A 144,179-nucleotide genomic window follows, 5' to 3' on the forward strand; every position below is an offset into this window, starting at 1 on the left:
GTTTGGAAGAACTGCAAGTTGCGCATCTTCACCGTTGCCCAACTCGAGGACAATTCTATCCAGATGAAAAAGGTTAGCTAATTGCAGAGAGATCCTGTTGCTTCTGATAAGAGGCCGCAAATCTCATGATCAGTCAATTAATTTTATAGAAAAGCTCTTCGTGTGTAATTCTCAAAGGGGTCAATGTGGAGCACACAGCTGTTGTGTGCTCTGCGGATGATATCACAGGGACTAACGGCAAAAATCATTTACTCAATAGCAAAAGATGTGCTTGTTTTCTGTACTGGCTGTTTACACAGGATCTGGCGACGTTCCTGTATCACCTCCGCATCGATGCTGAAGTGGAGGTTGTCGAGATGACCGGAAGCGATATTTCGGCATACACATACGAACGTACGCTAATGATGGAGCAGCGTAGTGAGATGCTCAAACACCTCCGCCTCAATCGACGGGAGACACTCAGTATGGTACGTATGTAGATAGCTTAAGATGGATGGAATTTTTAAATGTATGATCTGCAGCTTTCCTCCTAACTACGTTGAAGTTCATCGTGATAGTTTCGAATCAAAGTATGCATAAAATGCAACGCGTATCATGCGACGCATACGTGAGAGGTCGATGACGGAGATGCAGTTTCACAATTATTGCTGACGCCCGAGGTTGAGCTAACTGCTATACACCTTACTCTGTGTTTTTGAAAGGTACAAACGATCATGGATCATCATCACCACGGTAGCGGTGGACAAAACCACACTTCGAGGGTTCGCTTCAACGAGAACGCCGACGGATATGAACTGGTAGATGTCCAGGTAAACAAAAATAACAGCAATAGGTAACGATAATATAACCAGATAATGCTTTTACTGGTGCTGGAAGGTTCAGCTAGTGCTATACTAAATTATAATAGGGAAATAATCGTCCGCATACGCCTAGTAACGTTGCTTCCGCTTTTCGGTTACTTCCGATAACTTTGTGACCTCAGTCGCTTCAAATCAGCGGTGGTGGATCAGCAGCCGGCTCGCGCCGTAGTTCAGCGCATTCACAGACAGCTGTTGATGGAACGCCAATTTCACAGGCCGGCAAAGACAAGTCGCCAGCAGCGGCCTCACCGGCGCAATCGGCAACTCCTGCGCAAGCAGCGTCACCCAGCTCAGACGCAGGCCCTAATACATCACCGGAAGGCTTCGACAACCTACTCAAAATCAAGCCGTATGCAACATTTATTGTTCTGATAGCAGCAATACGCCATAAGCTAAAACATAATCACAATGGCCACCTATTTCACGTGTTAACAAGAGATTGGACAGATGCATATCTATGCATATCTGTGTTTTCGCCAGAAGATGACGTATTTGTCATAGGTTTGCTCAAAGCCAATTACTGGCGAAAAGCTAATTACTAGACAATGCTCAATTCACTAATGGGTAGAAAAAAGAGCAAGGGAACCCTAACATCAACTTTTCTTCAGTGCTTTCGGTATGAGGAGCCCAGTCGGACCTGTCGCGTCAGCTTCACGTACAAAACCTAACATGTTTTTCTTCACTTACTTCATTTCAAGGGACGAAGCAAACGTGAGACGTATGCATACGGCGGTTAAGCTCAACGAGGTGATAGTGGCCAAGAGTCACGATTCTCAGTTAGTCATTATCAATCTCCCGGGTCCGCCACGCATCGCAAAAGGAGAGGAGAACTGTAAGTTTGCGTATTAACTAAACGTATTACCCCATCTCAAGCGAATGGAATGAAGAAAACAAATCGATTTAACGATGTCTATGCCGCATCAGAATTGTGCCGTATTGAAGAAAGTCTGTTTGTATCGGTTTGTTTGTGTATCGGTAACTGCTGCCGCAGACAGTATGTCGAAAATGTTATTGGAAGACATGATGAAAATCCGATTTTTCCACATGCGTTTGCTGGCAAAAATAAAAAATCAGCGGCTATTTAGTTCACCACAGATCTTCGGTGTTTCCTAGCCCCTACTCAAGTATACATATACAGTACCCTAGAATGTTGCTTATACATCGTCACCATTAACGTAAGGATGCAACGATTGCAGAAGCCTGGTCTATTTTTCAAAAACAGCTTTTCGTTAAAGTCTATAAAGGGCTTATTTCTGATTTCCTATATTTCATGTAGAGAATGTATACACATATAATGTCGCAAACCTTATAACACTATTGTATGTCTCATGCCACTAATTAATTAGGTCGTATCTTTGCGTATGATTAAACCCTCACCTATTTCAGGTACAGGCACAAAGTACGTATGCTAAAATGTATGTGTTAGTAAGTCAAGATGAATGAACAGTCATATTGAACCCACTTCTTTTCTAACAAATTCTTTCTACGTTTACAAATGATAATGTTCGTTCTACTGTTATTCCAGATATGGAATTCTTGGAAGTATTGACAGAAGGTCTAGAACGTGTGTTGATGGTTCGTGGAGGAGGTCGGGAGGTTATCACCATCTACTCATAAGCGGGGTCGACATTCTAAACCCCACTCTTATAAGCCGTCTGCAGGGGAAGGCGATCTGCCAGGATTAGTACTGATAAGCCCGCTCGAGCACGGGTCCAGCATTGAATACGCATAGGGAAACAATCCTAAAGTTAGCAGAAGCCTAAATGTCCGGAAGAAGCCTCACAAGACGACCGTTGCACGCACCTAACCAATTTTAGATCCTCTTCCGCCGTTTCGGCCAGAAGGCTGCCATCTACGACTAGGACAAACAATATGAATTATACGATATGAAAAAGAAATAATTAAGCTAACGGTACTAACGACAAATAAACCGACCGAGCTGCTAGCCGCCGTCCACTTCGCTTCCAACAGTAAAATGAATGCTTATACATCAACCAACGAATAACATGGCCACGGCAAAGACCAAGTTACAGAAAGGGCTAAAGGTCTTAACTATAGGTCGATCAAATTGCAAATCTACATCAAAGAACCGTACGCAATCAGCCGCAGCAAAAGCAGTCATCGAAAAGCGTTACTATAATTTACTATTGGTAACTACACCTCGCCGCGCGAGACGTGCCATCGCTTAAGGCCCGCTGTAGCACATTTCCAAAGCTAAGTAAGCTTTCACGGAACTCCATGTAGCAGGCCAATGCTAGGCCCTTTCAAACACAATACATGTAATAACGTGTAACTTGCTCATTAAATCTGCTGTAGCTGCTGTTACACACAGATTCACTTGTTCAGTGTGCACTAGGCAGCAGCGGTGAAGAAGGGTTCAGCCGTGCATGAACCCGTTAAACAGCAAAGGTAGTATTTATTGGACGGCTCGAACGCGAAAATGGAGGAAATTCCGTTCCTTGCGTTCGTCTGTCATCGCTTGTCTGAGGCTAAATGACAATAGATTTTGTTATGTGCTAGCATATATTACTACACCTGTGAATATTTAATAGTTGGCCGGCCTTCACAGATGTCGTGTGGGTGTTACGCATGATTTCAACGATAGCCAGACCGTCGCCAAACTCAGTAGACAATTCCCCGATTGGCGAGCAATGTGTCTAGTGCAAAACGTTTCATCGTGGCAGACGATCCCCTAGTTCATCGAAGCTGTTACGTAAGTCGTATAGGACAGATTTTTCACGTTCACACAAGTTTATCATCTTTAACTGTAAAAATGGTGTGTGCTTGAGGCACGACGGCCAATATTACGACCAGGGAAAAAAAAACGTCCACGGGAAATCATTTGCCGATCGAATTCTCGATAAGAATTTTGAAAAATAAAGTTAATATGAGCTAGTTAAAGAGCACTAGGCCATAGTGCTAAATAATGTTATTGTGAACTTCGTAATCATTTATATATGCAGTCAGTTACGACTTCACAAAGCCAGTTTATATTGCTCTGTGACGAGATCACGATTACAGAATTAGAGAACTTCCCACAGGAAGAGGAAATTAGCTTCCAACAACTCGGTTCCGGTCGCTAAAAACAGCACGGCGCTGTTATTAAATGATACTTAAATTGATGCTCTCATATTGTTAACCAAATTAGTCAGCGTTACCAACGAGGGTGAAAAATGATCTATGATTCAATGGATGATATGATACCTAACTACACATTATATACATATGTATGTGTAAACATATTGTTACACGTTTTTGTCATCATAACTACTTATTTACTATTCCTTATTCAATTATATATAAAGGACAATGGAGATAATGGACACAACGTAATCGTTGTTGCAACAACTGATAGCCGACTGCCGGTATTGGGGGCTTGCGATTATAACAACGACAACAACAACAACAACAATAACAATAACAAATGTTGTACTTATTGTTCGTTACAGAAAGGACAGACGTAGAAAAAGAAAAATAGGCATTTCGTTTCCATCCTCCTATTAGTTTGCCATCACCGTTCGACGCTACTTGAGAAGCCTAACACTTCAGCTCTATTACTTTACAACACAAAAATAGTATTGCGTAGATAATAACAACGTCAATAACAAATGAGGTAGCCAGTGAATGCTGCTGCTGCTGATGATAGTGATCGTTCGAAATAATGCTGTCTCGCTAAATGTAGTCCGCTAAAACAACAATAGGCTAACATTCGTCTCGTCTATTTGCTAAGATGAAAAACAATCCGTTGATAAAACCGGCTAGCGTAACGCGTTTGCTCATAAATATCGTTCGGGATCGTTCAGTTGCTCTAAATTTAGCTAAGTTAAGCGGCGCAGATAACAAGAGTCCGTTTTCGACTACATGGCACAGAGTTACCAGCATCTGCGATTGTATGACGCTAACTTTCCACGGTGTACAGATGCGACAAAAGCTCCGCGTCCTCTGAAACTATTTATTTACATAAAGTGCTCGGCTATGTTGAAAAAAAACCAAGTCACAACAACCACATGTTACCAGTAGAAAGGCGTAAGAAATAGCAATAACGCTACCTTTATTCATGCTCAATAATAAATAAGGACTAGTGTAAATCCTCGTTCTTATCATTATAAATATTATAACACTACTTCATCACACATATACACTGATGCGGTTACGAGATTACCAAGAGATTAACCAGGATGATCATTTACAAACGCCACTGATAAACTAAACACTGTTAAAATTCTAGCATCATAATGATATCCTTCCTATAAATAGGAGTAAATACTATGACTGATGTGTTATTATCCTTCGTGTTATATATATATATATATATATATATATATATATATATATAGGAAAAGTGACGACTTAAAGTATGCTAACGAGAAAAATTCATGTGTTCTGAAATGAGAGGAAAACATAGTAACATTGTGATCGATGGACACTAGAAGTACGAGCTATCAAATGGAACTTGTCATTGTTATTATTATTATTAGTCAATTAGTAGTATACTGGGCCACAAAATACGATAATTCATATAATTGGAAGTTATGGCAGGCGAGGTGAATGAATGTAAGTAGTCCGTTGACTTAATGCATGTCAGTAAATATAAGGTTAACGATAAATTTAGTTAACGAAGGTAATCTTTTGGAGTCTACACCATAAACGGACTAGGGTCCTTGCCTATTAATTATAACTATGCGGTGAAAATATAACGGCTATGTAGATACTTAAATATACATCTAATACAAACATTAATAAAATTCATGTAGAAAGCGAGAGCACGATAAAACACACTATAAATACAGTTAAATAGATAACTCAATCACAACGTTGATACAACTATATCGTTATTGTAACAATGCGACAGTGAAAGCTACCTTTCGTTTTGTCCGGGCACGTACACGCTGCGCATTCGGCACCTTTCAGACACAAATGCTTGTTAAGGCTCTACTGCGAATCTGCGAAGAGGCACCAGAGAGCGAGGCACAACTTGGTCGATGTTATCTCACATTTTAACCTGGCATGAACCTTTAACACTACAAAGGAGCACGCTCTTTGGAAGAAAAACGACGCTGGAGAACGCGCATGTGTTTGCACGAAATGTTCCGTTAACGTCGCTTTCACGTCAAATCATCCATGGCAGATTTACGCGATAAATCGTGATGACTGCAAACAGAGACAGTACAAAAACTGTGAAATTCACTACAAACCGATGCAAACGGTAGATGTCGATAACGAGCGGCAACAAACAGAATCAACAACCTAAGCCCCCCCCCCCCCTCCCCTTCCCTTCAATAATCATTGTATCAAAGCAACAACAGAATTCAGGTCTGATACTCGCAATCCCCGCCAAAAGTAATCATAATAATAGATAACGTAAATAGGTTAAGCAAAAATACTGACCTTTTTTTATACAGCGTGTTTGTCTGCGTCGTCACCGCCCTTTACAACAGTTTCATTTTAGTTAATTTCGTTGAAATAAGAAAATTATATTTAGTACGAATGTCGCAAATAGTTACTAGAATTTCTATACTGAGTGTGTAGGTACCCATTCGGCATCACACGCGAGCGTATGCCTATGAATACCCGAACTGTGTGGCAGTTATGAGCCGTGCGTGTGACAAATAGATTTGTCAAGTGTCAAGAGAGAATTCTAACAGACAAACATAAATGCGAAAAGTATCAACAACCTTTTCAGATTCGTCTAACTTGCGCCGTACTGCTATATCAGTCCGACTTGTATGCTTGGAGCATGTTACTACTTCGGTGGTCTAGTGGGTGGACCCGCCGGCCGAGGTGTTTTCCCAGAGCAGCTTCCCGGACGGCAGTCAACCACTTCTAGATACTACAACAAATACATAAAATATTCTCATGGATGACAATTGAACAAGTATATCAAAACAAGACACACTTTTTACAACTTGTGTTGGTAAAGCACCTATACAGAAAACTAGAAACGGCCATAAACAAAATTATCGAGTAAATTAAACCGTGTGCCGAGTATTTTTCGTCTGCTAAAGCAGACGATTCTCCCGCCGAGACAGAATGCTGTTCAGACAGTGCTGCGTTTAGCCAGATTTTCTGTGAAATAATTGACGATTGATTGGTAGATTATCGAAATCCGAAGACGACGCTTACAGCGAGCAGCGGCAGAGGCAGAAAGAAGTTGAAGAAGCTACGGAACAACATTAGGTTGAATAGTATATACGGAGCAGGTCGCGAACGACGTCAGGAACACTGAGAGAGAATAGCTATTTATCCTGGGTACGCTGATAGATTAACGCATAAGTACAAACTTCTGTAAAATATCGCGTCATGACAAAGATAGAACACCGGGTATGACACGTTAAGGGCGTTAGCGAATCACGTTCAACATTGAACAATAACGACAATAACAACAGCAACAACAGCAGCAACAATAAACATCAGAAGAACATTAAATAGCATAATCATTGCATGGGGCACAACATAGTTATACGGCTAACAATTAATAGTAAATATACGACGAGAACGCATCGCACACACGCACCCCGAATCGTGAATTTGCGTTCTAGTACCTGCGTGTGCGTGCAGAAACTGTGCAATAGAATGAGGAATATGATCTGAACGAATCTGTAATTGAAACCAAAGAGAAAACAGAAAATCAATAGTCGCGTGGAACTTCACAGGCAGCGCGAACGATGAGAAACATGGGAGTTGTTGCAGTTACTATAGTCTATAATATAGATACATACATAGTGCTATTAATATGATATCTGTTACTCTAGAAATGGGATGCACGACGGATGAACTTACTTGGCAGTTGAACTAGACATGAGTAAGTCAACGCACTAATGATTCCAACAACCATGGTAATAATAATAGTATACTACTATAATAATAATCACGATTATGATAATGTTAGCAAATAAGGAAAACAAAAATACACAAAAGTGTATTCAAGATGAAATCATATAGTGCTGTTTTATCAACAATGGACTGATCGTGTACATGAAAGCATTGTTAGTTAAACTTAGCCCTGCTGATCTGATACACGCGCGCACCAACTTGCATTCGTCGTAAGGTGACTAACTGAACATGTGTGTAAGCAGCAGGACAGTAACTTGAATCGGTGAGTTAGTAGCAATTAAAACTGTAAAGCGTGTTTTCATCAAATGTGAGAAGAAAGGTACGATAGAATGAATGGCTAGCAACAATTGTCAAGTTCATCAGATGTTTTCGAGTAAAAGAGCCTGAGTTGGCACCTAGAGAACGACAGGAGAAAAAACGACATGACGAAAACGTTGACCATGCCAGGTACTGAAATTTCTCTGTTTGGGATAGAGGTTCCCGATATAAAGTGTGGCCTACGATGAACAAATCGGCAGGAGCTTACTTAATCATATAGACTTACCATATAATGACCACTTATGCAGCTCAAATTTTCTAATGAGTGAATGCAAATGTAATAAGGGAAACAATGCAGATCGATAAGATTGAAGTATATCGCCCTGTAGACTGCATCTGCTAGATGTTAGCGCGCCTCGACTCTTTCCCGCCTCAGCAGCCATAACGTTTGTTATCCGTGTGAGTCATTGAGTCCACGAAAGGGAAATCGAACCCGTACGTAGGCCTCACGTTATTGAATAACGAAAAAAAGCTGACTTATCTGGCCGGTTATGTCATGACATTTACATTTTTGTGCCGACTCATGCCGTCTGTCCCACTGCCTAGCAGACGATATAAAACAATAACAACATTAAAAAGCTCATCTAATAACACAGTCGACCATCGGTATTGAACTAATCAGTGAATGTGCTCCGTGTCGCACGAACGGCTGATTGGTGCTTGAATGATATAAGAATTGATGACTGTTGGTTCGGTGGTAGACTGGCGGGTGCACTCACTTTATGGTCGATGAATACGATAGATCGTTCAACATGCGGCCGTCGAGTGGGACGCTGCAACGTTTAACAAGCAAATACACCATAATATAAGAATACACATATATATAAACAAAAAAAAGCCCTATAAAAGAGCACGTACTCCATAATAAACGGGCTATCATAGTAGATATAGCGTGTTATAAATTACTACAAGTTAAAGCCTAATAATGGTTCATGAATACTACAGGACAAGAAATACTACCACCAACAACAAGAGAGCAAAAGGGGTGTAATGGTAACATCAGTTTTTAGACGTAGTGTTTACTACCCTTAAAGCCATATTAGAAAACGTTGAAATTTTAAAACAATCCCTAAGTAAATAAATGCGTGATCATCGATTAAGGAACAACAGCAACGTCGTTGAGACAGTATAATAATAATATTACTACCATTTATTAATTATCAACTAATGTCAACCGATTTACTATAACTACATAAAATGCTATCATTATAGTAGCAGATACATACATGGGGTGAAGAGCAGAGCGACGTGAAGATGTGATCTCGGCTGCGATACGTTCGAAACGAAAGACGCGATAAAGAATATTGGAGGAGGAAGCAGCGACGAAAGATATAAATACGATAATAAAAAAAAAATTTAAAAAAAAAAAAGGAAAGATACCGGAAATCAAATGGATTTAACAAGCAGAGACACGTTAGTGAACTGACTAAAAAAATCTGATTCAATTATATAAAATGGGTTAAACAATTATATAGGCTGGGAATAATCGAGTGAAATGGTCTAGCGTCAGAGATAATTAAGGTAGGAGTACTGCAAAAGTAAAATGGTAATGGGATTCAAGGAGACAAATATATGTAGCGAGAAGATTAAAAGGCCAACGAATCGATAAGCAATATGCAGTTGTGTAATGAAAGGATTGGTTGAATGATAAGTAAACGATATTAGTAGAAATTTCAGTTAGACGTTCGGTTTTTACTGTAGGAATAAGGGTGCTTAGACAGAAACCGGGTGGCCGAGACAGCCACGATAAGCTAGTGATTGATGATCACATATGCTTGCTGACTCCAATTAACATTCAAAGTTCGGAATTTTTCGTAAGTTTAGAACGGGATTGAAGTTCAAAATTCAGAGAAGAAGATCCAAAGCGCTCCAAAGTGGATCTATGTTTTTATTTAGACCTGCTTTCCTTTGTGTGTATCACAGTTGGGCATTACAGAAGTAGAAATTTAGTTCCTTAAGCTATCCGTCGTGTTTTAGTTGGACACTATTAGTTGCCAAGAATAATAGATCGTATATTATAATGTAATATCGATATACGCGAAGAAAATGATCAAATGAAATGATCCACACTCATATTTCTAACTAGAAAGATCAATTATTCCCATTAATAGACGGCTAGCCATGTCGATGATTGCCAATTCTAGCAAGCATGAGCGTTTTCCCTAGTGTCAAATAAGGAACCGCTTCGAGGTGAGGACGCCGAAGGACGAATGAAATGTAGGCTTATCTATCGATAGCACAACAGGTTAAGGCACTAACATAAGTATGGGCTGTTCGTTGGAAACTATTCAGAGCGAACGTTCCCTAGAGAGGAAAAACGACGCGAGATAATCGCGAAACGCGATGAGATCCACTGATGATGCCATGATGAGTCTGAGTAAAATGATGTTGTTAATCCTACTTCAATTATCATAGTGGTAACGATAACAGATTATACAATTGGAATTGTATTAAATGAACAACAATATGCTATATAATAGTGATGACTGCAACGCATTGATTTACATTATCCAGGCTCGTTCCATTCACGAATCTATATACCACATTCAACATAACTAATAAAGTTAACATCTTAAAGATCTAATCCTGGAAACGTGTTGTCAGTCGTACTCTTTTATCGTACAAGATGCGTCAATTTTAGTTGCCCAGTCTAGTTCAGGTGCAACTTAAGAAGGCCCTACACCTTAAAAAAGGACATTTTATTACACTTTTCGTCTTTTAACGATGTGGAAACCTGAGGATTATGTTGATATTTTTCACCAATCTGTCTTTACCTGACACTGGTCCTTAAGGATAAGGTTCTTGGCACGTGCAAAACGATAGTTGAAGGATCTGTGCTTTTGTTTTGCAAAAGCATTTCGTAAGCTAGTGTCCTAATTGAAACCCATCCCCCTACGCATACACAATGCAGTGCGTATAAGAGTCCCTTGGCAGTTCTCTATCTCAAAGCAATGACAAGTAAAATGTAATAAAACCAAAAGTAAAAAAAAGTTGAGTGTAGGCTTTCCAATTTTCAGGTGACTTTTTGTCAAACCGTCAACAAACATTTGTTTTATATAAAATATGGTAGCTAAATAGGGAAACACTTTGTCGTAGCGGATGTGGGCTGATTTGCATTTTTTTTTTTCATTATTTCGTCTTTCTAGGAGCATTTTTGCGACTCTTGACCTGCTATTAGTCCAAAACTTCATTCCGCTGAAGTCTCTGTATATTTGAGTGATACTTTTATATATATTTATGCCTATTACTAGGCTTTGAAGTATGATTATTATTATTAGCAAGGATTAAAGAACGTTTATTTTGAAGATTGCTAGTGAACGGTGTAGCTGTCAAGTTGAAATTGCAATCACGGTGAGCAATAGTTATACAAAATAATGTACTCTTGAAAGTAGCTCCTCTAGGACACGCAGAAGCATACCTGTTTTTTTATTGGACCCATTTTTACAAGCATGAGAACGACTCCCAATTTAGGTGCCGCATCCCGTATACATTCGAGGTGCTGTAGTAGTTTTTTCACAGCTTGGACGTCTTACATCTGCAATACCGGTAGAAAAAAACGCTTAATGGATATTAAGGCAAAAAAATTTATCAAAGATATTAGAGTACCAAGTGACTTCTCTCCACGATGTTAAAAGGCTTACTCCATCCCGTATCTCCCTAGAGGTTGGTTTGACATGGAACGTTCTGCTATCAACTATATCTACGATTGTAGGTAACTAAAAACATTTTCTACGAAAAACTAAAGCCAGTTTTTGGACCGTCCTGTTTACTCGGTGTAGTCCCCGTGTACCCCGGATAACTTGAATCCAGAGTCTAACCAGAGCATTGAAAAGCAAACGACATTGACTTCATTCCCAATATGTTTTCAGTTTATTTTCTCATGTTGTGTGACACTTACCTGGGTTTTTCGTGAACGATGTGTGACATCATGGCTATATTCATATGAAGTCTTTTGTCAGAGATTTTACTCAGACAGAAGGATAGTTCGAAAATCCCCTTTAGGTGGCTCGTCGTTCTGTAGCTGCATCGACATTTCCTTGCGGTACACTATAGATTTAAAAGAAACCACAGCTAACAAGCCTATTATCTTATTGGTGTTTTGTGAAAAGACTACATAAAAGCTGATCTTTGCTCAAATTGGAAAAAAACGTACCGCTTTTCTCGGTAACCGCAGCATTTTTGAAATACTTGTTCATATGAACTTTCCTTCGGTAGTATGAATCGAATGATCGCATCCGTAATCTAGTGAATCCGAATCTGGACTCTTTGGCTGCTAAGTGTGGTTAGTGTTGAGCATGCCCGTATTCTAAAGCAGCCAACTCTGTGATAACTTGCTTGTATGAGCTGGTGTACTTTCTTGTTGGAATACGTATGGTATCCTTCCATCCACGGTTGCACGATGGTCCGCATGATGATAAACTTTTTTTTTTGTTACGCTTGCTCTCTGGAAGAAGTATGCCATGACGTTTCTTTTTCTAGACACCATACTCATAACACAAACGGAGGCCGAAAGTTCGTTTTTACCCACAATAGAGTCAATACGGGTAGTGCGAGTTTACAGGACTGTAGGTACTAATGCTCAGTGTTCGTGTCGATAGAAACAATAAGAGCGCGACGTCTTGCTGCTGGGGCTAAGTGATATTTTAACAAAGGCGCTGACTTTGAGAGATTCTCAGGAAACACATTGCGGAAATAACGGAAAGATTGATCACTGCTGGATAATAAACCTGATCTATTTTGATGAGCTTACTTACCATATAATTGAAGTCGTCTGGTCAGCTTCAGATCTACGTTATTGGGATAGGTAAGATAGCTGCATCGAAATCAGCCGGAACCTGTGATCTTTCGCTGTAAGACAACGTAGGAGGAGGTTTTTCGCATTTTAATACGACCTTGCTGGAAAATGTCATGAGAGAAAGGATTCAAAGCAATAATTGAAAAGACTATAATAGCTCCTGAGGTGCAGTCAAGACCAACTGTAATACCGTTCCTTTTTTTTTCCGGACCTTGATGGCAGCCAGCCTGAAAGGACAGAGGTTTAATGGGTCAAACACAAAAAGCGAGTCCGATGCTTTGGCTTTACGCGTGGATTGTTTAGGGAAGTAGCTTTGAGAGTCCCAAAGAGTGTGCAGATGCATTCGCCTACACCTTTCAAAAATAAGGGGTATGCTGAAGGGCCTCTTGTGAGCCTGATTGTGTGCTACACGGATAATGCTGTTTTGTTCCAGTGAGATTGGGTCACGAGTCATACCGGACTCGCGAGATTATGAGTTGCCATTGCGTTGCGGGCCTTTATTGTAGTTGTGTTCCTATTATTTTATACCCATTGATTACATTTTTTGGGTTTATGCAAAAGATTAGGTTTACGCCGACAGACTTGCAAGTATAGAGGAAAGAGAGGTTAATACTCAAACAGTGATCGAGTCAATCAATCATGACATGCTTCTTCAAATGTTTACAAGCTTCTCTTGCTCGTTCAAAGCTTGGAAGGCTACTCGTGCGTTCAGACATAAACTGGAAGTGCACAGTATAAGTAAGACAAAACGAAACTCGGCTCCGTTTGAAGGCTTCTTTATATTTGTGTGTAAACAAGTTGGCACAAAGGTACGTTGGGACGTTTCACTATCTAAAATCGTTTTTATTTTGACGTTTGAATTTTATCTAGTTTATGCAGCATTACAACGGCTAGAAATAGAAGCTGCTTTTACCTGGAGAATATATTACAGGTACTGCAGTGAGAAATTATCTGTGTATTAATATTACAACCGGAAAACGAGAAAGAAGAACAAGAAAGAACCTGTGCCTAAAGTGGCGAACTATGTATCCTCAGTCGAAAGTTTCCCACTTCAGTACTTAGCAAACCTAGAAGGGTGATGTTTATTTACAGAAATTGTGCTATTGAGAAAATGGAGAAATACTTATTTGTTTACGTCCATACAGAAATCGACCCTGTATAGCCTTCTTCCTGCTCAAGCAGAATAACTCAGTATTTTGCCTTTTGTAAAGACAATCTACTTTCAGTTTATATTACAAAAATGGATTTAAAAAATGCCGCAATTTTCACTTACCACAAAGTAGAGAAAATTGCAGACGGCGACCGATACTGTCTTAGTAAGAATAATACGTTATTGTTTTTACAGAATCTTGCTATCATACCCCATGCATGTGTCCCGATGTATTTGACGTAACGGTCGCTTCTTAAATATCTATAGAAGGCATGCTTCTTTTATATGATACATCGACTCTACTTATTTACTGACATTATTCGTAAACTTTTTAAGTGGATTTGGGTGTTTATAAGATTAATTCGAAAATTCCAGATGTCTAGTTATAATAATATCTGTTGGAACGCTATACCTTAAGAATGCTGCAAACTTATTCCAAATCATAAAACATGCGTCAAAAAACAACACACGTGACTAGCGTGGTCGAAGAAGCTGAGAAATATAGCGGACCTTTTCCGCGTCCATGGCGATCTTCCTATAGGCTAAAGATCATGAGTAGATGGAAGTTCAAAAACGAGCTCTACATCTTGGCAGTGTACAGGCGACTCAACTTGGCTCCGAACGTCACGTATTATCTGTGCCTCTTTCTTTAGTAGACTCCAAACTAGGCAACGATGTTATGCCGTCAAAAGCGTCTCGAAACTATGGATTGTTCCACATGCTCCCTTTGACATAACGCTAAATGGGAAGTGACCAGGGGGATCGCAATTGATTTAACGAGAAAAACGAAACCGATTTTTAGGAACCAGAAGCTTGAAGTTCAAGGAAATCTCAGCCCATGAATCGGCATATGCTTTAGGGATAAGCTTTTAGGAAGCTGAGTCGAAGACCGAGTACGCGTCTGCGCCGAATCCAGGAAGCACAGTCCACTCATATGAACTTCGCGAAGTTCTCGTCCAATCCCCGCCAACACTCGATCCGCGATTTGGATTTCTGTTTTAGATAGACCTTACTTCAACAAGTAGCCGGCAAGGCAAAAATATGCTGGACTCCAACGCTTCCTCATCCAGGCTTCCCTCATCCAGGTATGTGCGCGCCTTTCAGACGGCCCATGATGAGGAGCCGGACGAAATAATTATTGTGGAGTGAAATATTAAGGTTTACTACTGCTGCTGCGAATTTCTGCTTTTACGTCATTAGATTCACTAAGATGACTGATTTGTCTCTTTCAATTGAACGTATCGTTTTATTTGACCGTCTAGTGTCGCGAAGGTGGTGCCGAATCTCTCTTCCAAGTACTTAACCTTACGTTGATCTTATACCTTAATATTTGCATTAATTTAACAGACCCACACGACACATTTAGGTCGATTTTACATTGAAACAGATACTAGAGTCGCATCAAACGACGTCCTAAAGAACTTGCTTCTTCTTTCGGTGGTTTCGCTTTCTTCTAAAAAAAAGGGCAGCATGATGGCTGGCAATCAGGTCTCCATATCTGGCATACCAGCTGTCGAACATAAGGCTCTTTGCAGGAATTCTGTCACGAAGCGTTTGTACACGTTTCTGTTGGATCGCTGTTTAACGATTCGTCTAACCTGCGTAGTCCTGTTCTGGAGGAATCATTTAAAAACATCCCGACATCACTAATCAACATTTTCTAATATATATTGGCAACCAACCGTAGTAGTCACAGATGTAGCAACAGCAACAATTAAGCTTCATTGTAAATTGTATGGCTTCTATGGCTAGTATGTAGAGTACAACATTTTGTTGTTTTGGTGGACTTGAAATAGGTCGAACTTTATTTCTAGCGGCTACCTCCTGAATATGCATAAGGGTTCTTGTCAAGACGAGTCAGTAATACGAGCAGGAAGGGAACGGCTGCGTAGGATGGGGCTGCTATCATACCCAGTTAGCTCTATAGTGCTAATAGAGTACTTTAGAATTATGTTATCAGCTAGGTACGCCATCTCATGGACAGTGCCATTCGCTAGTGTATGGGGTAAACTATAACGCGCGGAACGTTAAGAGCGGAGTTCTTCGTCTTTAGGCGTCGTGCTTTCTGAAGCGACCACGGGACTGGATCTGATCCGCAAAAAACGCCTAAACAATTGAAACAATAAAAGCGGCTGATTCGTTCCTCGTTAGGACAGACTTATCCAACGACTCTCCCCAACAAATTAGAGGAGGGGCCTTCTAAGTGTCGTCCTCAAAATAAAGGACAACTTACGCGACCCATCTTCATAGAGAGCGATCGCGAGTAGTTACAAACTTTTCCATCTCATTGCGCAGCGTTTGACGAGATTTTGACCATGTATCCTATTTGAACAGCGCTGGATTCCGCGCTGACCGGATGCGATACGCCACTGCAAGAGGTACATCGTGTTCGCAATCGACCGAAATAGGCATCGTGTTTGTGGATTTCGAAACAGGATTTTAGTAATGCCTACACAATGCAGGGTTCCTTAAAGCATGCACTGTCTGAACAAAGGGGTTCATTCAAGCAATTGACATAATACAGGGTGATAACCTCACTTCTGCTTTTCGTTCTATTGCTCAATGATCCGTGAAGCATTTTCCAGATTTAGCAGGGTACGTACAAACGTTGTCCTGTGCAAACAGTCTTATCTTCGTTAGAAGGTGTCGGCTTTATGTAAAGCAAGCATACACAAGGCTCCCGTTATACAGTGGATGAAGCGTACATGAGTTTAATACATATATATATATTTCTAGCTTTCTATACAGGCTTACGATAAAGAGCATTCCTTCTTCTATTTAATAGACCGTCTTTGCGTGGTCCGCGTTGAAGCGTCTCATTGGAAATCTGCTGACGGAATAGGCGATGTCGCCATTTTGATCTGCCAACAAATCTGCAACGATAATTTGTGGAGTGAGACTGACATAGCGGTAGAGATGCCACTGTGAGTATTGTCACCCTATAGAGTCGATTCGAGAACTAGCATTGAGAAATGTCGGATGCATAAAACTACCCACTATTTGGATATCAAACATCTAGAGCCCAATTTGCACATTGGTCAAAATGGGAAAGCTTGAAACTTTTAAGTTTCGAAGTAACTTTAGATAATATGTGATCGCTTTCTCTATTATAACGCCTATTTGCTGGTATCGTTGTATCCTCGCGGCCACTAAGTATTTAGCCAGACGGACAATTTACCCTTGCAAGTTGATTTTGTACGAAATTACATTTTGGACGCCTCTGTTGAAAGCAAACTACTACCGATACAAAGGATCGTACAAGATCCAGGCTATTCAGCGGACGTGTTAAGATTTTTCATCTGAGCCTTTTTCCGGGCAGCTAAAAATGAATATCATTTAGCATTTTCGTTCATTTGTTTCTATCCATTTTTTTCAATTGTTTGTTATTAACTGTAAGTAGAGACCCGAACCAACAATTTTAGTAGGTCGATATCTTTCCAGTTCCATGAAGCACATAGTAACACCTGTTTAGGATTAGTTCAGACTTCGTACCTTGTCGAAGATATATCTTTATTTTTTTTTCCTTTGCAGATTATTATCGTATGTGATTTACTGTACACAGCATTGGACATGGCTCAATTTCTCATAGGGTTTCTCTCGAAAATGGAAATCTATTGCATCCGTTCGTGCGGGACTCAAGCGTCAAATCGGCTTTTTTTTTCTAGCCAGCTCTCCTCGAACAGCTCAGGATTATTTCGTAATAAACGCTGAATTTTACGTTTGCAATAATATCACCATCTTTTCTGTTATTGTTCAACCACTACGAAAAGCAACTTTGAAAGTAAGCGGCACGATGTTTTTCTATGAGTCCATGAAGCGGTTGTGCCTTTACATTGAAAAAATGGTATAGAAAATATAGCGAACTTTACCATACAATCGTTTTACTATACGTATCATTGTCGAATCTCGGTTTTCGAATGATCCTATCGCCGATGCGACTCACATTACCTGAGACATGTGTCTTCAAAGGTATCTACGTAGAAGGGCGAACAACTTAAGATTATCGAAGAACTATCGATAGGGTGCCCCTGCAGGTCAGGAGTGTAGGTTCAATGTATTACAGATGTAACACGTATACAAGTTCATCCAGCACTCGGAAATCCGAGCTTGCATTTTCATCGTAAAGCGTAGACGCCCACAAGAAGACAATCAGATCGAGGCAAATAGTGGTGATATTAGTAGAAAAGGGCCAAAAATTGTTGACGTGAGCGAAATGTTTAATCTTTCCACACTGCAACAACGTCTCACATTTTTTTCTTATAACATTTATCTTTTTTAAGGCCGGATATCGTTTTCTTCCCATAGGCCTATGGTAGTCCAATGGTACAATGATTGTATGGGCGCGAGGTTATCAACAGGATACGAGTTCGTAGACGAGACAAACAGAGTACAAATATAATATTTGAATCAATAGAAGCTACAGAATTGTCGGACAGCTCTGTGCACCCAGTTGGATTTGTTTGGGTTAGCAGTCCACGCGCATAATCGATCCTTCTGTCAGTTCTTCATGAAAAATACTCAAGTGTATAAGATACAGCGTTACCTAACCTATATTAAACGGTCCTCTGTTTTTTCGTGGTGACAGAACTATCACGACGGAGCAGGCCTAAACAACGATACCGGACATCAAATTTGAAATACTTAGCTATAACATGTAGAGCAATTTTTTTTTCTGCTACCCTGGTTAGTTGACCTGTCACTTTATTTTATACTGAGCAACATGCAGACCCAATAGATCCAAAAGGAACTGTTTCCAAGCAATTACTGTTATCCATCCACAAGCTTCATCTGGATAATCCTAGACAGAGATCATATAGACTAAATATCGCCATAGAACTAGACGAGCGATTGAAATAAGTACTTTTATCTTTGATCACATTTAACGGAACACAAATGAGAGGCTATCGCATTGAACGAGGTTAGCCATTTGTCATACAGGCAAACTTACTATAAATGTAACGCTACAGATCTTGGATTCAGTACCTGGTCAGCGTCGATTTGAATAGGTGAACGAAAGTACATAACATATTAGGTGGCTCCTATATTTTCAAATAGGCTTCTTAAATAGACCTAACCTTTGGAGAACGCTGACTGGTTGCTTCTATGCAAAGCTGTTTCTATATTCTTTGCCGTATCCATATCTGCAGGCTATTGTCTCTACCGTGTTCAGACGCTTATATTCGTTGAGCATGCGGTAAGAAACTTCGTCCTCAACGCTCGGCAACATGTTTAAGCGCCGAACGAAACGATGATTTGTTTTGGTTTAATAGATTCGGAGCTCTGATTACTTGCACCATATATTTTGTGATTTGTCCAGATGTACTACTGATCAACCCTTCTTTTTGTCAATTAAAGTCATTGCAAAAGCTATACCGGCTTACATATCCTTAAGAGAATGAAGAACTAGACCAGCTGTTTAGACATACCGAGCTTCGTTCAATAAAAATTAAATTAAGGAATGTATCATTATTAATACTGTGATATAGTAAACTACAAATATTTAAGTAGTTCAGGTAATTGATTGTGTGTTACGCTTACTACACAATTTACATTAATTACAACATTCGCGCACGGTTCTCCCTGCGAACATGTTACCATCTCGACGTTTTATCTTTTCTGAGACCCTATCTGAATTTTAACACGTTACCTAATTGACGTGGACGTTTTTGTTTGTCTTCTGGGACATTTGTTGCAGGTAGCGCGATGTGTGCTGAAGCTATATAGTCTACTCAATCTTCATGACATACTAACATTAGTAGACCTCGTATTTTTGGGCTTCTCCTCGTGCGGTCGTTAATCAGAACAATATGGAGCCCTGGAAATCGCAAAGCTTCTATGATATCAGAATCGGTATTTTAAATCTCAAAGTACTTTGCCAATGATAGGTGGCGGTGATCCGTTAGATTATTTGGAAAACAATGGCGACCGTTATTTGCTGTTTCTTCCTTGGATTGTCTATGTACTGATAGCTAGGTGGTATGTGTCGCTAGGAAGCTCCTCTGGACAATTGCTTTCGAGTCTTACCAGTGGCCTCATTATGTTTTGTGCAAATCATAAAGTTTAGACCTAGCTTCAGAGCCTAACATTGGCTACGTAAGAGCATTTTTGGTGGTCAACATTTTGTTTTTTACCGTAGGTGAAAAGTTATACTACCATATAGGCATTGATAAAAAAATTAAATGCTAAGCTTCGTTACCCTATATTCCGATCTTTGAAGCTCGAAGCAAAGTTTTACTATATCAACGGTACATAACACGCGGTTATCAGGGAAAAAAAAAAAAGCAGAAAAAGAAAAGCGGTAAGCAGAAATTTTTACTAATTAATGTAATAATTGTAAACATTAATAAGAGGTTAAACTCGGCCGCAGTTGTCACTCCTGGACTGGAGTGCTTACCTAATTTAGAATCTGTTCATTGAACAGCATAAAATCGTAAACTTTTACATAGGTAACCATACATATGTGACACTACAGCGTCCACTACTGAAGTATTAGGTAATTGTTTTTCCTGACTGAGGGCTATACAGCTTTTATCGCTATAGACCATATAGTAAGTTAACTTGATAAAGAAAAACTTGTGTGCTCCATTACAGGATATGATGCTTGCAACGGACTATATGATCGCTGATGTAACACGAGGAAGACGCACTGAAATGTCTCCTTCAATTATAGGAAGTGGGGGGGGTTAGGAAGTTTGCAATTTCTAAGCCATCTGCTGTAGAGTAACGGCATTCTGGTTCACATTAGGTATAGTCACTTTGATGGTTTATAAAGCCAGCGCTCTGGAAACTTGTCCAGAGCTGTGTACGTTGTGATACCACTAGTGGGTTGTTCGGGCGAATCGGCAATAGGATATGCTAGGCCATGTATAATACTGTTGAAGCACAAGTAGAAATCACACGGACTTCAATTTGGAGACTGCTTTTATCGACTTAGGCTATAATGCGTTTTGATAAGATCATGTGTCATCGTCGTCGGGTGGCCGCACGGTACATTATCGATTGTCGTGCTACTCATACGTAACGCTTTCGAAGAATTCGAAGCATTGGTGGTCCTCTCTTTGGGCAATATCTCGTAATAATAACAAATGTTCCTGATATCCGCTGTTAGTTAGCTGTCAAATAGATTTGGGTACAAACATTAGCTTGTGCCCACATCTATTTGACGCTGTTACCGATGCTACTCCCTTTGAACGACGCTACGGGGTCGCCTAAATCCCCTCTGGTAAGCAGCACCTACGGATCCATATCTCGTCTATGGCTACGTTATGCCTTGGGCGGGTTTTTTTTTTTTGCTGCGTGGAGGTCTTCAGAGTTTCGACTCGTTTTGTGCTTCGTTGGTGAAGAAGCCATTTTTTTACTCGTCGCTGCGTTTTATCTCGTCGTATAATTTCATAAAACGTCATTAGAAAAACCCTGCGTTGAGCCGACAACAAGCACATCGTCCGTACTCTGTTTTGTTTTGAAGTGTCCATGATCACAGTATCTCGTCCTTCGATTTGAGATCCTGACGCGCAGTCATCTCCTCAATGTATTTCAACTTACCAATTTGCATTTTTTAGACAATTATATCGGTAATGAACTGCTTTTTTTTTTTTTTTTTTTTAATCAAAAGCCTCTTTTCCCGATGTCTTCATCAATTCTAATGAATTCGTTCGACTAGTGCTCCCATTTTAGAAAGAAATTGAATTACTCGACACTGATCTTCGGCAACCTCCTTTAAATATTTTATTTTTTCATGGCACTAAATTAGCTTATAATTGTAAACAGCCAAAGACCTGGTGTGAATATCTGCCAAACACTGATATTCGATTGAAATATAGACTACCGCGACATAAAGGGCTTAGTTTATTGTGGCGGAATTTTGTCAGTTTAGAAGATATAATGGGACAATAAATGGGTTTTTCATTAAAGTTTTGATGTTCGGGGCTACAAAATCTACATAATCTGTTGTGTTCAAGTGGCCATAATGTTTCGTTCACTGCCGAATAGATTTCTTGTAACTCTTTACAATTGTCTTAGAACTATCACAGAACACGTCTCAATCAATGATTTGTCAACAATTAGAACGTTTAAACGTAAGTGACATATATATTTCATGTAGCGCCTTCTTTTTCCCATATATATATATATGTGTGTATATATATACATATATATATATATATATACACATATATATATGAAAAACACACTATTATAACATGACAAAACCCACTGGCGTTCTATCTACAAGGCCAGGTATAACTAGGTAGGAGAAGGACAAGTACGGTGTTCTTTTTGAAGTTCATAGGGTAGGTCTAAATTGAAGTATTTAAGAAAAACGTTTTTTTACTTATCCCCTCAATGTTAAACATTTTCGAGTTAGATTTAAGCTTTAGAACGAAAACTTAAAACAAAAATTGCTTTTTGGTTGAAGGGAGTCAAAAGTAAAATATGAATCGAAAACTATACATGTGAACAGATTGATGCTACCTCTCATAGAACTTGTGCATTTAGAAAATAGACTTTTATGTCACCTTCAGTGCTCAAACCCTGTGTGGATGTAGAGCGGGCTTTGTCCGACATAGGACCTTTGAGACAGCTCTAAATAACTTCTCTTTCAACAAACGATGGGGCAACCTATTCATAAGATGCAACATAGGTTGGATCGTGGAGAAACCGACACGCGGCCACCAAAAGAGCGGTAATGGATGGGGCGAGAGTGGGTCGGTAAGGGCAAATCTGAAGAGTACAATAGCGAGAGAGTTTTAAGAGGCAAAGTGGGAAAGGGACATTACACACCCTCATGACGAACGACGCGATTGAGTGAGAACTAGCTGCCAATGTCTGCGCAAGCGGTAGCGGGGGGTCGGGGGGCTTTAGCTTGAAGTGCTGACGGAGAGGATCATTTTGATTTCGTAGAGTGTAAAGTGGGTTGGAGCATCTAATGGACAGAATTCTGCTTTTCTGAAGAGGATGATATACATTTATGTATTTTCGACGATGAATAATTAATTTTCTGGGTACAGTGAAAGACTTGTGCGAGAATTTTTGTGCTGTATTTTTTAAGGTTTCGCTTCACTAAAGTTGTACCGATTTAAGCTTGATTAATAAGCCTGCCTCCAATCAAGTTAGAGCTTTATTTCGTATCTTAATTGATACAATACAGTTTACACTTGGCCTAGTCGTAGTCCTAAATTATGGCTGCTCAGATTTCTTTTCAAACAGCGCTATATGCCTTCAAATCCAGAATCACCTATAAAGAACCTCATGATTGAATTCCGTTTGCAAAGGAAGTTGCTTGAAGATTAAGTGCCTCACTTGTGCCAATACAAACGACATCGTACTACATAGAAAACATGTGTATTTTACAAATTGTAGGATTTTTAGTAGTCTCTAATAAGATAAACAGCGCATCAAAAAAACTATTTAATCAAACGGAGTATAACACATTTTTCATATTGGGTGCAAGTGACCAGGCAATTTTTCTGATTTGACGAACAGAAGGATAAATTGCAATGAAACATTTAGGTAACGTGAGCTCAAACGTTTAACTTAGTCCTAAGAAAAATTATGTGCTTTTAGAATGTACTTTAAGCACAATGACTCGGCTACTAAGTAAGGAAAAATCTGAATCCAATGATAGAGAACTGAATAGTGGACAAAAAGGTTTTTTTTTTTTAAATACACTTTCGAATAATATCTGCGTAAAAGAAGCTTTGTTAGCTTAATTTTGATAAAATATTTTATGGTTAACGAAGTTCGATAACTTGAAATATATCAGTTGATAAGTTCAATTTTAGCCTCTATATAATCTTTCGGATTTTACATTAGGGTAGACACGGCCGAATCTCAGCCGTTATGACAGAATAATATCTGTTTCTATTGTGGTAGCATTTAAGTTTTAACGACGACAAAAGATAGATTAATGCAGCTAAGTAACTTTTGTAGAAGATGTTTTGGTATCGAAAAGAAGATATCGAAAAGCTAATGCTGCTTGAATTGTCGTTTCTTTGACCGAGCAACAAAACTGTGAAGTACCGGGTAATATGGGGCTGACGTATCATACAAGGAGGAATGGGGATGTATATATAACCGACCGTCAATATGCCGTAAGCCCAATAGCGACTTCGCTGTTTTGTTACAGTTCCGTACGCTTGCTAGGTATAAGTTGTTGCAGCCGACCCAAGACTAGACAGGGACTTGAAAGGTAGTATACAATCTAGTTGGGGCTATGCGGCACGGGCTTTGAGCGGCTACGTGGGGTAGTGTATAAGAAGGATGTATATGAAACAGAAATTTATCAACCAGCACAATGGCATATTTCGTTGACCCACACCTCAGAAATATATTCAAGCTGTCGGAGCGCGATACCTTAATAGCACATGTCATGTTTAATTCTCGTCAGCCTTAAATTAAGCGTTATACTAGTACGTTTCTGTTAATGTAATTTTATTGACGATTATGTATAAATTGATTCACAAAAGAGATCTTTCCCTATTTAGTAATCTATAGATAGCTATATAGGGGTACTATATAGATCAATCGAACTAATTTGAACTTTCAACGCATAGATCTTTTGCTCCTTTCTATACGATTTACTTAAAGTAGAGCCAACGACAGATAATTGCGCAGTTTGTGTGAATAATAAAAAAAAGTGATTATTTAGACCATTTTCTGCTCTAATAAGAACGAAAACGGATACGTATCCGCATTTCAGAGCAGGCTTTACCGTATGATAGATGCTCACAAAATGAAGCCTGCTATTTCGTACACATCGGCCTAATTCTAGAAATGAGGTGACATCGAAACTGGTTATTAACGATAGTGTCCCTATTAGAGAAGCCCCACAGTCCTATCGTGACTGTTGCAATACACAGTATATAGAGTATCTGTTCGATTGTCCTGCATGCAGCCGAAATAACGAGGAACCTTATCAAGAATTCTGTCAAAAGCGAAATCGAATGCCTTTTGAAGCTGTGCCGGAAGGCATACTTAAAGTAACCCCTTGCGCACCACGTTACCGCGAAATACCGGGAAATACCGCAAAGTTCCATCTCAGCGTCTGTAGTGAAAAGATAAGGCACACGCAGGTAAACTAGCCGCCCTAAGAAACACAATGTTCATCTTAGACTTGCAGGCCGACGATGCGATATGGCAATTTCAGAACCGTATACGCTATGCTATGCTATGCAGAATAGCTGATACCTGAGGTTCAGGCATAACTTAGGAGTGTGCCAGAAAGATCTAAAGGTGTACATTACTAGGTAAATAAAAATGGTTGCTAGAGGTAGACAGAAGGTGTCTTAATATTGCCTCGCTCTAGTTATCATATATAATAGACGGTTGAAACGGTACTATATTTACTTCACTTCCACTGCTTATCAAAGTACTTGGGAAATGATGCTTTCTAGACACGACTAGCTGTTTTCTTATAGCAAAAACGCTAATTCCGAGACAATAATATCAACGTGATTGGAGCCGGCCTGTAGTTCGAGACAATCGCCTATTTTCAATTGCCTAATGTAGATTAATGTACAAGGCATTTCTTCTATAGATTTGTTTTGGTAGGTTAACACTTATGATTAGATAATAAGGTTTTCTACACTGAGTTCCGGTTTGTACGTTTTGTGAAGGATCAGTTATGAGTTCATGAAGATTTAACATGAGATGCGATCTTCTTTGTTCACATAGACGTAAGAGACGATTTATTTACTATCATGCGTTTTAGCTGGCACTAATTATTTACTGGCGACATACGGACAGACCGGAGGAAGTTGAGTGAAGAATAAGTAGCGAATACCTCTATCGAAAATGAAAGTCGTCTGAAGTCGTTTTGAACATTCACAACACACCCAATTGCCGAAGTTTAGCTATTTATCATTCTGACGAGCCTTGACGTGATACGAACCTAATGTTTGTTTCGTATAATGGTCCCGTCGTTCATGATTTGTTAAGCGATTGCGCTTCTGAGTACTGAATGGCATAGGAAAGCCTATAGAGCGAGCGCTCACGGGAGGTGAGCCCACAGGGGAAAGTTAGTCGTCGACTCCATTTAATTCATCCTGTCAATATGAATGAACACAAGAGAGTGTAGAGTGGCGACACTGAGAGGTTATGGAATATCAATTTATATGCCGGCATCTATATTAATAACTAGTTCTATATTAGCTCTATGAAAAAATGCTATTTTTTTTTTTTTTTTTTTTCAAGAGAAAAACCTCTTGAATCTATTGCGTAAAGAATACTACCTTCCCTACCCAAGTTGTAGTTGTCCAGTATGATCGTTGTACTAGTAATTTGGTGCATGTTCGCTAACGCATAGATCTTGTTTACTTATATTTCATATTTGGATTCGCATTTCGGAGGAAAAATAGAAATTCATTTCACGTAAACGTCAGTAATTTACATAGTGAGTAGGTAACCCGGGTTTTTTTGCCCAGAAGGCTCCTATACCGTAAATGAGTTTAAGAACTAGAATAATTACTAGGTTTTAGCCAGTGCTCATTATAGATAACCTGCTGTCGTATTCCATCGCAAAAAAAATACAGAATCCAAACAACTCTGTTTAATTTTTAAGTGTCAGTCGATGACACAATGACAGAGTGAAATGGACTTCTATGCTGAATGGTTCCACTATACACGAGCCATTTTGCCAGCTTATTTCAAGATTCGACTCGTGAGTACGCATGCACGAGAGGCGTTTTCTTATGTCTGCAATCCTCCTGGAGCAAATTTTCTCGTACAAATTGGTCGGTTCACGAAATTCTGATTATTCCTGAAACGTGCGCCAAGTGAGGGCCGTAAAGCCGACAAAAAATGATATATCTGCCTACTTCCACCTGTCCCATCCGTCCCGTAAACAGACAAAGGTAAGACGGAGAAGAACGCGGCCAGAAGACGTAATACACAAGCGCCGATTGCATGTAAGTGAATCACTGAATCGTTTGCCCATTTGCGCACAAATAAGAAGCTTAAGTTGTTCTTATGTGTAACATAACAATGATAATAGGGTCTGTTGTCACAGATACACCACTGCTTATCTTCACACGATGCACTGAATATACCTAAACGTTTGTGGAATTGCGCTGCCAAGAAAAGATGAGACCTGGAGCGACTAAGATAGTAATAATGAAAAGTTTGGCAAAGATCTGAATTGTCTCTGAGCAAGATCCGAGTGAGCCGTTCTAAATTATAAACATAAGAGGAACCACAAATGCGGTCTTTTAAGGTCCTTTCATTGAGCAGCAAGGTATTATAATATGGTAGCGTATGTCAGATATTCCTTTAATTAGATCCTGTAGTGTTTAAATCACGATTAAAATATGGAGGCAGGCTTTTCAACTGAGCTTTTAATGTAGTGAAGACGCCTTTCGATAGAATTACCATTAGTAAAGCACAAGCATATCAAAATAATAGTAACATATAAGTAATTTTTTATATATATAGAAAAAATTAGTTACTCTATCGAACACGTTCCCTCTATAAAGATCTAAATCTGAAATTTTATTTCGGTAAATTTATTGGATAAGTTTTATTCTTCATCAGTACCATCATTACCAAGACGACTAGTGTGGTAGTAATTATAGCGATAGCTTTATCGCGTTTGCAAATACGCAGATCGATGTTTACCAATGCCACTATCCGATGCGGTATGGTTAGTTTGGCTGGCCTATCTTAACGCGGAGGACCGCCCACCTCCGCCAGACAGTCTCCACTTCGTTTGAGTTAAACTCACACAGTCGGGTCGCTCGCGAAACGATATTAGGCTAATCTCAACAGACCTAGACAGCCTGAATAGGTGGAAGGTGCCTACCAAATGACATAGACGGTGGCGCCGTCTACCGAGCTTTCTCGGAACCAATTTTGGGTAAGCTGGCAGTGTGCTTGCCGGTTCTGTTCAGAGCGGTGTTTAATCAGGGACAGGAAGGAACCGCTGTCATATCATATGGAAACAGCTTGTCGTCAGATGCGCGCAGCACGTGATATTGCTGGTGTGAAAAATTTCAGCAAGATAAAAGCTTGTACGCACGTATCTGGCTCTCGTTATCACAAAGGCAGTCGGGTAACAACTACCGCAACTGCCTGGACTGTAATAATAAGAGACTGCCAGAAGCATTGGAGGGCTGACCGTGGCCGGCTATTTCAGAAGCTTGGCAATTTAAGGCCAAGGTCAGTCCTATTGAAGGCCGAAACGGATAACTTCCTGAATGCCCACGACGTATGTGGATCATTTTTAGACTTTTTCGGGTAATGCAGAAAAATAAGGCAAAAGAAACAAAAGCGAAATTTAGCCCTTCAACAAAAAAAAAGATATAGGTTCATACAGACATACGATCATCGAAAGGAACATAATTATAACCATCCACTTATTTTTTCTGTAGATAATGGGTGTCTCTTCAACGTTTTCTGTCAGAGCGTTAACTAACCTTTGATATTTGGAACACATTTTGGAACAAAAACATTACATTTTGGCAGATGACACATTAACACGCATTCTGCATGACATACTATACTATGCATAACTATCATCTTCTACTACTATTTTCTTATCAAATGAGACAAATACATTTTATCATCAACATAAACCGAACAAATTAAAAGCGGGCAACAAAATACGTGTGGCACATGCGTAAGCCATCATTCTTGTAATGTCGTCCTATCTTTGCAACAAAAAGGCAACTGAATAATGTTTTCATTAACAATTGATCTTATTAGGCGCGCTCGCACTTACCTAAATATCTTACGACCTCCAGTGATTGATCTCTGCGAACCCGAGCTCCCGAATCTGCATTAAGCTATTTTGTGCTAATTTAAGGTATAGCACACGAAATGATATAGGTTGGAGTGCTTCAGACATGTGAAATGGTCCAGGAGCAAAACTATGCACAGGCACATTTCGTTGCGGACTAAAAGTCAGGTAATTGAAGTAATGCGCAACTGAGACGTAAGTAAGACGTTAAACCTGAAACGTTTATTTTATTAAGGCATGCAATCACTGCTGAAAAAAAGCTATACTATATAGATGGCTTCACTTGTGCGCATACATATACATACAATGTGTACAATATGTGCATATGTTATGATTTTGTGCATTTTCTCAGACTTTTTTTAGTTAAATTTGCACAGAATCGTGCTGTTCGCCAGATACTTTTTTTGTGGTTCCGAGCTTCGGATACTGTTAAAACTAATTAACTATTCTATTTCTATACATAAGAAATCATTAGTTGTGTTCAAATTAGCCATCTTTAGAAATTATAAAAATTTACAAATCTAATCGTTGGGTAGTGTAAGTAAAATACGATTAGTTTGAATAAAAAAAAGTTTTGGTACTTCTATTATCAGCTGATCATAATGGCTAAATTTTGATATGCTAAGTTATATGTAATTTAAGGTTACCCAAAATACGTCGAAATTATGTTAGATAGGCAGATCATCAACTTTATTCGAATGACCAAGGTTTTCTAACTTTCAAATTTCAAAACTAAAAATCGTCAGTACGAAAATGTGCGTCGGTTCGCTTCGTTGCCCTAAGTTACCTTAAACTAACTCAAGTGAGGAGACATTATACATTTAAGTAATTTTTTTTCTATCATGGCAAAAAAGAGCTTAAATACCTGAAAAGTAATCTTTACAGTTAGTAATAATCAGTTCTTTACAAGCGAATGTAAAACAAAGTATAACATTGTCTGGAATATAGCAACGACATCTGCTCTATAGAAAACAAAGTAGCAGATGGATGATCGATGTTTGATTGAATGTACTGATTCAGAGAAATGAACGAGAATAGGCCACGCTAACTGCTGATCAGACCGCGAAAAAAGTTAGCCATAAGTCATTATAATTTAATTGTTACTAGCGGTCAGTAGAGCAAATGGTAATATTTCTTAGTTAGTTGTTTTGAGACATGTAGTAACTTAGGAGAGAAGTTTAAGCTATTACACAAAGTAGAAAATTTGTGGCAATGGTCAAAACTACTAGGTGAAGTTAAATGTTATACAAAATAAACATTTGTATAACATTTGCGGTATACAATTACAGTCTATTTTTTCTTGTGGTTGAGCCGATGTTCGCCTTTGTGCATACAAATGTGCATGTAGAGTTTATTTGAAAGCAGATGTATACGTATCATGCAACTCACTGCACGCTAATTACTAATTAGGCATTAGCTTAATTTACGTCAGCCTCCTTTTTCAACGAATCGAACAAACAGCGTGATCTTTCTATCTCTGAGTATGTTGCTATGGTGACAGTGAAGACGAAGTATGCAAGCTGGTTCAAATCTGAGTGTTGGCAAAGCTATCACTGCAGAAATGCAAGTACTCCTGAATGCAAAAGGAACCTTGGGTGATAGGTATGACGGTATAATGACGGCTATAATGCTTGAAGGTTTTACAAGTATCCGATCCGTTCTCTGAATGTCGGGATATTATCTTGCTCGCTCATAAAACGACCGAGAGTTGATAAAAGACTGAATATATTATTTTTTTGAGTACACTAAAAATAAAAATCTATCTCACCGTTTACTATTCACTAAACAAGACGGCTTCTCGGTCTCATCATTAAAAAATAAATAATTACTATATACAATTTAACTATCTAGGACGCACATTTTGAAGGACTCTTGACTTGAAGTATGGCGATCGTGAGGTTTCGATTCTAGGTGCTAACAGCTTAACCAGCCTACCATACCGTAAAGTGCTTAATTCGAAAATTGTTTCGAAATAAGCGTTCGAGTGCGATATCACCACTTTCACAAAATATTGGGGGATATCACACAAAATATTTTTCACAAAAAAAGAGGGGTTAATATTAACCCCTCTTTTACACCATATGATATCGCATAGAAGACTTTAGGAAGTAATGAATTATCAGTTATAGATAACATGGGCGAATTAGCGCTGGAGAGATGTACAGCTGACTGATACAATTAGCCTCAAGGCAAGGTATTGCTGTTAGCTTACTTATACGCCTTTCAAACCGTTTATCAAATGCCCCTCATCGGAATTATCGAATCACTATCGGTCCTTTCACTCTAACATACACTTTGTTAGCAGCGAATATTTCAACATTTTATTTGCCAAGTACAATTTTCTTTATTTTTATTCCGATTAGTGCGTCGCTTTCTCTCCACTAGCTTTAAGGTAAAAGACCATCTTCACGAACTCCGAGACACAAACAGCGAACTAACTATACTTAATAAATCAACTTTGGCATCATCTGTGTAGCCACCCCTATGTTAACCAACTTTAAAATTACCTGATCTTTCACCTATTCCTCTAATCCGTTTTCTTGATTTTTCCGCAGGGAAGGACCGATGGCTTGCTTTGGCACAAACGCCGCCGCTCCTGCTGCTGCTGTTGTGGATTGCAGTCGTGACGCGTTGCTTGCGCGTTCGATTCCATCTGCTGACAAAATGATATATGCACTTATATTTATTATAGGATAGACAAGTTGTGAAAAGGGAAACGACGTTCGACGGTGCTAGCAGTAGTAGGCAAAACAGCATGTTGGGGTGGCGTCTGAAAGGGTTCTTCTCACGGGTGAGGGAAGGGGGGTGTTGGTCGTTCGTTCCCCTTCCATCGGGAGCAAAAGGGGCGGGAGTATAATTCAGGGGTGTTGGGATCGGATGGGTGATTCGGAGGAGTTCCAGGGGCTAGGAAATAAAAGAGGGTTTCCTCGGGAGTAAACTGGCGGACGGATGGTTATATATTTTTTGGTTAATTCCACACTCTCACAGGCGGTAGCGGTCATGTGTAAGGTTAGGCGACCTGCGTATAAGGAAACGGGGTCCTCTTAGGGGTGGTAGTGGGTGTCGGGTACGCTACTATATGGGAAGCCTTATTTCCCCGAAACTCATCCTACTCTATGCCATACACTCGCTTTGTGCTATGCAGGCAAGCAGGAAGACTGGCAGGCACAGGATGTGTAGTGTGCACTGCACTGTGTACTGTAGGGCTGGCCCAACGACGTCGTCGTTACAGCAGCAGCGGCGGGCGCAGCAAGCACTATATCCTGCCGGTCTACGTAACATACATATCACAAGCGCGTGCGCTATATATATATATATATATATATATATATATATATATATATATATAAATGTGTGTGTGTATATATAAATGTGTATATATATACAGCACGCCACACATACATATATATATACAAGCATGGCTGCTCAGCGACGACCGACGTCTCTGCCAGTCGGTGGCTTAGACCGACATCCGACGGCTGGGCTGCACACTCACACACATACACACACACATGCATATATATATGTGTGTGTGTATGTATATATATATATATATATATATATATATATATATATATATATATATAGCGCGGCGTGTAGATTTTCTGGCTGGGTGTCGCGATCCCGACTTTGCTGCTGCCGCCTCGGGCGGCGGCTTTTCTGTACTACAGCCCGTCAGACACTGCCTGCTGCTGGCTGACTGGTAGTACAACAGCCAGCAGCGATGGTACAGACAGCAGCAGCGTGCGCCGCTGCACCGCGCCCTACCGCTGAAGCACCACTACCGTGTGTTGCTGCCGCTGCTGCTGCTAGCGTGCCATATATATATACATATACATATATATATATATATATATATATATATATATATACGTACATCACTGACATACGTACATGTATGTATGTATATATAGAAAAGCCCAATGGCCGACGAGGTAAACATGCCCGCCCCTCGTAGTCTCGCTCCCAGGCTCCGCCCAGAACAGGCGGCGCTGCACTCGCTGAGCGGCGCATGCGCCCGCCGCTGTGGCTCGCACTATCGGTGCTTGATAGCCTGCCTGCCTATGGTGGCTGGCTAGCTCTTGATCGTCGCCGTCTCCTTCTCAGGCAACCGAAAGAGCCTCTATCTATCTAGCGGCGGCGAGCGAGCGAGCGAGCGAGCAAGCAAGCAAGCAGGCAGGCAGGCAAGTAGCGTTACACTGCTTACCACTGGCACGGCACGGCGACGACGACGGCGCCTGCTACCACTACGGCTGCGAAGAAAAAGAACGAACTACTTTATTAGCACTAGATCCGTGTGTCTGATCTCCGCGACCTGGCCTCAACGCTGTGCTCAGGATCTACTGTAAAGAACGCACATGAGAAGGCACCGCAGCACAAGCAAATCAGGCGAGAGCGCAGGCATCTACTGTTGCTAACAGCACGAAACAGAACGAAGCATTGAGATACCGTACGACTGCTATCGTAGCTGTGACCATCCCAAGAAGCTGACGATAACAAAGACTGGCTGGCAGACCCAGTGCAGGCCAGCAAAGGCCAACGAGCAGTCAGCCAAAAACCCTGCGACCGCACAGATCACTGAGTACGAGAGCGAGTGGCAAATGCGTGTTAGAAAGCAACGAACTATCATTGTTTGATGCCAGCATACATTGCTAGCACGTAGAGAGGCCAGTTCGCACAAAATTTTCATGAATTCGTTTTAAGTGCACGATCACAAGATCCAATGAGTAAACGGTAATTTTGCTACCTTCCATGAATTCAGCTGGCCAAACACTGTCGTATCGTTCAATGCAGACGATGTTATGTCAATACGGTTGTTCTCAGCGGACGCTCGAAAGCAAAAATATCAAATTCTTAAAAGTGGTACAATAAAGGAAGACGTGGTCAACGCAAAAAAAACACGGATGTGATTGTCGTCGTTTCATTATTACCAGTATTATTATTATTATTATCATCATCATAATCATATCACACATCAGAACGAAAGGCATCAAGTAAAAACACGTGAATGTTTATGATGGGTGGACATCGTCGCGCTGAAAAGGTGACACGTTTTGAAAGTGAAGACGGTGAATTCGCGTGAAAATGAAATACTGACAATTTTTGTTTGCTGGTAGTATACTGCTGATCGGCACCTCATCGGATGGTAGTTCCGAACAGTCGCTGAAGGCAGGCGAACGCGGTTCATCTAAGCGATGACTAAAGGATCATCTATCAAACGTTATTATGTTAAAGTAGTTTATCTCGACGACGTGTTAAATCGTCTCTGAGTAGAATAGTTGTATCGGAGTCTGAGCTACGCTTAGCGAGCACATCGTTCGGCCCCCACGCGCCTCCGAGTAGCCGCTCCAAGTGTCATGGCTAGTGGCGGAAACATAGAAAGGGTGAAGAAGTTGCCAAACTCTCCAAGGAGATATGTATCGAGTTGAGTGTGTTCAACTTGGATATGATTATGGTTGTTATCATTAACAACAACGACGATATCGTTTAAAGTCGTTACCTTTGACTTGTTACCATAGCTCTATCTGGTAGGACACCGTGAAGAATAGAACTAAAGCATTATTCACCTCAGCAACCTTCTGCGACAACGCTTGATGACGACAGAATCCTCGTTATCTTTAGAGAAACGTTGAAGCTCAACTTTCGACGCCCGATTTTACCACGTACAATAATCGAAAAGTGAAAGCAGTGGTGGCGATCTTGCTCCATTGACGTCCAAGTTACCAAAACAAGGGACGAAGCAAAAGAAGTTGACAAAAGCGTTGTTGGTCTACCATACATAGTTAACAGCAGCGTTGGCCAACCAGTGGAGCCTTAACTTCAATCTTTTATTAATGATCGCGCTGAAAAAGGCCTTACGCAACAGTAGAGTTATGTTGGTAGCAGATTGACATAGCCAGCTGCTATAGGCTGTGCTATCAAATAAACAAATAGCGCTTGGTCACTCAATACCCAATGCAAGTATCGAAGGTGTTTAGGCGAATCCACGACGGCAGCGGCAGCGTTAACAACAACAACGGATTACACATGCGACCACCGTTACCCCACTCGCAACAGCAGTCGCAGTCGATGACCGTTTAAGTTTCGCTCTACTGAGTCCTAGCTAAAGAAACGTTTGACAGCTGAATCACGTCCGTATAGAGCCGAGGAATAATCAGATGAATAATGAAGTGTGTTTCTGTTAATCCCCTATTTGGATTTCGAACCGAGTAGCAAGGACGACTAGATCACTCAGCTTCAAAAATATCAACACGTTCTTGACAATATTACGTCAATCGACTGATAGGAAACGACAGGACCAGTTCAGTCTTGGCGCGTCGATCACGATCCATTGTCACTGCTTACACAGAAAAAGCTGCGTGTGTCTGTCCAGGTGAAGTCGACAAGTCGAACTTAGCATTGACTTAGGCTTGGTGAAAATTTACGGAAGCCGCCGCCTCTGGCGAGCAGGCAGAGCTAGACGACAGCTGTTCGCAATAAAGACGGCAACGACCGCGTGACAAACACGCGCCACAACGGCTGCGAAGCCGGCGACTCCGACTCCGAATCAGATTCAACCAACTCAGACCTTCCAGTGGCCGCAGCAGCAGCAGCAGTTCGGTCTGCCAGGGCCACGACAAACCCGACCGTTACGACGGGACTCCGCGAGCTTTTCTGTTCCGTTAGAGGGAGTCAGCTGTTTCTGTGCAAGCCAAACCTCTGACCCCACCAATCGGTCAGATGAAAGGAAGAATCATCACTGGTCGCTACGTGCCGCCGCGCCATGTCTCGTTGTTCTAGCAGAAACTGGGCTAGGGGTCTCCTGTAATAATAGCTCCTACACAGTCTTCTACATATAGTTCTTCACCGGTTGGTGACAGGTGACGAAAATCATCAGCAGAGTTACTTAAACAATAACAGACAAACAAAGAGCCAAACGAACACACGTTGTGGCCAAACAGAGCGCAGATACAAAGAAGCATTAGAAACGAAGAGAGCAGGCTGCAGAATATAGGGAAGCGTTAATGGTCTCGTAATCATCCGACTGGACGAAGAAGTGTTACCGGCACTTTGAGTTTTGCCATCGTGAACCTCTTGCGCACCGCACGTTGCGCCTAGGCTCAGCCCCAACCTATAGGGTTCAGGAGGAAAAACGGTTGTGTTCGTTGTTTCAGTGGTTCCGGCTCTTCCTTCAGCAACTCAGACGAATCTCGGCGTAAGGAAACACACGCTCCAAAGCTATCCTGCTACAAATTAAAGGAAATATGTCATCGAGTAAGCCAATAACAGTAACAAAACTCTCTTAAACGCTAGAGTAACAGTACCAAATAACAAGACAATAAACCGAAGCCAGCGTAAAACACAAGCGGATTCGCGGCAAAGTGTTCCTTAGCTTCCATTCGATGTTCGCTGATATCGCTCATCAATACAAGTAAACAAGTTATCTCGTCTTTGTTGCTTAGTAAGTTAGCCATTTACTCTGTTGTTCGTGGTGCGTACGGTGAAGCGTTGCTATATTTAGTGGCAAATTCAGGTAGTGGCGCTAGTTGTCATCCTAATAGCGATTTTCGTGCAGTGTGTGACTCGATTAGTTGATAATAGAAGTGGAGCTGGTGTTCATGGCCGTCGAAAAGTAGCAAAGAAAAAAGGCTGGGTTTTTCGAACGGAAAACGCCGTATCCGAAACGGCATCTACAGCCGTAGAGCGCAAATGCAGCCATCAGGCGCATTCTAAGCAATATATCCATTGTTCATCGATATAATTATGTCGTAATTGTTATTTGGTGTCGCTATTGTCGTCAACACGTTATCGTTGTTGTGCTGGGGTGGGGAGTTCGGTGTTTGATCCAGTCGTCTCAAGATATCAAAAAATAGTGATCGGGCATCGTCTCGAGAGCGATTACTCAATTCAGTAATTGATTGAAAGTGATTGTGTGCAAGTGATTGGGAAGAAAGACGAAGTGGCCAACAGAAAAAAACAAAGAAGAACGGAAGAGAAATTAAATTTTCCGGTCTTAGCAGCAGATGTATAAGGGTCAGTCTTCTAGTCGTACATGGTAATTGTAGTGTGTGCCTATATTGTGTCGATCGCGTTGGGCCTGGTTGAGGTTGTAAAAGAGATAATCGGTTGTCGTTTTGCGGTCTCGATTTGTATCGTTGTGTGTTGAGCCCGCAACGCAGAGTGATGCGCCATGAGTAGCTATCAATTTGTCAACATGTACCCAAGCCCCAACCCGCAGGTAGCGGGAGGTGCCCGAGGGGGCGCTGGAGGGGGCGGTGATGATGGTGGCGGCCCGGGAGCGGCTCAGGGCAGCGGCGGCAATGGAGGAACTCCGCAGCCGCCAGTAACGCCAGTTTCGCCGGCTGTCTCCGCTGAGGGGTACTACCAGTTCTACCAGGCGGCCGCCGGAATGGGCGCTGTCGGGGGAGTCGGGGGGGTCGGTGTGGGTGGCGCTACTGGAGGCAATGGACAACCAGCCACCAACCAGTTCCACTACCGCGGCAGTCATGGCGAGCGGACAGACGCCGACGAGGTGACCACGGATACCGAGGATAAAAAGTACATTAGTGACAAATTTTGCGACAAGTTCGGAGATAACAAGTTCCAGGTAGGTTGAACATAATGTGTGAGCGTGCGCTTATCTCTCTCTATATAGGCATGTATGTACGACGGTATGGTGGCACGGTATGATGTTATTACATTGGGTTACTACCCAATGTAATGGGCTGTGCTGCGAAACGACGCATATACAGCTCGTTAACGTTTTAATCGTTCAACTCGGTAATAATTCTTGTGGTTCTCAGGATAACGATTTTATTGAATTTGATTTACTAAATTTAAGCACTACCTAAAAATGGCATAGTCGACACCTACGGTAGGAAAGAATTGAGGGCCGCTTCATTTATTTACAGGGAGTGTTATTACAAATCGGTGTTTCGTTCGTTGCCCACAGGAGCATTTAAGCATAGATACTGAGTAGAGTTTTGTTCATTCATAAAGATTTAAGATTTGCAATGTAGGAGCAGGGATACTTTGGCAAGCGTAGTTATATCCTATCATTGTCGTATTTAACGTCAAGCGAAGTTTCAACTAGTACGAATATTACGTTACTACTTTTACCGAACAATGAACGCTTTAAACGGATTATCCGTCCTTGAAAACATGTTGTACGCACATGTTTTGAACTTGATCGCGAACGATAAATGTCCATAAATCACAGGTATGAACGTTTTACTGCAGCAGAAACGTTTTGCTGCTAACCAATAGGTTTGCGACAATGAACACCTTCACGATGTCTGTGGCGGGTAGTTTGATCGTTCACACATTTGCGTCTCAGTACATCATTGCCGATAATAACTAGTACCTAATGTCGCCTGGGCGGCCTTTTATGGTGTCCTGAATACCCTGTCTGTACAAGGTTAGCTGATCATGGTTTGGTATTCATTTTCGATACGTGTCGTTCGTGAGTGACCGGCATACAAGTCGATTACCGCTAGAAATCGATATTCGGACTAAAATTCTCGTTCATCTTGGTTATCAGTAATAGAAAAAAATGACCACTTTCATTGACTATCACTGTTTAACTTATGCACAGCCTGTTTAGGGTTGCGTTGTGAAAAAAACTACGGGATCATGAGTATTCCGTTGTTGCAACCTGAACGTTGTGTCGTTCGCTGGATGACGAACCGTAATTAGTTAGAACACGATGAGCAATTTGATTGATTTCTCCATATCCAAATTGACTGAAAATACCCCTATGTGTATATAGCTCTGTTATCGTTTTACTATACTATCTACACATAGTTTTGAAATGGCAAGAGCTATTAGAACAATGTAGCCGTTCGTCCATAAAGAATTCAATAGAATATGGAAAAACACTTGAATAGTTTCGCTAACATTTCTGTCAGATGGCCAAGATATCATTTAGTAGAAAATATGCTATATCACCAATATTGCTAGTGCAATTTTTGTTACAATGATAGATCTATCTAATACCAGCGTGTAAAGGCTCTTCGCTTGATTTTTTACTACGATCCGTTGACTATCCAGATACAGCATCTTCTATATTTATATGATACTCGTATATACGTTGTTGGCATATATATCATATATTAAAGATTAATAATGTATATGAATAAATTATTATAATTACTGGTGACACGTTCAGGTTTTTATGAGATTTATTAGCATGTCGTTGTTGTCGTTGGCGCTGCTGTCGGCCGGCCGGTGGCGCAGCGCTCGATGGGTTCCACAATGTTCAACGTGCCGTCATGATGCCACAGCTGAGGAACCGTGAAAATATTGTCGAGCAAAGGAAGCGGAGATAACGCGCTTGGACGCGCAGCATCGCATAGAGCAGCGCAACGGCACGACAGGGCGTCTGCGAAGATATTTTCTTTTGGTTCTACTTCGGCTGCAGGCAGATAATGAAAATGGCAAGGAATAGGATGAAGAGACGCTGGCTTCACCCGATTCGTTATGACTCCATACTATAACGACAATATTATGCTTTTAATAATATTCGTCGGCCGATGTTGTTCGAATATCTGTGGCGGAGATGATGAGTACAGTGGACCGCGTCCTTCTAGCGATGAATTGTCGAGCTCGAGCTTTTGCAAGTGGTCGTGATGCCGTTGTGATAGCACACTTCCTTATTAAACTTACAAACAGACGAGTTGGTCGAGAACCGTAGCGAAGATTCTGACAAATAATAGATAACCTATAGAATAAAATATTTGATACGATGCATACGGAACCTTAGAACATGGTATATTTCGTACTGATTTCCTTCGATATGATTTTCTGTCTGATTGATTGTTTGCTATGGCAGTATGCTATAGAATTGCCGTTAAAGATGAATTAAACATAAAGAAAAAAGGCTGCGTTCGAAATTATGCACAAAAATTGGGCTAGTACGCACATCCGAATCCATGAGAGCTAAACAGCGTCAGAAGATACTGTTTTACAGTTGGTAACGTCCCCCCCTCGGCTGTACATAAGTAAGTATATTTGGCACCGAATAATTTAGCTCGTTAGTTTCACGTCCGAAGAACGCGTAGCCAATCAACATTTACGCAGTACGCATACTTGCTATGTCGATTTCTGACGGCATAACGGAACCAGCGCAGCCAATGAATTTCGCCCATTTCACTCATGAGCATTTGCAGCTTCTACGTCACTCATATTCGAGGGTACAGTATTACCATATATAAGCCATATAGACAATATATCTCAGCCGTCACAATATGGACACAACAAACAAGTAACGTGTGATTGTGCCGCTGTTAAAACTTGTAGCTTAATTTAGCATCTCCTAGACCCATATCGTCCGCTTTCCCCATCTACTCTCCAAACTTATTCTCGTATAAATCGTATTGTGTAGATTAATCCGAACAAGTTTTCACATAGGTACGTTGAGCGGGATATTACGTACAATTTGTCAACACACAGACCAACATTCATTAACATAAATAACGGCAACAGAGCGGAGTAGGCCGTCGGTTCGTTTGTCTGCCGATGCTTGTTAGCTAGCTGTTAGTACAATGTCATACATTGTCTAGGTTCTTTGTTTGTATGCGGCATCTGTCTGCTTGGGGGTGATACAGCCGTTCGAACCCAGCTTGGCCCATCGCGATGGGGATTCAACACCTCCGTGCTCCGTCCCAACCTAACGCGGCGCGGGTCGTCAGTTGTGTGGGTGGCCCTCCTGCACGTCAGACTATGCGTGCGACTGTGTGTAAGAAGAGGCGCTATCGAAAAGGCCGATCTCAGCGCCACCTTTGTTTACCCTTTCCCTTTCCTTCGGTCACCGGGCCGGCACTTCCCGCCAAAAATCGACCAACGGAACCCCTCTGGCAACGACCGCGTAACATGGCATAGCGCGCTGCATTACTTCGACCACCTATTTGTTATCAGAAATAGACGAAGGCTTGAAGTGAGGCAATCGGCCTTGCCCCCGCCCGTCACGTTATTCTTTTCCGGCTCTTACTGATTCGTGCATCTGTTTTAAACAATACATAACGGCAGGACTGGGCGTACAATTCGACTCATTTCATGCAGTCATTACAAAGGTGTTAAAAGTATTAAAGGTTATTACCCTTTTTACTGACGGTTTTGGGTCTAACCGACGATTTCGTCTTTGTTAGTGCGTTATCGGTTTAAAGATAGTAGAATGTATTTGATCCTATATAGGTTTTTCCTAAAGCGTTCACTACAGGTCGACTTACATGGGATTAGACTACGTATCTTCATAAATAATCTTCATAAAAATAAAAAATCATTATTGCAAGCAATTCGTTGTAGGTTCCTTGTGAATATTAACAATATCGGCAAGAGTGACGAGCTAAGTTCAGTTGAGCGCTTCGAGTTCAGCACTTGAGGAAAATTGATCAGTCTATGGCGATAAAGGATCTTTTCGGGACAATACTCATCCTAATGGATCCTAATGAACTACGCCTGTCAAACGAATTTGGAGGCGGCCTACCGACTACTGTGCATCCTAGCAGGAAATATGAAGCGTAGCAGATTGCCCGGCGTAGTATTACGCCCTATCCGCGAAGGCGATGATGTCTTTTTTTTTTCGCAAGACCCCATCGACGACTTCAGTTATTTAGCTATAACAATCTGTCGTTTACCTGCACCAAAACGAATATGGCCAAGAGGGAAAGCCCGGTCGGACCCATCAGAGGTGAAAGGTTGACAGGAAATGGCATTCCATCTTCACTATATAAACCTCTAAGCTAAACTGAAGTTGCCTGCGAGTGAAACTAATAAGGAAAAATTGCAAGTAAATTAAAATGTATCGTATTTTTTAATAATATTAGCTATCATTATTGATTCGTATGATACTCCTCTCGCTCCCTATTGGCGTTGTATAGCATTCCATACAAAAAATTTGGCTCTATAAAAATATAAATAGTGATAACTACTTAGCACTTCTATTGTATGCAAGTATATGTAAAACACAAGATTAACGGTCATTCTAAATAACGATGTTTCAGCTGCTGCTGCTGCTGCTGCTTGTTTGTATCTAGCTTATCTGGCGGGAATCGTTCTGAAGCTTGGGCTATTCAAGGACTAGCATTGTTGACGCTAATATATATATTTTATGAATAATTAAATAGCTTTATGTTCTTTTTAAACGATATCGTGTCTGACTCACACTTGTGGCATCTTTCGCCTTGAAGGAAGACCTTTTTGGCGTGTTTTTACTTTCTCAAGTGAACATCCTTGTTTCCCAGGGTTCTGACTAACAGATTGGGATCCGTCAAAATGAAGGCCTACTGCAGGTATTAGATAAATGTAGTATTGCGTAAGTCTCGCCAAAAGCTGAACAATCGTATTGGTATCAATATTTTAGAGGCGTTGAAGCACTGGTTAATGCAAATGGTCCACGCTTGTCAGAAGCTGTCGCGAAACACCGATCAACGATTAGGCTGATGCTGGTACTACCGGCGAGCGCAGTCCCGATGCTTATGTGGCACATGAAAGCAATGAGACTATACAGTGACAGAAAGCTTCATCACAGGACGAGAGTTTTATGTCCTCACTCCTTTTCTAGGCTTCCTAAGGCGCGCAGCCAACGAGCTAATGATTCGTCTATTTGTTTGATGGTGTGTGTTTCGCTCGTGTGGCCACCGATCTCGGACCTTAGACTAGATCTTCGGCTAGTTGTAGAAACAAGATGTCGGACCACCTCGCAATTCACCGCGCAATTGATGACAACCTGAAAGAAAGATTCCGCCATTAACTACACAGACTTGCAGGCGTTCTCTTACGTCGCGCTTACTACGAGCGCAGTACTTTACAATATCGGACGGTTATATGGTATCGGATAGGTTCATTCACATCTGATCTCGGCATACCTCGACGTACATGTGGCCGTTTGCTAATGAATACTTACGCTTACAGTATAAAAAGCCTATATGGCTCGTTGCTAGCTATCTCCTGTAACCACTGAACAGCGATGTTACGTAATAGAGAAGACACATTAGTGTAAGAGATAGTACTGATGAGCAAATAAAAATAGGAAACAAATCCAAAACGACACAAAGTAAACCAGCGGTTCTATTAAGACTTGTTGTTCGAACCGTATCAAAGGATCAACGCAAACAATGTATTTGCCCTATGTCTTTTGCGCAAAAAGACCGTGTAGTAAGGTAATTTTCGTATGCATACCTTATAATGGGAAAGCAATGCCTACCACAAGTGGTCGACGCTTACGCCACCACCGGATATAAAACTCGAAACATTTAAAGCAACGCTCTGCGGTAAAATATTATCCACATACCATCAACACCGCCCTTACAGGTATAGAATTTCTGCTGGGTTGCACATAGTACCCAGAGTATAATTGTGCGCCTCCCTCTTTAACCGGGCAACTTGAGTTCGGGACATTTTGAATCGTCGACGCACTGAGCCGTAGAGATTCTCTATGAGAATCGTACAGGCATATACGTAGTGGATGCTTATGTTATATTCGTAAATCTAAGTGCTTCATTCCTGGGTGATCTTGGCATGAATCCAACGGTGGATTTGTGTGGACAGACCTGTGTACTCATCGGCGTGCTTGCTGTTCGTGTATTATAAATAATGACGACAAACGGGGGTTGGGAGTATGAGAAATCTTATTTTACAACTGGACTTCCGCTACTGCTACACTAGCATCAGGCTCTTGGTTAATTCAATTTGAAGGAGCTAGTTGAGTCCGGATGTGCGCTGGGAACTGTGAACGCGGAAAAAAGGGTGTGAGGGTTTTCAAGGAACCAAGAAAGGACTCACTGGCTGACTCCTGCGCCCTCGATGACTGAGGCATCTGAACTGCGATAGCTCAAATATCCTGTATTACCCGGCCTAACGCGAATCCTTGCATGCCCCTCTCTCCGTGTGTCGTAGGGCCCACAGATGAGACGGGGTTCGTTTTCGTATCCTCTCCCCGACAAATTCATATCTTCCCTACGCCCTTCTGCCAGACAGGCAGCTACCCCCCGTCGCTGCTACCCCGTACTTCGCTCGATGGCGGTGGCGGTGGCGGTGGTGGCGGCGGCGGCGGCGGCGGCGGCGGCTCAGCAAATCATCGAGCAACATTTCGAATTTGACACGAACCAGACTTCACACGCAGTTCATAATAATAATAATAATCATCGTAACGATAATAATGTGATAGTGAGAGTAAGAGAGGGAGGCTAGAATAATGGGGTAGTAGCTTTCACTCGACCGAAAATAGAACCCTGGGCAAAATGCTATTCGAATCCTCGTGTCGTCATCTAATACGGTGACGGGTGAAATTAAGTGTAGCTAGCGTTGGCGATGCTAATGCAATTAAAACAAATACAGTTTGGGCTAGCCGTTCTTATTTCATCTATCTGGCAATGTACAATCAACCAGCTAGCGAGTTCGGCGATAGGAACAATTGAGGACGACTACTGCTGATTATGAATCAGAGGACAGACTGATTTCGAGTTGAGGCAGAGAAAAAAAATGTCGAGTAAAATACACGAGAAGAATATATTAGCTCTACGAGTATATGGTAAAACTGGTGTGAAATCAGGAAAACAGTCTTCGTGGCCGCAAAAACGAATGTTTAAAAAACGATACAGGAATAACGATATCTATGCATCCATATGTCAGTCTCTAAATAAATATGATCACCCAACTATAGTAAAAACAGCAATTTTCGATAACTGCTAGCCCGATTTGCTAAAAGTACATAATACATATATATATTTATGTAAGGTATAAAAAAACGTTCACGTAATATTCAGCGTCCAGTGAAAAATCTAGGCGACAATAAAATAAATTACCCGTTTATCGATAATATCAGTCAGGGGCAAGATACTTGTTCAGTTCTATGGATATTGGCAAGTGTATAGTGAATTTCAAATCGATTCGGTCTGTCGCCCACACAGGATATGGGTCGCTCTTCTTGGGTTTTGATTGTACCACTGAGTTTATACCACAGTAACGTAAAACGCTTGTGCTGGATATGTGGAGATATAGTAACTTGTCTATATATAGTAAGTACCCCGCCGCGATTGTTTGTTAATCTCCATGAGTTGTTTTTCAAAGACATAAATTATTGAATTATCGAAATGCTGGAAATTTTTAATTATTTGTTTATATCGGTGATTGTTATCATTGGAGTGCAGTGAGTTCTGTCTTTTGATCTATGTGACGGACAGCATCACGGGTGTCTAAGTGCCGCCTAGCTTTGCCTACGGACACTCAGGCTCACGGCCTTATTTGTCCATCTATTGCACATGATTCTACTGACGCCATTCAGCTACACTTTATTAATGTTGTCAATTTAAATCTAAAACGAGTAGTAGTTCTTGAGCCTGATCCCATACTTGCCGTGGCCGCCTTATCGCTCTGTTGTAGCACCTCGGTCACCTCGTTATAGTTGTCCTTGTCGACTTATTGCAACCTTCTTTTTGCGATGCTTCCATGATCTAGCATCAGTAAACCTGTTGTATTGTTTGAGAGTCTTCTGCATTGCCTATTGCCCTATTTTGGTAATTTTTGTACATTCATTCGGTAATCCGATTACTCTGCTCCGATTGTTCAGTCACCTCGATCCCATGTATCATGGTTTAGTCATCCTGCAGTCCTGTAGCAAGTGCTCCACATCCGTGCTTTGATTATCCTGTGCTTCCATTTTAATTAAGTCCCTAATGTGTTACGTTAATTAAAAACCCTCTTCGCGATCATTCAGCTATTTTAAAGTGAGGCTGACCTAAACTATACATATAAAACCGTGCGAGGAACCGAAGGAGCAGTGAAACGAAAACATTAATATATAATTGAAAAGTATTTAAACGATTCGTGCGGAAAATATCGTACTCGACTTCATGGTATAAAGGAAAAAAAAGCTTTGTGCCTATTCTGTGAAGTTGAAAAACTATGCAACCGTAGTATGTATGTATGTATGTGTTTCGTACGTCGGCAATCGTTCTTAGGGTAGTTACCTAAAAAGAAGTAGTCGAGTCTACAAGCAAGCTTTTTTTTTTGTATCTTTAACATACCGTTTTCATCGCATCAAATTTGGCCAAAAAAAAAAAATGCTGAGTCATTTTCAGAATGTTCCAGGCTTACATATATAACCCAAATTTTTAGTCATTTTCGGGTACTGGCCATTCTTAATGATAGTGATCATAATAATAATAATTATTATTATTTCAGTGTCTTCAATTTTATTTTCTTAGTGAACAGTTTCTTGATATATTTATAGATAAGGAAATTCTGATAGCTAGTTAAGTAAAAATCAGAAGCTCCGAAGAGTCACTTACTAGAATCTGCCCAACTTGGTTTAAATCAGTATACTTCAAAGGGAGTCAATCACTGGGTACAAAGTATCTCGCCAATAAGCGTTTAGCGTTAAGTCTATTGTGCACCTGTTCCGTAACAACGATCCAATTGGGAGATTACAACCGGTCGTAAAACTCTACTGTGTATGTACCCCTCAACACGTCGTAAAATTAGCACCACCCAACAACTAATAGAATGAATCTCTCGAGCCAGAGAAGCCTTATCCGCTTACCGGGACCGGGAGAACAGCACGAAGATTGGTGGAATCATCGGCGTCAGAGGGTTCGCCAGGGGCGTTTGGTAGGAATGCCCAGGAGAGCCTTTCCGTGTAAAAATGGATGAATTTGTACCCTAAATGTTCACGCACGCTGACCTCAGCTTTGCCAATAAACAGTTCACTGAGTGTCGGATATTGAACCAAAGTTTCCTGGTGTCTACATGACGGTTTTATCGTAAATTTACCAATTTTTCATGAGCTTTAACTTCGTGTTATATTTTTGAATCTAGCTCTCATCCCAATTACCCCACATAAGCTGAAGTGTTCAGTATGGCTTAATAAATGGCACATATGTAGGTTCTACTATTAGGATAAGTGAGTACGATTGAAATGCCAGTGCGATCCGAAAGAAATCGGTACCTCTGCAAAGGAAGGTAATGATACCTCACTACAGCGGTAGGGTCGTAAAAGTAGAAGGCCATCTCAAGCTCTTGAGCGGGCGCTTGAAGAGGTATCTGCCTGCCTAGCTATCAGACGCTCCATAGGCGTGCACTTGCGTCATCAGAAAAGTGATACAGGACAATAGGGTTCATTTGACTGTGATGATGTCACGGCGCCATCAGTCGAGTGCAACCTGAGAGGCCTGTCTGTCAGATTAAGCTAACGGTTCGTAAGGCGCCAGAGACGCTAGACGACCATTAGCGTTATGCTATTAAGTGCTTCCCTAAAAGTATACTGTGGATACAATTGTACTGCTAATAGCCAGGGAAAGCGGAGTGCAATTTAAATAGGCCGATTCGTTGCTAGGCAGAACTGTAATGTCTTGCTAGATACGAAATGGTAATGACCAACGATTCAGGTCGGAATCTGGCAATGCTACTCATTCGAAAGGTAACACGGTAATTGCAAGCTAATGACGGACTGCTGTACGATTGATCTTATATCGTATCTTCTTAGATTAAGCTGTTCTCGCGAAATACTTTACATTATACGTTGCGCTTAAGTTGCTGTTTTCGACGTTTCCATAGAATTAGGAACGGAGCAAATCGCCAGAGCTCGTCTGAGTATCCAGTTCCGTGGATGCAACGGCCGAGTGGCGGTATTAGTCGACAAGATCCTCTGTTGTCGAGGTGTGACTATTTCTTTGTCGGCTGTCAGCTGATGGGTTTATGGCCCTTGGGGGTTTGCTACCCTCTTCAGCTAGACAGTGATGACGATCCGTGAACCCGCATGCATCGACTAAGGTATCGACCAACCGCAGATTGCCGGGTCCGCCTTCAAACGCTGCTAATGCCTTTAGGCACGATGATAACTTAAGCAGTGCAAAAATAACACGTTTTATCTCTTAATTGGGCGCCCTCCAATGTGCCCATGTATTACACTGCAGACGATTGTATCGACAACGAAGCACTGCCTGAGAACGTTCAACCCATTTAAACTATTGCACAATGCAAACAAAACAGAATCTGTACGGTTTATTTTCACTACTGTTTCTACCTATTGAATAGATCGGGGTGCTTCACGTTCGTGTTTCTAGCGTCATTAAAGAAAAACCACATTTATCACCCAGTGACAGAGAATTATGACAAAAGTCTTACAAACGCCATATATTGATAACCAAACTTCAGAGAAAGCAGAACGATCAAGATTTAACACATTGTCACAAGGACGAGCTTTTGTGTTTGGGATGAATCGAGCACTAGCTTCTCAATGTTGTGTACAAAGCTATTTGTACCTCTTGTATAAAAGTAAGTTCTGTCGACTCTACTTACTATCGACTATCGAGAAACTCGGCCACACGAGCAATATCCATAAGTCTAACAAATGTATTAATTCGTAATTAAGTTGTAATCAATAAAGTAACTTATTATTCGAGAATTCCGGTTAGCTTCGTTCCGCAGCCGTACTTGTAGCTAGCTTGTGCAGTTGAAAATTGTTCAAATAATAAAAAACAAAAGCGAAAATTCAACTGCTGCATCCATGTGGCTGAACACATACGATATTTGTATTTTCCTCTGGCTGACTCTTTATTTGAATTAGTACGTTCATAGGAATTATATTTAGCGCCGAAATAAAAATAGGTTCAGTGTATCAAGTGTCGTATCGGGACACAGAGACTCGCTTCAGAAATTCTAAAGCCGGCAGCCATATTGCACTTTGAGGCCTGATCAAGGCACAATACCTTGGCGTAGCGCTATCGAGCTAGCAGCAAGGCAGTGATGTAGAAAATTATTCATTGACAAAAGGAGCAGGCCATGACCGTGACGATAGCAAGCGCTTGATCGAACCAGTCTGGAAAAAAGGGCTCATCCAAATAAAAACACCGTTCGCACCTGATTGTCATTGCTAATAAAAGGCCATTACCTAAACTAGCCAAATTTAATAGTGTTCGCGTAAGTGAATTTGTCTAACGCTATCCGCAATCTATCTGTGAAACGCATTCGATGCTGCTATTTAATTTTTGACGCTTTTTTATGCGCCGCATATGCATATATATATGGGACATGACAAATTATATATATATATATATATATATATATATATATATATATATATATATAGGGAGACCAATTTGGACACTTTTTACAAAGCTGTGTGTTGTAGCAGTCATGCGTTGATCTGTTATTCTTGGAACTGGAGGGAGTCAGTTCGTCCTAAAACAAAACCACAAGCCTATTCCGGTCAAATAAGGCCTGTTTGACATGGTCTATTATGTGTCATGATAGACGATGAATCAAAGTTGCCATTTCCGAACTGTTTAAGTGTTCGGAGGCGGGAGGTTTGTGTTTGGGGCTCGAGTGCGGATCGGCAGCTATCGTCTAACGTCTTTACACTCAACAAATTCCTCCTGGGACTATAAACGTACTTAGCTTCCTAAGAAATGACGGTACGTTATTGTCAGACTCCATGCAATTTTCGGAAAAGCCGAGGAAGCTTTATATATACAAAAGGCATTAAGTTGGAGACGCGTAAAAAGTCATGTCTAATAATATCGTAAGTTTCGTGCAGCGGCTGTTTCGGTAATAGAGTATGTATCGTTAGATGGATCCCAAATATACCTTAAAGACTGGTTGTCGTTTTTAATATTCGCGTGCTATTTGTTGGCTACCACAAAGGGGTTCTCATGAATTTTGGAGCAGGTATTTTTTTCAAGCGATCTGTGAGCAATCTGGGCCTGGGATTGAAGCCACAATCGAAGCAAACGGCAGTTACACTGAACAGACACGCTAACGAAGGACGATTTTTTGGCAAGTGCAAAAAAACGCATTCAAGGTGCTATTTTAATTTGGGTGAAGTAACGACATTTATTTCTGTCCCGTGCGTTTTCTTGAAAGCCCCAGACTATCTGGAGATTCGTTTCATATTGTACTGTGTTTTGCTTTAACACGGAACGTTCCTTTATATTAGCTACAATAGATTCGCTGATGGCTATTCTTCCCTACGGGCTATTGTAGTTCCATTCAGCTCGGACTAGTGTAAGCACTATACGAGATAGCAACGGTAGTTGTGCATGAGTGAGTGTAGAAATTTAGATGGGTCCAGAACGGCGTCTGCTGCTGCGTCACTCAGAACCAATCATGACCCTACCTAATCGGGTAAGCCATATCTTGGCAGTTTCTAACAGACCGCTTAGTAATCTTACGTTATTCAGCTGGCTAGTTTGTAGATTGACAGCAATGATGGTAGCTAGGTCAGTGATGTCACTGCCAATTTCAAGGGGGCAAAATAGAAACGAACGGCGAACCACTATGTTTGTGTCCGCTTCCCTCGTTCACTTCCACCACCAGCAGTGGGGCAGTGGGTCTACCCAACGGTGACAAATACACGGAACTGTTGGATACAAATAATAAATGTACATTTATAGGTGCACAGCAATGTCTGGCTCGTCTCGTCGTTGGCGATTAGATGGACAGTGGAACAAGGAAGCGAGTAATTAGATGTATATGTCTATCCATCTAACTGTTACAGTAGACGATTCATCGACGATCAGTATTAGATGTTGTACTCGTAGCTGATGTTTGTTATTACCCGCTTCCGCCTGATTCAGCTCCTTGAATTTGTCCTTCCATCTCTCGGCACTGATGTTATTAAGTGCGCCATGTATATATTTAAGAAATGCTCTTGGTCGCTGGCTTGAGTGAAGTTGTTCTTCTTCTTTTTGTTGGTGTCCCTTTGATGAAGGGACCTCTATGTCTACCGTTCCGAGAATGAAAAACGTCTTCAATACACTAAACCGTACCCATTCCTAAAACAAACGATTATTATTACTGCAAATCGCATCCGTTGTTAGAAAATGAAAAGAGACGGACGGATCTACCACAGTTGAGAGCACATATTTCAGCATACGCAAAAACACTTGCTACCCCTTACGTGTGTGTCCTAAATAGTGACTCGAGTGTTTTTGTTGTGCTTTGCCTTTGGTCAACTAACGACATCGGGGTCCGTCCGAATAGTGAATAATAGACAAATCGCAATAAATTAATTTGTAGGCAGACTTTCAGAAAGTAAGCATACGATGATGGGAAGAAACAATAGATAGATGTGTGGTATCATTGGCTGTGTGATGACTAGTAGAAGTTCAAATAGTCTGTACTGGAGCTGAGCCTTTGACACCCGGTACAAAGGAATCGTCGTTACGGGATACTTTTGTGGGAAAGGTCTTCCCTAGCCTGGGCTAGGGAAGAGCAGGTCGAACGATAGACTTACTTTGTCGAAGCAGTTGCAGCTACTTCTCAGTTGAACGCAATTATGCCCAACTTTTCCGAATCATTCCAATCCAAAAATTAACATTAATTTACAATGCACTGCCTAATCTATCTGTTCCTTTGTCAGTGTCATTTAACCGTTATCTTAATTAACATAGATCTGCTAGTCCCCGTTTGGGCTCCATGCATGCAATTATGATATACATTGTGTACATTTCAATAAAGTTTTACTGTAAAGTTGAGGTGTGCTTCGTTCTACTATTTTTCTGTGTATCACCCTGAACCACGACCCATAAATCCTCTGAGAACTATCCTATTTATCCATTTTTGGATATTTGATCAATTTTCCCTTTGGTTGCCATACGACTATTAGTGCTTACGGTAACGCTTACGATCGTTCCGAAGCTGTTCAATAGAATGTTCCTGATAGTTACTGTGGTGATAAGGATCCGCACAATACGACAGATTCGTGTCCTGTTTATCGTTGGCTAGCTTTAATAATAAGAGTGATCTAGAAAGCTACCTCGTCACAAGAACTAGTATTGGTAATCTGGCCTGATCGACTACATTCCCAAACCCCTGTCTCTCGCCGAGTTCTCCAGCTCTCATAAACGGTTGCTTCGCTATAGAGTCGGTCGTCCGCTGGCGTTTGGTACTGCCGCCGTAGTTCGCTGTGGTGGCGACTGATCGCTGCTCGTTGGCAGAAGGACGACAGAGAGGAGGGGAGACGACGAGGAAGCCCAGCCCCTCACGACGCGGCGGCCGCCGCCGCCGCCGCTGCTGCTGCCGCGTAGTAGCCACAGCTACGGCAGATACAACGAACACTAGATGTGGATTGAGCTCTACAGAACAAGCGTGACAGCGGCCGCGCCACCACTACCCCCCGCCGCCATAACAAAGAAGAGGCAGCGAGAGCGGTGGCGCGGAGGAAGAAACGAAAAGAGCGCTATCGCGGTGAACAGAAACCGGGAGAGAAGAGATCGACGACTGAAGGCCAGCTAGCAACGATCAGACTTGAACCGTACAGGCCAGTGCTGCACATACGCGCAGAGATAGCAGCGATGTGGATAAGGACACATATAACTAGCTCCTTCACGCTGCCTGGCACTGAGTGTTGGGCCTACGGATCGACCGTCTGCCTATTCTATCATATCGGCCTGGTCGTCGTCGCTGCTGCTGTCGTCCCCTGCGATGTTGGGCCATGATGATTGCTTGAGTTAGAGAGACGAGCGCTGAGAAGAACGTCGACCGTAGCGCCCTCCCATTTGGTAGGGCGGGCTCTCTCGCTCGCTCACTAGCCGGCAAATTCACCCGCTTTGTGTTCGAGCAATGCCGTGCTTGTAGAGCGGCCATTCGAATATTTCACTGCTGTTGCTGCTACTACTACTCGAGTTGATAGTTCGATCGGTTGGTCGCTCGCTCGCTCGCTAGGTCTGTTTGACGACGCCAGGACCGATTTCGCTTGCTGTCGACTGCTTCGTGCTTTGGGTCGGTTCTCGCTACCTATGAGAAAAAGCCGACCAACGTGGATATTGTCACTGTTTGTGCTGTCGCTGGCGAGAGCCTGCCTCTTCTACTGCACTGTCCGTCGTATTGCCGGCGTCGATAGAGGCTTCCTGCTGCTGGCGGCAACCAGCTCCACACATAGTTGCTTCTGCCGCTGCTGCTTGAGCGATCACTGGTCTCCTTCTTTTTCCTTTTCTATGGTCAAGGGCGCTTCTGCTACTTGCAGTAAGCGTAGTATTCTACAGGCGTGCTGCGTATGGCGTCTGTAGCAGTCACTAAGAGAGTAGCAATGGTAGTTGTAGGAGAAAACCTGGAGGGTCCCTTTCTAGCCTGTAGTGCTTGTCGTCGCCAGTGCAGTGTGCCTGAGTTCCGTCAGCGATGGCTTACTGTATCAGTCCCATCACTGGCCAGCATGAGCTGGCCCTCGCCACGGCGTGTTACTTATTGGTGTTAGCGCAACGATGGTGCCACCACCACCAGCCAGCCGGAGATAGAGGTGATCATGCCGCTAGTTAAATGATATAGTAATATAGCTGGTGCCTCTTAGTTCAGCCATTGTTAGCGCAGCGAGAATGAGTGTGGCCTACTGCTGCAGTGGGATGCTTCGGCTCGTTTTCGCTGCATCGAAACACGGCTGGCCAGCCGGCCAGACAGGGTTAGGTGGATGCTGTTTTGGGCCTGTTTCTCTGACGTATTGCTTAGGTACTGCTGTGCTTTCCGAGCCCGTCTCCCATGTCAGTAAATGTTTCTGTGAAGCGTCTGACTGAACTCGACGTACCCCTGCTTTCTAATATGATATAACCGGTCAGCTATCTGTGGCTCTCCATCGTTGCAATCACATCAGGGCTGCATCGGCGACCAAGAAAAACGTATTTCTATAGAATTATGGCAGCACAAATATTGTATAGCACGCGGATGAAACCGCAACGAAACTGTCTAAATAGAAAAAATGTTCGCCGACAGGCAACAGACCTGCAGAATAATGCACGCTTCACGCAAACGGTCAGCCGGATAGCTGGGCTCACAGTAACAATTAGCCCATTATTTTGTACTAGAACATGGGCACGTTATCGATAGGAAGGCTCATCCAGCTGCTAATAAACGATCAAGACCGTTCGAATGAACCTCAGCATTTTACACTAACCAACTGAGCAAAGCAGGACACACTGCTTAAGGTGAAGGGCCGACATGAAATTGGCCCGGGCCAAAATTTAACTTCTCACCATTCCCGATTCATTGGTTTAGCAACAGTGAAGTGAGCTTAGACCAGGAAAGAAAAAGAGTAAGTTGGCGCGGTGTTGTCAGAAAGCGCGATCGCTCGTGCCGAAAAGCGTCAATACTTTTATTGCCATAATAATTAAACGACTAGTGATTGCAAAATAAAAGGAAAATCGGCATAGTTTATTTCAAGTTGGCTAGAAGAGGTAAGAAGGGGCAATGGCTGAACGACCACGGTGTTCCGAGGGGTCAATTCGAACAGTAGCTTCTAAGAAAAGTGTTGCCGATTAGCAGAAGAATCGAGGACAAAAGAAATGTATGTTCTGAAGAAGCGTTCGCGTATATTCAACGCTGGCGTCCTATTAAACTTAGGACCACCACTTTCCTTTAGATGGTGACATAGTTAAAACACTGACAGTAAGCACATTTGTTCCTTGCTATTTTGAATCGTATTAAAGATGTTTGCTCGGCAGGTGAAAGAGTAATCCACCGTTCCAGTTCATTGGAGTAAACTCTTTTTTATTGCTCATTCCCATCGATCTTCTTCCAACCTGGGAACTAAAAGATGTTGCAGATTGATTCACAGACGTAATTATCTATGAGTCAATCTGCAATAGCTTTCTGATTGACGGGGTATGCCTGAGTGAAGCGGTGATGATCTTGCAATATGAACTATCTGGACGCCTGACATCGTATTGATTGATGTACGTGGCATGCCACCACCTTTACTTCTTTTTGGTCGTTTCGCCGATTGCCCTATTCGAGCTAATTTCCCCATTAGAACGACTATCGTAAAGGCCTTTTCTAACTATGTGTCGCTCTCTAGGGATCGAACACGGTATTCAAATGTACTATTTGTCGTTACGCTTGAAAGTAAGGAATATAAGCGTGTTTTCTATTATCGTTCGTTAAATCACGTTCTCTAAGGCGACAAACAGTATAGAGCTGAATATCATTTTTGAGGTAACGAAGTGAACATTACATAATTACAATAGAAAATTTGCCTCCCGTTAAATCTTAGACCTGCTACGTGGATCCGGCTAGGTCCGGAGTGTAGTTAAAGTAATTAGCTATAATTAGATAGATATTATTGAGTGCTAAAATAAAATAATGAAATTATTTATTCTGTCATCGGTAGCCAAGCTACGTTACACGCTTCTTGCACTGCCTTAAGGCTTCGTGTTGCTTTTGGGAGAACGTTTGCTTGCCCAAGACCAATCCAGTAAAAAAACCAGTGGGTAAGTTTAATAGCAATTTCGCAAACACCATATTCCTACGGCGTCCGTCTGTGGAATTATCTATATATTATTTTTACTGGCTGTTTTTTTTCCATTGGAAGCATAAATACCTAGATATATGAGCAGAGGTTTCAGCCAAAACTAAAGCCAGCTATAAGATAATACGTATATTACAATTATGGCGTGAATCGCTAGTTGTGGCTAGAAGAGATAGATAGGCGTATGCGGTACTTAAATCTGTAAACAATGTATATACATACATGTACGAAGCACAGTTTACTGTGGGTACTGAAGCATCAAGACATCGTTGCGGAGCGCACTCATTTTTATTGTCTATGCTTAGCACTAACCCGTACACACATTGCGATAAGAGCGAGAATTTGTCTTCATCTGATTATTTATCACCAGAAGATACAGCCAAATCTTGCGTATTATATTGGCCCATATAAAAATGAAGAAACAGCACACATCTTCTGCAAATGCCAAAGGTTAATGGCCGACCGGCGTATGCTAACATATCTGAAATGATGGATCGATACATTTAGCCGACTAATTAGAACCGCAGCTTTTTTTTTTATGTTTTAGCGATGCCCTTTTAAATGGCTCTTACCGAAGAGAAAGATATATACCCATCTACACGTATACTATAAGTAATCGTGCTATGTGGAGCATTCCTAGATAAGTCTCTCGCTTGTTCTAGCGACCTATCAAATTTGAGTTAATGAACGCATACCGTGATGATGTTGATATTGGCCTTCTGTGATAAATGGGCCGAAAATGCGGCCAAGCCTGCTTGAACAAAAACAACCTCTCTCCGATAGGTTGTTTTTGTTCATTGGAGAATCTTAAGGTTGACGATTTGCAATCTTTTTTTTTTGGATTCGCATTCACTGGTCTATTCCCTCAGCCGTATTGTAAGACTTCTGCTCTTTAGTAGATGTTCGTTCAACGGTCAGAAGATGTAGAGAAAAAAAAAAATACTTTTTCAGAATAATCGTCTGCTGTTAATAGGTTTCGCAATTATTAACACCATCATTTTGATGTTGTTAATTATGATGATCGGTATAATAACAAACGTTTCTGAAGTGTAAATAATTTTGCAACGAATATAATTACTAGTAATTTGTATAATTATAGCGTCAATAATTAGCCCAACAAGCGTTTATCATTCGACCATTTGGTTTTCATGACTTTTCAACCGCAATTTGTTTTAGGAATAGACAAAAGAAGCGAACTTTTCAGCTGTGTGGAAACAACTTATTTCTTTTTGTCGTAGCGATGAAAGCCAACAGTTGTTTCCAGTGCTAACTTCACTTGGTAACTCGGCGCCTCGGGGCATGTTCGAACGCCCGCGCGCATCTTACCATTTTATAGTTTTTCCTTTGATACGAAGCGAAAATACTGTAAAAACAGTTTGCCGCTGATAGGTGGACGCATGCTTCCATCTTTTTCGAGCAAAAACATGAGCGGCGATCCTTTCAACTTACCGAACTTTACAAGAACTTTATCGAACATTTTCACAGATCAATTCTGCTTGACAGGACGAATGTCTAATGGGAAATTTCTCAGTTGCGTGCACCCTCTGGTATTAACCTATTAGATGTACATTTCGTCTCGTATCTTAGGAGATGCCCGCGGATACATGTTGAACCTCTGATCCTTTTGCGTTGTGCCGTGTTCGTATGTGTGTGGGTGCCTGTGTGAATATGTACATTTGTATACTAGCATCTGTGAATCAAACGCTACCCAGATGAAAGCTGCCTTGTGAAGCGGCTATACAGCGCTGGATCGGACTACCCCCGGTGGTTTTCTCCGCTGGTTTGCTACAATGAGTTGATACCCTTTGCAACATCCCTGCATCGATTACATAGAGCAGGCCTAGAGATTTTGCTAGTGTGAATAGAGATCGTACGATATGGTAGGGATGCTGCTAGCCCGACGCCACACTCACATAGCCACCTTTATGCCGAGTCGGTCGTCCGCTCAGTTGTGCCGTTTAGCAGACAAACCCTGCGATCTTTGGGGGCGCCCCCTATGGCGCGCTAACCGCGAGATTCCAGCGGTTAGCAGACAAACGCCAGAAACAGAGGCCAGTTCTATAGTCTGACCGGTCGCTCTACGCAAAGCAGATTGGCAGCTGTTCAGTGCTGCTGAATGCAGTTTGCGGGAGCACCAAAAACCAGATGAGCCGGCCTGTCATCGGAAAGGTCAAACCGAACAGGCCGCTGTAAGCGTCCGTCGATCTGCAGATGCTTTACCTAAGCTTCCCCGTCGTTGATGTATAGCATTGTCAGCCTTTTGGTTACCTGTCGCTGCTGCTGCTACTGCTGCGGTGGGTTGCCGCAGAGGAACACGCTGTGTCAGAACCGACCGTGGCCACTGCCAATGGTCCATTGACGGACGTAGTGTCTATACAGAACATCGTTTGATTGTACATTGTATACGAACACATCGACGCTGATGTATTATACCATGGTACTTGTCTGTCGTGATAATGCGATGATACTTCATGACGAACAGAAAGAAGGACTGAAATCAAACGCGGCGGGTGCGAGCGAGCGGGCGAGCGAGCGTACGTTCAGATTGCGGTTTTTTGCGTTTCTTCGTGATTCCACGGATCAACTTAGCGGCACCGATGTAGTTCTGTCCGAATGTGTCTGCTGGCTATGTGTGGAGAACTGTAGCCACATTCAACCGCCGCTTTGCCTTCGGTATGAAACAGAGCAACACTAGGATATGGGTTTGGATTGTGTCTAGCCAACAGCATATAAAGGAATCCTTGCATTTTTCTAGTAAGGTCCGTGTTACTGGCCGTAATATTAGAGGGCAGCGCTGCCCCACGCAGATTTACAGCTCGAATTTCGTCTAAATAGACCTGATTTCCTTGGTGGCAGTTCCGCAACTTCTCAACTACAGAACTAAAAAAGATCCCATCCAAGAACAATGGGTGGCTAATGTGTTCTCCTCCCTAGATCTGCAGGTGCGAATGATTTCCTGATCCACTCTCATGGCAAATGTATATGTATATAAGTTTCGACTCAATTAACCTCATAACCCGTCATTTATGTCTGATATGACTCGACAGTATAGAATAGGTAGTGCTCACCGAATCATATAACAAGCCTACCTAAGTTTTGAAACCGAATCATGGTCATTTCCGGCCGGGTTGATGAGAAGTGCTGAAAAATATCCAGCCCGTATTTGGCAAGTGTCTGACTGCATGAGTTTGTTTTTTTTGACAGCGAAAATAAGCTATTAAAGAGCTTGTATCGTACTTTACGTTGGGCAGAAATCAAACACTACTAAATGCGTTTAATAACAAAACTTGCGAACAGATGGTACTAGAGCTTTCGCGACGGATGGGAACATCGTGAAGGCAATTCTGTTAATACAGTCATGCTTAAAAGGTACAATTGTGTTAAAAAGACGAAATAATTCAAGCTGGAGAACCACCGCTCAGGCAACTCATAAGACACAAGCAGTGTTGGACCATTTGGATGATTCATAGGCGAGAAGGCTCAGCACTTAAGGATCTCTGAATTCCAAAAAAATGCAAAGCAATGCAGACTGTCTCAGAACAACCTTAACGCACTACAGGAAGGGTCGATTATGCTTCAACATGTCATTACAGATAACGAGACCTGCGTGCGCGCCTATGACGTGGGTACCAAATTACCATCATCACAAAGGTGAACCCAAGCTGAAGACCGGTACAACGATGTAGGTTAAAAAGCAAGTTCATTCTCAGCATCTTTTTCAACTATAAGAAGTAAGGCGTTATTATAGTCGTCGAATGCTTTTAATGTTGCTCCTTTTTTTTTTTTTCAGAACACCTTGATACCTTTGTTACCGTAACTTCCGTATTCGTGTATCCCTTTTACCAAAGCTCCAAATGCCAGAAAAGACCTAAACAACATTGAAGTCCAACGATTGAATCTGAGCATTTTGTTAACGATTTGAAGTACGATGGTATACGCGCATTGAATTTCGATACGGATTTGAACGACTGAGGTATATACAATTGGTATAAAACAAAATTTTCTGTATAATTTTCATTTAGTTGTGTTAGTGGTCTTCATGGGGCGAAGCGAATGTAAACGTAGGTAATGCTTGCTTGTATATTAAATACTGTTATAGTTTTTTTTAGGGACACCTATTTAAATTATTAAATTTATACTTTTCAACAAAAAACTCTGCGTTTCGATATCGTTTTTTCTTTCTCCTAGTAAAAAGATTGATATCAGCTGCATGTATGAACAGAACTGGATGAATCCCTTTGCATCAACTCGAAGCATCTATTAATAATAATATTGGTCTAGAACTAAAATTCGTAACAGGGGAAAGCGGTTCCATGAAATTACGGGACGATTGTGGGTCGCCGATATTATAACTACGTTATATTCTATGCCAAAGGCAGCAAGCAACTAGGTTTACTGAGTAATAGCCCAGTAAGTCCGCAAAGGCACGCTCTCTCTGGAAGAATGAATCCGATCCTGATCGTGGACCTATTAATGACGAACAATATTTTTATCCTGAAACAAAAACATAGGGAAATAAAAAAGCGAAAATTACAATGTATCACGAGCAGGGAAGTTCGTCGACGGTCGTTGCGTTAACTTCATTTCCCGTTTCAATCTCCCCACTCAAGTTTCGACAGCTACGAGACTCCTGGTCGATGTACGTGACACTACGGGCCCAGTTGTCGGGGATCAGCCATATGTCTTTGCATCATGTCAGCTTAGACGAGAGAAAATCAGTCAATGATAGAGCAAAGGAAAAAGAAGACGATTGCCTCGATAAATAAGAAATAAGATGACGAGATAGTGTGAAAGTAAATGGCGATCAAGCGAAACATAGAAAAGACTAGCACGACGTACACGTATTGGTAGTGGCTGAAGTTGCATAGACTTTGTTGATCCCGTAACGTGGATGAAGCTCCTGTCTGGGTTCGCTACCACAACATCTGATAGCAGATGCATACGTGTAGACATTTACTATCACGATGGTTGTTTTTTGCTGCGAAATTTTTAACACGACTCTTAATAATGTCGCTTAAATAATAACAGTAATGCCGTCAATTGTAATAATCCGACAGTGCCTTCTATGTTACTTTTCCATCGGATCACGACTGAGTGAAGCTAATTCCAAGTAAAAAAAAAAAAGTAGCAAGCCGTGTACATTTCTTGCCAACATTTCGATAGATACCCTTATATGTAGTTACGATGGCATGCAAATTAAAATAATTGTTAACTTCTTTCGATGAAACGCATCATTAATATTTGCAGGAGTAAGCAGATTTATCTATCCGCCTGTTTATGAAGCAGTTTAATAATACTTGTCCTAGCGTACTTGCGCCCTTAGTGGCCGTAGGACGGTTTTTAGAAAACCGTTTTTAAAGGTAGCCTGCAAGATTTGCGACTTTCGTCCGGCCAGAGGGACTTCGCTTTCATTGCGACGGACTGGAGTGTCACTAGAATAATCCTATTTAGGCGGCGTCAGTGTGGCAGGTGATACAGTAAAGTATCGCAAAACGCTAAGCATGACCAAAAACCCCTTAGTTTGTATACATATTTATACAAGATGGGGGACACTTCTTCTTTATATGTTACGATATGCGACAATTAGATGGCCTATTGATTGTAGTAATTAAATTGGTCCGAATATGCTGTATTTTTACTTAAACTAATATTGGGTGGAAAGCAAAATTCAAAGTTAACCCGCAATACGCATAGAGTCTAAGTTAGTTAAGTTTACATGCTTTCCTTTCGCACACACAAGCTGATGAGGAAATCGTAAGACGTTTTTACATAAGACGTTTTTGTGGACAGTGGATATGCGAATCGAATCAAACTAAAGACGGACTAATGAGATGCGACAATGTATAATAATAGATCATGCAATTGGGGCATTTAAATAATATAATAAATAAACAAAAAATAATAATAAGGAATTTAAATAATAAGATATTCCGCAAATATATTTTAGATGGATTGGATCAGGTGCAAAGCTACAAGAAAGGCATACTTTTAGAAATTACCCACACCTGATTTGACCTGTATCAAGCCCGATTGACTCATTCTTATTGTGCTATAGACTAAGAAGTCCCATTACTCTGTTGGGTCTAAACAAGATACCCAGTTAGCAGCGAACGCGAGGCCGCGTTCAGGCAAATATCAAAGCTTACGGGTGTTACGCTCTACATTCAATCAGTAAGTATTATTTTGACAGTTTTATATAAATATCTAAACAATATCAATGCTCTCCTCAACGCAGTGCTTGAGAACGCTGTTCCAGCACAAGCGTGAATTTTCATATATTCATCTCCGTGTCGGTGGTGGCGATCAGGCATATTTGTCGACTGCATGTACTATGTATCTATGACCGCTGCTGGCGCAGGAGCCAAGCCACACTCGAGGATAGCCATGACATTTGAGCGCGTAAATCAAATAAATAGGTTCCCTTCCTCTTTATTCCTGCCGTCACCAGTGTGAAGCTTAGGAACGGATGGCTTAGAGGCATCTTTGACTTTTCCATCTTGCCAGGCTACTCTACGGTACGGCGACTACAGCTGGCAAACAGGCGGCCGTTGCCTGACGATATACAACCATCCTGGTGGCTGGCCCCCAGTCATTTTCTCGTCGCTAGGCCTTGGCAAGAAAGAGGGTCGTCGTTTTTGTTGTTGCAGTTTACAGAGACATATTCGTGGAGGTTGTTGCCGATTTGGGCGCTGCCGTCAGTACGAACACAGGAGGCCAAACGCATTGGGACGGCGTTCGCCGATATACCGTTGGTTAGCAAAGCGTTGCTATGGTGCTGGCGCGCTGAATAACATTAGCATCCAGCGGTTGTCGTGGCAAAAGCAGCGGTATCAAGAGCTGTTTCGGCTGATGTTCTGCAATACGCCGCCAGCTCTACGATCCAAAATAGTATTTCTCGCTCTCTATTAAACTGACTGACGTTATTATTGTTTAGAGCGGCTAGGGGATACGTGGCTGGATCAAATCACGCCGTAATTTCTCTTTCTCGTCGGCTGGCTTGATCAGCTTCCTGTCTAATGTTGCTCAGTGATGATGACTGACGCGCTTACATGTATTTTGCTCATTCATGCCCTGCAATTTAACACTATAGGCACTGTCCCTCGGGCAACGGTCATGAATTGCTCATGCAATAATATTGGTTTGATGTTGTATATGTACAATATAGCAATAAATGTGTTTTGTTAGCTCGGTAGCATATTGTGTTGTAGTACCGATACACACTGATACATCGTCGACTATCCTTACCGTGGTCATTAGTCCGATATCTGACTGACAGTTCTACTAGTAGCGCTGCCATTCCTATTGTTCTGTCAAATGTAAACGATAAAGAGAGCGGTTCTCGCAGTTCTGCTCCCTTGAGCTCCATATCGCATGGAGCAAATCTTCGATGTTACCTCATATTTTTTCTGTTTTCATTGCTCTCCATCTACCGGCAGCAGAGCAGTGAATCCTTGTCTATCCGACGGGGGCTTTCCACCGCTGTCTGGCTTAATATGTTGCACAATTAGCTAGCATTGCGTTGATCTCATCGGTTACTTTGTTGTGCTCGTTGTTGGATCGGCCGATTCGCTGGTGGTCGAAGCCGTCCGTCCGTCCGTCCGTCCGTCCGGATGAAACTGGTGAAGTAGTCCGCTCGCAACGGAATGGGGCATAAAAACCATTGCCTACAGCAGTAAAGCTGCTTGGTCGGCGATCACGTAAGGATGTGCCCATGGCCGCCGCATAGACTTCTTCACATCGGACACATGGGCATCCTGTCTATTCGTTTATCCCTACAATTTGCTCTCACTCCTGCCTCGTCTTCAATTGTAAATTTCACGATAGCTGTCCTGCCGTCCGGCGCGTTGCCAATAGCTTGTCATCAGGTTGACCAATGGCCCGTTTTTCCTTCTTAGCTTCGCTCTCACTCTCTCTCCCCAATGAAGCTAGCGCGCCGCCACTGATTCCAATGCCACGAGAGCAATTCCGATTCCTAGTCACTGACTCAACCCTCGGTTGTTCCTTCCTTCTTGTCCTGCCGAGCCTGAGGAAGCGGATAATGAAGATCACGATGATCCCCACCGCTCACTGGTGGGGATTGGTTTGCCCTTTTCCTTGCCACACACTTACGCTGGCTTTTCTTTTCTCTGCGATAGTGGCGTCCCTAGTGCCATTTAAATTATGGAGCTGGCGTTGTCCACACGATTGGATCGCGAATGTAGCTACACGATGCTGTTCTATAGCTAACATCAGGCGAACGAAAGTGCTGAAAAATCAACGAACAAAAATAAATTGGACAGTTGCTCAAGAGCTGATCTCGGCAGGCGACTCTTGCTTCTCATCAATAGAAATGTCCTGTGCAGGAAGCCAACTGGCGATTCACTACAGGCTCCTATTTTCCATCTACCTACTACACGAGACGACATCGACAACGAAAATATAATAGAAGAAAAGAAAAAAAAAAAAAGGCAAGAACAGATAGGCAAAATCTTCGTATCTGTCCAGACAGCCGGACGGAAATGATATAACGAGAATGATTTCTGACATGGAGAGGTAATGCTTTTGAGGGAAAGCCAAAACAATACTATTTGTTCTATAGACAGGCAACAATAAGAGTTAGGTTGATTTCAATACGTAGGAAAAGACGAAGCTTTAGTAAAGCCGTTTGCTTCTCTACTGTTGATGCTATTCGGCGCATTCATTCGTATACGTATTTTCTATTGAAGTTGGTCGGCTTGAAGACGAGTTGTACGTAGCTAGAGTATCTACGAGTTCCACAATAAGCATAATTAAATGAAAAATTAAATCTTTTTTTTTTTTGGTTAGCGCTAGGTACGGTTTTTGCCATGTTTTGTAAAAATCAAATATACGTATTGTCAGAGTATCGGTAAAGCAGTATCATTTCAAAATTCTAGATCGTTTCTAGAGCTGTAGGGTAAAAAGATATATAATATTTTTTTTTTTTATTTGTTTTCCCTTTTTGAAACTTGATAAACTTGCATAAACGAGCATTTGTGTTTGCTTGCTCTCATATTGTTTCACATTCTCGAAGAACGTTTGATGGATCACTAGTAAACAAGCTATTCGCTAGTACCGAATTTCGAAACTTCCCGTGATGCACAATCCAATAAGGCAAGCTCGCAGGCCCTTTTGTAATTCTATTCAAGGGACGAGATGTATGTAATCGGGCGTAGCCTGGCCCGTATCAAAAGCATAGCTAACTAAATATTGGTCCACCACGCGTTGGTCATAACGAGTTGCTAGCACATTCTTTGGGCCAAGTGTTTCGTTACAAATAATATATAGGTAAGACAGACAATGTTAAGGTAACTTCGATTTGGTGATTCCATAACGTGTACTACGTCAAATGTTAGAAAACTATGTTAACTTTAGTCAGATTATGGCTGCCCGCAAGTGAAGAATTAGGTCACACTCTGATCTCCCCAAACCTGAAATCTAACCTTCATAAAACGATCTCTTGGTGACCTGCTATTTCTGTAAAAAAGCGATACGTAGCTTTAACAATACTATAGAAAGCATCGAACGCTGGCTGCTCGAAACGATAAATACATTTACCCACAACTTAGAGGTATTTTTTATTATCGGTGTTGATTGTTTTCACGTATATAACTAGAAGAAGCACAGGCATCATACAGTGGATTATATACATGTATGTTTATACAGTGCACGTGACTTAAAAACAATTTAAGATTCGAAGTGCTCTACTTACTTGTCTGTCTGGTCTAGTATTATTTGCCTAGCAAAAGCAAATAAGCAATAATTTCTTTGGCACGATTTGTTTCAGGCGTCCCCGCAGGACCTCTCAGCATCATCCACGCAAAGTCCAAGCAGCCCTGAGACGCGGTCTCCGTCTCCGGGCCTTACGTCCGCCGAGGAGCGAAAATTTTCGACGGCACCTGCAGGTGGCGGCGGCAACTCTCAGCCACCTCAGATCTACCCCTGGATGCGAAAGGTTCACGTCGGTCAGAGTAAGTATCTAATCTATTTGGGTCGCACAAAAACATCCTCACAGCTATCAAACAAAATTCCCTGTGTCTGATATGACCGTTCTCGCATGTTGCTCGTTGCACCATTAGATCATATCAATCAGAAACTGACTAGACACATAGGCCAACCTAGCCGACAAACATTCACCTTTTTACTTGTCTGATTTACCGATAATATACATCAAACTGTAAGACCTTCTACATTGCTTTCTAAACTATGATACCGCTGATATTGGTTGAATATTGTTTTCGGCATTGTACATAGTGCGTTTGGTGAGCGTGCGAGTCATCCAGCCACATTTTTTCTTTATAGCTAAAGGACACGCTGTTTTGTAACATCGTGATTTCCCCGAATACTCCTTATTTGGTTAGCCAACCCATTTTTTTCCTGAAGACATCTATGTTATTACTGAATGCGCGAGTCTTCTTGCGTCTTCTTTTATATACGAGAGTTATTTCCCATATCTTACGGCATTGCTGCAGTGTCATCGCTGTGTGTTGGTTGCATTGTTGCTGAAGCATAGGCAGTTGTAGGCGACTGCTTTGGGAATCAACGCTCAGAGATATTTTTGCGAGTTTCCTTGATCCTACTTGCGGTCCATATGTCTTCTTCCGAAGGATTCTCCTAGCCATGACTTGGAAATTACGAGGGCGTTTCGAAAGGAGCGGATGGCCATGGAGGAGAAAAGAAAGGAAGGAAAGAAAAAAGACGTAGTCGGCGACGCCGCCTCCACCGCCGCTGCTGCCCAAACAACGCCTCCACGTCGCCAAACTCCGCATTTGCTCTGTTCTCCTTCTTTATTTTCTTTGCTGCTTGTCACTGTTTCGACCCAGCCTTTTCTTTCTAGACCCTGGTTGTGTGTCATCTTCGCAATCTTCTTTTTGGCGGTGAGTTCCACGAGAATAGTATCACCCTCTTGGGTTTTCCTATCTTGTGCCTACTGCTTTTGCGTTGCTCCATACAAAGGGTGGTCGTATCGTTCTCGTTCGATGCCATACCATGCCATCCATTGCTACGGCTCAGCAGAAACGACATAGTAGTCCCCCCCCCATTGTCGAAGATCGTTTACCTCATGCACTTTTCCGCCCTTTCTTCGATGCCCAAAGCTGGATGGCGTAGGCTAGGAGGGTAACGATAGGTAAGCGTAGGCAGCCACCCCAGCAGCATCAGCGATACAGGAGGCGCTGTACAGACGTTCCTTTGAATTGAAGGGCATCTCTCCTACTTGCTTTCTGACTGCCAGCAGCGCAGCGACAATGCAGAACTGTGGTTTTCGGCATGAAATTTTCTTTTTGTCTCCATCACAAATCTTTCTTCTCTCTCGCCGTCCCCGAAAAGCGGGAATGAACAACAGCGGACTGGCATTGTCATATAGAATACACGTCGCCAGCGTAGCGGACAGCATTTATAATACTATATTACAGTAGAGTTCAGAGTATAGTTGACTGCTGATAATAACCCAGAGGGACAGGTATCTAGCTTTAAGTAGGCAAGTTTAGACAGACCCATATTTGATGCTGGTGTCTTCCCAAGACGGCTGTTCCTCGTTGTTTGTCCATTATTTTTCGGAAACCGAATGCAAGTCGGCTATCTGCGAGTCGGCCACCGTAGAAAAAAGATAACAGGACACAAAAAACCAAAGTCCAAGTTGCAGTCGCGCATTTGTAATTGGTCGTTTGTTAAATGCTACTTCTCATTTTGCCGATAGTTTCTTTGTTCAGATTAATCTTATTACAAGATCGTCGTTGTACATTATTCGATATTTAGCCAACCTTTGCCTGCGCTCCATGAAGTGAGACCTACTCAGTTTCCGTTCACGGTAAGACGATGACAGCTGCCTGTCAAAGACAGCCAAATGCACGAAAAAGAGACTACTTTGGCCAACTGAAAGAGCAAGCAATATATAGGTATGTTCTATTGCTTTGTAATCTGTGGGGAACAAGACACGTTTTGCCAAATGGGTGTACGACACCAGTACGTTTGTGAGACGTTACGTCGCCAGTGCTATTGTGAGATCGCACAGAGCTCACGATCCGTCAAATTAACAAAAAGCCAAGTCCAGATGATAATGTCTCGCTGAGCTAGCTTCTTCCGTTATCTTCTTCTGTATGAAGACACGACCACACTCGAATAGTGACGTGATGACACCTAACTCATTCCAAGGCAGCTTAGAAGACTTACTGGTACAACACTCTTCCAAAATAGACTAGGACAGTAAACATTGCGATGAATGCTGGTTGAAGAAAGATGCAGATTCTCGTGCATATCGCCTTACAAGAAAATAAGCCACGTTGTCATAGGCTTATTGTCGTAGCATTGGTGCTATCCTTAATCTATCCAGTTAGTTAATAAAGTATAGCCAATCTTCTTTTCTTTCTCTGACTTCGAAAGTCTCAATGAAGAAACCGGTGTGCTGTTCGCCTAGCCTGCGGCTATAAAATGCGTAACGAGGTAGGTGAACTCTCGAGTTGATAGAGTCAAATATATCTCTCAATAACATATATATCTTCTATGGCTTGCTGAGTCCTCCAGATGTTGGTAGAATATAAAGTATGGTAAATGTCCTTAAATACATTGAGGTAGGTTTTTGACCTTCGAGGACCTATAACTGCATTATGGCAGCTATCGCAACAATATAAACGTTTACGTAGGCGCCACCTATTGAGAAAAAATAATGGGATTTGTCAGCCAAAATGCTTGCTTCTTATGATGCGCTTATGATACTTTGGTAACTACCCATTGACATACCTGACGGTTTCCCTCTTTTTCTTCTATTTTTTTTTAGATAATTAATCAAAACAAGACAAACGAAGCGCTGCGGTGAAGAGAATGTATCGACGGAAAAACAAGCGATTTATGCTTCAAACCTTAAATACAATGCCATCGGCCTTGTTCGTTGATTAGCGCAGTCGGTCAGGAGACATCGTAGTACGGCCGCTTTCATGCTCGCCGCGGCCATATGTATTAGGACTCAACGTGCCTGTTTATATGGACGTGCACCTTTGTAAAACTCATAGACATAACTCTATTAATGTTATGTTGAAACAATGATAGTAATAGGTTTGTGTTCCGTTAACTACTGCTGATCTAGCCTCTTGATGAAGTTTCAGAAAAAAAATAGGATAATACAGCAATATGTGCAATACTTCAAATAACTGAAGTATCAAGTGACGAATACAGTAGAGAAATAATGGTGTTCTCATGCAGACGACACACGGAATTCGACAGACACGCGAACGTCGTAGACGAATGCCGTATAGGGCAGACCGATTAGAAGCGACGATAACAAGGAGCTCTTCGAAAGTGTGTTTAGCGCGATAAAGTGCTGGATCATTGCATCAAAAATTATGATTATTATTAGTCCGTCGGAACATCAGCTGATGCATGTTTTTTCGGTCTGCTTCTGCGGATTGCGAAATAAAAGGTCGCTAATTCGGCATAACTTCGCACGGCTGTTGTAAGCTAAAGCGATACGAAAAATAGTAAGCTACACACTGTTTTAACAATGCCGTGGTCAACCCCGATTTACTCAATCGTAAAACGAACTAGGTAATTACGTAAAGGCTAAACAGGCGTCTAATGGTGGGGTTTTATTATTGTTTGTCTCAAGATTTTTCCAATATTATCGAACGTATCGAGAGTCCTAGTTATATGTACGTCTTTGATGAGCAAGTTCGCTACTGGCCCACTAGCAGTTTTTTTTAGCTAATGTCTAGGTAGTTATCCAAGGATTCGATCGAGCCCAATAGGATCTATGGCTAATTTTTATGTGACAGGAAATTTTCCCATATTTAAAGCTGAGTCGAGTTGAAGACAGTGGCAGACAATACGGGGACTTGTTCTCCCTCTGTTTCCAGATGCTGATTGGCCACTGACCCAAAGTAAAATAGTAGACGATCTAAAAGCATTTCTTGGTCATCAGTGATACTAAGTTGGAAAAACAAATGAAAATGTTGCCATAGATTAATAGTGCGTACGTGGGCAGAGTCGAATTTTGCGATTTGGATTGTGTGGCCTTATCGGTTCCTGTCGACTTCTTGCGAGCTCCATTGAATAATATTGGAAGCAAATTATAATACTGGAAAACTAAAGGCTGTACGAGATCAGTAATTTTCTCATAGGCATTAATATGGGTCTGTTAATTGTAAGGAACATTTACCCCACAAAGGTAGTCTACTTGACGTTGACGTTGGCTTACATTAAACAATGTACCAGTTATTATTTTTATACATTAATTAGATCGTACAATGATGCACTCACCCCTTTGCCTGTCAGCGTTCATATCAATCGTCGGTATCAATGCATTTCTATATTGGGGTTATCGTTCGAGGTGGAAAATGTATTATGTAGTAGTAGCAAATATAGTAATACGGGTACTTTCCTTGTGAATTGCTGAATGAATGCAGGCTTGTGTTGGCCTGGCACCCAGCATCTATAACAAACATCTGAGCATAGATGTATCGCACTTACGTTTGTTGCAGCTGGGTGAGCGAAGCAAACTCTTAGCTTCTTAGTAGGTCAGAGAAGCTTCCCTGAGAAGGCTCTCGACCTTGCTTAGTTCTGTGGGCCTATCCCTTCCCCAGGCTCGGAGCGTTAAATTCACTAACAGAAAACAAAAAGCGATCTTTGATTAGAGCTAGCTTATTTGCGCGCAACTGTGCAAGTGGGACAACCGTACAACACTGATTTTATGCGCAGTTAGAAACGAGTTGATTTTCTGCATGTTGCCTACGTAGTTTTGAAAGCCTGCCTGTCTGCCTGCTTTCTTTTCAAAAGAGATATGCTAATTTGCCGTTTTCCTTTCGACATTCTCTCCTTAATCTTTTCTTTTGAAGGCAATTTATATAAAACAGCTCTTCGATGTCCGTATATCGCGAATAATGCTGCTCTGCTGCCATTACTATGTTTGAGCTATTCTTTCATGGAGCTTCTGTATCTCAATAAATGGCCATGTAGAGAGCGACATCTACCTGGGGTGCTATCACCCGAACGCCTTCACCGCCAGTATAGCGTAAGAGCCTTCTTGCACTATAATCGCTACTTGAGTACCGGTGTGTTCCGAATCTGCAGCCATACGATACTACATAGAGCGCATAGGGACACTATGGCGCTCATGAAGTATTGCTTTACGCTCGCCATCGTCACTCGAGGGTCGGTTAAGGCGTAGATTTATGTTTATGCCTACCCGATCCTTAAATTCGATTTACTCGTATGAAAAAAACAGCTGTGTAGAGTAAATCATACTTTCCGGCCCTGTTCTGCATCGTTTCTCAACATACGGCCTTAGCAGAAACTGGACACGAGAAATGGGTCATTGATTAGTCCAGGTTGAAGCAGTGAAGTAGTACAGCGCCTTTATTACTTGAGAATCAATTTTGGTGATACGATACACACTTACATGCCTAATTTAAGCTAATCAATTATGTGTTATTTTTGCCTTTTTAAACAATAGCTAGTAATATATATATATATATTACTAGCTATATATAGTTATATATAGAGCGTAAAAAAATGCAGTCGGGATCGTTATCAATTTGTTTTCAGACAGACAACTTTACACTTCACAAATATTTCACCCTTTGACGAGCATTGGTTGATCTTAACCCAGATTAGTTTTGCCTATCTTGCTGTAGGCACAGTCGATTAGGACTAGACAAAAATGTTTCGATTTTACTTTTGTGTTTTGTCAGAAGCTTTGCCCTATTTCCCTAGAAAAGGTAGCAGCTAAAAGTAAGAACTAAATACAATTCTACGCCTTATCTAGAGCAGTCGAGAACAAACCTACCACAATGATATAACCCAACAATGCCAATAGTTTTTGCTTCGCTTCATATGTAGTTCTCGAATTTGTATCCGCTCGCATTTTCAGTCCAGGTAGGTGGTTTTTTTTTGCCGTCGTGAGATGGTCAAACTCTGTTAAAAGTTTACTGCTGGGACCGCATCATCGTGAAAACCTATTATCCTAATACTTTACAACATAAATAAATCAACTGCTGTTATTGCCAGAAAGGTCACGGCGTCTTTTATACGCTGAACTTGGCGATGAAGTACTACCGTTTCGATTTACGGTCGTTTGTTGATCCCTCCCCATGAATTTCCACTGTAGCCGTACGACGACTCACTGGCGGGGGCCATCAGTTTCAATATTGTTTATTATTTGTTTCGTCCATTAATCGCTCAGCCAGTAGCCATTAAAGCGACGGCGGCAACCTAGATTGCCGGCGTCGGTGATGACGAGGACGCTGATACTGCCATCGACTCTCCTACGACTATACTGATAATGATCAAGTTCATTATCATTATCTTGATGGCGTTTTCTCTTTCCCGCTCTATATTTGTCTAGATCCGAACGCCTTTTCCCCATCTTTCTCGCGGAAAAGTCTCCGTTCAAATGAATCAATAAACGAACTAGATGGTGTGAGTACACGTGTATGCCTGTGTGTGTACAATGGGGAGGCAGCAGCTGCGTCCGAAACGTGAAACCGCTACTGAATTAAGTCGCTGCCGCCGAAGCCGCTGACTTGCTTTGTCGCCTCATAATTCGATTCCCATTTGGAATTATTAGGATATCTGCCCATACTGCCCATGTCGCTGATCTGGCTGGCCGCAGCTAAACTGGGAAAGAAGTCTTTAGCTCTTCATTCTGATCACTCGAACGGCGGCAGCGTTCGCGGTTCGCGCTCAGACTTTGGCCTCTGCTCAGTTCCTGGCACAAAGTAGTAGCAGCAGCAGCAACGCCATTGCCGACTGTCTCGACTCACAAATACGCTACCGCTCGCCCACTCAGATCGCCGCTGGTTCCATAGTTTTCACTCTCTCGTTCTTTCTTCTGGTCCTTCGTTCGCCCTTAATTGCTAATAAAAATGATGACCGAAGGAAAAACAACGACGGTCAGCGAGAAACGCTACACGACGGGCCTTCTGTCTGTTTGTTTGTTTGTGTTTATCGCAACGTGACACTGCAGGTCGCAGCGAACCAACAACCAAAAACATGGTCTTTTTGGGTCGGTTCTAAGGGATTTGCAAGCCTTAACTCTCAATTTTTACTGATTCTGTTTCTTCAGATCAAATCCGTCGGCGACTCGATAGACGACAAATGTTACACGATAGTAATCGAATTTTCCCGTAATGGATCCAGCCGCAATTGAATATTTGATCATATTCAAATAGACGAAACAGATGATTGCTAACAAACGGATTACGACAGCGACGACGGTCGCAACGAAAAGGAAAGGGTGCGTGTCAAGGGAGGAATAAGAGCATATAGGACGATGTCATATAGGACGCAGAGATGGGCACGTCGAACATATCTGATTGGATGGGGTCGGTCGAGGGCGAGTTCGGTATTTTGGATTATATTTTGCTTAACGAGATCATCGTATTGTCTGTTACTCGTGCAGTCGGCCATTGATGTAAAGGAAAGCGTTATATCACACTTCACTAGCTAGAAGCGACCGGTGTGCCGCCTGCAAACGTAAGATTCAATAACAGATAATCAAATGAGGGGAGTCAATCGAAAAAAAAAAAAACATAACAAAATTGATTCTAGCTCGATTCGTTCATTGGGCAACTTTTCTCCACTGCAAGATATCCCGTATGAATGCAATTGCCCGTTAAACTACGGTACTCCATATCCAATTCTGTACACGTATATATCTGCCGCGTCGCCTTCCATCGGCTGTTTGCTTGCATACGTATCTGACTGGTTATCGCTGAAAAACATTGCTATTTTATGAAGCATTGGGCAGTACGAAGTGAAACATTAGTTTCATTGAACCCCAGCTGGGACGCTCTTTTCGAAAAACAGACAGACGAAACGATTGCTTATGGTCTACAGCTGGGAAAAAAATACTGAATTTGTTTCGAATGATTGCCCAGATGGTCTGGTTTATAACATTGGCATTTTCTGCTGTTTCATAACAATGTTAGGCAATTGGGGCTTTGTGATCATAACCAGTGGTAAGGAAACGCGAGGCTGGGCCAGGAGACGGCGGCCGGAACTGCACTATCCAACCATAGTCATGCGTTCAATGAAATGTAGACTGTTAAGGCAGAGTTTTCTACGAGAGGATGAGTTGTATCTTCAGAATCAGTCAACCATCATAAAGTCGACTTTAAAAGCACAGTGGTACACAGTTATTGTTCGATTTTTTAGCCAATTTTAAGTGAGCTAAGCGACCTAACTGTTTCTTGCTGTTTGTTACAGACGGCGTCAATAGTATGGGTGAGACGAAGCGACAACGGACGTCGTACACGCGTTACCAAACGCTCGAACTGGAAAAGGAGTTCCACTTTAACCGATATCTTACCCGCCGGCGGCGCATTGAAATCGCGCATGCGCTCTGCCTTTCGGAACGGCAGATCAAAATTTGGTTTCAGGTAAGAAATACGATTTGACAAATTTCGAACATTCTATGGGTCGTATCGTAAGCTAAGGATAACTTCAACCTTAACTAGACGGGAACCTTCCATTGAGTAATTAGGCTATCTCGAAAATGAACCCTCAGCTAACCAGATAGCTCAATGTAATAGATAAGCTACATAATGTGTATAGGCTAAGGTGTGTGTACGTACATTTGTCCTACTTTTATCTTTGCTTGGGCAGGATCAAGTCGAATAGAGGCGACAGTGCCGGTGTTCAAATATTAAAACTGATTCGATTCACTCGTCGCCCGTATAAGTGAGGAAAACCAATTGGTCCAGACAAGGACAGTAAGCTCTAGCCGGCCCTGTCGGAACTTCAGTTTTGCTTGAGGAGATTATCGGATTCATTCAATATACATAGATGCACCGTTTTATCATTTAAGAGTAGTGCCATATCTCGTGACTCTCGGGCTCATCCGGTTCTATTGGGCAACCTAAGCTAGGCGCTCTACAGAAAGTTTCACAGTGATAGGCGTCCTCGCTGTTAGCCTGTCGAAATTCATAGAGGCTTGTGCCGTGCGCACGTTTGCCTTCTCGTAATTATCCACCCATTCCTGTTATGGCTTGCGCAGACTGATTAGGCAGACGTCTGAAAGGTCCAATTAAATACGTGAAACGATTCTTACCAAGCGAAAACAGAACTAGTTGGTAACTGAACAACATAAATCATAGTTAACAGATGAATATAAATAACATCGTGATACAATTTCGTAGTAGGGTGCGCTTTACCCTTGCGGTTTTTACACGTACGGTACGCGTAACGTATTTACTGTGCAATCGTTGCAACAAAGTGACGTGTATAGTCGTTCTCAATCATCAGAGTGTCACAAAATTAACTTCACTGTAGTTTGTTCGTTTTTCAAGAAGATACTTAAATTTACCATGGTAGTTAAATCTGCATCAACTCTGCTATCGAAGACAGCACCTGATTGTCTGGCACAACTTGTAAACCACACGTTCGGATTTATCGTGTAATCTCCTCCGAGAATCGCTCTGTCATCACACTCTTTTCTCTTGAAAAGTTTCCTACGACTGTCGATAGAGAGGCAGGCAGGCAGGCAGGCAAGCCGGCCGACCGGCCGAGAGAGGAAGTAGCTTGTAGGCCCCATTTCTAGGCCCAGGTCTAACGTCTATTGCTGGATTGGTGGTCACGCTGATACAAGTCGCAACTAGGAAGGATGAATCCGTAATCGCGTTCGACCCCAGCCTCGAAGCGGAAGTGGTCTGCAAATGACTGATTGCAGGTGGAGAAGATGTAGGGGAAATTAGACATCTCCTTATCAAATTGGCTATTGCAATGGATGGACTCGCTGTATCGGACCGCTGTCATCTTTATCAGGCTAACAACCATAACTGTGAATACATAAATGGTTACGAATATATTTTTGTACAAACCACTGAGGATCACGAATTTTCAACCAGGCATCCCTAATGATTCGGTTAGGTCGAATGTTGATAGTGTGGTATACATAAATATGTATTAGGTGTTGAGACTAGAAGGATGTTGCATCTTGTAGCTTTACAACTAAAGGATAAAACATAATTTCATTAACAGTTTTTTAAATATGATGATTTTAAAGAACGTTCGTACATGTTCGGATCCATCTGTTTCACCGACGTTGTGTGTTGGTTATTTTGCGTTTCCTTTTTTAGTTACGAATTAGTTAACATACGAATAGATATGTTATTTTTTCTATAAATGTGTTCTGTAGGTTTTGTACGGTAGCCACTGCATAGTAATAGAAAAGAGTCTTGTAGAGGGAAGCATCACAAAAATAAGAGAGTTCATCACCATCTGCAGCCATTCGTTGAGCATTACTTCTTGCTGATCGAGCCTAGGCTGAACTGAAGCACTTCGCCACCCTAACAGGCTCAAGACAGCTTCCGGTTCTAGTCGGCACGAGAAGTCGACTGAATCCTATGCGCCGGTGGTTATTCTGCTAACCCGCCCTTGGTTACTTTTGATCGTCGTCTCTGTTGTCGTCATCGTCATGGTTCTCCTTCTGATCATTTTGCTGGTGGGGCCACGTCAGTGTCCTGCTCGCAACACACAGTGGGCGACAGCCGTTTGTCTACCCCCACTTGCATTGCCTGCTGGGCCCTCTACCCATCTAAAGATTGCTACTGATGCTTCTACAAGCTAGTCCTGCTATTCTGCTGTTTCCATTCTGTTCCTCTTAGTTGCGTCTTCTCCCCACGACTCGACAGCACCGGCGGTAACAGCGGCGTTGCCAGTGTCATCAGCGATAGCAGCAGAAATGGACCATGTATGGCCGGCCTTTGAAGTCGCTGCAGTTTGGCGGCATTGGCAGCAGCAGCAGCAAATGCGGCCCCACGCTCTTTAGTTCCGTCCAATGTATCCAGAGGGTGCGTTGAGGGGAGCTGGGGTTTGGGGGTTGAGGTTTATGGTGGGGTAGTCGCTAAGGGTGTTCGCCCTCGTCCGAAGCTGCTACTTTTGCTGTTGCTGCTGTGTCGACAGCGAAGCACAGACTACACCATCTCGCTGTCAGCCAGCCATTGCAATTGCGGTCTTCATCTCCCGGTCTCCCTGTCGTGGTCGTCCTGTCAGCCCTTAGCTCAGATCAACTCAACCGCCGGTCCTGGCAACCGTTCAGTTTGCTTGCTACAATCGCTCAATGGCATGATACAGTGCACTGGCGGCAGCGGAGAATACGGATATTCGCTGCTAAAGTTCGCTGCGGCTGGTCGGCATTTGGCGTTGACTTTCCCTGCTGTTCATGTCGAGCAGCAGCCGCTCAGATCGACTCCATGATGTTCTTGCAGCCGATAGCAGTGTAGGGCCAGTAGCTGCGCTACGGGGCAGACAGGAGCGGCGGAGACAAGAGTGGTTGTAGTAGCATCAGCCACCGCCACTGGCGTCTGTTAGAGCTTCTTCCTCTCTTTTGGCCTCCAACAGTCTTCTTCTGCGCAGCCGCCTTGCGACCCGCAGGCCCAGAGGGTGGAGCAGCTCTTGGCAAAAGCAGCAGCTGATGGGCTGGCACACGCCACGATCGCCGAGCAAACGCGGTGGTGGTCCTCTGAGTTCCCCACATTTACGCCACAGCTTGGACCAGCCCGGGCAGGCCGCCATACAACCATCGACATATATATACACACATACATAGACACGCTCACCCATAGACGAAAGAACTCCGGTCTTCTTCTCCCGGTTGGTCCCCGTTACGCTCGTCTTGAACGGCTCGCCCTCCTGCCAATGCTATGCGCGATGTGTTGTTCCTTTCTATGGCCGCAGTGTCTTGGCATCGACCAAGAACGTACATCGACCAAGAACAACGACCCGACAGGGAGCGACTCACAGGCACCCAGACACTCCTCGCGCCCGCAGGCGAAGAGGCAGGACCATCGCACACACTTACTTACAGAACCGGTCCCGCGTACCACAGGGACTCACATAGGCGATGGTAGAACAGGCTTCAGCCGGAGAGATCCGCTTGGCCCAGAGTTGCCCTTAGGGAGAGAGGCCGAATGTGCGAGTGCGAGAAGACCCCTGTGCCATAATCGAGGTAGAAACGACCATCGCATCATCGTCGGCTGGGCCAGACTGAGAGACGGGGCCAAAGCGACGCGACACAGAGTGTACTAAGTCGACGGGTAGTATGGGTCTGTCCGCCTGGGGATCCTCTGAGAAAGGGCCTTTTTCTCTAAAAACACGTTGGAGCACTACGGAGCTACTTGAGGCCAATCGAGTAAATGACGACAAGCGCGACACTGTCGCTTGCACGACCGCTATCGATAAAAAAGAAGGGAACTATGCCCGTCCATGGTTATCATAATTCACGTACGCCATGGTAGGCATTGTACTAACTGTACATTTTACTACTAGAAGATCGTGATAAGGCTGGTGTTCACCGATCTGCCACATGCTGGGTATACCCATTTAGTCGTAGCAAAAGCATCCACTGCTTCGCAATATGCCTGTTCTATTCGGTCTCCATTCTCCTCCAGAACTTGTCGTGGTTATAGCTCAATGGAAAGCCCTTCGTTGCCTTAAACAGGCTCCGCGCTAACTATGGGCCATTGTCCTCGCAACCTACGGGTAATCCTTTCGTAGTAACCGTTTCGTTAAACTGTCTGTACTTTATATATAATTTCCTTGAGGTCTCTTTGTTTCTTTACTCCAGCTTTACCCTTCGGATTTGCTCTTGCTTACTGCTTACCCCCTCTAATCTAAATACCATTCGCTAATAATCGAGGGAATTGTTCCCGCAAATTGCAAGCAGGTAACAACAACTGCGGTGGCGAGACTAGCTCTGATGTTGCCAATCAAGGCACGGAGATACTGTTGACAGCCCTATAAGGTAGGACTTAGTACGACGTGCGTTTCGCTGTAGTACAGTGGCGTGCCGCATGATAACCCGAATGGATAACATGACAAAAACAGGCATCAAAAGGAACTTACAAGAATAAATATAAATAATATTGTATCTAGCTATTGCAGTAGGATCCTACAAATAGAAGATCAATCTTTTAAAAAGATGATAGGTAGAGCCCACTAAACGAGACTATTTTTTAAAAGCCAATATTCCATTCTTTTTTTTTCAAAGTACGTCCTATCAAGTTACCTTTTGAATAAAATACAACTTACCTACACTTACTTTGTGTCTTGGTTGATATTACTTCGGGAACTGCGTGACTACGTGATTGGAAAAACTACGACGTTTGAAAAGCCACCTGCTACTTTCTGTGTTGCGAATTTGAACCAATTTATTGCAAGTAAATAACTTCAAATAATAAAGTACATAAATTATCTAAACGTTAGGGATTATCTGAGTAGAGCTAGAATTCAGCCTTTTCATTAAGTAACGCTAACGGGCTAGCGAAGCGTTGAAAACAGGTTTAATTCCAGGGCAATGTATATACAATATTTGTTAGATTCAATCAAACACCATAGCAGAATTCGAGAATTAGAGTTAAGCTATCGGCTCGTCCCACACGCTAGATTCTAATTACAGGTCCTGGAACTTGCGGGCAATGAAGCCTACTACCATGAAGGGTTTAGTGCTATAAGAGCTGTATCAAATTCAGCGTTCATTTTGCAAACGAAAACGTTCATTAGTATTTATGAAAAAACAAAAAAAAACTTCACAGGGTGGCAGGTTGTCTCGTTAGACTGGTAAAGTAGTTCCCAACTGTCATATTCAAACAGACATGCAGAGCAATGCCGAAATAAATGAATCAATCGGCCTAATAACTAGAATTAAAGTTTAATTGAAAATACACGATATCTTCAAGAATACACGGTACGTGTACGGGGCACCAAACACGCGTTCTGGTTAACGTTCTCCATTATTCGTGTTTATTATATCACTTAACTAGACCACTGATACTTTTACAAGTTCCGCAAAAATATTTCATTCTGTTATAAAAATGTCACCCTCCGTCTGATGTAACGCTAACGCAGTTCTAGATATAAAATTCGAAATACTTATTTATTACTTCCCATAACTGAAGCTTGCCCTGAGTAAAAGTTTGGATAATCCATGAACCTTGAAGTTGGACAATCTTCAAGCGCGACTAGTGCTCTATGTAACCTACTACGATCCACCGATTTGAAACTGTCATGACGCAAGCTCTTCTTTGCGTCCTATAAGTACCTACTGAAAAATATTTAAGCTAAATACTAACAGTAGGAACTGACAATAGGACCGATTCTAGTTTAGCCGCGGGTCCTATTTGGTTCTTTTCCGGCTTATTGATATGCTTTCATTCAGCGGGTCGTCACACTCCGTTTCAGATATAGGTAACGTAAGAATGTTTAGCTAGTATCACTCTGGTGCTCATGGAGAGCTTAACAATAGTAACCAGGTGTAACACTTTTCTCAAGCAAGACAAGTATTCGTTGCACAATTTATCCCTCGAAACAATCATCGTTCTCGTTCCAGCTTTTAGAGTTGACGATTACCATAGATGCCCCCGTTGGCAAAACGTTTCGTAATGACGGCTGAATAACTTTTTTCCAGTTTTTGTATATTCTTCCTATTAGCTACAATTGCATGCTAATGCAGACGAAGACTTCCCTTTACTTCCAAAGCCGTGAGGTAGCTATGAAGAGTCGTATGGAACGAAGCAGGATCTGTGACATTTTTCTTTTGTAAAGTTACGTGATTTATCGAACATATGTTTTCTGTAGGAATCTATCTCCGTTCAGCTGCGCACAGATGGCGCAACGAGACAATAACTTAGTTGTTGGCCATACTGAGACGTAGCAAGGAGCGATTTGGAATTCCGTCATGATACCTTTTCCAAATTACAGATGCACGTATTGTATGAGAATCTATAAGTTGCGTATAGATTTGTTTCTTGGCTATAATTTAACAGCGGTTATTTTATATTCTTGCAATCATAGAATGGGAAAATGACGCCCAGGATGATGCACTATGATTGGTTTTGTTGCGTACTATTCTACTATGGCTAAATAAAGAAATCGTATGTAAGTTGTTTAAGTAGATACACCGTTATGCTGCACACAAATGGGCTAGCAGCATTTCCACCGTTATGCACCTGTCAACAGCTGGACCGGGACAGGCGAATAGGAACTAGTAATTGTATAAACTTGATTGGCACGGTTTGTGCCACGTAGCCTCCAGTTACAACAGTCAGGGGATCTTCCGCACTGATCCCCTGACACAAGAGAAGCTCGCATCTAGAGAAGAACGTTCTCCTCCCAGACCCGGTGGGAGAGCAGTGAAGATTGGAGTAACGAATCATTATTATTATTAATTATGACTAAAGAGTAAATGAGTGGATGGACTTAGCTTTTATACACTACCTAATTTTCATCCACATTAACAGTGCTAATGTCGGATTAGGCAAAAAAAATCCGACGCAGTTGAAAATAGGACAACAAAAGTTTTGGCGAAAGTGACAAGTTATTTGATAATTGTACTCTATAGTATCCCAGTGTGTAGAGTTCAAGCTAGCACCGTCTTTCTGTTCAAACAAAAAAAAATATTTACCTGTAATAATTGTATTTAATTGCGGCGACATTGTACTTTGCGTTGCAAGTTGGCAAAGCAAAACTATTAACGGCTATATATATATATATATATATATATATATATATATATAGATATGGGGCAATTTTCGCTAAGAGGGCAAAGACAAACTCAACACGCGGATATATCAAGGTAACTTGTCTATATTTTGAAGACAGTCTACAAATAAAATACCAGCAGGGTAAGCTCGTGTATAGTACGCAAACTATGTGCAATATAGATGTAATACTATATATGTATATTGTTAATAAATTTAGCACTTTTAAAGTATCGATGTGAAGTATAAACAATGTGCACATCTTACATCGGTAATATATCTATGAACTAGTTTTATAAGCATTATGTTTTGTAATAAAACGTTATTATTATCGTTTTACACAGAGGATCGTATGATAATGGTTCCTGCGTCGTGTGAAAAGTCGGATTTAGCAGTAAGATATTGTTCCTGTCACAATAGAAAAATGGGGACAAATAAAAACGATATGACAACGAAAGAGAAACAAGCTTCCTCCTTCGGCCTCTCGAGAGTAGTTTGGCCATTTACCTAAACATATAGGAATGAATGAATTCTGATGAAGAACTAATCGGGTTATGCCGACCAAATGTGCTTGACAACATCGAACTTGCTCCGTTCGTATGTCTGGTAAAAGCTTATGTGCTCAAAGAACATTACCCCTAATATGTAACGCATTCCCAAGTGATAATCCGGGGGGTGAGATCTGATTCACTACGTTAAACAGAAGCGCGTCGTAGAACCAAATTACATAGAAGCTCGAAATTTCTAACGTTTACATTCTACTCCTTTGTTGTAGATGACATGGTACCCTACAACATTATCTATGTTAAGTCGACATTTTCCCGTAGTCAGCAATTCAGCAGGCTATCGTCGTTGTAGCTTTGTCTTCCTCACTAACAGCGGCACAACTGCATCCGGTGTCTGTTTAGTTTTCTGGGGTCTAGTGTTCGACCCCCTTCAAACTTACCAGTTACCGTTCACCCCCAGGGGAGTAAATGGCAAAATGAAAATGTTGACGAGACGCAAGTTACAGGCGTGCGGAAAGTGGAGAGCAGTTGGAGGCGCGCAGGATCTAGGACCCGCTCTCCCATCAAAGACCGACTAGAGCCGAACAGGGAAAGGGCTTATGTTGGGGGTTAGAATGAGCAGTCTCTAAACAGGCTGTTCCAAGCTCTGCTTTCACTTACTTGCTGCACTCAGTCAGGGTGCGGCGACCATGCGTGAGATAGCATTCTCTCCCAGTAGCCCCCATAAAGTGACTCGGCTGAAGGCAACTTAGCACTGCGACCTTTTGGAGAGCTCGCGCTAACGCCACCGTCTGCGTTATCGCTAGAAGCCACCCAGCGCCACAGCAACGCGTGCAGTGCATTTAGGAGCCTCTGTAGCCGCTGTTGTTGCTGCGTGCTCACTCAGCAACCGCTGCTATTTCTATCAGTTGCTGCAGGAGTAGTCGTCTTCGTTGGCGAACAGCGAATGTACGTAGACGTCTATACTCTTCCTCTCGTTTTCACAAGAGTCACAAACGTCATCAACCCATCTACCGTTTCGGTTGGTCAACCATTCGTTCGTGCTGTCTGTTTTCGTTACAGATGTCAAGCATTGCCCCTGTGTGCGTCTTGGAAGCATTGTATGATTACCCCTTATTATGTACAGGCTTGCCCTTAACTGTTTGTCTTTCTCGTTCACTGTTGACTTCCGTTCCAAAGTTCGACGAACGGAACTGTATGAAGGTTGACACGATGGCGAAATATAGTTGCTGTTGCCATAGAAAATAGTTTATGATGCTCACGTTAAAAGAGTACTGATTCAATCCGTAGGACGCAAAAAGTTAGGTCATTTAGTTAAGAAACACATTTTTGCGTTTTTAGCTGGCCGTTGCAATGCTTTGACAACTGTTCAGCGTGACATAGTTATTTCTTTCTCTATACGAATTTTGTCAAGAGGTTTACATCTGTAGCAGGCCTTATCAGGCGAAGTTCTTCCAACCGCTTTAACTCTCGCTGAGGTAGCATTGATATTCACTGATTTGCTGGCTACCGCTGGCATCGTTTCTGTGTTGTATTGATGTTACGCATGTACGAATCTAGATCATCGCTGGCTGCACGTCCATTGCCGCATCGTTGCACATCATCGTTTCTGCTTGCTTAACGTAAGTATGGATGACTGCCTGTGACATAAAGCTCTCCTTTATTAAGTTATTCCATAAGGTCCCATAGGAGTCGTCCCATTAGTTTGCCATTCTGGCGACCGTTTACCTTTTATCATTTCCAATTGTGAAAAGTGTCTGTAGTTGTCGTACCATATTGGCGACGACAAAAAAACAGAGAGGATCAACGAAAGGGCCAGTAAAGCAGCTCAAATACATGCTGTTATTTTTGTTTTCAGTGCTTTACTACCAGGTTTTGTTGTTCTTGTTGTCATTGCCTTGCTAAAGGCCAGCAATGGAATCGTTAACGAAAAACACGAATGATCTGGCGGAAGGATAGCTTGTGATGATGATGCTTGCACGCCTCTAATAAAATCGATTTTATTACGGTACGGGGTAGTGTCTTGACTTTTTGCTTAGAGATCTCTGTGAGGGCTAGAGGACTCTCCAACCATACTCAAACCCTTGCCTGCCTTGCTTGCTGATTCAAAGATAAGACACGGATTAATGCGCTACTGTGGGTAATCAGTACTGGAAAATATGGGAGGCTGAAACAAGCGATAATAATGTTGTTGTGGCTACCGCCGCTACCGCTTACAGAGAGGGGGGGCATCGTTCGATCCCGAGCTAGCTGATTTGCGGAGCCAGATTTCTCGGCCTAGCGTAGCAGCCTATCGCGTTGATGGCGGAGGCTTGCAGTGGTTGTGGCATTGATGTCGGCTGTGAAGACCTCTGTGGCACAATACATTGTAGAAGCCAATCGAGGAGACTTCCGCTGTGAACGTTTCCGGTTGTTTTCCCCAATGGGTCCGGATGGAACAGGACAGCCGCAGCCGGGTGACCGCTGTCGCCTCGACAACGGTTACTGCTTCCTTTGCTGCTCCTTCTTCAAGCAGCTTAGGTAGTAAATTGAGGCATTGACAGTGGTAGCAGACCTAGTGCAGACAGTTTGCGGCACGAACGGAAGGAGAGCCACAGCGGTGCATAACTGTTACCCCAAGGTCTCCACGCTGCTTTCCCTTTGTCATTGTCGTGTTGACAAGGGGTTCATTCGCAGCGGCTTGGAAGTTGATGGGTAAAAGAGACATAACAAACCTCTAAACCTCCAAAGTCTACCGTGCGCTCTCTTCTTCATCGGAAGCGATCCCGTCTGTTATTGGTAGAGGTACACACAAACCTTCTGAAACCGGTAAAGCCTGTAAGAAGCGACAGAGTCTCCTCCGTACCCACTTATTCTTCCCTAAAGAGAACGACTACTCTTTGGTACATCCAACCCTTAAATTCAGAAACCTCAGAAAGATCTGAGGCCTTTGTGCCATGCACCACTAACTTAACAATCCACTGCTACTTCCCTAGTCGCAAGATCGCAAGTAACAGCAACCAAAGGGGCGGATCTTCCATAGCGAGAGGCGCATCTCGTGCAAGGAATCTTTCCGTTTCACGTTTGCCTCACTTAGTCGCTTCGGACTGACGTTGCTGATTTCCGTAGGACATATTCTGTAATACAAAATCTCCCCCGTGTCTTAACTATGCTTCTGTATAATTTCCTACTAAGGTGTTTGGCGTAAGTTACACCTTTTCTAGGGTGCATCGATTGTGAGACAGGCTGGCACCCAGAACAACGGTAGCACTCACTTTAATACAGCATAGTAGGCATTTATGGTAGTACCGTAGGAAAAAGCTTGGGACGCCGCTGGACAAAACGACAGGCATTTCGGACGAAGTTATAAGACGAATGGGGCAAGTCTCACGAGGGAATGCTGAGTTTTGGTTGAGCGACTGGATTTTTAGTCGGTGGCACGGGACATCTATCCCTTAATGGCCTTGGGCCCACGATGGTCTCGGGGAGGGGCCGACAGCAGGAATGGCCCGTCGTTTTCTGTTTGACGACGGCGTCGTGTGCCTGCAGGCGGCCCCTGCGCTGCTCGCTCAGCCGCTTGTGGTGGCACCGCCAACCAGTCGCCAGTCAGAGGAGGCAGCTGATCCAGGGGAAAATCTCTGACGATGGCAGCCACATATAACTCGTGCTGCTTGCGGCTGCGGCGGTTCTGCTGCTGATCGTCGTTCTGTTCCTCCCGTTTTTGCTCATCGTCGTGGCTTTCGAGGGAAGCCCATGAAGTGAGGGAGCGCCGTTAACGGGAGGCTGGAAAAAAGAAAGCGGGTCTTCGTTCCCCATTTTCGCCGTCTCTTTCCACCGCTGTCCTCTTGGCCTGTCACTCACAGTTCTTGGCTGCTACCGCTGCTACTGCGGTGGCGGCAGCGAGAGTAGCGACGACACCGACAAGGCCCGCGTTGGACAAAAAGGCTATCGGTGTCGCCGAACCTCGCTGATGCTGCTTTGCTGCTGCCAACGAACAGCACCGCTGCTATTAATGTTGGTGCCATTAGTTCATCAACGCCAACATTGCAGGCTAATCGCTGCTATGGTGGGCGCGGTCTTCGTTATTTTTTTAAACTTTGCGTTTCATTCGTATCGTTAACTTCCAGCTTTCACCCTTTTTCCCACATAGGGCACGTGACCATGTACTACTTCTAATGTGGGTCATGCATTTGGCTTGCCAGCAGACTCACTAGTGACGTGTCTGACCGAAGGTCAAGCAAAAACGTTGGAAAAACCAAGCACCAAGAAGGAAAACGATCAAAAGACCGATAATCGAAGCACCTCAAATGGTCAGAACGACCAACTGCCTTCTGCTAACGATTTTGACGTAGCGGTGTCCTTTCTCCCTCCTCCACCCATTACGCTGGTCGTCATACGTATAGTTGTTCTGCTTTGCTTGTTTGTCATTCAGCATTTGCCTTTGTTCACACAAACATAGAAGAGCCACGGATGATTTGGTTCGGTCGTGCCACCAGAGTGGTGGCAAAACAGAGTTCGTGTCGGAGCTTGATGGCCTCAAAAGAACGGTTCGAGTCTAAACCGAGAGCCAACAGATCTCGACCCTTTCCATCTTGGCTACCCCACCGCCGCCAGCACCACTATTACTGCCACAGCGGTGCCACCCGACCTCTCCTCCTCACCCTTGCGCCCTTACTCACTTTTAGACGTTTGGCGTTGGTTCGTTTCCCCTTGATTTTCGCCTGTTCGTCGTCGTCGTCGTCGCCCGGTTCGTTCGACGACGTGAATCACCCCCTGAACGGCGCATTTCAGCGGCTTCGTCTTGTTCGAGTGGCTCCGCCCCCAAAGCCGGTTTTAAAGAGGGTGGGGTGGTTGGCAGCGAGGCCGCCTACTAGCTTGAGAAGCGAGGCACAACTAACAGAAACAGGCAAAGCCGCGTAGCAAATAACAGCCTGATCATACAGAGGGCAGTTAACGGGAATTGCAATAAACTAAGGAACTCCCGTCAAGCTCTTAATTCCCAATCCCTGTTGGCCCGGCGAATCTTATTTTTTCCCTCAGCCATTCCCAACGAGAACCAACAGTGGATCTGTATCGCTCGATGCAGCCTGCTCCGCGCCAACAACTGATAGCAGAATGCAATGGACATACATACACAGACCGATATATATATATATATACATATATAGCCCATCCCCATCGCGACCAAAGTTCTAGCGGTTAAGGCATAGTATATAAAGGAAGCAAAACATTCTAGAAACGCTGTGATAGTTGTTAGCATCGACGCATATGCTATTCATACAGTATGTGTAGGATATCACACGAATGCTTTTGAAAAAGGCCTAGTCGCCAATATAGACAGAAAAAAAAAAAGACTAACCTGCGTAAAAAGTAACACTTTGTTTCTCAGATGGGCAACAAAAAATGAGTTCGAGTGGCACGCCAGTGAAAATGGATATATAAAGATTGCCAAAGATTGATTAAACATGATTTATATTATTAAGCTTTAAGCGTCAAAAGTCCAGCTAACGATTAATTGAAAGGCAAAGCTGAACGACCGTTACCGAAATCGATTTACAATTTTTGAGTGGGCCTACTTATTACATATGAAATTCTGATAAATCGAACTTTTACATACACACCTTGCTGGCTGAATGTGAACGTCTACTCTCATTGTTATAGTTATAAGTTGTGAGAAAAAGGCACTTCTAAATAGTTTTGTCTAAATTTGAACTTTCCGGATGGTAGGCACCGATCGTGTAATCACTGCGCGATTTAACTTGCATCTTAACTATTTAATATTAAAAAGAATACTTCTCATCATTAAACTGGCGTGAACTTTTTTTAATCCTTTTTTTTTTGAACCCTCAGTGACAATAATTAGATTTACTAAGTCGAAACAAGATAACGTTCCTCCCTGCGGTGCAGCTCGGAGGAAGGAGCCGTCTATGTAGCATGAGAATTTCGAAATTCAACTATTTTTGGAATTAGTCTTAACTAACCGGACAGCCGAAGAAGAGCGTTTTGGCGTGCATCGTCGTACACGTTTGAGATTTTACCGCTTTTTTGACCAACAATGTACATCTTCGTGAAGATCTCATGCAAATCGCAAATTACCATCGGCGTTTGCTTTCTATGAATAAACGTACCACAAGAGGCATCAGCACAAAACGAATTTTCTCTTAGCCATTATCTGTTAGGTGCCGTTGCTTAATGTCATCCGTAAATTTCCGCTCTCTGTAGCTCTATTATAAAAGAAAAAATGCTTCGTGTTGACAGAATATGCATCTACAACAAGTTGGACATTGAGCAGCAACACTGCGCATTGATGGGAACGATTGCACACCTTGTTGCAAAAAATGCACACTAACAACGTAGGCTAGTAGTAATACAAAGGGACGATGAAGATACCTTCGAATACAATAATAAAATGTTCTCCTGAAAATATCGGTACGGTATCCGATAACTGTGTGTTTTTCTTGTTATAAATATTATCACTTTCACCAATTAAAAAAATCCGCTATCCCAGAGGCTATAACAGAAGCGCGGGAAACTTCAAATTAGAAACCTTTATACATAAACTGTTTACATATCATGTAGATGCGTCACACCGAACGAGAGAGAAATAATTACGACGTGTCTTAATATGTTTCCACGATACAAGGCGTGCCTCTTTCCAGGCCATTAGAAAAGACTAAACATTGCACGAATCACGTGCACTACCTAATTATAAAAGCAAATAACATCGTCTTAGTTTATGACGACGTCGAGCCTAATTTAGAAGGGGGTCATACATTTCATATCTGCCATGCCACGGTACTTAGGACTACCGTGTAGCTAGCTCATTCGGTGAATTCATATTCAAACGTTTACCAAATCTATCTTGAACTCGAATCAACTTGTCAACTTAATTAGTTTATATAGCCGAGGTATATTCACTACTTCTTCTAGAAGAACTGTTTTTACTTAGCTGGCCATCTTGTTACTGATCAACGTTGATCTTTTTCCTCTCGGTGATAAATAGATGGCAAATGTAATGATGAAAATGAACTTTGGTAAAGCACTTGAGCAAAGAGGAGAGAAAAATATGGAGAAAAAGAAACCGAATTCTAGTCGATCAAAAGTTGTCTGCCGTACCCATCGTTATATGAACGAGCGACGAGCAAGAAGCCGAGACGAAGTTTAATGGCACGTGATTGCTGCAAAAAACCACTATCTGACTTAATCCCAATAGTAGATGAGTACGCACAGGGACCTGCTGCCTATAACTAGACTGTGTTTTCGGAGAGTCGTGTTCTGGAAATGACGGCGGTGGTATTATAAGGTCAAAGGATAGCTATTAGCACTTAAACAAAAACTTTGAGGCGACAAGGTTTTTACGACTAGGCCATGGACACAAAGCTATTCTTTAAAAGGCCAGTTTGTGAACAAGATAACTACCCTTATATTTCATGTGCTCTTCTATATACCGTTGCAATGAACAAAACTAAACACAGTTGCGTCTTATAGGCGACAATGGTCAACTGGTGAGGTGCTATTGGAAGAACATAACTGAGAAGTCTGAAACCTACTTCTGGTCCTAATTAGTCAGTAATAATTATATAAATAGCTGAGATTGTTAGGACCGTGCACATATACAATGAATGAATGTTAAATCTACACACGGACTTGATGAGAAATAATGGTCGTATTTAAGTACACGATAACACTAACAGGGTCTGAGGAGGGAAGAAATAAAAAGGATAAATGAAAATATATATTTTTTTCGTAACGTAGTCAAGGTAAATTTAAGTGGCCTGAACTCGACACGGTAGATGCATATATATATATATATATATATATACACATCTATATATAAGCTTTGTACCCACGCGTCATGGCTGTACGCTACCTCATAGTCGACACAATAGCAGACATATGTAGTCCTCCGTGCACTGACATTTCATCTGCACAATGTATAGATATACATGCATATATACACACACATATGTGTGCAGTTTGACATGTCTCTAGTCTGATACGGGAAGCAGTCCTTTGTTGTCAAACCTAGCTCCCTCGTAAATCATATTTATATTTACGAGGACACTAGATTGAGTAAGACCGTCCACAACCATACTCGAGTCGTTTTAATCGTCCAAATAGTAGGCGGTGTCTTGGTCCAGCGTTAGCTAATGTAATAACGTCCTCAGTAAGTAAAAATCTCTGTCGTCCGTGTGAAGCCATGATCCAAGGAGATAAGGAAAAAAATCGGGGAGGTTTATGATGAATGAACAGGTCAATCATTTCGACTCGGATTGGTAATTTCCCACTGAAGTAGGAGATTGTACGTTGTCTTGGTAGGATAGAAATCAACTGTGACCGTTTCTTCTGGCCAAATGATCATCATTACCTTTCCGGCTGACGAAAAAGCCTTAGCGTTCTTCGGAGCCCAGTTACGTTCTGCATTCTAACGTTTTCGTTGTGCTTCACCGGTGTATTGACCTCTTACTGATGATTATTATTTGATACCAAAATTGCGACCACTTTAGTTGTTTGATCAGAGCTAAAATATTTGTTATTAGAAAGGTTTATTTAAATATATGTTTAGCCTTAAGTGAGCAAAGTCAGCCATTTCCCAATAGGCAAACTGTCAGCCAGTATGGGACATTTCTTTGAGATGTTTAGAGTACTTGCTATTTCTTTCTCCTACTTCATTTTATCATTTTGTTAAGTTTTTTGCTAACGATTGCAATTTATAATCTTCTTCTTTCTGGTCCAATTTCACGGTGGCCAACAATGACGCACAGTCCCTACAAAGAGCATCCGTCTTGATTTCAGTTTGTGCACGCATATTGCCCTATATTTAAAAAAAAAATAATAGTGATTCTATATTTAATTTGTTCTATTGTTACAGAAACACTAACTTCGACTGATACAAACGGTTGTGACTGAAGTTGGTTGAAACTTGTATGAGTTATATCAGCATAATCGTTTCATAGGTAACCGCATCGTTATGTCGAGGCTGGTAGCTAAACTAAGAGTTTAACTTTAAAGTTCGCCAGTTTTACTGTTACTCTAATGAAAAAAAAGAAAAAAAAAAACACTGTTCACATAGAGTTGTTCGTTTTTCATTTACGTTTCAAAGAAAAAAACATCACTATCAAAAACACGAATACGATAAAAAGTAGCGGAGAAAAATGTCTTCGAAATCGTTAAGCTTTGATTAAGTTCCTGTCGGGTTGTACCCTGTCAAACACCCTGTATATATGTTTGAAGGCTACACACACATATATATCTATCTGAGAATGGCTATAGCACAGTGGCAAGTGTGGTAGGCACTGAATAGGACAGCCGTCTAACCGTTATAGGGCCTTTTTCTCCCCCACTTGCATGACATACACTTAGTCTATCGATAGGCTGCTGCGGCCGTCGTTCTAAAAGTGATTTAGTGACGAAGATGCTGGCTGGCCGATTTGTGTGCACCTTGTGACTGGGCGACTGACTGAAACAGGCGTTCAGCTCGAACGCGTCCTCGTGTCAAACGAAGCGACTCAACACAGACACCTACCATTACCACTACGTCGTAGAACACACAAGCATCATGTTCAGGATTTGGACTCAGACTTAAACCTTACACATAAGAACAGTAATCCCGCTGTTTGAGCAATTGTATAATGCATAGCGTTACGCTCTTACTGCTCTGCTGCGACTTTCTCGTTCACGCATATATATATATATATATATGTCTGCGTGTGCATATACGTATGTATGTCTGCGAGTGCTAACATATATATATATATATACATGGATGCATCTATTTACATTCAGTTACATATATATATATATATATATTATGTGTATGTGCACTTGGTTGGATGGTTAGCCCGCTTGTGGGGCGGGGCTTCATTTGGCAGGCCGCTCTCTTTAGTGTTGCCGTCGTTGCCAGAGAACTGATGCTGCGACCGATGGAACGCTAGGCATAGTTAGCTCGCCAGACTGGGTATGTCAAGCTGAGCGTCTGTGTGATATGCCATGACAGCCGTCTCCAATGCTGTGCAGGTAGCAACGAATGGCGATGGTAACAAACGAATTTTCCGCCGAAGTAAGTGGCGATGTCGGCTGTTTGCTGAACGGTTAAAAGTAGCGTGGCAATCCCACCGGCACAGCTATGCTCATCTTTAGTTGCCGAAGGGAAAAAGGTAATGGAACTGTAATACCAACTTAAACTGGGAGCTTCATCTTAGGAGCAGGAGGGTGAGATCAATACAAAACCTAACAAAATCAGCAAGTAGCAACAATGGCAATAGGTATGTGTTACGTTTACCCCCTGCATCGAGTCTCGCTTTGCCCTGTACCAATTTAAGCTACATATACCCCTATTTTGCTAGACGACATTTATATGTCATGCAATTACCAGTAAATGTTAAAGTACTGTTCACAGTTCCTACCGATTTCATTTAAGTTGACACAATGGGAAAAGCGGGCATACTCTGCCTGAGTAACAACAATAATTGTAGTCGTCTTCATGATGGCGTCAAGCTCTAGAGAGTCCAGAGCGCAGCTGAAGTATCGTCGACCATTGCTTTGAATTCGGTTTGGCTAAGATAGAAGTAATATGCAGAAAATGTTTTTCTGCTCATCTAGCCAAACGCGCTATAACAGCAATGCTACGCATAAAAAGAACAAGCTAAGTTCCGATACGACTCACAGCAGCATGAGTACTGTTGATTCTAACCATTGGTGGTCCATCAGCGACTACACATATATTCCAGAACATCTCTTAAATGACCGCAGTTTTCCCTAATCGAGCCCCTATAGAGTACTTCCGTTTCAGACCTCGTTGTTCCTTATTGCCAGCCATTGCTGCCCATTTCTGCCACTACCGCTACGGACGAATTCTGTTCTGTAACAACATTGTTGCAGTTAAGTTGGTGCTGTATGAGGCGAAATCTTGCCGCATTTTTGAAAGCTATGGTAGAAAAGTACTACGATCTGCTTGACGTACCTACAGGCTTCAGCCGTACTTGTTTTCCAGTTAGTGAATTGATTTAATCTAGTTCTGTATCTAGACTAATGAAGACCATAGCTAGAACTCACATTAACTATATCATCGTTGCGTTTACCCTGTCTCACCCAGCCCGAGAGCCTTTTGCCGTTATTTATACATCAACCTGTTCCAATACATTTGCCAGGGGCTCCAAGAAATTAACATTTGTCTTAACCTCGATACGTTAGCTTTTGGTACAGTTGAACAATTTGATTACGGGCTTTTTTGTGTGTTGGCTAAGTGAATAGGGTCCGCCGTCAGCCAGTCTCTAAAGAATGAATAGAAATCGATTGATTTCGGCCGATTGTCGTTATTTAGAAATATTGTCAGATTAAGTAGATTTCCGCTTGGCTTACGTATGGGTAAAATAGATGCTACGTTCGATTGTCTGCTTTTCTTCGACATTTTCACTCAAATCGTCGAGATCTAGCGAAGTACATTGGCTTGCCATTTTTTTTTACAAGAGAAAAACCTTTCGAAAAATGTCCTACCAACTCTTACTAATGCTGATTTCATTATTTATAACTCTCTCATAGACATGCGTAAAAAATATGGGATTTCTACAAGAAAACAACCGCCTTAAAACGACAGGAATGAGCAAATGCACCCCATCGTCATAAAGATTTTTTAAATAGGACTAGACTAGTACTATGTCCCCCCAATAGAAGAAAGAAACTGGCCTTTTGGAAAAACATTTGCATAGTCAGGTAATATAAACTACGATTATGAGTTATTTAAGCAAAATTACCGATTTTTTGTTAAATCTTACTTCTTAGTAATAAAAATTACTTCTTAGTGTTAATATGCTAGAGCTTGAGATACAAATGAGTTTTCAATACTAATCTTTCCTTCAAATGATCAATGGTTGACGAAAAAGCGGCCCAAACTCTATGGGAGAACACCCTAAGGAAAAGAAATTTCATCAAGCCGCAACTTAAAAGAAAGAAACTGTCCTTTGAAATTGTTCATACATGTGAAATAGAATGAGGTAATTTACATTGTATCAAATAAGAATCACCATTTTCCTGCTAGATAATAGCAGAGCTGTTAAAATTCAGGAACTGTTCTTTAAATCCAATTTGACGCATGTTCGTAGGAACCTGAAGATAGAATTTTTCTGGGGACGTAATCATCTGATTAGTTCTATGGTACGCAGACGCAGAGCTCTTCCGCGGTTGGACCTTCAACGATCCACTAAACATTCGATTAATTCACGGCGTTGAGTTGGGTCAGACAAACACAAACAACGGCCACAAAGTTTGAGTTGTCCAACGTAGATGGGCTTCTCCCCGTGCTTTCTTTGCTATTAAATATATCTGACTCCATTTATGAAAACGTAACAGACTGCTTAAAACCGTAACTGAGGTAACGTCCAATAGCGACTAGGTTAACCCTTTAACAACGGCTTATTTCGCAAGATGGCTGAAGACAATTTTTCGTGCAATAAACGTTGAATAGATTTATCCTGTAACGCTTGTGAACGCCGTATAATTTTTATAGAAACATGCATTTGTACGTTTGATAATCTAGCGGTGCAAAGGATGTTGATGTAAACGGCAGGGTGACGTCGTTCTTAAACGTGGAAGATGAATACGAAATTGTCAGCTTCAATTTACTGCCAGCCTAATTAATATTACGCTCTATAGTGAAAAACAACTTTCGCCTTTTTTTTGGGGGTAAAAGTAAAGTATTTGCTTGATTGACTCGATTTTTTGCGCAGACTCTTCCAAGGGGCGACTTTGCCGACCGACAAAAATTAGCCTAGTCCCTGAGAGGTCGTTTGGAGCTGGGCAAACCTGCTCATTTAAGCCTTTAATATCGTGTAGATAGGTTAATCAAGCATCGGTTACGGTAACACAACATTCTCCTCGTCACTTGCATACTCAGTAACGATCCATGGCTCAAGCGTTTCATCCATTACATATTTGCCGTCCGTGAATCTAGCAGCAAGACCTAAATGTTCGGCCCAAACGTTTACTCTTTCCACGTGCTCCTTCTTACCCCATCTAGTACACGCCATCTACATGTAAATACCTGTAAGCATACACGTGTTAGTTACATGATTATCTTCGCGCATGTTGAGCTTCCATAATTCTTATCACCTCTTTCCAGAACAAAACAAAGAGACAATCGGAATCATTAGCGGTGTGCGTCTGACAATTGTCGCCGACGTTGCCCGTGTAATTTCACAGTGTTGGCGTATACCATGCGTCTCTGCTGTATTGAACGCCTATCGCACTATTTGTCGAACAGTGACGCTACGGATACTTGGGGAAAACCGTTCGGTCGTCTGCTACGATTGCAGCCGCTGACACACCAGCGCCGTTTCGTGTTAATCGATAAGTGTAATGTGTTGACTGGCTAATCGGCTAAGTGATAGCCATGTATTGTAGTTAGCTAAACGACAGCGACCTTCGCTTTGTTAACGCCATTAGCTCTTCCGTTTCGGGCAAAGCGTAACGTCTCTGTCATCGGAACTGCTAATAGACGACGCGGCCGTACCCGCCTAGAAGCCAATCATCATCACCGCAAACAGCATGCCGGCTGTCCTGCGATGGTCAGGAGTATTCACCCGTTGTCCGACTGAAACTCCGTGCAGTGCAGCTTCCGAACAAATGTGATCACTGCAAAAGATGTTACTCTTGTCCCTTAGTAGTAGAGAAAACAAACATATGTTCGCGCTGCACCTTTGGCCTTCAGTCATAGTAGAGTTAATGGATCAGACGGAGGCGAAAATATATCTATTTAGTATAAACACCGTTGCAAGGGAGTGTTGGTGCTCCTGAAAACAGACATCAATGCCACATGTCAAGGACCGTTAACTTGAAAATAAATAATTTTTTTTTTAGCGTATTTAAGATCGTCGTGCTGTTCACTTCTCTGCCGTTATACATAATAGGTTATACCTAGCAGTAATCTCTTCTTTATTATTTCTTTATCGGATTTTAGAATCGTCGTATGAAATGGAAGAAGGAACACAGGCTAGCGAACACCGTTCCGGCGCAAATTGGTGGCCATATGAGTCCCATGGCCTCCCTAATGGGTTCGGGTGCCCTGCACGGCCAACATCACTCATCATTACCACCCTCTCACCTCGTAAGTCATTGCCTTGTAAGTTCAATTAACAATCATGATTAAATTTAAAAAAGAACATAACACGATTCTACATTGACTTTTCCTATACGTTTGATAGGTAAAAGATTTGCTGTATCTTTGTTGTACCTCCAACCATCGCTACAGCGTTTGAAGTCGACTATCAATAAGCTATATAGTACGAGTATAAAAAAAAGGCAAGGGACAACAAAGATTCCAACCTTAACAAAAATAAGAAGTATCCTTATCATCATTATTTTGTTGCATTGTTGGTTGAAATTGAGTTGACTTTCAACAGACAAGACTTTACGATCTAGTGGTGAAATATTTGCCTATTAATTAGTGGCCCAGGTCTGATTTAGAGGGTCGCCTTGATCCGCACGCAAAAATCCGAATATCCTAAATCTAGTCATTTTCCTGCTCGGTTTGCCTAGATTGTCCATTCTAGGCCTTACTCGGACAAGCAATGCATAGGAGGAAGAGCTAGCTGAAAATCAGCTAAGGAAAATGGATAGATATATATAGTCTAACAAATAACCTATATGGGAACGGGGCAAAATCAAGGTGAACATGTATAGTACTAGGAGTGCTAGAGTCAACTATGGGATGTACAGTCGCTTTCGAATGTAAGTGCTTTCGGGCGTTAACAGTGTAAATTTAAACCTAAATTATTGTTTTTTTTTACAGAAAATGGATTCTTTTTTCTCTGTGGTTGACAACTGGTCAAATTAAAATTATGTGGCTGGCGTACGCCCGGTAAGTTGTATAGCACTTGTAGCTTCCGATGTTTTTTCGTCTATACGCTCTAGCCTTCGAATTACACCAGCGTACATTGGATTCCGATGGATGGAGATACAGCTGTAGTAATCTTGTCAAATATTGTCACGTTCAACACAGATATGAACGATAGTTGATAGCGAATGACAAAAAGTGCTAGTCCTAGCTAGTACCTGTTTATCCAGGACCGTTGTCGACGCGCTGATTGAGAGAACATAATGATTTGAATATATGGAAAGCAATAGTGACAACTTGAGCCATAGATATATACCGCTGGCTGGTCATTATCGGTAGCTACAACAATAGGTCTTCAGTGCAGGCTTTGGGCGCGCTTTCCGACGCGCTCGCTTATGCTGCGTGAGTGCCATGCACGATGATATCTGACGTGCGTGCACTCTAATTTTTATGATCTTCTATAACATACCTGATCCTGATTTGACCTTCACTTCTGTGTCGGAGGAGAGGCGAAGCGCGACTTTCGATAGGCTAAGATGTATTGGCAGACATTTTGAGGGCATCCGCAGCTCAGTGGTGGTCATATACGGGACGTGGTTCATTTCATGTTTTCCACAGTTCTAAGAAATTGTCATTTCTAAAGAGCTACTTTGCCGTAACTACACTGCTAACTAGAAGATCCGTCGTAAATGGGTAGCCGCCCAACGTTTCGAAACACCCTTGCTCAAATATGTATTTAATATTCGTGCATTTAAGACACAATCTATCAGAATAAACGTCACCTGTCGGTTCACTTTTTTTTTCAGTAATTTAATTACATCGTGGACGAAGAGGAGCATTGGTTTAAAATGCACTTAAAAATATTAGGTTCTTAGAGGCGGACCCGGCGAACTACGACTGAATAACATTTGGGCTAGTTGAGTTTGAATGATGATTTAATATATGTTAGCGGTATTATCTCTCATTTTTTACGCACTTGTCCTAGTGCTCCTGCAGCTTCTGGACAGTCATATATATATCTACCACTCGTATGCCCATATGTAATTTCTCTATCTATGGCTTGTCGGTGTAAATCGATCATGTATTATGCTCACTTGCCCTTTTGAGAGCAGCGAATGCCACGTAACCACACGAACTTAGTTCGGGAGAATAAGCGAGTTGAAGTCAACATTGGCTATTCTTTGCCCAATCCAGAAAGTAACTGAGACATCGCGATGAGGTCTGCGTGCCTTCGATTGCCCTGCCAACGGTCCATGAATCTCTTCAGGAATTCGAGACAACAAACTGAGTTCATTGTTTCATTTTCGCCAAGTATCCATAGTAACACATGCCCCCCATGTAAATTTCAAGTATTAGCATCGCTCTGTGTCAAAAGCTACTCGTCAATACTACCGAACTCGGTATCTCTCCGGGATGATGGCATCTCCTCATCTGACCCCTCTCCGGCAGGAACTGAAGCATGCTCCCGTTATAAAAGCTGTATACTCTGCGTAGGTTTTCGTTAGATAAGTTCGACAAATAGCTCTCCCAACTGGGCCCGGGTCGATTCACGGGGACCCATTTTTTACTTGGCTCCCACATTTCTAGTAGTGAAGTTATAATTCTGTAATACGTCACATGTGAAACTCCAGTTCTGGCCAACAGAGTCCTTAGGCTCCAGGCTTCGTTTTCGTGAAGACCGCGATCTCGATTGCGGCAATGCGTTCCTGCCCTTTGGGTTTCAACATCTGGTCACGTCTTTGCTAGCCTTCAACACTCTAATCTCTATTTTTGAAAGGTTTTCACTAGTCACGTATTGTGCTTTCATTGAGGGCCTCCTTGTCTAGTGTCGTCACCGTTCCCTAATGAGCCTCCATAGGGCTACGGCCTTCAACGGATTAAATCGTTACCACCGAACGTTAATTTTCGAGGCTAAAAGATGTTGTTTCATCTGAATTACTTTTTACTCTAATAAACTTAATCTTACAAAAACTAGAGTATCTATCAGCCAAACGTTGTTTTAAAGCCGACAGAATAAGATAGTAATAGTAAGTGTGTATCAAACAAACATACGCAGATAACTTCAACGGCTTTCAGTTTATATGGACTTGCGTATATATATATATATATATATGTAGTAGTTTTCTCTGACTAAAGTAGTTGCTCGCCGTTTTTACCATTCTCGCAATGAGTGAGGTCTTTAGTTTAACAAGCTTCACACAAAGCTGGCCCTATTTGACACTCAAAAATTCGGTGTACTTTCGTAAGTGTTACTACACTCTATATGGACTCTATTAATTAGAGATAACAACCGCGCTCTTACCGTTTCCGAACAGTCATTTTCCCTTGACATTTTGACCATTTCTGATTCCTCTAATTTCGATCGAAGTGATCCTTTTAGATGCCTATCGTTCTGTTCGATGCTCGTGTGTTTTACCAGTCAATCTGTTAATGTCCTCAGTCTTTTCATTTTGTTTTTCTTCATCTAATTATATGTTCGTTATTAAATATGCATACTAACAATTACTGTCATCTTGTTTCTAAGCTTCGCTTGACGAGAATACGCTGTACTTCGTATATAAAAAGATCTTTGTATATGAAAAAACCTATTAAATACTTATCCGTTTGGTTATCCAAAGTGGGAACGAATTACGTTTTTGTCGGGTTATTTTGACAGTCGTTTGTGAAGTAGTCAAATGTAAAATTTGCTGAACTTTCCGTTTTGACGAAGATATGTTTGTCGCATTTATGGCCACCGACAAAATGCTGGTATGCTTTGCTGTGGCACAAAAACAGCTATTAAAAAGATGTCGATACTTTGCTATAGCTGAGCTATTTGGTTTCGCGACAGTTCCACAATTAGATGAAATCACGAACACTTGATAAGCTATGAGATAATTCGATTTCAGCGTGAAGACATAAATAACCGCCACGGGATAGGGGGGTCGACGACAGGGTAGTAGCACTCTAATCGGCGTGGGAGTAGGTACGGAATAATTGATAGAAGGTTATGGGACATCGTATTACTGTAGGATAACAAAATCGGTATGCAGAAATAAAAGTACGGCAGGGATGAGAGGATCTTACCATGAAAGTTATAGTGGAAGAATAAAGATGACGATTGCGGAACGGTAACGGAGGAAACGAGCAGAAGTCGACTTTGAAAGGGTCCAGACTCACTTCAGATTAAAGTAGGAAAAAGCAACGGGATAATGTCGAATAGCATACGTCGCATATATGTTAAATGTGAATCATACGAATCAGTTACGGAGCGTCCTGAAGCGAGCGAACTTTGTACATGCATTGTCCTGTTCGGTATGACCATGGCACAGTAGCAATAGGCACTTGGTACCAGTATCCCGTGAAATCTATTGAGATGCCGATTATAATATGTGACCCTTCCTTTAGGTTTTTACTGTTCGTCCCGCTAATGTTTGTGCTATTTATAAGCATATTAGTTTCATTATTATCATTATTCTGTGGGTGACTGAAGCTTCGACAAGGTCAACAGTGTTGATGTTCGAGGCAATAGGAACGAGCACATACGCCTCTTCATACATAATAATGACAACCTGTTGTTGTTGTTATACACTTACATCATGATCACTCAACTTGGCAATGTTTACATGTTAACGCTAAGAGACCAGGCATAAAGCATGGCCTTATAATATCATGACACTTGCCCAGTCGCAGAAATGTGTAACTGACTGAGAATTATGTTCTGTCTTTCTGGTCATCCGTGCTCAACGTGTATATGCATCTTCCCATCCTATCTTGTTGGTATCGTGCTGTACTTTTGCGTAGCATGGCGGCGGCGGCGGCGGCGGCGGCGACGGCGGCGACGGTGGCGACGGCGGCGACGGCGGCGGCATATGTTGTACGCACCCAGCTCTCCAAGCCGTTCTGTGTTTTTCATCCTGTGATGTTTTCGTTATTGCTACCCCAGACGACGATCAGCGTCAGCCATCTTGGTCGTAGAGGCGAATAGCGGAGTTGTACTGCCTCATCACCTTTACTTTTTTTGTTTTTCTTATTCTTCGTCTCTTGTCCAGAAACAGCAGTCCGAATGACTGTTGCTTCATCGATTTGGCTATGCTGGTCGAAGTTATTATTACTAGCGAGTTTCTGAATCTGTTTCTATCGCGTCCACCTCCAGTGCCGCTCGTCGTCGCTGGCAATACGCGCCGAAGGCATCTCGAACGCTTTCTCGCTGTCGTCAGTAGCGCGGCTGTCCGCGGGTGCCGTGTATAGTGTGGCAGGTTGAATCCAGACCATCCATGGACTGTGGAGGCCCGATCGGCCCATGATAAGTTGAACGGTCTCACTCAGAACAGTCACACGGCCACATAGCTAGCAAACCGCGCACGTACAGAATACGCACATCTATAAAGAAACCGAACACATAATTATGCCGACGGCTGCTGCGGCTTTTGCTCACTGATTTCTGTCTGGGAAAGAAGGCGGAGAAAGTGCGCGAGCGACCGCGAAAGAAACGGAGCGCAAACCGAGTTAACTGCGCGACCGGGCTGCCCGCTCTTCATCGGTTCGACTACTCTTAGCGATTGCCAACGCAGAAGAATCAAAGAAGAACGAGACTCGTACGTATATATATAGACTGAGAAAAGACAGAAGAAGAAGAACACAACGACGACGACGACGACGACGACGACGAGGAGCGACACTATGCAGCCCGCGCGGCAGAAAAAGTGCAGCAGAGTGAACACGAATACGGAGGGAAAATAGATAGACAGAGTAGCTCGAGATTGAGTGAACAAGCCCAATCTTTTTGCTAGACAGCAAAAAGCAAAACGACAACGACGACGATGTGTCTTGTTTCCCTTATGATTAAGCGCGCAACAGTCCAAGCGGAGTCGAGTAGCGCTCCATGCCGCGGCGGCCATTTCAGACGAGGCGGGTGATGGGGGCAAGGAGCCCCCAAAATGGCAAACGCCAAAAAAAGAGCTACGGGCGTAAAAGAACGACATGAAGAAAGACTACAACGTAGAGGGCGACGAGGTCGGTAAGTCGACCGCACTAATCGCATATTTTCGTATGCTGTTCTGTTCTACTTCGTCGCTGTCTTTTGCTGGTTGGCACAGAAGCGGCAGACACGTTTTGTGATCGGCGAAGGCAACGCGCATGATGATTCTGCCATTGCGGAACACATGACTGGTGCCGTCGCTGTTATTCCTGCTGCCAAAACTACTCTGTCAATGTCATTCCTGCAAAAGTTTCTGATCAAGCCATCTAGCATCTTGATCCTGGAGTACGGCAGAAACAAAGAGTAACCGAAAACAATGATGATTAAAAGCAAAGTGGAGGATTACCGACGAAGGGAGAGAGAGAGAGAGAGGGAGAGAGGAGCGAAAAAAAAGATACTTTTTTTAAACGTTTTTGCTGTTGCCGTCACGTTATGTCAATGGTTTTCCGTTGGCGCTATTGAAAGGGGGTGCGGCATATTGCCAAATCTGTTGAAAAGGCATGCCAATTTTAAGTGGAGATTATTTCGGTATGGGATAGATCAACACTTGAATTATGGTCCTGATCTTTTTTTTTTTTTACTTCTTCGACAGCCACTGCTACTTTCCCTACTATTATAAATATTGAAATCAAGTGGCTATCGCCAGTTGGTCTCTGTGCTGCCAAACAGCATCCGGTACGACAGCCATCTGTTATTTAGTCATGACTAGCCAGGTCTACGTATCTGTTTAGCTCTTTCTTTGTTGTATATAACTTTTGGTAAATGTGCACTATGTATGTGCGATATGGTCCACACTATGCACTCAAATCGAGCGCTATCCAAAATTACCCTGTTATTTTTTCGAATCTAAGCCCAAAAACGCGTTCACCTATCTAGCCTAGATCCGACTGATCAATCCAAACTCATCACAGTTTGTTTATGCATTTGTTATACTCATATGACTCCATCGGACTATCGGGATCTAGATATTTCGTAACCCCATAGAATGTGCGTTATTCCCCTGTACCAATTATTTTCTCCTACCATTGTACTATCGTTAACGATTCACGCCTCTACGACGATAGTTGTTTCAAAATGACGCCCATATAAACTTTCAAAGCTGCGTGTTAATAGTAAAGCGGTTAAGGAGCGATGCTGACAAACAAATTTTACAGACGAATGCTCTCTGAGTTCTTTTTGAGAGGGAACTTTTCTTTTAATAATTTTAGCATAAAAAAGCTTTTCTCTAAGATTTCGTCTTTACCGTAGTGTTTTCTCATCGCCAAGCCAAGCCTACGCGGAAAAAAGCAGAGAAACGACCCCCTAAAGTCATTCTTGTTCAGTTGTCTGCACACACACCCCTTACATCTATTCCAACATCTATCTATCTATCTATCCGTACTATTGCAATTCTATCCGCGGATATAATCTCAAACGATGATTCCTCAGAGGCCACAGATTGGGCGAAATTTTTCTGGGTTTCTTAGGCTTCTGCACCGGGTAGTGTGCGCGGAAGGTGGAAGTCGATTGGACAAAAGATTTTACCCCATGGGGCGTATGTCTATATGATTGGTCACTTTCTTTTTTTATTAAACAACTTGCAAAAGAAAACGTAATACTGCACCAGCATTTACAAACGTCTGCGCGGCCACTAGCCGATCATCCGCGCGTCGACATCTCGTCAAAATGTACATATACATTCCCGTGAAAAATTCTCGTATTGCATGGGGCGGTTCTCTAAATCTGTGTGGCAAATTGCTGAATAGATGTCGCATAAAAAACTATATCGTAGAAGAACCTATTAGGTTATAGCTATTGTTAGAGAGCAATTGGTCGCCATTATGAACATGGTTAGTTTTTTACCCATACACAGTGAGTTAAGATGGGCTTAATAGCAACACAGATACCAGGTAAGGTTCGTCTGTAGCGTATCACTAAAAATACGGGCGTGTTTCTTTATTTGTCCGATCCAAATCGACCCTGTGGAGTGGTCGGACCAAACTGACCTTCTCGAAGCTGCTAACGTTTCGGCGTGCGCAAGAGGCAGCTGATAGATAGATAGATAGATAGATAGATTTTTTTATAAGGGGAATTATTTTTCCCTGTAGAGCATAACGTTAATTGGTTAGTCGTAAACAGACGAACCAAAACCCTTCTTCGTTCGCGACGTTCGAAAGCCATGCTGAATCACCACTTTGAACGGCCGCGATGGCCATCAGCAATGTCCGCGTTGATACGTCAACATATGTACAAATGTACACACACATAAAGAGACGTGAGGCACATACGTAGAAGTAAGCGCACGACGGTTTACAAGCAAATTATTAGAAACCTAGGCCATTTGAGTTGTGTGATGTAGAGATTGTCTTACATAAAAAATGCGCCCTAGAAATTGTAGCACATAGACATGTTTATGAAAATCGTATGTTTACGAAGTACCACGTGCTGTTTAGGTTTGTGTCTACCAATATTATAATCTAGTTATTTGAGGTTATAATTATTAGCTTTTTACCTAACATAATAAATAAATGTGCACTTCGTAGTAAAATAGGCACAAGGCGAAATCCGCCGGTCAGTTTAGTAGTTCCATATTATCATTATTGGTATTATTGAAAAAATGTTAATGTTTGGCCTCTCTTATTTACGAGCTCCATATGATCCTCCACCTGAAAGGTTCGTCACGTGCAGGACGATGTGCGTCAGGTCATTTTATTAACGTAACCCCTAAAACTCTTAGTGAATCATAATCTCGTAATCGTAACATAATAACAGGCGAGCCGGTACTGGAGAAAGTTCGACGACGGCGATAAGCAATTTTGTTAGCTGTAGCTACATACGCGTCTTTTTCGGGATCGTGCTTTGGAGACAGACTTGTCTGCGTGAACACCCCCTAAAAATCAAAAGTGAAACCTGCTGAGATAGCAGAAGTTACTGGTCTTCCTTGTACTCTACAATAGGGGATGAAGAAAGCGAAAATTTTATAGTCAGCAGTACATTTGCGACTGTGAATCTTTCTGAATGTGCGGGTTAAATATATACATGGCAGTGGGCGCCAAGATCGCCAAGGCTGCCGATGTGGTTATGCTGATGCTGACGGTCAGACTTCGGTTGAAATGTGTAAACGCACTCGGGCTCCGCTTCCCGTCCCTTTTATCCAGTCTCGCGTATATTATACTACTAACCTCAACGCTCAGATCAGATTAGGGACGAGATCGATAGCTATTCGCAGCAGCTACCAGCTTTTGGTCGGTCTTTTAGCTGACAGAGCGTTTCCCGTCGGAGCAACCCGCGAAGTCGAATTGGCGAACGCAATGAAAACCAGCGGACGTATGATGATCGGGGGCCTTCCCGCTGTTGTGCCTGACTGCGGTTTGTGGTCACCGCGGCGCTTCTGGAGTTCTCTTGCTAGTGCTGTTCCGTTCAGCACTCTCATTCTATGTCTCCCTCGAAATGGCGACTACGAAGCGGTTCGCGGATCAGCAGTAGTGGAAACGAGCAGGCAGGCAGGCAGGCAGGCGGGCGGGCGGAGCCAAGCTTCTCGCCAATCCCGACGTCCGCAACCCGTTCAACCTGAAAACCCTTTTTTTCGCTCTGCTTTCAAAGCGGGTTTCCTTCTGCCGTCGCCACTGCTGCTGCTGCTGCTGCTGCAACCGCCTGCGGGGGACGTCGATAGAAAAGACTACAAAAAAGCTTCAGCCTCGAACACACCGAATCCGCGTGTGTTTGCGTCTCGCCAGCGACCTTTCTATCGGGTTTCTCCTTAGCCCTGTCTCTCTTCTGCATTTCATCGTCGATCCGGCACAGCCTGAGCGGAGTTTCGGTCGGTCCGCTTTTTTTTTTGCTGGTGGCTAGCTGGCCGCTGACGCGGGGGGGACGGGGAGAGTTCTTTGAAAGCCACCACCATATTTTCCTCCTCGCGAAGGGTTTCTTCCTTTATGGAATCTGGCTGAATCAAAAAATCAGCCTGAAACAAGTACACCATCCGCCTGTCTCTCTCGGCATATCTGTTCGTTTGCTGCTGCTGTCGATGACTGACGCGCAGCGATGCAGCCGTGCCTATAGGTTAGCCGGCTCAGATTGATCCTTTGGGTGGCCGTCTAGTTACGCCGTTTGCCTCCGACTGGCTTTAACCCTCTCTCTGTGCTTGCATCGCAGCCGGTGTCGGTTCCATCTCTCGAAACAGCCACAAACACCGTAGAAAGGCTCGCATCAAGAAAGCATTTGGTAGCTAAAAATGGTAGTGCCAACTCTCTACAAGAAAAACCAGCTCTGATCGGACGCCGAGTCGACCACAAGAAGCTTTGGGTTTTGATAGCTAACGAAGATGCGTTGTAGCCAAAACCACATATGAGCTGGCACGCAGGACAACCCAGGATAGGTGCAGCTATGTTTGATTATACCACACTGTCGCAGTGTGCATGCTCAAGGTTTATCGTCGCGAGCTAGGTGGGCACCATTAAAACCTCACCAGAGGATGACACGGGAAGCAAAGGACAACCGGAGAGAAGTAGAAGGCTTCAGACGTACTTTTGGGAATGGTTGAAGTTGCGGAACGCATGCCTGATTCTCTGTGAATTGTCATTTCTCCCAGGGCCCAGGAGGATACATTCCGTACATACAGAAAAGGTTACCCCTCAGCTATGAGCTGTCACCCAATATGGCAAAACTGTTTCTTAGCTTCGCCTAAATTGCTTTCTACTCATCGTCAACTGCGAAGAATGTATTCATTAAATTCAATTGTAAGCTAGCTCTGTAAGATTACAATTTATCTTACATAAAGTCGCTTATATTGTAGCCAACGTTTAATGCTCGTCAAGTATGTACACAACGTTCTAGGGATAGCGTGTCAAATCTAGCGTATTTGTGAAAAAAGGGTTACTTTATCAGTTTTAACAATACCTAGACGATCAGGCAAGGTTTCAGCTTTTCTGGAAATACACGAACCGATCTACTTCGGATTTCACTACGGTATGGTAGCCATTAAAAATTCGCAGACTCCACTCTTTAGCATCAAGTGAACCAGATTTCTCAATGTTTATGCGCTGTTTTTTTCTATGAAGATCGGATAATGGTTGCCTTGTATAATATGTATATAATTGTATAATAACGTGATTATAGCAATTATCATGCCGAATTTCCGGGTAATTACTAAACTTTTGGCGAGACGAGTCACAAACAGTCGGACGATGCTAGAATTAACTTGTGCATCAATCCCAGGCTGGTGAGATGTAAGTTGTAAGATTGTCCTCTTATGTGTTGCAACTGTTAAAAAGTCCTTATACTAAATTCCATACTATTATAGTCAAAAAATACTATATAAGTCAAAAAAATACAGGTCTTCGTAGTCATGTCCGAATCATGCACTGGCCAACCTCAGGAGCCATTAGACAAATTTATCTTTTTCAGACTTTTCCTTTTGTCTTCTACTATGAGTTAATTGCCACTGACGTGTTAGTAAATTCGAATGTAGCGTGTGACATGGGTACACTGAAGCACTGCTTGGACACAGCTCTCTAATGAAATGTCTTCAGAAATGAATTGATCCTGAGCGATGTAGGTTCCACCCGCAAGATTTAGTGAGTCGTCAGCGGCTCCGTGCTATAACGGGTAGCTTCCACGTATCGAACGTCTGCTTGATGCCTGCGTGTCTCAATTCGTCCGTATGACATGAAGCGTCAACTAGATACGATATGCCCAAGTATTGAGTACGGTTTACCTTCTATTGTTCCTGTAGATCTCCAAGTGGTGAAGAAAAGCCCGTGTCGCTTTAGTGTATCAAATGAAAAGTTAGCATACTTTTATAATGAGTCCGCGTCAGTTGCCAAAAGAAAGGATAATATACATAAACAACATTTGTACACCGTGCAATATGTGCCTTTAATGGAGAATCAAAATGGTAATTTTCATAGATTATATTAAGTCGACTCTTCATGAAAAAACGTGTGTCTCTAGATGTGAGATAGATAAGCCACTAAATTATGTCTAAACATGTGATATTATGGTTATTTTTTCAGGGAAGTACATCAGCGAACGCGGCCGTGATGGGACTCGCACCGCAGGCACATCAGCAGACGCCTAAAAACTGGAATCAAGGACCGCCGCAGCTATTACCATTCTAATAATTATTATAATGATCGTCACTATTATTACAATTATTAAGTAAGTCATTATTATTCTTATCAGTAGCGAAAAGTGTTTAGGTTTCTTTATCATATTCTTCAAGATTACTGGTATTACTAAGACTGACTATTCATAACACAATTGTCGACACACGTATGCATAATGATGATTACTAAGTGAACTTGACTAGCTTGATTCTGACGGATAGAATACCATTACCACGGCCATTTTACGTCTGCTACAACTACCGCTATAAGCATCAAGAGTAGCACCAAGCGCGTAACGGTTGTGGGTGAGCGGAAGATTGGTAGCTCCAAATGCCGGGGGTGATTTTTGAACGAAACAACTACTGCGACACTGAGTCTGGCCGGCTACGAGTCACCTAGTATGCGGCGATAGGGTTCTTTTTAACGTAATGGCTGCTGCAACGTTGTTATAAGTTGGCTCAAACTATTTACCGTGGCTCGTCACCTCACCTTCCCATAGTGAGAGACAAAACGTGAGCGGAAGGGGCGGTCGGGGTGGCCAGGTGGAGCCCACGTTGAATCAGAAGGTTCGAAGGACCGCGCTGTGTGCATCGTCTCTCGTACAGAGTATGAGGATAGCGTATGTCGACTCGGTGTCGCGTACGATGCTGTCGCCAATAGCGCTGGCGTCTGACTCTTTGACTAACCGTCCTTGTGCCGCTGCCTTGTCTTTGCTGTCTGGCCTTTTCAACATTCAATGTCTAGCCCGCAGGCCTCGCCTGCATGTCTGCTGCTACTCAGCTGCAACGGCTTGCCCCCGCCTCTGGTTATGCTGTACCCTTTTACGCAGCGTTCGATAACAATATCGAGACCGAAATACTGAAAAGTGGGACCACGACCCGAGCCAGCTAGCAAATGACCGGAATGGTCGTAAGGGAGTCGTGAGGGCGGTGGCAATGGTGGCGGGTATAGCACAGCCACCCCAAGCAACTGACGGACTCACACTGTGGGAAAAAGACAACGTTGTAGAGAGCCCAGTACGATCGCTCACAGTGGCGCCTGCCTGCCTGCCTGCCTACCATCCAATGACCGAGCAATCTACGTAAATTCAAATTGTTGATCCGGTCGAAACCTCCCTGAAGGTAATCGTATATATGTAAGGAGAACGCGAGAGAAAACGATGCTAGCGGCGTCGTGTAGTCGTGAGCCCTACCCAGAATCTGACTCTAGACCTGAGATAGTGCGTCACCTAGCCGACGTGTTTGCCTTAACATTTCGGTCATCGTTGCTTCACTCCTAAAATTGTGCGACCCCCATGACGGTGCAGTCGCAAGCTTGCTGCGTGTGTATCATACGTCAGCATTCAATCGTACGGTACAGGCAAGTGCTATGACAGCGTAAACTATATCGTTGCTACGTCTCTACAAAACGCCTTCTGTACCCAGGCTAAACTTGATTATACCCCATTATAGTCCCCTCCATTGCATGCCAGGGTGGGCGGGGCAGTAGAGGGCAAGTAGAGTGCATGACTGGGTCAACGAAAGCCCAAAGCCTCACTTGGACGTCATTCCCGTGACCCATGAAGCTCCGTGAAGTATGTACCAGGGCATATTAGAAGTGCTAGAAGCACATCGAGCGATACCGATACCGCGACCATAATTTGCACCAGGATAACCTGTGTCGGCAACATTTAACGCCCCAACAAATTCGAAAGGCACCATCCGAAAAAAATCCAAAATTGTAATTAGCCTCCTTGTATTAGGTCGATGTTGATTTTGAGGTTTATTAAAAGTAATTTAGAAAACTACGTTATACGAGTGATCAAGATTAATATTTGGTTCTTCGAGTGACGGCATAAAAATTGAAAAAGTTACTCAGCCGTCAACCAAGTTGCCCAAGTTCATAAGTGTCAACAGTGTATTATCTATAATTCGAATCACGTACAAAATAATATATAAATAAAGACAAAGGAAATAAATGAACGAAAGTTTATCTCTGAAACAGCAGTCATTTGCTAATCTGATTGAACGAAAGCGAAGCCATATGAAGTACGGTCGGTAAGCTGTGTCGGAGGTGAAGTACGGGGGTAATAAAGTCAACAGCTATAAACAAGCTCTACGCCTCAATATAATGATAGATTGGTTTTATTGCATCGCTGCGCATGTAAGTCCCCTTACACGCATATGAATCATTACAAACAAGTGCACACAGAAATTAGACTTGTAAAAACCAAACTTTGATACAAGCATAATCCTATCTGAGAATTTGGATTGTTGAGGCTTCAGTTGAACGAAAAACCGTACGAGTTAGGTATTCCGACGCAAAAAAGCTTCGATTATGACTGCTTCCAGTGAATTTTATTCTAATTCAACTTTAGCTCGACGTGAAAATTCGTCAGCCATAGATGATATGGCGTAGGCCTCAAACCCTTTGTGTCTAATTTTAAGCACAGGACACTTCACGCAATAGAACACAGTTAGAAATGGATGATCTTTCCAAGGAAGGATGCGGTCTGTACGTTAGAAATATACGGTTGTGGATAAAACGGTGTTGGGTATGACAATTATTATCAACGTATTGTTGCCCTTTAGCCTAGCCAATGGTAACTAATCGTATAAGAGCTATGCCTGTATCCTTAGGCATACCACTCTGCCAAACTTTCAGCGGCATATGGGTTTCTTTACTTCGCAAAGGCTACCGGCCGGAAAAGGCAAAGGATTTTCTGCCCTTGAAGGAATAACAGGGTGCAGCGGGGAACGCGGGCCAGCTAACGCAATTCCGGTGATATCATCATAAACGTCTCACAAAAGCCCACCGAACCGCCCACCTACAAACCCACTGATATCGAATGATCCCAGTGGCATCGATGCAAAAAAGGCTATGGAGAAAAATAGACGACAGAGGCGACCCACATAGCGATGCATTCGTAACCTTCAGAGGGTCCCAAAGGTTCTGCAGCCTCGAAGGATCGGCCCGCCTTGCATGAGCTGGTCCACAGGAACAGTATCGCTAGCTGGCTGTTTGCCCGAACGTATAACAAATACTATTTGATTTCTCCCATATCCTTAACTCCGTCAGTTCTGCTGCGCCGATGACGGAGCGTCAAGACGGCTGACGCGGCTCCGAAGTGACGGTAGCGCATCGTGCAGGACGACAGCGGCAATAGCATCGGAAGCGGTGTCGGCGGCAGTGACAGCTCCCATGAAACTGAATAGAATGAATCGTGCGCCATCTGTAAAGAAATGTATCATAGCAAAGTGGAAAATCGTGTAAAAGCACAAGACGAGCGAGAGAAACCGGCAGAAAAGAGTGAACGGAAAGTGTAATAGAACATGAACGTATGATGCACGTGTGACAGTGAGTGAAGCAATGATCGTCTGTGGTTGATTGGTCGATTATTTAATCGATTGATTAGTTGATTAATTAATGATTGATTTACCAACTCATTGATAAAATCTTCATATTGAATGATTTATTACTATTGATTAGGCTGAGGTGTGGTTCGGTAGCCGACAGAAATCAGTGGGCAAGATGATCTGCTTAGCTTCCAATGGCTAGTGATTGATCGATGAAGTAAGATGACATTTAGGGCTCATTGACTAAGTAGTACATCAATCGTTGACGTTCGTGATGTTAGGTTGATGCAGAAATAAAAAAAATCCGGTAAAAACTATTCTTTTCAGCACTTATGTGTGTGTGTGTGTGTGTGTTCAGTACATTATTATTTATTTTAACATAATGTTTGGTATACATAACGCTTTTTGTGGATGGGAGGAAAGCTTACGGACTGCGTGTAAGGATCGTGCCATAACATGAAGGTGATGGGCTACAGTTGGTTCTAACTCGTAACATTTAATTAATTATTTTGCTTCTTTTATCGTCGGTGATATGTTTGTAGTTTTTCCAGTTTTTTTTTTTTAATTGGGCATAAAGACACCTGCACATAATCGCATTGCGACACACTATGAACAATGACAGAGCGATGGGAGCAAAACGGATCGTGGTAAGATGATGATAATGATCACTATCTATTATTGTCGATGCCTATAACTTGATTTAGTAAGATAATTTGCGGCTGATCCTAAGGTGGAAAAGGGACGCCGAAAAATCTTCCGCATAGGATATAGATTAAATTATGTAATTATAAATGTGGTAACTTCTGTTGGTTAATAATAACGATATGCACATTGACTAGCATCACACAAATACACACGAGAAGACACAGGTATACAGATACGTCTACGCCCACACAAACACATGCTCCCAACTCGATACCAATCAACGCAAGGGGGCAGTAATGACGAACGCCACGATGGAGTAGTGCTCAGAAAAATTATAATAATAATATCCATAACAATGATCACAACAATTATAGACCGTTAGGTACATTCAAAATAACGACAGAGTATGTAAATGAATGGATGAATTCAGAAGAAGGCTTGCCGCCGTACGCCACCCAAACCAGTAAAGTCTCAAAAGGTGACAGGTGAACGCACAACATGAGAATTATGTGACAAGATCCACAATAACTAAAAATCAAGCGATAAACGCAGGCGTAAAATTGCTGAACGTAAATGTCTACCTTCACCATAGGTATTCATTTTCACAGTTGAGGGCGAGATTAAATCCAACGCTCGTTTGTCAAGAGTGCCATAAAATCGTTGGTTTATACGTGCTATACACAACGCGCGTTCTTACCCAGTACGCGCCACCAGCTCCAGCTGGAAGCAGCGTTCGCTTAAGCGAGCTCAAAAAGGTCATCTAAGCACGTTACCGGCCTATAAATCGAAAACCTGCATACCTAATAGCCTGCTTGGCTATACGCGTTACAAGTGTGCAAAAACCGCCACCTATACAAACCCTTTACGAATGAGGAGTATGAGCGTGTCGTGTAAATATATCAGTAGAGAGGCGGATAGATAGACAGACACATTTACGGGCGAGCATAAACATACATTAAAGCATATAAACCATATACGGTAACCATTAACATTCGGTATAACTAAGGCATATATAAATGCACCTTTGTATACAGAGGAGGGATGACACTGCACGACTCACTCCGGACATGATTTCGTCAGGATCTCATTTGAGCTGCTTGTTCCCGTTCCGATAAGAATCAGTGACTCAGGCCTGTGATCCTCTGGCCGCGCCGATCATGTGTTCCCACTCTTCCATACACTGTGTATAAGGACACATCTCCAACATGAGCATCCCTGTAAATCGTCAGATCATATATACACACACACTCAAATATATATATATATGTATATATAGTCATTATGGAGCTAAACTGTACGTACGGAAAAACGCGCCGCGTAGAGGATAATGTCAGCGACTTGGAAAATGAAGGGGAGCAATCGTATTCCAGTGACAGCGGGCCTATCGTTTTCGATTCATTGCTAATGATAAGCAGTTATTTAACTGGATACGAGTTAAAAATAATTTTTTCTTTGGCGATCGGTGCAATTCTCCGAATGTTTTAGTCGAATATTAAGGCATGCCATGCACCAAGGCTTACAGGCACATAGACTTTTGTGCGGATGGTGCTGACGATCATGACTAATTGAAAACTCGTGGAACCCAGCACTCGTGCTGCAGATTCTGTCTGGAAACACTAGTGATGATACACATCAGGCATCTTAGGCGTTCAGTTCAGGTCTCTGAAATCTACCACGTTGTTATGGCAGTGATTGAATTTTCCAGATAGGCATCAACAATACGGCAAATGTTAGCACTCAACTATCTATTTCCTATTATTCCAAGTAGAAGGAAAAGTGAAGGACCCTTTACGATATATTGATACATAGTCATTGGCGATCCGTCGAATAAGAGTCACCACAACGGGGCGACTTTATAGCCCCGTCAAAATAATGGAAAAGCTACACATTGGAAAAATCTCTCTCTCTCTATGTCTATATATATATATATATATATATATATATATATATATATATATATATATATATATAAGTGTGCAAGTAGAGCTCTATACATACGATACAATTGCGACAAGATTGGAGAAACGTAAGAGATACATGCAGGAGGCATTTGACAAAGGTGAAGAAGCTTCTGAGAGACAAAGAAGCTCTTGTAGAAAAGCTAAATAGATAAAATGATTAACTGGAATAAATGGGCTGGCTAACAAGGCAAAGCCAAACAAGTGTAGTTATTATAGTCACCTATGTACCTATATGAGCATATATATATATATATAATATAAATATTACACAGAACGGAATATATATAGAGCAAATATAGGAAATATTGAATACGGATATATATATATATATATATATATATATACAGACAAACTTACATATATGAACATATAGAGATGTCAAATCCAAATAAACACATCTTGGGGTCTAAGTAAAGTATGGTGATGAGATGAACTATATATATATATATATATATATATAAATTAATCTAAATAAGGTCGCTATAGCTTCCATAGGGAAGGTATGATGAGAAGCCTAAGGCATAAGGTTCATAAAGTCGAGAACATCTGTGTCTATATAATGGTGTGAGCTTTCGCTTGATGACGACGTGACTGGGCACCGATTTCGGCTCCAATAGCTCATAACGGCAGCGGCAGAGTGCGAGTGCGTTCGACACGTAAATATAATCGTCTAGTATAATAATTATGATAATAAAAAGCTGGGCTACGAATAGCCTTGAGGGTCGTAATCTTTCTAAACTACTGTTGCACCTCAACCCACCTAACGCGGTGCATCACTTAAGGCAACAGTGCCCGAAGGCCAATCTTATCAGGACCATGAATGAGGCTGTTACAAACTGTTACAGCTGAAAATAAGCGTAAAGGCGACGTGAGGCGAACACGGAATTACCATTATATGTAAAAGAGAAACAACAAACACTGAGAATAGCTTTCTTCAATGTGTAAGAAAAGTATTGCATCTGGCTGCGCAGTCCGAGTCACGATATGAAACGGACGGCTTCAAACGAAATGTGTTATATGAACGATGTGAGAAAATGGCCTTCGATCACGCCGATCTGTCGCAGGAACAACTATTATATGATAATAGGACATGCCGCTGCCTGTCAGTACACAGATGGTGACGGCGCGTTGGAAAAGTTAATAAACAGGTGCCATCGGAATGAATATATAATGTGAAATGTGTGTAACAACACAGGACAAATATGAAAACGTGTGAAATAACAACAATGATTATTAATATAATAATAATAATAATAATAAAAAAGCAACAAAACGACAGTCTTCATCAATTCGTTTCACTTAGAAGAAGATCATAGATGATAACGAGTAATTAGTATGTGCTAATTCTAAATCATGAATAGCATTACCATAAAAAGTAATAATGGCAAGTGGAATGGAGCTCTTGTATATCGTCGATGAGACAAAAACATACTAAATATCTGGGGAATGGAAATATAAACAACGCAGATGTAAGGCGATGTGCAAAAACACCGATAATAAAATAATAGTAATAGTAACACTATTGATAAAAAGACAACAGTATAATAAATAATAGAACGAACATACACAAACACACACACACACACACACACGCACACGCACCCACACACACACACACACACACACACAACAACCGTGTGAAGTTGAAATGTACAAATAGGTCATAAATAAAAATATTTCGCATAAAATTAATCTGAATCTGTTTTCATTCTGGAACGGTAAATAATCCTACCTAGAGTAGAGGTACAAATAAATACAGAAATATATAAAGAGCAATAAATCTAGCGCAGTAGACGCTGAAAATGTTTAGTGTATGTAATGAGAAGATTCCAAAATTGAGCAAAAATATTTGTTGTCCTTAAGCGCTACAATATATATATATATATTTTTTTTTTTTTTTTTGTACTCGACTAACTTCCGTAGCCGCGTCCAGTTCACACACAGACAACCGCATTTGTGTATATCTTTCTGGACGTCACCTGGTTAGGAAAAACATTCGACACCTCGGCCTGTTGTTCCAAGGCGTCGATTGACCTATATCCTCTCGCGCTAAACGTTGGCTATCTAAAAGCAGCTAAAATCCTGCGAAGAAAGTTCGTTTTCACATAGCGCATCATCAGCAAAGCAAATGGACAGATTTCAACTTGAAATATTGTCAAGTTTAGGAGCGGACCAAAGTGTGGTTGGAGAGTGTTATTAGCCCAGACTACTATCCTTGCATTTGTTTAACTTAAGAAGAAAAACTCCTCTAAATTTTACTGAAAAAAAAAGCTAGAATAAACATTAAAAAACATGTTATTAAAAAAGAAGAAAAGGATATAAATTTACGAATTTTGAATGGGAGCCTATGTATTTCAGGTAATCAGGTAAACGAGTATTGCACAGACTGACGAGCTACATCCATTATAGCCCCCTTGAAGCCAATCAGCACACACGTTTGCTATTTTTATTATTATATAAAGCATAAGGCAGAAACTCTGTTTGCTCTTATCTGTTAAACTGTGTAGCTAGAAAACGGTTTCATTTTTATCAACTGACAGATATGGGAGATGATCTATTCAAGTCTCGTTGTCACGTTAAATAAGTTCGACGTTGCTAAAAATAACTTCTTTAGACTCTGGATTACTTCACCGTTTTTTGCGAAGCTTGATGTATCGCGCATTGACCACTGCATTTTTACAAAAAAAAAAAAATTAAAGTTTGTTATTTTGTCAACGACGCTGCTACATAAGCATGTTCGTACTTGATAATTTATAGGCAGGCCGATTTTTACAACTTTATAAAATTATTTTCTTTCTAAAAAAAATTTCTTATTACGCTGTATCAGTTCTCGACCACGAATTAGTAACTACGTAATCAATCGATAGAAAGGCCAATATTTGTGAGGTAGTTTAATAATAGGTCTGTTCAGTATAATTACCTATGCCTCGAAGAAATATAAACATTTTCGAGTAAACAAAATTTATAAGAACATACCTTTAGAGCTGCATAGTGATTTATGCGTGACAGTTTCCCATGAAAACCCACGAATAACCTAGGATCTAATTCTAATAACTCTCAATATATACAAGTTTCTGAGCACTCGAACTTTAACGTATCCCTTTTTTGTTATTTTACATGCTGTTGTAATAACAACAATAATCACGATGTGACAAAGTGTCCATGTATGTTTCCAATATCTAAATGCGCTTATCTCTGTATATACAACACCTAAATTAGGACTTTTTCATCTTTAGTTTCTAAGATTATATCTAAATAAAAATAGATAAAAAAAATTATTTTACTTTTAGAAGTGTGATGTTTGGCAAACATGGTTATTCAATACAGTTACCATTGACCGTAACTGCGGCTTTGATTCAGCTTCTAAATCGCTCACAAGCTTGCTTTCAATGTTTTTATACAATTCCGCGAACGCCGTCCAGGGTGATCTCGCCTGCTCCACGTCGCCATGTAATGACTCAGTGGACTCTCTCTCAATAAACTTCCATTGGAAGTATCCCAACGGGTTCGAATCTAGGCCACATGTGCCTATCCCAAGTCATGCATGTGCTGTCAAATAGCCAACTCTGTTCCAATCGGCTTATACGAGCCGGCGCACCATCTTATTGGAAGACGTATATTGCACAACAGTTTGTAAAACATGTAGATGGACCTCTTTGGTGATGCCGTCCTTTTTTTAAAAGAAGTATGGTGGCTTGATGGTTCCTTCGCTAGGCACCACGTTCAGGACATAAACTTTGGGCCAACATTTGTTTGCAATAAATATATTTTCTGGATTCTGAGAAAATCGGTGATCATTTCTGCGGTTCATCTTTACATCGAGGATAAAGAAGTTGTGGAACTTAAGCGAATCGAAAACAATGTGCTGCTTCATTCTTGCGAGAACTTAGTAGCGAAACAGCGCCGGTTAAGTTTCTTGGGTTTGCTTTCACAGACAATCTTTCTGACTTCTATCACAGATGGTACCTGAGGCCTTGGTGAGTAATTTTCCGTAATACTGACTCGTACCAAATTTCTTCATTGAAGTTCTAATCAGAAGATTATTAGAAATGCATTTTTGACGGTAGTGATGAACTTCAGAGTTCGTGGTGCTTTTCGCTGCCGTTGATTTTCCTCTGTGCTGTGCTGGAACCTGCTTCTGCTTGTTCTACGGCCACCTACTGATTCACGACGTGGTGCACTGCCAATTTGGGGGGATTCAAGAAACTTATAATCTTGGTGGGGGCTTGTCTGGCACGTAAAGATTGAATAATAGCTGGTCTTTGCTTAAATTTTGAAAACAACACACTGTTGTTTGCCATGATGAATATGTTATTTTTTTCGTCCAGTGCATGGATGAGTGCACGCCTGTTAGGACAAACAGCTTACAAGTTTCTGAGTTACAAGGAATTTCTGTGCTATATATGTAGCATGTTTAAATCAGTTATTAACGTAACACACATATATATATATTTTGTAAGGTTAAAACAAATCTATTTCTGGATGATGGTATCCGTGTTATGCTGAATATGTGCCGTTCGGTAATTATAGGAAGTTTATTATTTAATCATACTGAGTGGGTTATAATTTATGGCCCAATCCGATTAAACCTGCTGATTTTCTATAAAATAACATACGTAACGAATTTATTTATTACTAAATAGAATATCTTGCGAGTTGATCGTTATGTGCTTTTAGGTATAGCCAAAAGAACATTTACCGAACGTATAAATAACAGGCTTTTTACAAGTGTTCGAATAAGCTCCGACGCAGCTCAGCAGGGGTGACTGATGGGTTGAATTGGACCCATCAGAGCTTCGAATCTCTAACTGATTATGATTCATTCAGCTCATATAAGTTAAATAGTTATATATACAATAACTATCAAAATGTCCATAAAGTACATTGCAGTTGTAAATTATATGAAATTTTAACGGGCGCATATCCGAACGCCTATAAAGAAAGATGGCACTTTCGCAAGTTTAACTAGGCTAGGCAATTTCTTTTTTTGTGTGTGTGTGTAATGCTGCAGCATTCGCTAACGCTTGGGTAGCTTTTGTTTTTTGTACATAATTAGTATGTAACAAGTAAATAGGGTTATATAATAGTATAGTAGTGTCATAAATAAAATAAGCGAAATAGGGTTCCACAAGCAAACACGAAACTGAAGCGTGATCGTCTTTTTCTTTTCACGAAAAGGATAAAAAAAAGTCTATGTGGGTCGCTCCTCTTCTCTACATGTAATTTGTGCGCTGTTTGATAACCTTTTATAGCGTGAAAAATGAAAATTCCGACAATATAGTAGCCAATTTTCCTATTATGAGTTGCACGATTTTTCACACTAATAAATGTTTTTTTTTTTAATTATACTTGAGGCTAACTGTGTAAGTTAGGAGAATTATCTCCTAGTCATACGCATATCGCACACTTACTTCAGCATGTCCCAAACTGAAGAACATTATTATTCCTTTTAATTAGGCCGAGATCAAAATATTCCTATCTACGATCCTATCTGTGATTTCTGCTCGTAGTAAGAAATGGACACATTTTAAATACTGTAATCATATGTACGTTGTTCAAGTTCAATTATGCAAGGCGGCTTGCTCACGTAAGAAGTTACAAGATTACTCAAAGTAAGTTCGAGGCAGAAACTGCAACGAATCATTTGGTGAACTCGGTTTGGCCATAGTTAAACTGCCAATAACTTACGCACGAAACTATAGAGTCACCTCTTAGCAAGGATCTCCAGCCAAGAGAAACCTTTTTCGGCTGTGTATAGCAATTAAATCAAATATACCAAAGTTTTTATATTTTTGTTCGATGATCCTCCGAAGCCGTTTATTCGAAATAGATATTTGGGTAACATCTTTTGCTTACGAACTTGTATAACTATATGTTTGTAACATATATATATATATATATATATGTATATATACATATATATATTTATATATATCAGAAGACTAGCAATACATATATATACAGGTCCACATATATACACACACACATACATATATATATATACGTACCGTGGTGATATATACATACATACACGAGGAGGCGGTCCTCTCGATTTGGATGGTGGCGCCACCTCGTGCGGCCACACGGAATGTCTCCTGGGAAGGTAGAGAAAGATTCGCCTTTCTGTGAAACCGCTTTCTAACAGTACGGACGGACTGAGCTGTCGTCTTAATGGCAGCGAAATTGTGCCGAAGTTCGCTCGTGTCGAAACCGGCAGTTTTCAACACCGGCGGCAACAGATGTAACAGGAACTTTGGAAGGATGCTGGTTGTCTGATTAATCAGAAGACTCGCGAGATCCACGCTAGAATCGAAAAGTTCTTGAACGAGGAAAAGGTCGCCCAGGCAGTTTGATCTCTACTGGCTTTTTTCATGTTTGTTTCTCTAAAAACGTACGCTTTCGAGCAATACGAACGCATAAAGATCTAAGTGATATGTGCATTCAGTGTTTTTTGCCCATCTTTGTAAAATCATGATTTTGAAAAAATATTGGAAATTCTCTAGTGAAAGTTCTTAGGCGAGTAAATTTCGTGCGTTAAACATGTTTTGCTTCGAGATGGCTATATGTTGTTAAATATTGAATACTGTTCTGCTTCTTCTGTTCTTTGTTTTTCGAGACACCCTGGCTCTGACAATGTGCCAAAGGCCGTACTGGGTTCGATGGGAGTATCGTGGAACTCTTCGGGGTTATGTTGTGTGTAACGTTCTGTCATATCGTTCTGTTCTTAGCAAAGTTTTCCATGAATGCAGTGTCCTGGCTTACTGGAAAAGCGCTCAGACCGATCATGACTTGAGCATTTTCGATTTAAGATATTCCTTTGTCCTTTGATGACATTGCGGAAAGCGCAGGACAAACCCGTACCTCTTTCTGGCGTTTATGCAGGCAATTGAATTAGACCCGAACTGACCGTATGCATTGCGTCCTTAACGTACGTGTCACAGCGGTCAACCTTTTCCTGGACAGCTGTTATAGTCGAGCGTTATATACATAGAGCAGAGTTATATCCTGTGTTTGACTATACACTCCTAGTGCAGTAATCATTTGCATTCATGTTTACGATTATAGTATATTAAACGTACTCGAATCCTAAGCTATCTAACCAGCCTGAAAAAATATAGGGTTCTATACGCCTGACTTGACGCGTATGTTATCGTTCGCTAAGTAAACACCGTCATCGTCATTATCTAATCGTCTTAATATAATAACACTAAAAACAAAAACACCTTAGGCAATTAGGTCAGGTTCGAAGTTAACTAGGCTAGTGACAGGTATTACGGGTGCTAAGCGTAAGTTCAGAGGAAAAGGAGAGTTTTACTTAGATGTGAGATGCGACGCGTGATATTTTGTAGAACCGAGCGCCAGCGCAATTAATATATTACTAATGCTCACATAAAGTTCCAGTTAAAATTCAGAGTCAATGTTCGCTATGGCAATTACGCACTTTTGGATTAATTTTTATTTTATTACTACACACGAAAGTTTGATGTCCAGAGGCCAATGATTGCACCAGGATAACTGTTATACAAATTGCTTAAGTTAAGAGAATTTCACTTGAAGAAAACACACAGTATAGAAAGGTTAAGATGTCTCATCAATACCGCAATAGATTGTCGATATTTGTACACCGAGCTAAAAAGTTCCCACGGTACTTTTGAGATCCTCGAAGTAACGCTCAGTTTCAACACTTGAAGTTTATACTAATGTACAAGTTAGTTGAATATATTTCCTCTGTGATCTCGCATTCACTATTAGTGGTATTAGAAAAAAAATGCAGCTTTTGTGGATCCAACTTTCTAGGCTGGTACTTTCTTTTGATGCTATTACATAAGTAGTTAATAAAGTTTTACACATTAAACTGTTCTGAAGGACTAACAGTCAGCTACCATATACTAAACGATGCGCAACGTTTACGGCGCTATCTGCGGTGATTCGTTGCCGAAAACTACTGCAAAAAGTTGTTGTTGTTGTCACTTTGGACCGAAATGTTCCCCTCCTGCTACAACGTGCTATACCGCGCACCCTAGCCGAACCTATGAGCGAAAGTTCATCTATACTAGAGATTTTTACCATCGTCAAAAGGGGTTCCACCTTCTTCGAACTACCACTTTCACGCTAATCAAAATCAGGCACGAAGCTGTACGTAAAGCAACGTAACGCTGAACGGCTATACGTGCATCGTACAGAACTCTTTCGGTTCTCGAAGAAGGAAGATTACTTTGCTTGATCAGGCTGGAATTATACTCTTCCTATGTGTGGTGATGCCAGCGCCCTTTTAAACTTAACTAATATTATAGCAAGAATACTATAGGCATCATCAGAAAATGAAAGAAACTGACCAGTCGTGGAGGATAATACATAGGCAATGCTAACGGGACAAGCTGGCAACTCTGTTCGTATCGTTATCGACCTAGCTAAATATATATATATATATATATATATATATATATATATATATATATATATATGAAGTCAAACGCAACATCGGCACCGAGATGTCCTGGCAACCTGTCCTCATTCAAGTTCTCGTCTGACCTCTATCTACCATTACCTAATTGTTACGATTACCCAGAGGGTGACATAGCGGCACGCAAAAAACTTCAACAATGGCGTCCCTGGCGCCAGTCCTGTAGGCTATATACGAATGGATACGGTCAGCAATAAAACACCATCGTTGACATGTTGATGTACATATACACAGTTGATGGTATTCTAGACTGCATACTATGTACACGACTATAACAAAGATGATTGGTGAATTTGATCGAGTAGACAGAAAAAGAAGTTCAGGCCGCTATTGGTTAGAAGAATTTCACTTTAAAAACACCCCGTCATTTCTTTGCTCAATTTAGCTTATACACGGAACAGTGGGAGATTTGTCGAGATCTTTATTTATTATTAGTTAAAAGTATCGGGTACACCTGGAGGTCGACAATCTGCCTGGGTTTATGCATGGATACTACAGTTTGATAAATTACTGTGTAATTTCATTGAACAACCTACATGGAGAATAAAAAATAGCTAATTTACAATTTCCGCTCCTCCGTTCCATCCAAATATAGAACTCCGTGTTGCAACTCGTCTATATTTGGATGAGTGAAAAGATAAACGGTGTATGAGGAGAATCTTCTGTTTGAAACAAACAAAAATTTATATACAATGGTGTAATCACACAATTCTCTGAAGGTGCTAAATAACGTTTTAAGACGAACTTTTTCTTAGTAATCCTTCCTTCTTTTCTCTAAACATAGACGCTAACGTTGATTTGCATCTTCTACTGAAATTAACTAGCAAAGAAACCCAGAAAAAATATTTCCAAGGTTGTGGCAACTTGGGAATCATTTAATCAAGTAATTTTAGAAATGGTCAAACAAAATGGCCAGGTGCTGTTTGTTATAAACAAAAAAAAGAACATCAGATTAAGAGCAACCCATTCTTTTTCGTGTTGCAAAACAATAAATAAATAATAATAATATGTGTGTACTATGAGATTTCGAGTGACGTTAGTTGTCATGAATTAACGATACCAGACTTCCATTCAAGTCCGTAGCATAATGTAATTATATCTTCTAAGCACTCCGTAGACTTAATAACAAAGCACACTCCGACCTTAGCTTATTGTATTTGTAAGAAAATTTCTTCGTCACTGTATAAGCAAGTGTGTGTGTAGGGCTTTAGAGAAACGGGGAAGTTCTTAACCGTTCATGCTTTTTCAATACCATACATGCGCTTTCTTATATGAAGATTGATCTTCCCTTTGCATTGCATTTATAATATTAAAAACGAATAACATTTAATACATAATAACATGATCATTTTCTTACATTACCTTAAAATCTTCAACTAATTTATATCCGTAAAGATCTGAAGAGGGGTTTTTATTGTACCGATACATTCGACTATACCCGAAAAACGGTGTTCTATATTTACAGTTATATCTTATGTTTTTTTTTTTTCTATTTGCCTTATTGGAAAGAGAAGGGGGATAGATTTTAAGTATTGTAAAATCGTGCACGATTCAAATTGTTATTAAGCTCTTTGTGCCCCTGACGGCGGATGTTAAGCTACGTGAGGAACTGACATTGTAAATAACTTCTGTTTACGTTTAGTAACTATATTTTGTGTGTTTGATCTATTATATACCACATCTGAAGACGCTTAATTGTGTTTGTGTTTTTTAAGATGACAACGTCGTGTGAATCAGTTAAGCTAGGATACAACAAAATTGTAAAGCATATTTGATTCGATAGTATCTGCGGTTAAAAGCAAGCCGACCTTTTTTGACATGGCTAAAGAAACACTAGGGCATAGTACCTTGCCAGTACATTGTCGGTGTCCGACCAACGGCCTAACCGTTCAGGATCTGGCGGCAGCGATGAAGTTCACATTTGACCTATGGAAAAGACCGACAAGCAGGACCACAAGACCAGCTAGCTGTCCGTCTAGTCGATTCTTGCTCGATTATGGAGAACAGGACGAAAAAGCCATCGGCTAGACTGCCAGATACAGACCGCTTGGTGACTAGATGGCCGTTAGAGGCAGACCACCCACATTGCAACCGTTAACGCCGCCAGTGGCATCCGGTTGTGCGCGGAGAGCAAGCGGTCATATATCATACGAGGTCGCCAGATCTGGTCCGTAAAGACTTCAGGGAGCAAAGGCGTCGGGGACGTATTCTAACGATGGACAGCAGTTCGAGAAAGCCTGGACCGTAGGAGGATTCAGGGCGGCGACCGGTTACGGTGCGTCGCATCGTGGACGCGGGACCATTAGCGCGTCGAGTCGAGAGGGGTGCAGGCGTACGAGGGCATGAGGATACTGCGTACAGGCACCGCGTATAGCTGGCCGCAATGGCCGAGTGTTACAACCAAAGAAATGCATAATCAATAAGCGGTTAGAATATAAAAGCCCTGGCCGCTAGCTAAAATAATTTAGTCCTTGATCCTCTACGTTTTCTATTGTTTGTTCCCGTGTCGTCATACTTTATATAAATCGCGACAGAGATATTAAGCAACTATTACCGTTCAGCTTCATTTTTTACCGATAATCCATAAAACTAATATATCAAAATGACACTGCGTTATAACGGCACGGTGTTTCTCCACATTTTTTGTGCCCAAGGTGAGCTTCCGATTCTAAGCCTGTTTACACAGATACGGTCGCGCAATTTTTTAGCAGGTCAGTGACAATAACCCATGGCTGTTCTAAAAAAAGCGAGTATGCTTTACAAATATGAGTTCTATCAGCAGGGACAGCTTGCCATGCAAGCTTGTCTCTTGTGAAGCGTCTAATGCTAGAGCTTCTGGCAGTAAAGGTGTCGGCGTTTTGATATATCTAAAAATACCATGCCTGTTCATCTCAGTCGAGGCGAATTAAAGTCAGTATTAGAAACAGAGGAAACTGTATTATTTTGGTGAAAACTGACTTTTTACAATACTTGTGGACACGCAGTCATATCAGTGGATGGAGATGGCTGAACTTGCAGGACATCGTCCTAGAGTAAATGTGTAGTTGCAATAGAGCTAATAGTGTCTCCGTGCAGGTGTCACCCATTGCAGTTCTATGCAGTCCTATGCGTGCTGGTGCGTCGCTTACTACTGAAGTTACCTCATAACAATGACAGAAGACAATGAACAAACGATGCATTGAATAGTCAAAATGATTAAACACACCGAGGTAGAGTTTATTGCACGACAACCCTCGACCTCATGTCACAAGCACCACGCTGACAAAATGGCAGAGAATACAGCTGGAGACTCCTTGTAATCCACTACATTCACCGAACCTCGCTTCCATAAAATACTTTTTCAGAATCTCGAATAAAAAAATCGTTCTTCGAAGTTTTGTGGACTCGCGTACGTTCTACTTCTACGATGGCGGAACAAATAAATTACCGTCCAAAGGTACAAGATTATAGATAGAATAGTACATATTTTAATTGGAAAAGAATGGATTATAGGTGTAAACAAAAACTAGCAATGTTAGGGTTCGTTAGCTTGCATTTCATACTAGTTAACCTAGTACATCCATATATGTACATATTTGCTTGCCCTTGCTCGTATGTAGCAATACTACCACTGATTACAAGCTTCGCTAACAACGTAGTTAGAATTCGTATAGAGGGCGCTGCACCGCAGTAGAGTAGCTCGAGCGCCCCACTATATTGGCTTATTACGTTAGAATATAAGTAATAAATTTAATTCGTGCATACAAATACATAATAATATTACACGTGTTCTTTTTTTATGTATCATTCCGTATGAAAAATCTTCTAACATCCTGAAGAAAATTAGACAAGGATAATCGTTCGTGACGTTCATGTTTAAAGAGTTGGTAATTGCATATACACAGTAGCTTGGTAATTCTTCTTCTTGGGACCTTCTAAAGATATTAATTTAAATATAATAATATTATCTTTATGTGACAATATATATGCTGTTGATATAACATTTTCTGTCTTATAAATTCTCATATAAATAATTGGGGCTATAATTTGTAAGGTAAGATGTCCGTAACAGCCACATTATACGTAATTAGTTTATTAATTATACTTGTGGCATAACATTAGAAGCTGAGCGGAAAAGCCCATCCCAAAGGGACACTAACATAGCGCATAGAGTGTCTAATTGTCTACCCGTTGTAGTTACTGCCATGACCAACTGTTGTTCTAACTAGTCTCTATGTTATCGCAGACGAGAGGTTGCGAGCAAAACGGTACACTGCGTACGACAAAATAAGTATTATGCATACAGCTAACTTCACAAGACTAACAACTTTGCGGTTAAACAACGTTACGCGATGCTGGCCTACGAAAATGCAAATTGAAGTTTTTGAATTGTAGAATCTGTATCTGTGAGGAAAAGAGCGTTGCAGACGTTTCCTACCCCGCTACCGTAGCAGACTCGTACAGAGAGCGGTTCATAGATGCGATAGTAGTGGCGGTAGTTGTAGGGGGCTGACTCGGCCCTTTCGCCTCTGAGAAGACTCCTTCCTGCTTGGCTCAAGCTCCTGTTGTGCTGCGCTCAATTGGATCGATTCCGAGTTTTGCCTCAACACATATCGATACCCGAAACCCCTTACCCTTTCCCCCACACCCTACTCCCACCCCGTCTTCAAAGTAATGGTACAATATAGCCGTGTGTGTCCACCTCGAACGCGTCGAAACAGTTCACGATTGCAGATGGTGCAAACAGGGCCAGTGTTTGCGCCAATATTTGATCTGTCGAGATTGTACAGATTGACGTTACCTTGGTGGGTCGAGCGAAGATGGGTCATCCTAGGAGAAAACGTTTCGTCGGCGTACATCACAAGATTCACTGCTGTATCCTGCCAATGGAACCTTTCTGCATATAGTTACAGAAACTAGTACTAGTAATTCCACCGGACAATTTCGTTAAAGACAGCTATGTAAATAATGGCATTTCACTTATTGTATAAAAAATCCTACATATCATACCGGTCATTGTAGATACATGACGAAAATTAGGAAGAAAATCAACTACACAGGTCTTTTGAAATGCGAGGCAATTAGGTAACACGGAGACGTGTTTTTTTGCCTAAATTATGACAAGATCATAAACACCTTCATAATATTCGACTATAGATTCTGCTAGGGCTTCTCAAGCTGATCACTTCTGCCTTAGATTACTACTGAAGTTGGCACCATATCGAATAGCTTTACCTCATTATGCAGCCTGGGGCGCATAACATGTCCGACAACTTTGGTCAACGGATCGTTGTAGCGTTAGGCAAACGCTGGTGCATTGTAAAGCAGTTCTACCTTCAGATTCCCATTGTTCGGTTACTGGATTGTTTGACTTGAACTGACAACAACAACTTTGATTCCTATATACTCTACTTTAAATAAAGCTTATCGTTCTTAGAGTCTTCAATTTTATTGTTTAACGACAACTAATGAATTACTCTCATTACCGCTCTCTTTTAGCTTTTGCCTTAAAAAAAGAGCCACAAACTAAATCATTCACGTCAGTGTAATAAAATCAGGTAGTTTTTAGTACCGTTTGAGCAAAACGAGGTTGGGCAGCTTTGGAGCCGGCGTAGGGCTTAGGCTTAGCAATGTTAGCAAATGTCAGCAAAAAGATAGGCATTTTCCAATATAGAGGTTTTTTTTTTCTAAATTTTTTTTCTCAAAAAAATTAGCAGTCCTTAAGCTTAGCGGACACTGCGAAATACCCTTCTAGCTTCTTTCAAATTACATATGTTAAGAATCATCTGCAAAAATCCAGGTTTCTTGAATTTTAACATTTGCTTCTGATCAAAGCCGCAGAGGTATTTTATCATCAGAATAATCTCTGCAATAACACAAACAACGCTGGATAAATATTTGGAGCCTAGTCCAAATATTTGGATATAAATTATATGTCAATATTTAGAGACCAGCACAATTCTTGAAAATGTATCTGAAAATATTAGATGTGTAATGATAGATTTGTTTTTTACTCGAACGTATTCTTTTGACTGTGCTCTGAGCCTGTTGCCTTCTGTCTCCGCATCTTGATCTCTCTCCACTGAGAGTAACACCTATTGCATGGCTACTGCAGGATACAGGGTATTGAATTCTTGCGGACTTGGTAGCTTCTAGTCCTGCGACTTTGTGTCCTGTGAGTCCATCAGATATGGTCATACGATTTGACTGATGAGCTTTAATCCAGGCCTCCCTTCATAATATATACGCTCGCTTATTGGTCCTATAGCTGGCCTTAAGTTGCGTTGTCCGTTTTTGGACTCCTGAAAAGCTCGATGGTGAAAAGAACTAAGGGTGGCGTTGCGCATGAACATCAGAAATCGTAGGAACAAAGATCTTATACAATATGGTCAGCTAATTAGAAGCTAACAGATGCACCATCGGTTTTTCGAATTTAGTCTGAGATTTAACATTACTTTAATAGAAAGTGTAGAACCCGCTGATTCGTCATCGAAAGCTACCAAACTGGTACAATTTTTAGGCCTAATGATCTTTAGCATATTACCTAAAGCGTAAAGTATCGTTCATAACAGGCGGTATATACTTGTATGCATATATTTGTCAACACTGCACTGCTGGTAACTGCAGCCGATCGATACCCCCAGTATACTCTTGTTGCTTACGAATCAGTGTATACAACGAGGCTCCCAAGCAAACTGCCTGAAAAGGCCAACAATGACAAAGCTGCAAAGTCGCTTCTAGACAGGCGAAAGCTAGCAGTTGGATAGGCTGGAGAGGTGCACCTTGAAATAGCTACCAGTTCGCGCCTTGGACGCTTCCCAAAACTCCAGTTCCCCAGAGGAAGCAAATATATTATAAGATCTACTTGAAAATGGGGGTAGAAGAGTTCAGACGACACGAGACATATTCCTAAGAAAGAGTTTGCCATCGAGGAACATTAGAAACGTGCCGCTATCTGCTTCGTACGACTGGCGTCACCAGCACCTCAAATCGAATGCTGTATTTTTCAATAGAATTGAGTGGTCGAGCTCTGGACAGTTAGCTCCGCATTTGAAGAACGTTCTGCTAAGCGCTTCGTGGTCTATACGGTGTAATATTTGATACATTATGTACCTACAGCTTTCGTAAAAACATGACAAATACTAAATACTGGTAATTTCATATATTGGTGAAAATTTCGTTATAATTAGTTGAAAAGTAAATATCTCATTTTATTATAGCACATCATTATAATTCCGAAGTGCCAAAGTTTTTGCAATGTCCACCTTTTTGTAGTACTGCAATGGATATTGGTTTCTAATGATTAGCGGCTGTTCTCCGTTTCTCCTGAGTTCTGAAAAGAAAAGCTTGTAAAAAAACAATTACTTTGGCAGAGGACACCTTTAATAAGCCACATATACTCGTAAAGTTACCACTTATCGGTCCGTGCAAAATATCGTTCACCGTGTCTCACGACAGTCGCTCTTTATTATTGTCTCCAGAAACATTGTCCAGAAATGTTCTTGTATTTAGGTACGATGCAACTAGTTTCCACCCAGTGAATATATAGTTTTTATACTTTGTTCTCATATTGTCCCTACTTAAAGCACCTATACGACGCTGTAGGTGATCAAATACAATAGCATTAATCATCCCTTAACAGTGGTTATTCAGAAGCGTCTATTCTTTCTATGTAAAATTTTGTATCGGATATTGATTTCCATGTTTTGCTTGCATTCTCGCTTACCGTTACTGAAGTTACAGTTTTACCCATACGTAGCAAGTGGGCCAAATCAGAAAACCTATGTTTCACATCAACAAAAGCTAGGTTTCATCCCACTAATAGGATCCCACGAATTCAATATGCCTTTTCGAGTACGTCCTGGAAATGTACGCTTTGAACACAGAGAACATGCGTAACATCTAGCACACGCTAGAGCTGTCAACGGTCAATCGCTGAACCGAGAAGTTCTTCGAAAATTACTTTATATATATAGCGTTTCACTTTTTAATTCTCAGACCATCGCTTATTCAGTTTCAAAACAGCTCGCTTAATCTCAGTTTTACTTTTTGCGTTTTTGATCGAACACGCTCTCATAATCGTTCGTAGTTGTTACATCGACATGAAACGTTTATCAGGACCAGAGTACAAAACAGTACTTTTTCTCAAACAACTCTAGATTTTGTAGCTTAGTACCTATCTTTCTCGTCTATTTTTTAAACATTTTTTGATAACCCAGAGTTCTGTGAAGCAGGAAGAATTTTAAAGGTATCGAAAGTCTTTTGTAGGCATTGGCTGGGAGTAGGGAAGCTTGATTAAACTTGATATAAAATAGAGGAATAGAATATAATTGTATATTTTTTTGTACCTGATTAACTTGCATAATGTATATCCCGAACAGCCTTATTTTAGTAAAGGTTAGGAGGCAGGACTACTGCTTCCGCGTTGAAGGTCCTGCACCAGCGGTCCCTTGCATAATGAGGCTAAGAAAGATGTTACCATGGAAACGGCTTGCACTGCAATTCCTATAGGCGAAAACGATATGTTGCTTTCAGTAGACATATATACGTTGCCTTTTTCTATATAATTATTCTTTATAGTTAAGTGATGCCGCTGGAGTTAGTACAATAAATATCACTTACAAGACATTTCTAAGTAACCGCATCTTTCCGGTTGTCCAACATAGAGTTTTCAACATCTACTATTATGGCACAGAAAACTAGAAATCCCTGGCGAAAGCTGGGCATTCTGGAAAGAAATATGTAAAAGTCAGCTGCCGAATCCGTGGTACCTATCCGTTCGAACATATAACTTCATTCAAGATTCATCAATAGTTAAACGCCGTCGAGTTGTAGTTTATCTAGGAACTATGTATGTTTCAACTAGAATCTCAAGTTAGAGAAGAATCAAATATAGGTTGCAAAAGCTTAAATTTACTATGACCCTGATGAAAAATTATTCACGGACCTAGCCCGAAAAAATATACCAATCGCATAATAATGCTCCAAAAACGTATCCTTTTTTAACAACGCGTCGCCGATCGTAGTGTTTGCACGTACGGATTAAGATTATTCTACACTTATACAAAAGAGAACTCATGTAGAGTTGTTGGACCGATTCTGCACAAAGGACCTTACATATTTGCATTACAGTCAAAATTTTTTCTATGACCTTTTGTGTGAACACGCGATATTCACTTAAGCTAATTTTGAAACGTAAAATAGCGTCCCCTTCCTTATACGCGTATTTTTTCCATAGAAATATATTTACGCCTGTAAACATATAAGTCAAAGGTGAGCTTGGTGTCTGATATGAGTATGATTACTATTATTATTACGTTTCTTATCATAACGGGGGCGACATTTTGCTCTCGCACTACCTCATAGCCAAATTTAGGACCATTACCTGTCCCCGTATCATCCTGATTTCAAACATCACTAATTCGATAGTTCATGCCATATCGCGCCTTCTTGTGATTCACGGTTAATTTTTCGACCTGCATTTTCAAGCATTAAGGCCTTAAGGCTAGCGTAAATGGCGATACGGCACCCACTTGTAAGAAAATCCCAAGAATGCACTTCGCAGCCTAACTGTACATTCTAGCAAAACCTAAAGACAGTATGATAATATCAATCGGGTTTTGATGAAAGGAGTTGTCTAGGCGTTTGCTTTACCTTTTAACAATCTCCAGTAGGACCTAACAAGGTTCATCTTTTTTTTTGGAGTGTATCTTATCAATTCGAGTAGATCTTCAAATAATTGCAAAAAAAAAATATTTCTTACGATTACATCTAGCTTTTAGCCTTAGATCGCAAGGTGACTCTATGCATAGCTAGAGATAACTCTATAACAATGATTAGCTTTAACCGGAAAACCTAGAAGATAGGTAGCCTACCTGGTTCGGTGACAGGGAATTTCGAATTCTCACGCGTTGCTGTGGTAAGCAAAGCTTGATGAAATTGGTACCGGTCAATTATTAGCTTCACAGCAGTAAATATTGCTTGCAACACACCGTGATGAGACTGATATAGCGTGAGGAACAACAATGGATCCTTGCATACGAACCCTTGCCTAGTAGCAGAGGACAACCATAATGAAATCACTAATAAATATGGCTGATGTATATTTAAGTTTATAACACATATTTTAGATTATATATTGATTGGGAAAATGTTAGTCGTTTCGATCTACTTCTAGAAGATCATTGTGTTCTATCGTTACGTTTAAATAACGTAAGCTTAAGGTTGTGATTCGATTTGATGCACAAAAATTCAATCCGTCATTACAAACAAAAGCCTAGAATCCATTTGAACATCAAGCAGGTGTATTTTTTGTAAAAGGAAATGTGTATGAGAGCACTTAGAATTGAAGTCTTGTCCAACTTCGTCCAATCAGGCCGCTCAACCTAAGACGCTTTCGAGAGGCAGTCAGGTAAACAACTGTCTCCATGTTTTTCGATTAGTACAATAGCTGCATTTCCAATAAATTATTTTCACATCGTTATTAAAAATGTAATCATTTCTAACGTATATAAATAATTTAGGATACATCTGTGCCTGATTTGCAAGAATTTTTCGAAGCTACCTTAAATTACCCGAAATTATCATAAACCACACCGACGCATATCAGCTCTGTCCTAATTGAGAGTTTTGTCTCGAATTCTGTCAGATTTCAAGAAAACACCTAAAAAAATTTTGAAGTCCTAAATCAAAAATGTTTCCTATGATTAACGTTTTTTTAAGGTATTCAAGCAGAGTGTTCTAAGGCCCGTATAAATTGATATCGATACTTTCGCCAGGTCAAAACCAGCTATTGACTATAGAAAATCTGTTATGATTTTCAAGCGAAGCTTAATAACCTAAATTCGTGATAATAGCTTATAATAGTATTTGTTGCTTGAAACGGCATTTTGTAAAATTTTGACAAAATCGTCACACATTCTAGTTTGGATAGTGAAAGCCTGTGATGGGCTTCATCCCAAAAGTGGTAGATTTCACTAATCTTAAGTTAATTTACCGTTACAATAATGGGCTTATTATTACCATGCTACACACAATAGGTTTAGGTTAGTAACACTTAATTTCAGTTGAAATAAAGCCGTCACGCAAGAATGGCTGTGAAACTGAAAATCAGCGGCAAACAACCTCGTTCAGGTTTCTCTTCTTCTTTAGAGCACCAGTAAGGTACAAGTGAGTTGCCTATCATTCTATGAACGTGCATAGGTCAATATTCCTTCACCTGCGTACGTGCTTAACCATGGATACTTCCGACGACATCTAAACGTTATAAAAAGGAAGTATTTAATTAATAAAATGGTAAGTAAAATTTTAAACAACCCGGACCAAAGTATGTCAACATAAGTATTGTTTTTAGGCCAAAGGGTAGAAATAAAGAAAAAATAGAAAATAAATCTAGTTGGTCTCTGCTTGGTCAAACCGCCAGGCCAGATTGATAGAACTGGTACCGCTTCTAATTGTCCTCTATAGTCCTCAACTTGTGAGCCCAATAGCTAAATATGTAACAAGTAAAACATTTTCATAATAAAAAAAAAATAGGAGTAAATTAACAGGATCGCTTTTGTATGAGGATATACGCTTGATCTCTGGGATAAAGATAAGTTTATTTAAAGGTAAAAAATTATTTCGATTACCGTTATGTAGAATATTACGGTTACGCATATATCAGCTGGCCAAGACCACCTGTTGCAAGGCTTCACTAAGGAATATTTATTATTTTTTTTTGTTTAAGCACGTTGTCCGTCCATTGTCTAATAAATTCTTTTTCCGTAAAATTTATTACTTACGTTTTCTCTATATTTTTAATGGTATTGTTGATCGTTCATCTATTTGGCCCCTGTAAATGCCCTGGTTTTTATCAAAACTGAAACTGAATTTTACTGAAACGAAAGAAGAAAAAATAAATTTATTGACTTATTATGTGCCGAATTTCATTACCGTCACTATATGAAAGATTCAGCAACAAGGGTAGCAACACTCTGAATTTTCATATATGCCAGTTAGTGATTAAGCTAATATAAGGTAGTTTTAGAAGCAATTACAGAATTTGGCTTCAATTCTGCTAAAAAAATAGAAGCTTTATCTAAAATAATTTAGATTTAGATAAAGTTAAGTGAACGCAATTACAGCTTAATAAACAAAAGCATATTTAATAAGCCAGGACACCAAAATACAAATCTGAGCAAATCGTTATTGTTATTTGTATTATTATGTTTATTATAAAGAAATGTCATATTTAGAAGAAAGCAATGGTCAAAGCATCTCAATGACAGAACGAGTGTACGCTTTCTAGTTTCTGGGCCCGGTAGTTGCAATGAACTTTTGTATTTGGTAAACTAGACCCTATCTAAAGAAGACTATAGAGCAGATATATAAAATTTTTAGGTATAAACAAGTTGACACTAACTAAGTCCAGACACGATCAGAAATTGTGACCACAAAATCACGGTTTCTATTCGAACAAAGCTAAGGAAACATTATATATTTTTTTTTGTTATAGTAGTGTGTACTTTATGTTTAGATATCTCGAATATATATAAATGCCTAAAAACATATACGGTGTAGTATCATAGCAAAAAACGTACAGTGATGGCACGTGGCAAATAATATTCGAGAATCCGATAAACCATTGGCTAACTTCCTCTCAATATAATTTACAGATTTTGGTGTATAAGCGCAACTAGGAACAATACCCTGATAAATTTCGACAATATCTCCCATTGAAATTTGTTTTGGGGTTAAAATATGTATCAGATTATAGAGATGCACCTTCATTTGGGTACCTATCTTTGATACTATCTACGTTCACCTGAAGGGCTCTAGAACGGTCCTCTCTACCTTCTAATCTAAAGACGTTAAGGTAGCAGACTTGCCTGGCTAGTTTCTGTAGATAGCTGCGATAACAAGCAACCAACCTTGACCGTACGAGTGTTCCTTGTAAATGGCGTTCCAAAGAAACAGTAATCGGTTTTGGTTATTGAACAATTGGCTGTACCTGAATTTTTTGGTTTACCTAAGTCGATGGACCTGAAATAGTTTGAATTCGTTGGTACCTTCTGTGTGCCAATCTATGATATTCTACGAGTCGCAACTGATCATAATATATGTATCGCTATTTAAGGTCAATGTATGTGATCGAGGATAATAATGAATATTTATTTCGGTCATTGCCACAACTTTTTGATGCTCAAAATCTCTAGATCAATCGACGACGTAAACGACCAGTCAAGTCCAACGAGAATAAGACAAATGGCTCATGGAATACAAAGATGAACAGTCGCATTGAGCATACGCACACAGTGTGATTGACGGTCTTTTTATAAAGCACCGATGATGCGGAGTATCTAAATAATATTTAATATAAAGAACAAACTAGAAACAGAACTTCACTTAGAAGATGTCTAGACACGATCTTTTTTTGTTTATCCGACAGTATCTTATTTTGGGCTTAGAGAATAGGGCATTATCCTATCACCACGCCATCGTCTGTTTGTGATAGACAGGGGAGCAAGATTCTTAATTCTCATTAAAGTCACTTTGTCAATAGGCTCAACCTTAATCGGAATTTTAGCTAATTCAAACTTTGAGCTGATTCCTAGTCCACGTAACACTAAACAGGCCCGATGAAACTGATCTTGAGCTGCATATTTAAAGGGCTTGTTTTAATTCTGTATCCGCTGTGAAATCAAACCGTTGTGATCCAGAAAGAGCCCTTTAGTACCCGAAATATCTTAAAGTAGAAGTAGTTGTAATGAAACACTATAGAAAAATACGAAGTTCTCGTGCTTGCTAACGTTGGAACAAGCGAGTGTTTTGCACTACCTTAAACATTCCAAAAACACCTTAAGTTGTTTCAGATATATCAAAACAAGCCACAGCTTTAAAAGGTTTACGTTATAAGTTCACTGTATTTGCCGAACAATGCTAAAAGTCTATTTGTGACAAATTGCAAGAAGCAGAGACAAAACTCGGTTTCTTGCAATTTGTCTAGAGTGCACACTAAACTGCACAAATACATAGCTTACTTAAAAATGCTATCCGGACTGCATAAGTATTGTATTGAATCACTAACTTAAATCTACGCTAAGATACTTATCTTAGAAGACGTGGTAAAATCGAAAACAAATTGCAGACATATACTAACGCATATGTACAACAAAGTATTTAACAGCGTAGGTAGACGTTTGTAATACTCTAGTTTTTTCATTGACCCATGGAGCATGCGAGCACGACCCGACTAGCTCTTTCAGAAAGCAGTGACGAGTGCATTGTCGACGGGATCTGATCACGATCTGCTCATTGTCTCCACTAAACGTATATCGGGCGGGCCAACAATAAGTTTCTAGGTGTTGTACAGGCCGTCATATCACATAGAAAGCACATTTTCGCTATAAATAAAATAAACCAACTTCTAGGTAGCAAGTTTCCCTTAGGGGCTGGTCTTAGAACAGCTCTATGAACTTTATTGTGTATGTGCATAAACGGCAATGTCTGCCAATCCGCAATACGCTGTGTGCAAGAACCCAGCTGGATAATAAAAATCAGATCTCTGCAAGTGAGAACTATCGTCAAAACAGAGCTTTATTGGATGTTTACACACTTATATCATGATATGATTTTTATGCGTTGTTGCACCGGGCGGAAATTGTTTTATACGAATACCTTTGCTAAAAGTCTACCCTGTAACGTTACGAGGCCGATATCTCTTATATATCGGTACTATTACTCAGTTCAATTAAGCGATAGTCTATAAAAATGCAGTATTTTTTGCCAGCCCAAATGATCGCTATACCGCCAACACATAACTACGATTACTATATAAATCACATAATTCAACACACGTTGCGTAGCTGAAGAAATTAGTCTCTCTCTGTTTGGACCAGTTTTAACGTCGTTACTGTTGCTCAAACATTGACGAGGTGTGGTACGTGATCAGATCGGAGTAGCCCATTTCGGTAACATAAGCGCTTTCGATCTGATATCTTGCGGTACGTCATTAGATCGAAGGTATTATAATCTGCCGTAGAATCTAATTCAAATATGAGTTGAAAGACGACAGATTGGCTCCAGCAACACAAAATCTGAGGGTAGCTCTTCGAATAAGCCAGACATTAATATATATCATCATCTGAGGTCTTTAGAGTTCGAAATTTAGAGATCCTTGAAAGCTTTAAGAGCGTTCGCATTTCGTATAACTGAAACCTCGATTTCAATAAAGTAGTACAGAACGATATTTTTGACAAAGAAAATCACTATAATTGTACACTGCTCAATAAGTTGAAGAATAATTTTTGTTTGACCTAAGTATTCTTCGCTACAAGCCCCCTACTATGACAAGAAACCCATTTATATAAAATGTATGCAGTTAAAGGAAACGGCCACGAAAACCCGTGCAACCAATACCAGGACCTTCGCGTGGTGCGTCTTACGCTTAATTCGCTAACGAGTATGAACGAATAATTTTCATTTACCTTTATTTTCTTGCGAAGTAAATGAAGTATATTATCATACATCGTTCACTTAAACTGAAGGTGGCTTTTTTTTGCAGCTCAGCTAATTATCTTTGAAAAATATTAAAACTGACCCGAAGCATAATATGGTTGAAATTCGACTAAGTAAGCTGTGATTGTTGCACTTGCTTCGTATGGCGTACATAAAAGAGAAAACAAACCTCTGCGTGTTTTCGGCTAGCGCCTGGGTGAAATGAAAGACATTTGAATGAATGTCTGAGCGATAGCTTTTCCTGAGCAGTATTCCGTTGCCATAATTGTTGTTTGAGGCAGTCGGACATGCCTGGCGTCTTGCCAGTTTCCCGCGATCAAATGGCAAGGTCGCGGTTTGAGTACCCCGAAAATCGAAGATGGCTCCTTAAAGCAGTTTCTATCGATAATATGCAAGATAACCTCTTGATATGCCGAAGGAAAAGCCTATTGCTGGTACTCTTTTCTTTTATAAATGTCGCGGAAAAATGGTGACGCAACGTGAAAGTGGACGTACCTGGTGTTAAATGATAGAACGGAATATATATTTCTGATGGAAGTAATTGTCCGACCGACGAATTTATAAATTTCGAGTCCAGTCATATTAGCTACCTTAATAAGCCCTTAATTACTTAGGTTACTGCCATCCAGTACCCCCTCGGTGTCTCAGAAATTCACTCACAAGAGCTCTAGATCCGCTTTTCATGAAGCATGTGCAAAGATCTGCTTATATTGATGCTTTTGATGATCTCTAACTATTTAAATAAAATGCCCTATTGTTGGCTCTTCTAAGAACGAACAGGACTTAAGATTCTACAAGGACAAAATTTTTCACCTGAATATGTGCTACAGGTTATTATTACGTGTAATAGCAGCTTAGCCCTGATACTGTGACCAATTTCATAGTTCTACTAATTGTCCTAATTAAACAATCTTTGCAAAGGTTATTTATGTAGTTTTTTTTTTCTTTTATTTAACGAACATGGCACTACAATGAAGCGATATATAAAAAAAAAATATATATATATATATAGCATTCTTTTCAGAGATCACTGAAAATAAACATGTTTACTTATTTAATAACGGTGCTCACCGACTTTCATGTTTAATACTCCCATATATACTTTGCGTTATGATTACACATAGTACTGAGTGAAGTGTAGCTTTTTTTTATTTATTTTATCACAATGACTTCCTGAATGATTTAGTAGAACAAGCAGAGAGCTGTGTCTAATTGATAAAAGGGTTGATAAAAAAAAGTTCCAATGATTTTTGAAAAACAGTTGATTTATTCTCTAAAAAAATTACCTGGATATACATTTTACTGAAGTTTGAATATATCTAAAGAGTGATTTTTTCAGCGCTTCCTTCGTTCATTTATATCCTCTTTCCGTGATGAATTGCGTGTACATTAAGCAAGGATTCACAGTTAACATCTTTATTGTTCAATGCTTCCCCGTCGTGTTCGTGTTTGGCGTATAATTTTTTTTCGTTTATCAAAGCAGGAGTGTTAGGCAAAAACGTTATTTACAAATCATCTCAACTAAAATGATTTCCTATAAGACAACGAAAAAAAACAGGAGAAATATCCAACAAACTTGTGGCAAAAATGTCGTAATTTACACTACTATGATGGAATTTTTCAAATCTATTAGCTATTCTTTACGGTGATCAGAGCAATGGTCGTACTGCCGCTCATACTGTGGATGGCGTAAACTGATGAAGCTATCCCCCTTTGCATAGATTAAGATTATGGCTTAATAATTATTTTGCACTATGTTAAAACGATCACAATTAGAAATAGCAACCCAGAACAATTGAGTTGTGAAGATGCAAAGCGACTGGCCGGAACAGCAGAAAGCGTAAATAATTGGCCTAAAACAGATTGTGAGAGACCGATGATTTCTAGATAGAATAAACACAGACATATTGGAAGTAATACACGCTACATGGAGAATGAACGCGCAGAAAATGCATATGAATGGTGTAGAACAAAAGAAGGGAGACGGCCGACTTCCGGGCAGAATAAAACACAACAGAGGTAGCAAAAACACGATCGGCGTAGAGTAGAACGTCTGAGACAACAACTTGGGACAGCAGAAGATCAACGCCACGTAGACACCGTAGAATAAGTCAACATAAAAAAAAACTCGTCAGATGTAAGTATAATGGATGAAATTTATCATTCCTGGTAGATGAAACGATGAATTTTTCTCGTGTGCAAGGAAAAATTCAACTGAGTCATACTCAACGATCCGTAGAACTGTATGATTTGTACAGGAGAAATATTTGAGGCAAAGGCTTTTTAAAAAAAAATATCAATTAATATAATTGTCTATTTCAAATAACTATTTTGGCGTCACTGGGAAGTGCCGTCCTCCAGAGAAGGCTACGGTGCTTCATTAATTGTACGAAGTACTATTTATGATAGGACCAAATAGTGCCCGAAATGACAATTATGAATTTCATTAATCCACAGGGCAGCCTTGAAGTGTCCAAAATTTCGTATCGTTTAGAATTGAAAGAACATACTTTTATTAGGTACGTAAAAACAGCCAATAAACATTATGCACATCTACTAATGAACCATCGAAATCAGTTTACTTATCCATAGCAAGCCATTATCTATCGCTTTCAGTAATATCTGGTCGATATAGCCTCAAAGATTAAATAGGAAAATCTTTCTCTACGATCGACCACACAAGGGGTAACACTGACCCCGTAGGCAACGAAGATGAATTTGTGGATGTTGGCAAACGTATCGTTCTGTCGTTTTCATTCAAAGGCGGATCGAGCTACATTACAGGACTTCGATGGAACGCCCTCATGTACATTCGCACATATGAAGCTATTCCTGACAATGGTGTGCAATGCACACTGAGAAAGAGGCCAGGGATTCTAAACAATTTTTGGTGATGGCTAAAAGAACCAAAACGCTGATTGGAGTGTTTTAGATTTAAAAAAATCGCTTTTCATAGAACATCATATGAAGAAATTCGAAAACGTTCTAGCTTATTTGGCAAGCGAAGAAGGTAAAAACAGAATGACATACATCTACATTCCGGTGTGGCCTGACAAGGATATAAAACCTTTGCCACAGAACTGCGAGACGCTGGGCCAAGTTGAAATCCCGGACCTAAACGTAGATCAGGAATTTACATATGGCTCATGGCATATGGGTAATAACACCAAATCACCCTATATAAAAGATGGTCAATGTTCTACAAAAATACGTATCAAAATTATCGAAAGCAGTGGGTCATTCTACATAACGCTGCGCTTCTCTGAACTTTCGGTTTTCGCTTCAACATTGGAATATGCTCATCGTGCCAGTACGATGAATATATGAGGACACCGGAACCAAAACGTTAAATACAGAAAGCCGTATCATGCTGCTGCCCAAGTTTTGACCTTCCTAATACATGAGCTTTAAATTCAACCGATAGGCCAATAACAAGTGAAATAGAATGAACTAGGATTTAGAAGTCTTAAATTTTCTCGCCTGATACTAATAGAATAATACAGTTTCGCCTCGCCATATAACACATTTACACTGAAGAGAAATTTATCTTTATTTTTAAATTAAAAAAAAAATTTAACTTCGACCCGCGTCGTTTGAGTCATTGGAAGCAACATTAAGATCACTTCTCAAAGATGAACATCGGCTGAAATCTATGGAGGTCTATGGACTCTATGGAGTATGTTTCGATAACTCTATTAACAATGAGTTGGTTTTAACTTTTGTGTATTCATATATTTCGTTATATAGTCGAATGTTGCAACGCTATATCCTTCGGCACTGTTTTGAGTGTTCGGTTCCAAAATACTTAATTGGGCATCTTTTTTGTTTCCACAGACTGATTATCTTACATGGGTAGTTTAAGGAAATTACTTGATAGTAGTTGTTTTTGGACGAGCAAGAGTTCTAGATATCCTGGGGGTTTAAGTGTTCTTCTTCTATAGGACGGTTTTATTTAGAGGAATCGGTGCCTATTTTTTCTTATTTGATTTCTGCGAATCCTTACGACAGTGTCTTCATAGATAATTTTATGAAAAATACTACTATAGAGCATTTTCTGCTAGAAACTGAAGACGTCGGATTCACACGACGAAGAACTCACTTAGCGTTTTACGTAGTTCAAGTACTTTTTAGTGGCACGTACCGTTCGTTCTCCAGCACCATTAGATACCTAAACTATCGGCGTTTTAAAAATTGTTCGAACTGACTGCTTATGAATGGTCTACGTACGGTAGTCTGATACGATTATCCTGAATAATAAACATCACATATATTGTCAGGAAACAGCATATTATTTTTTGTTGTCTTTTTATCAGGAAAATTTTTACTCTTTTAGGAGTGACCCCAACCACTATATGAACTTTGGGTGGAGTTTAATACTGCCCATAGCTGAGCAAAGTTTAATTATCCGAAATCAAAATTCCAAAGAAGCGACCTTTATCTCGGGTATCTCGTCACAAACACGTCGATAACCGATATTTCAACGCGACCTTTAAATGTCGGTATCGGGTCTGTGTTGATTACCCAGGAAGTACAGTCTGGCCTATCTCGGAGCGTTGATGTGTAGTTTGGGTCGATTCTGTCTAGACGAGCGACCTAGTGGCAATTTACGATTAGAAGATATCGAAAAAAAACAAAGTTTGTGTAATACAATGACACTATCTTTAACTCATCCTAATGATAGGTGACGTACTTTATGATTATGAAACATAGAAATGTCGCCACCTGGACGTACTGAGACATTACTCTTTCGAGCCAAATAGCTGATGGCGTAAAATTCGACAAGAGTAGCACGAGGATATCAACATCCATCCAAACCGTCGGCGTAACGAGCACTAACGTTGTAGTATCCTCGCAATTCCATTGGGCAGTTTTTAGCGTCGTGCTGTCGGTCCCTGTCTGTCGAATATTCCGGAACTGATCTTTAGTGTAGATACAATAGCGCTGGCAGAAGTTACCATCTCTTAAGGCCTTTGCATGAGCGGCCAACGCTGCAAAGGCCTGATTCAGAAATGACTTAATATTGAGATAGGAACATGTACTGTTTACTGCAAGAGCTTTCTTATCACATTGAGAGTACTTTTATTGAGCTTTACCCAATGCTCTCGAACAAACTGCGATGGGACGTTTGGAGTTTTATATGGAACAATATTCGAGAATTATAAAGTAGTGATACTTTTGCGGCGAGAACTAATGGTTTCTTTTTATTACAATCAGACTATATATGATGAAATTTTTTAACTGTTTGAAGAAATTTAAGCCAGGATTATTTCGTTCAAAATATTTATTTATTTTTTTAAATAATTTATATAGTGGTTTAGAAATATCGGTTATTTCGTAGGTAGAATTGTGTTATGCCCATAAATTATCTTAATTCAGACCTATTTTTAGGTTGACGAGCTCCAATAATCGCGTATAGTACATCTTGGCTTTTCGAAATGCTTTGAATATAAGAAAGCACAGAGTTGTCTAGCAGTTTGTATAAATTTCGTTTTATTGTCGATGCATGTCTAGCGCAACTGAGTACTTAGGATACTTAGTGTTTTTCTTTGGTTTGCTTAACAATTACGGCGGGTATTCCGGCCAAAATAGTATCTATTATTTTCTACCAGTTTGAAACAGACCCAGTAACGCCCCTGGCATTCTTGTATATTTATGTGGACCACGGTGTCCGTTTATCAGCAAGTACCTTTGCGATTTTTTCATGCACTGATTAATGCATATATGCTGCACGAAGATCTAATTTTGTATAAGATTGTACTCTTCCAAACTAATCAGAAATTTCTGATACTCTTGACAAATGTTAATTGTCTAAGTGACTTTGTTATAACCTAAAAATTTGCACCAATTCATTAAAAAATGCATATTAGTCTCTGTAAATTGAATGATCTAGGGTATTATTAACATTACATGCACGGAACGATTCTTTGGCACCTAAGTGGAACATTATTAGTATCGAGAGAAGCCCACGCTGCATATTCCGCCACGAAATTTACTGACAATCTTGAGATCGATGGACTACCGCTTCATCGCCAACAAGTGAAGAAGGATTTACTGATAATCCTTATAAAGAAAGTTATGTCCTTCAAACTTTATATATATATATATATATATATATATATAATAACAAATCTTTCATAGTTTATGCAGTTATCACAATTAAGTAAAATGGTTTATATATATAATCTAACCATGTAGGCATGTTCTTCGGTTGGCTGAGTACTTTTCCGGGTGGTAGAATTTACTGAAATGGGAAAACAGGGTGTAACAGGGCGTTGAGTTTATGCTAGGGATTAAGTGCGACTCAAAGCAAACATGATAGTAGGCTGATGATTTAAATGGCAGAAGGATTACTGAAATATTCCCTAGGAAAACCGTATACGTAAAGCTGGGTAACTACGATGCATTTGAATAGTGAGTAGAATTACTGCGACGGAGAACCGGCATTACTATGGTACGATCTTAGAAGAATGGCAACCCTAAAAGTGTAAGCTCACAATGGAATGGCAAATTATTCAACCTTTAGTCTAAGCTAAGCTAAATGTAAGTGATATCAAATCAGTTAAATAAAAAAGGAAACGCGGCCGAGCATTAAGCTCAACGTATATACGCGTCCCAATTAGCTTGCCATATCTGTTGTTGTTCCTTGGTATAGAAATTCGTAGTACAGAGGATGCCTGACATTGCATCAATTCTATAGGTATGCAATGTTGTCTCTATATCACAGGCTTACTGTGTATGAATAAGGCGGACGCGCGAAGCAAAATCCACACTCTAATATCCAAGTATTTATAATTATCGTTTCCTCCAGCTGCAACCAAAAAACGTGAGCTGTCGAATGTCATTTACTCAGCTTTCTCCAGTGAAAATGTACTTCGGGACTTTGTCAAGTTAATGAAATATGAACTTTCAGCGAGAAGTATCATAATATTCGTAGCATTAAACTCATGGCAAGTTCAAATTCACAAAGAATGTTTATGCTTCTTTTAAACGCAGCAGAAGACCGAATAGCGACTATTGAAGTTCGTGCGATCATTTAAAGCGCCGTATTACCTAATAACATAAAAAGTTTTGTTTCAAATTTACGATATGCTATTGTACACAAGTATTTAAGACAGTAACATAATTATAATAAAAAGAGAGCTCTAGATCTAACCTAATGCAGCTTTTAAATATGACATAGCTTGAATACCAAAAGCAGAGCTGGGAGATTAGCGGGAGATAATACTTTCATATATATAATGGAGAATGTTTAGCCCAAATTTGTTTAGATCAGTACCTACTTTAAAAAGGTGTAGTACTAGACATTCGCGCAGACGCTACACAATATGCTTGCGTTTTTCCAGTATTATCAAACAAGACAAAAAATAAGTTTTCAATGCAGCAACACGCCCATTGAGCATGAACTTCGGCGACTTATCTGATGTGTTATATATATTTGAACACGGTATTCTAATAATCATTTCTATAATTAAGGTCATTGCTATTTTAGATTCCTTCGATCTGGAGGACGACAATTGCTTTGCATGCCCTCAGTTAAATCATCGGGACTCGAGCCACCCCATATTTTGCAAGCGTTGTC

At 41.3% G+C, this 144,179-nt stretch overlaps 2 protein-coding genes and 4 long non-coding RNA genes across 24 annotated transcripts in view; 3 read left to right on the forward strand and 3 right to left on the reverse strand.

Annotated features, from left to right (window-relative positions):
• The window catches only part of LOC147754755 (uncharacterized), a 28,750-nt gene extending 22,360 nt beyond the window's left edge, over window positions 1–6,390 (reverse strand). For 6 of the 7 annotated variants that reach the window (XR_015330689.1, XR_015330686.1, XR_015330690.1 and 3 more), the window contains exon 1: window positions 5,723–5,854. This is a non-coding gene — a long non-coding RNA (uncharacterized LOC147754755). Of the gene's footprint in view, window positions 1–5,722; window positions 6,012–6,248 lie in introns of those variants that run through there. The other variant, XR_015330685.1, reaches the window with a different exon arrangement.
• kcc (solute carrier family 12 member kcc) overlaps window positions 1–10,596 on the forward strand; it is a 275,661-nt gene extending 265,065 nt beyond the window's left edge. For 7 of the 8 annotated variants that reach the window (XM_022812856.2, XM_022812851.2, XM_022812853.2 and 4 more), the window contains 6 exons: window positions 1–72; window positions 300–467; window positions 702–809; window positions 983–1,209; window positions 1,559–1,692; window positions 2,386–10,596. In XM_022812856.2, coding sequence (XP_022668591.1) covers window positions 1–72; window positions 300–467; window positions 702–809; window positions 983–1,209; window positions 1,559–1,692; window positions 2,386–2,477 — 801 coding nt within the window. In that variant the 3' untranslated portion in view covers window positions 2,478–10,596. The remainder of the gene's footprint in view (window positions 73–299; window positions 468–701; window positions 810–982; window positions 1,210–1,558; window positions 1,693–2,385) is intronic. The other variant, XM_022812852.2, reaches the window with a different exon arrangement.
• Window positions 10,597–12,928: 2,332 nt separating this feature from the next.
• Window positions 12,929–17,680, forward strand: LOC111253037 (uncharacterized). Its single transcript, XR_002674456.2, has 4 exons — window positions 12,929–13,616; window positions 14,760–15,042; window positions 16,743–16,881; window positions 17,489–17,680. It is a non-coding gene; the product is annotated as an uncharacterized LOC111253037 (long non-coding RNA).
• A 15,069-nt stretch (window positions 17,681–32,749) lies between these two features.
• LOC111252483 (uncharacterized) lies at window positions 32,750–114,351 on the forward strand. 5 transcript variants are annotated; one of them, XM_022810467.2, is made up of 6 exons: window positions 32,750–37,272; window positions 64,679–64,862; window positions 73,087–73,259; window positions 94,797–94,958; window positions 95,628–95,696; window positions 106,626–110,382. In XM_022810467.2, the coding sequence occupies exons 1-5, from the start codon at window positions 36,856–36,858 to the stop codon at window positions 95,670–95,672; spliced, it is 981 nt and encodes a 326-aa protein (XP_022666202.1). In that variant the 5' UTR covers window positions 32,750–36,855; the 3' UTR covers window positions 95,673–95,696; window positions 106,626–110,382. The 5 variants fall into 5 exon arrangements, with proteins under 5 accessions (XP_022666202.1, XP_022666200.1, XP_022666203.1 ...); XM_022810465.2 differs by lacking the exon at window positions 95,628–95,696 and adding an exon at window positions 111,733–114,351 and having other exon boundaries at window positions 32,751–37,272; window positions 106,626–106,770; XM_022810468.2 differs by having other exon boundaries at window positions 32,751–37,272; window positions 94,797–94,943.
• Window positions 114,352–128,260: 13,909 nt separating this feature from the next.
• On the reverse strand, window positions 128,261–132,981 carry LOC147754756 (uncharacterized). 2 transcript variants are annotated; one of them, XR_015330056.1, is made up of 4 exons: window positions 132,886–132,981; window positions 130,978–131,153; window positions 129,725–129,830; window positions 128,261–129,607 (listed from the first exon to the last, which is right to left on the reverse strand). It is a non-coding gene; the product is annotated as an uncharacterized LOC147754756 (long non-coding RNA). The 2 variants fall into 2 exon arrangements; XR_015330055.1 differs by having other exon boundaries at window positions 128,261–129,830.
• A 9,486-nt stretch (window positions 132,982–142,467) lies between these two features.
• The window catches only part of LOC147754757 (uncharacterized), a 2,038-nt gene continuing 326 nt past the window's right edge, over window positions 142,468–144,179 (reverse strand). Inside the window, exon 2 of the long non-coding RNA XR_015329915.1 lies at window positions 142,468–142,841. This is a non-coding gene — a long non-coding RNA (uncharacterized LOC147754757). The remainder of the gene's footprint in view (window positions 142,842–144,179) is intronic.

This window comes from Varroa destructor, unplaced genomic scaffold (genome assembly GCF_002443255.2).
Source record: "Varroa destructor unplaced genomic scaffold, Vdes_3.0 BEIS01000006.1, whole genome shotgun sequence".
Lineage (NCBI taxonomy): Eukaryota > Metazoa > Arthropoda > Arachnida > Mesostigmata > Varroidae > Varroa > Varroa destructor.

What these genes read in the sequence shown, in the direction of transcription:
- LOC111252483 (XM_022810465.2), top strand. Translation starts at nt 36,856, where the DNA reads ATGAGTAGCTATCAATTTGTCAACATGTACCCAAGCCCCAACCCGCAG. An exon ending in TCGGAGATAACAAGTTCCAG is followed by an intron (nt 37,273 to 64,678) that starts GTAGGTTGAACA and finishes GATTTGTTTCAG; the next exon opens with GCGTCCCCGCAGGACCTCTC. An exon ending in AAAGGTTCACGTCGGTCAGA is followed by an intron (nt 64,863 to 73,086) that starts GTAAGTATCTAA and finishes TGTTTGTTACAG; the next exon opens with ACGGCGTCAATAGTATGGGT.